Raw genomic sequence first — 144179 nt, 5'->3', positions numbered from 1 at the left:
ATACAGATATGTTACTGTCATCAAGAGACAGATAAATAAATAAACAAACAAACAAACAAATAATAAATAAATACATACATACATACATACATACATAAATGAAGCAAGCTATGCACACAAAGTCAAGTACTATAAAAATGAGCAGATGACAGATATAGGCAACAACATAGAGGAATCATACAAAAAGAATTGAATGAAAACCACAGACTTGGGGCCTCTGGATGGTGGTCTCCTTAAGTTTCCAACTCTTGGTTTCCATTCAGGTTGTGATCTCAGGGTAGTGAGAACGAGCCCCAAGTTTGTCTCCACACTCAGGGCAGAGTCTGGTTAACACTCTCACTCCCTCTCCTTCCCCTCCCTGCACCCCCCTCACTTTCTCTCTCTCTAAAAAAGAAGTAAATCTTTTTAAAAAGAAAAGAAAAACACAGACAATATTTACCCTCTGATACCATTTATATAAAACTCAGAATCATTTCAAATTAAGTAACAATGTTTTGGGATTTATACTTAAGTGGAAAAAATGTAAAGAAAAGTGAGGAAAGAACTGCTCTATATGAATGAATGAATGAATGAATGAATGAATGAATGAATGTCTGGTAGTGTACTTAGTGTTACTTAGGATGCTTTGTGGGACAGGAATAGGAAGAGATGAATAATTGGAAAGGAATTGAAGCAAGACTTGGAGATGTTTGCAATGTTCCATTTATTGACTTCAGTGGTTCACACAGATGTTTTCTTTGTTACAAACCATCAAAATACACATTTCTATAAAGATAAAATATTACTGGGATGTTTATCATAATTTAAAATGGCAATTTTGAAAATTGGAAAAAATAATTTAAAAAGAAGCAAAGAGTTGCATGCAATATCATCAGAAACAGAACGATTTTCATTGCTGTTTTGATACTTTGCATAATAATAGAAATTTGAAATACATGCTTTGACATGTCACAATATCAAAAAGTAAGAAATATTTTAAAAGAGTGATAATAGTGGGATAAGTGGGAAATGTTAGAAGTATTTATTGCTTTCCTGTTGAATTCTCAGAAAAAACCTTTCTAACTTCAAAACTATAATATTTGCATGAAAAAAATTAACTTTAACATTTTAGCATACACATATTATTTTCCAAAGACATGATTTTCTCTCAGGAGGAAAGACCCTCCAAGCCAATGAATCAGAACTTGGACTTCAATCTCCACAAATCACAACATTTATAAATGAAATGTGTTAATATTTACACCATATGGTAGTACTTACATACAACTCTAAGATGCCAAAAATATGGCATATTAAAATATTCTAAAAATGTAGAAATATGTGCTATTCCTATTAGATGTTCAGAGGGGTAAAAAGTAGCTTTGATTCTTTCATTTTCTTCTTAATAAAGTCATTTTGATTGAATAAATCTTTTTGCTCCCTGTGGTTAAGCATTTAATAAGATTGTAATGTCATAAAAAATCAATTTCTGCATGTTTTTAACACTTTGAATGCACAATGAACTCATTTTCTTTCCTCTCTCTTAGGCAAAATAAGTAAGTCAAGAGAATCAGAATAAAGTATACTGTAAGGAAAGCATGAACACGTAGGAGATAAAGGACAGTTTCTTGGATAATCAAGGTAATATTTAGGTTTTAAGAAGCAACGTTGCAGATGATGATGCACAACCATAAAAGACAATATGTATTAAGAATATTCAATTAATGCCATTTTTCAAGTAGGGCTTTAACTCTAACATACTAAAATATTGGTCCTACATCACATTGCTATGTAGCAGGTCTTGGATAAGAACTTTATGTCTGGATGAATTTGAGTTTTATGCCCTGGCTACCTTGAGCCAAGTAAGATAATACAGTTACAATTTTCTCGAGTCTCATTCTCTTTGAAAAAGTCAGATAGCTGTAGTCCCAGTGTCATGATGACAGTTGAATGACATCAGACTGAGAATAAGAATTACAAATCCGAAAGGAGGTTAGTAATCCGTTGTTTACAAATCCAGTATCTCAGTATGGACTAGAAAAAAGTGGCTCCTTTAAATCAAACTTATCTAAAAAGTCAATCCACATAAGCACAGAGCACTTTACACAAAACACATACACCAAAACATTAATTATTTAAAGGCAGATCTTCCTTATGTCTTAATTCAATTAGGGAAACAACAGCTACAGCTACAGTTTCATGACAGGGATTATTTTATATACTAACAAAGTGCTTAGAAAGGCAGGAAAAAAAAACAAACACTGATTTCAGAAGCTTACTTTTCAATCCATGAATTCACCTTTTGCAAGAAACACAATTAAAGTTTTTATTAATGAATGAACTTCACAAGCATAAAGTGAATTGTTAAAACTTCTCTAGCCACATTCAGAGCACAATCTGTCTAAAGAGTAAGAGGGTATCCTGAATAAAGTAATGCCTTTTATTTATTGTTTTACATACTTAAACAACATCTAATTTCATAATAACAAAATAATCATGTATAGTCAAGTTGAGGAAATAATTGTTTTTTTCTCTTTTTGAAAAATTAAATTTTATATTAAGCAGCTCTACTGCTAGATCTTTAAGAGCTGTGTCAATTCTAAACACCCTGATTATCTATGTCTTATTAAGCAGAGTCTTATTAATCAGGGAAGATTAAAAATTAATTGACAGGAGTGCTACATTATTGATTAGTATAAATTCTTTCGTTCTTAGCAGAAAATGGTCAGTGTAATTTAGAGACTATTGATAGAATATTTCAGAGTTTTCATGTCATGAATTCAATTAACTACTGAAAGTTAATTTTCTAGAATGAGATTTTTTAAAATAAATACCTCTTTATATCATGTTGCACAATAAAATAGTAACTTACCTTTATTGCCACAAATATTTAACAGTTTATATTAACATACCTTTTGTTAGAAGGGAATTATTTTTGAAGAAATAACTTCTTCACCAGCCTTAAATTAACATTTTCAATCTTGACCTTAAATCTAAATAATGTGTTTCTAATCTTGGGTTCAATTCTCAAATAGTTAGGGATACTGTTTGTCATTGCAACTGTTGTTTGCTTGATTTTTCAAAAGGATTTTTATAAAACAAATATGCTTGAGAATGTAAGTAATTTCATAATTTCCTTGTTTCAAATTTTAAGTAAGATCAAATTGGTATTAGTAACAAATTATTTTATTTACAATTAAAATTTTTGCATGCATTTATTTAATCATTAACTAGAATGCATTAGGAAATGAGCATTGTTGTGTCAGTCCTAATGCAGACAACACTTGTATAGAGAATTAAATTACTATATATACAACCATGAACACTAGTATGATACACACACAGAACACAGGAAGGGATCACACACATACACACTCTTATCATACATATATAGTCATTTCCCAATCTGCAAATACTAAAGGTCACTGAACCAACACAAATCCCTATTTTAATTTTATAACAAATCTAGCAGCACCAGAAATAACATGATTAACTCAGCCAACAGGTGTCTCCTGGAAATAACTCTATTTAAATTTCTAAGCTTGGTAATTCCTTTAAAATCATCAGTTTAATCTCCTGGATGCCAATTCCCAGGTGTCTTTGAGCTTTGCATAAACTTCCTAACTCACAGCCATTTTTTTTTTTTTTTCAAGGACCCAGCCAGGAGGATTACATTGTTCCCTTGCAAATTTGAGAGCTACTCCAGGGAAATCTGAAACTCAGCCCCATACTCAGAGGGCAAAGAGAAGCTGAAGAAGGAGGGAGACCACATTCCACAGTGGTAGGTAGTGTTTTTAATAAACAAGGAAACTTACATAGAGGCTTGTTTTGAGGTGGTCACAAGAAGAGTAGATCTCCACATCCATCTGCCAGAATCTTAAAAGTTTAATCACATCCACAAGGTATCAGTAACACCTTACTCTCTCTGTTTTGAAAATGGCTCCCACTGTAGGAATGGTGGCAGACCTACATTCCAAGTTCAGGGAGGTGCTAAGGAGCCTTGGATTGCTTGGATATGGCTCTGGGGACAACCAGTGCTATTGTCCTTCAAATGATCTCCTTTGACACTTAATCCCTCAGGACTGATTCTTACAACTTCACATGCTCCCCTATTCTGCTATGTGCCCTGAACAATTAGCAAGGGATTTCACTGGTGTGGAGATGGCTTATATGGCAACCATCTGGCTGCACTGGAGGCAGATGCACCACAACAATATAGACACATGCAAGAGAAAAATACAGATGAAGATAATAATTCTTAAAATAAGTAATTTTTTTTTCCATTAAAGACTCCATGATCCAAACCACTGACTTGTTAATTCCCCTGCGTTGTAAGATGGATCATTCAGGACATTCACTCGTAGCCTCAAGTGATTTAATAAAGATCATATAGCAGATTCATCAGGTATGAGTACTCACTACTTTGTTTGAAAAAGGCACAGGTGCCTCCTTGCATCCCAGACCATTGCATTTTGGAGAATAGTTTATCTCATTAGAGATATTCCAGTATCTGATAAAGATGGGCTTTGCTGGTTGTCATTCAATGCTTGCTAGGTGAATTTAGTAAGGGTTTCTAAGGAGGCTGTAATGTCCCCCAGGCCAATGCAGGCGACAAAAAAAGAAGCCAAATGATTGTACCAATGGAAAATAGAATGGCAAGGTTTATTCTGTGGGGTGGATTCTCCCCACCCAGCCCAGGAAAAACCCAGTGGCAGTAACCCAACCACTTAGGTAAAAGCCATGCCAAAGGTATGTGTCATACAACCATGGATCCCATTCAGGGTTACCCAATAAATATGGGCAGCACGGCCAGTTAGTGCCAAGCCAGTTGCTACCCTTTAGTCTGACAGAATGACTACACAGTTCCAATGATATCCATCCCATACTGGTATAACTGGATTGGTTTTATTAACATAAAATTTCTAGGCAAGGTAGGATTACCCTATCCCTTCCTAATGCTCTCTATTGCATCTAAGAATCACTGGGAATTAATGCAACAAATAAGTCTATGAGGATTCTGAAAGATGGTAAGAAGAAGTAGAACTTCAGGACAGAGAAATGACACAGCAATGAATTCCTGGATTTTCATTTTGCCTCCCACACATTTTATAAGGGCACTAGAGGAGCCAGCAAACTAGAACCACCATTACATATGTCTCCATACAAAAACCTGTATATGTACCAAAAGAACCTACTACCTCCAGACAAAGGGTTGGGAAAAAAGTTGGCCTAACAGAACAAAATAATTTTGACAGTACCACACTTGCTCCAGCTTAACACTGATGAAAAAATAGTCTCTCCCTGGGCTTCAGGTGTCAGAATCTATAAAGGAGCTGAGCTTCCACTCTCAAATGAACCTGTATAAGACATCTAAACAAATAATTGCCTGATAAAAGACAGATTAAATGAATTCAGTCTCATGACATAATACAATTGAAAACCTCTTGAATTGCCAAGAACAATCATAACTTGAATGAGAAAAGGCAATCAATAGACCATAACATTGAGATGACTCAATGATGTCAGATGTTAGAATTTTCTGACAAGGATTTTAAGTATTAATTGTAAACATGTATCAACAAGCAATTATAAGTATTCTTGAAACAAATAAGAAATTGAAAATCTTAGCAAAGAAATAGAAGATATATATATATATAAAAGAGCCAAAGGACAATTGTAGAACAAAAACATACAGTAACCAAATGGAAGTTTCACTAGATAGACTCAATGTTAGATTAGAAATGAGGGGGAAAAAAGGCAAGTTAATGACTGATGAAATAAAAAACAGATCAATTGAAATTACTGAGAGCAAATACTAGAAAAAAGAAGCCAAACTACATAAAATAAATCAAGTAGAGGCCCAGTGTTCTCAGAGAAAGGTGCAGTAACTGAATGAAGATACAGGGATCTGAATCAAGTCAGTAGTACTAGGTGTTAGGTTCACTAATGTATATTAAAATTTACTTTTGATACAGACATAAATATCTGAGGTTGTTACTGCATTTTGTATTATTGTGATACTGTTTATGGAGATTTAGTTGGTGTAGGTTTCTGTGGTGATAATTCCTGTATGGTTTCTGAATGCACTCTCTCTCTGTAAACTACATGTTGCCATGGAGAGATGCATATTTTATTTTTATAAGCAATGGCTTATAGGAGATAAACTCCCAAAAACAAAAGATGTTTATCAGTAATTTTATCTTAGTCTACTTTACAGAAGGTCAAGCAATACATAAATTTGTTCAAAAACCAATGGAAACAAATACTTTAAAGTTGTGATATGTGTGTGGGTAGGAGTGAGGAGAGGAAATAAGAAATGGAAGATACTGTCTCAAACACACATTTAAAAAAAAAAAAAAGCTTCTGGATTGAGAGGTTTTTTTTTTTTTTTTTTCTCTTTACACAGAGTTCATCTTTCTGAAGCATCCAAGTTGCTTCTGGATGGAAAAGGAAAGCCTAAACTCAGGGCAAAAAGAGAGTTCAGAGAAATAGAGGAGGAAGGCATGAATTTAAATACATGCGCAATTATATTACTATTTTTAAAATTGTGTCCCTCTGAGTTTCAAGTTAAACCTATATTTCTTCTCTAGTTACAGTTCTGGAAACAGCCATAGAAAAAAATGTGCAGTCATAAATATCATCTCATTTTGGAGGACCCTGTCAGTAAAAAGGCTGGGCTTTATCTAGTACGGCCCAAATAAAAATGTAGTGTTGATACTTACTATTCTAAACTTTGAAAAATAAATCAGTAGTGAACCACTGTGCTCCAGGTTTTTTACAGAGAGATTTAGGAAAAACACCTTGGTTGCAAGAAAGGCAGGCAATCTGTGTGTCAGAGAAGCAAAGGAGAGTTCCAATACTCACTGCAAAACTATACTTTTATTGCATACACATCTTTTTATATAAATATTCTACATATCTTGAGTAACTTTAGGATGCTGATAAAAAAAAAAAAAAAAAAAAAGGATGCTGATAAATACTATGGACTGAGAAGAATCCTTCCAAGCCCAAATCCACACCTGAAAATGATGGCATTTCTCTTTATCATCAATTCTGGAAAAGACAACAACTGAACAAATAAGACAAGCTAGTAAGTGGTCGATGTGAGGAAACAAAAATTAATAGTACCTTTGACTGAATTCTCTAAGAATTTCATAGTCTTGTTTACAAATGGCTTCCACTAGGATCTTTGTTTTCATTATCTGGAAGATCACCATGTCAATTTGTTATCATAAAAAGCACTTAAAGAATATGTGGGGCAGAGTCTTGTCACCCATACTTCATTTACCTTCCCATCCCCAGTTACGTTTCAGGCTCCAGGGACAGATTTTTGATCATGAAATGGGATACAGAGGTAACTTTCAACATCTTTGCAAGCAATGGCCATGTGAGCTCTGAAATTTCTGGGTATGCTCTGTTCACTTTTGATGATGAAGGATAGCGGGGCCCTGCCACATGCAGGGAGATCAGAATTAAGAATGAGATGTTGGGCAGCCCTGGTGGCTCAGCAGTTTAGCGCCACCTTCAGTCCAGGACATGATCCTGGGGACCTCGGATAGAGTCCCACCTTGGGCTCCTTGCATGGAGCCTGCTTCTCCCTCTGCCTGTGTCTCTGCCTCTCTTTTCTCTGTGTGTCTCATGAATAAATAAATAAAATCGTTAAAAAAAAAAAAAGAAAAAAAGAATAAGATGTATTCTCAGAGCTGATGTGAACGGGTCTGGACCAGAAGGCTGTAAACTATTCCCATCTAGTAGCAGGTTTAAGTTGCTCTGTGTTATGTAATTAATTCAAAGCTGTTCTTCCTAAGGGTTCCATTAAATCCTATAAATTTCTACAGCTTGATCTCAGGAAGTACTATGTGTCTGCTACACACTTAAGAAGACAAGAAAGCATAAATGAATAATCAAACAAAACAAAGCAAAAAAACCCTTTCCCCACCTGTGGCAAAGCCAAAGAAAAGCTGTGATTCAGTGGCCCAGAGCCAGTCACGTTTAGAAATGAAGGCAGAAGAGACAGTGGAAGGGAAGCCTGACAGATTTTTCATGGGGCAAAATTATTAATGACTCTCAAATATATAATAGGAAAGAATTTTACCTTCTGTAAAACAAAGCATGAGCACTTCATTTTCCATTAACAGACTCATAAAACCTAAGAATACCAATTTTCTACTGAAAAGATAGCTAGAGGCAGGAAATTAGTAAGAGTTAAAAGATTGACCAAAATAAATTTCATAATGTGAAGAAGGAAATTTCAGAAGCAGAATTTTTTCTTTTTTAAAATCAATTTTTTTTAGTATGAAGAAGAAATCATTAATAATGAGAAAACTGACAAATGCAAGAATCCTATTAAAAATTATTAACCCTGATATGAAAAATGACTGCTTTATAACTTTCAGTGCTCAGATTACTTGTATTATTACAGTTAAAAAATACAAGATCACTTCTATGGAAGTGAAAAATATTCTATTTTGATTATATTATTTAAAATTTTTATGATGGAAATTTTCAGAAACAAAACATAGAACTGGAGAAATTATATACTTAGCTTTAAAAGTAATTCATTTCTAACAAATCTAATTAATTTACTCACCTACAACTTTTGATCACAAGCATTTGAAACGAATCCTAGGTATCATATCATATCACCCATAAATACTTTATGATGGCTCTCTGACATATAGTCTTTTATATTTCCCATGACTATAATACCTTATTACCTACTAAAATTAAAATAATTCCTCAATATCATCTAGTAACGAATCTCATAGTTATATTTCCCCAAATATCTCAAAATATTTTCTTTTTTTTTCAAAATATATTCTTATAGTTGGTACACTTAAATCAGGTTCCAAAGGAAGTCCATTTTAAATATTTCATTTCTTTTAGGTCTCACTCTCTCTTTTCATCTCATACCATCAATATGCTGAAGAAACCAGAAAAATCTGTACAAGAGAATTCCTGTGTTGCTGTTCTGGTCGATTATTTCTTAATGAGTCTCTTTTTCTTTTTTCTTTTCTTTTCTTTTCTTTTTTTTTCTTTTCTTTTCTTTTCTTTTCTTTTCTTTCTTTTTTCTTTTTCTTTTTTTTTTTTTTAACTTTTACTCTATTTACTTTCCTGGAATATGGTTAAACCTACTCTTAATAGCATTACTGTGATACCAAAGTCAGACAAGTATGCTATAAAAAAAAGAAAATTACAAGAAATATTTGTGATGATGCAAGACAAAAAAACAAACAATAGCAACAACAAAACAAAAGACAACACAACACACTCCAAAAACTCATATTGAATCACTAAAAGACCCCTAATGGCCAAAATAATCTTGACAAAGAACAAAGCTACAAGTCTCACTCTTTAATTTCAAACTATATTACAAAGCTGTAGTAAGCAAAACAGTATGGTCCTGGCATAAAAATAGACATATAGAAGAATGGAACAGAAGAGAGAGCTCTGAAATAAACTCACACAAATATGGCCAACTGATTTTATTTTATTTAATTTTTTAATTTTTAAAATTTATTTATGATAGTCACACAGAGAGAGAGAGAGAGGCAGAGACATAGGCAGAGGGAGAAGCAGGCTCCATGCACCAGGAGCCCGATGTGGGATTTGATCCCGGGTCTCCAGGATCGTGTCCTGGGCCAAAGGCAGGCACCAAACCGCTGCACCACCCAGGGATCCCTGGTCAACTGATTTTAAAAAAGAGTAACAATAATACAAAATGGGTAAAGGATAGACTCTTCAATAAGTGTTGTTGCGAAAACTGGATATTCACATGTAAAAGGATGGAAATGAAGTCAGGATCTCAAGATACCTGCACTTCCATCTTCACTGAGGTTATTCACAATAGCCAAGATTTGGAAACAACCGAAACATCCATCAGTGGATGAATGAGTAAACAAAATGTGGTATATACATGCAATGGAATATTATTTAACCATTAAAAAAAGGAAATTCTATTATTTGTGATAAAATAGATTGATGTGGAGAACATTTTGCTAAGTGAAAAAAGCTGGAAAAAGATAAATACTGTATGATCTCACTTATATGTAAAATTAAAGCAGTCAAACTTACAGAAGCAGAGACTAGGGATTGCAGTCCTGTAGGAAGATGGAAAAAAGTAGGTGATGATGGAAGCTACAAAAGCTCAGTTTTATGAGATAAATAAGTTTTGGAAACCTCTTACATAGTATAATGCCCATAGCTAACAATAAATGCTGTATTACATACTTAAAACTTACTAAGAGTGCATATTTTAATGTTAAATGATTTTACAACAAGATAATGATGATCATGACAACAAAAATAATAATAATGGAGTGGCTGAGAAGAAAATTTGTAAGGTGATAGAAATGTCTATGGTCTTGAAAGTAGTAATGGTTTCACAGATGTATACTTATCCTCAAACTCATCAAGTCTATGTTACATATGTACATCTTTTTACATGTCAATCATACTTCAATAAATGGAATAAAAAATAATAATGGTAAGATATATTTTTAAAATCTAGAGGCAAGAATATCTTCCAGGCTTATCATTTCTATTATATCCTTAGGAGAAGACACATAAAGTCATGACATCTCACAACTAGAGATGCTGCAACTAGTCAATGAGCCCAGCTGCTTTTGACCTGATTTCCTTGATTACAAACTGGCTATGAACCATTCACACAGTCATTGCAGCAGTAACAAATTTACAAATTCCAAAAGAGATGTTAAATTTGTAATAAAAAAAAAAATGTCTCCTACAATTATTATGTAGGATTACTCTAGTAAGGAGAATTCCTCCACTTTTCCCTACAAACACACGTAGGGACACAGTTTATGCACAGACCACACTTTACCCTGGATTTATATATCATTTATGAAAACCTGGACTGTATCTGCTGCTTTCCTTGTTTTGAATCTCACTTCTTTCTTTGCTCTCTTTCTTTTAATTTTATTTTTTTCTCTCTTTTTCTTCCACCACCCACCTCTTAAGGAAACCCAGGCTATGCAATCTATAAAAGACAATTATGTGATTACTTGATTCTTTCCTTATCAATTTCAAATTAGAGCATAGTAAAGGTTTTTTAAAGTTATCATTATGAACTCACCGATGAATTCATAAATTTTATTTTTTAATCAAATTCATAAATTTTAGTTTTTAAACAAATATTGTGTTTCTTTGCTTGTGTTGGTTATGTACAAATTGCACTCTCCTAGGCCAGTATAATGCCCTTTATTTTGGCTCCTGGGACTTTGACATAATCCTATCCATGATTAATTTGGTATATCTTGCCTGAGATTTAGAACCAGACATTTATCCAAAAATTCCTGGACATTTTAGTTGGAAATAACATTTAAAGAGCAGATACCAGGTGAGAGATGTGCTAATTGATATTGTGAATTTTTTCATCACCTTTATTGGTTTATGCCTTTCCTCTGGGCTAAAAGAGGAAAGTTTTGGTGTTTTTCTTTTCTTCTTTTCTTTTTTCTTGTCTTTTTTTGAAGTAAACAACAACAGCAATATGTCAGGAGTCCATTTTAATGTAGCTGAAATGTAAAATTACAATTTTTATGTAGCTTTTAAAAAATATGCTTTTAACTCTTCATTTAGTCTACAGAATCACCGGGAACCACTGGAGTTGATTTTTAAAAATTATTTATAAGTAGTTCTAATAAAAAGTATTGTAAATATTGATATTTCATCATTTTTATCCTTTTTAGTAGTCTTTCAGAGAACAAAAGAAAATTCAGCTTTACCTTTTAAATAAAATAAATTTATTCTATTTTTCAATTACTATATGGGTCCTTTAGACCATTTTATAAACCTAAGATTATTTTAATAATCTTAATTTTAATAATAATTCTTAATTTTAATAATATTTAATAATCTTATTAAATAATAATCTCAATTTTTATAATAATTAAATTTATAATAATTTAATAATCTTAATTTTAATAATAATTCTTAATTTTAATAATATGTAATAATAATCTTATTTTTTTCCTATAACTTGAAGTTAAAGTTGCTATTTTATACCCGAAAAATTATTTCACCACTATTAAGTTATTCCTAGGCATATTGAAAATTACTAAAATAATTAGGAAATGAAAAATGATAGAATTATTACTTTTGCAGCATCCTTTGGTTTTCATAACATGTGACTGCCAAAGCAGTGATTTTTCATTGGTCTGCCCATGTCTTCAAATGACCATGCAAATTGCTCTCCATATTGATTTGGGGGTTAGGAATAAATTTTAATAGGAAGGTAATGCTTTATTTTCTTCACAAAAGTATAAAATAAATTAGGAAATATATTTTTTATAGTTTTTTCTTTCTCTGTTTAGCTTTCATGAATGCAATTTGGAGAAAAATGCTCTATGAGTAGATGGATCAGAAACAGATAATAATGCTTAAGACTCCAATGATAATGGTTAGGTAGATATTATAAGCAAAATCACAGACTATATGAGTCCACAGATGATGATATATTGGACATAATTCTTCAAAATCAAGAATCAAAGAGTGTACAATATATTCCTAAGGACAAAAATGAATCTGGTACCCTGCCTGATTAATTATTCAAGATGCAGAACACCATTATAGAATATCTTGTGACAAGAAATCGCATCATCTCATTTAGTTATAAAAATGTGTGACATTGTTTTCATCTTTCATTATGTCTGTACATCAAATTTTACTTATATGTTTCCTAAATTACAAACAAAATGTGAAGAGACATTTATATGGGGAGATTGGAAGAGTATCTGATATAGAAAGGAAAATATTAGTTGAATTGATCATTCTAATTGATATTTATAAATCTAAAAAAAAGTGTTTTTAAATTATGGAGCAAAGTAGATGAGGCCCTCTCATCAAAAATACTATATTGTCAAAATTTTGAGAAAGTTTTACTATTCAACATGCAGTAAAATATGACACATGAACAATTATAAATTAAAAATAAATGGAGATGCATTTCCTTTGGCTTTTATAATCTGGGATCAGTATTTATGAATATGTATCAACTGCTTGTGAAGTTAGTTGCATTACAGTTACATTGCCAACTGTAGGAATCTATGACTTCAAAGCCAGGAAACGCTGAATAAAAAATGTGGGTCTGCTTTGCTTAATTTCCTACAAATATTTCTAAAAATATTTTTTCACTATCCCTTTTATTCTGTAAACTATTCATAAGGTGACAATATATACAAACATAGCAATAGTTCATTGTATCTATGGCAAATGATGACTATGTATACACACACACATATATATATACTTAATTTGTATATATGTATAACATTATACACACATATGTAAAACAAATATGTTGGTGGCTCTGTTGAGTTTATGAATGATGTAGGCCCTAGGGTACATTTAGTGAGAAATGACCTTAACCTATCATTAAAAAGAAAAAAAGAAGAAGAAGAAATGGTACAGGAGAAGAGGAGATAATCAAAAAAGCAATAAAGTTGTGATGCAGATCAATGGGAAGGAATCGCAAAGAATTTTATAAATAATGCATTCACCTGTAGAAAAAAAAACATTACTACAGGATTATGAATAGGGAGGCCCGGGTGGCTCAGCAGTTTAGCTCTGCCTTCGGCCCAGGGTGTGATCCTGGAGTCCAGGGATGGAATCCCACAGTGGGCTCCCTGCAGGGAGTCTGCTTCTCCCTCTGCCTGTGTCTCTGCCTCTCTCTCTGTATGTCTCTCATTAAGAAATAAATAAAATCTTAAAAAAAAAAAATCTGTGAATACCTCCAACACAACATTTTATAAAGGGAAAGTTAAGTTTCACACACAATAGTGACTTGCCAAAAACACACACCTGGATTAAAGCAAGGTGAGGATTGCGATCCAAGACAACATTCCTTCTGTTCTCACATACAATCTGCTGAACACTTACTTGATTGTATATCCAGCCCTCCTCTGCCACACACATACAGAACCCTCTTCTATGAACAGTGTCTTCTTTTAATCATCCCTATTAGGCAAGCTCATAAACTCATTTTGTACAAACTAATTTGTTTAAAAAAATTGCTCTTACTCTCTATATTTGATTTGGTCTGTGCTATGTGATCTAAGCTCACACATCAGAATCCTCTTTCCAAATCCTACATCCTCTTATATCTAATTAATTGAAAACTTAATCAATGGCTTAAAGTGAAGCAGTGTTTACTACTTGGTGATTTGGAACTGAATTAAGATCCAAAGGCTAAATTTGATTTAATATTACTGAGAAGAAGTAAACACAGTGCTCTGGTTGGTATTTTAGGTCATGTAACCTGAGTGGGGGAAGTGGAGAGGAGGATTATCTGTAATAAAAGTTAAAAACAAAGTAGAAGCATAAAAAGCAATAGAGAAAAGATGGGATTAGTGTCCTGGTTACATGGCATTCCCTAAGTTTAGCAGATTTCTGCCCCTTCATCTATGAATTCACTAATTTCTTTCTCGATATAGTTCTAGGAGGTCCCTGTGGTTCATATATAAAAGCCATTGCTAACCTTACTGCACACCACAATACTACTCGATAGCTTTCTTTCTTTCTTTCTTTCTTTCTTTCTTTCTTTCTTTCTTTCTTTCTTTCTTTCTTTCTTTTTTTAAGATTTTATGTATTTATTCATGAGAAACAGAGAGAGAGGCAGAGACACAGGCAGAGGGAGAAGCAGGCTCCATGCAGGGAGCCCAACATGGGACTCAATCCTGATCCTAGGATCATGCCCTGGGCCAAAGGCGGTGCTAAACTGCTGAGCCACCAGGCTGCCCTCAATAGCTTTCTTAAGAAGAAATCTGAACTACATCTCAAAATTAAAAAGGATGTGTCCTGACCAAAAACTCAGAAAAAAAATACCAGAAGACAATTAATTAAGAAAAGGAAAAACAAAACAAAACAAAAAAGTAAAATGGGAACCAATAGAATTTAATCAAAAGTGAAATAAGCTAATTTTTATGGAAAAAAGAATGTGAGTAAAAAATATTAAAGAAAAACTCAAGTCCATCAAAATGAAAATCCCAAGTAGTGGAATAAGAACAGTCCATCTCTATCATTTATCTATCTATCTATCTATCTATCTATCTATCTATCTATCTATCTACCTATCTATCTATCATCTATCTACCTATCTATCTATCTATCATCTATCTATCATCTATCATCTATCTATCTAATATAATTAATCTGGAATATTTCTTACAGATAGATTTTTTTAACGTATATAAGTGATGATGTAGCAAATATTAAAACATACTGGGCTACAATTAATAATTAGTTTTAATAATAAGCATGTAGAAATAACAATAAATCCAGAGGTAAGTGGGCCTCCAGACTGGTTCATTCAGAGATTCTAATAGTCTGCAGTGTTGGCTTCATTATTACAGCATAAGACCGCAGTAGTTGCTGTAGTCACATGTAGTCACATGCACAGTTGCCGGACTTCAAGCACAATAGTACCCAGAAGAAGGAGAGCATATCTTTTCCTATGTGTCTCCTTTAGGAGAAAGGAAACTTCCTCCAGAAGATCCCAGAAACATTTCCCCTGGAGTAGCATCAGTCAAACTGAGCCACATCACTGTTCCAGAATTGGTCAGTAGGAAAGGTGATGGAATTATCATGATTGGCCTAGATGCAGGGGTGGTATTGTCATATGCATACATAAACACACAAATCTATGTATATACTCCAAGCAGACTTAAAAGAAAATTTTGAATATTGACTTTTTTGTTTTTTTTTATCATACCAAATCTTGTTTCTCTTGTCCACAGTTATTGATAACATTGTGATAACATTATTAAGGACAACTAAACATTTCATTAAGTATATATAAGTCAAAAAAAAAGTATATATAAGTCAATTAGCCATTTTGCTAAACTCTTCCACAGTTTATAACATTGTACAGTTACAAATAGTATAGTAAGAAATAGAAATATGTATTTCCCTCCTCCCTTCATGTATCATAATCCTACTAATGGAAATATGAATTTTTTTAATTAATGAAATTTTACTCTGAGACTCTGCCTGTTTACATTCCCACAAAATGAGAAATTGTCCAGAATTGAGAAAAAACAGCATTTAATGCTTCCTAATAAAAGCTTTAGTGCTTCTATCAGTTTTATATGGAAAAACATTTTTATAGTTTATTAGTAAGGTTGGGCTTTCTGCTTTTGTCTTAGCCTTGTACATTTATTTTGTAAACCATCTGTGTATTTCTTTTGCCAATTTTTATAATGTAAACATTATACATTTTTTCTTACATATTTCTAAATTTCATAATTCTTTTAAAGATATTTTATTTGATGTCACAACTATGGTATTTTTTTTTTTTTCAAAATAGACCAGATTTCCAATACCATTTGCTAAATTTTAGGAGCATATGGTTAGGAACACATTCTTTCCCTTATTTATGTACTTAAGTATTCTAGAGTCTTTAGGTATTCTAGAGTAGATTACAATGCAATTTTTTCTGATTCACTGTTCTGACAGTTCAGGGGTAATATCACAGTTTCACACAGTGAAGATTACACATTGTGATATTTTATAGGGTAAACATCTCTATCAACGGAGTAGAAATACAATGGCACATCTAGACATAGTTTTCATGTGTTCACACTAGTGAGCACAAAAACATCAAGCGATTTATAAAACTATACTCACTGATCTTTGGGGAATAATTCTTAAGTAGAGAAAAGAAATAACTATCTTTAGAAATAACTATCTTTACTTGAAATCTTCTCTTTCTAGACCTTTGCTGCGCTCTTTATATGAATTAATTCTCAAAACAATCTGATAGCATTACTGTTTTCATTATTCTTATTTTACAGAAGATAAAGCTTTTTAAGAGGCTTGGGAAATCACAGAAGCTAATTGCCAAGAGAGTCCAAAATCCATGCCATGAAACCTTTGAGCATATGCTTGTTCATCGCCAGCCAGTTATATTGCCTATAATAATCCTCCAAAGCCATAGGCATATGTGGGAGGGAAGTGAAAATGTGACAGGGACCGCAGATCTCTGAGACCCCTGGATCTCAACAAAATTTGGGACCGTGGTGCAATCTCCTATCAAATCACCCTGTTCCCATTCAGGAGTGGGAGCTAGGTGTCAATCTCACCCTTGGCTGACCCCGCTTTCTAATCCTGCTTATAGGGCATTGTGAGAATGAAATTTAAAGAATATGGCAGAGGTGAAATTGGACTACAGCAGATTAATTCTCCAAATACATTATTGCAGCTTCTTCTCGATTGGCTGAACAACTCACCTAGAGAGATGCTTATCGTTTAGCAATAACTAAGAATAAAAAGCAGCAAGAAAAGCTCAAAGCATCTTCACCTACCCCATGCACACCAGTGTCAGGCATTATTAACCTCAACTGTATTCTGATATCTAAGGGTAGTAGAAACACAACCTATTCCTAATGATCACCTGGCTTGGAGCCACTTATGATATGTTTTGAACTGTGTCTGATAGACCTAATACATGCCTGTGATTTGTCGAAACTAATAAATAGTCAGCAAGTTGTTACTTTCAAATGTAGTCATTAAATGAATGAATATTCTTTCAAAATTCTCCATAACCCTACCCCTGCCTGTAGTCTACATTGCCTTCCCTACTGGGGTTTTCCTCCTATTTCCTCCTCCTAGTCCAACTTTGCCTTCCCTGCTCAGCTCCTGTTCAGAGTCTCCCATGAGTGTCTAGAGTCTTGTCCTAACTGCCTAAATCTGCCTGTTTATTAGCTCTATCAAGAAAACTAGGTGGTCTTCAATTGTTTAAAAGCCACCTTTTTCACTTCATCCATTTAGGATTCTGTATCATTTTCAAAGTGTGTAAATTCAATTATAATTTTTCAGTTACAAGTCATGGAAAATCAAAATCAACCATCCTTAAGCCACAAATGTGATTTATAGGAATTAAGTACAGTGTTCCCTACAGGCACAATTTGATAGGGGGATATGATACCATCTGATCTCAGCCTCCATTCATGGTTTTGTTTTCCACCTTCCTCCTAAGGGTAGCTTCTTTTATATCTGAGTTGAAGAAAGTAACCTTTTGAGATTTATTCTGATTGGACAGATTTAGTTCACTCCTAACACAATGTCCAAGAGGAGGAGATACACAGGATCAAAAGATCCACTCCTTAAATTCAAGGCCTTATGTCAGCTTTCCAACTAGTTCATGAATTTTCCACACAAAAATTCAAAAACTCAAATTTTCCCTGTTGGGAAGGAAAAGAGGAAATTTAAGCTCTAAACACAAGAAACACAGTATCCATAGACTAATGTATTTTCAGCCTTGAAAAGACATGGCTTAGGCATGACCATTTCAAACACATTTGATGAACAATAAACAGCATACCTATTATATTATAAATATGAACGCTGACAGATGACAGATTATGGAAATTTATAAGAATTATGCTGTGTACCTAAGCTTTCACTTAAAATGGTTTAAAAATCAATCATAAAATACTATAGCATGTTACTTTAAACATGTGTCACAATTTTGTACATAACGCAATGCATTAAGATATTTTTAAATATTTATATTGTTCTAAGTCTCTCACAGTGACACATTATCAACACTCTGCTCATACTGTCTCAAACCTACATTTGCTCTCAAAAATTTGCTCAGTGAATTAGTTGAATCACTGACATGATAGCAAATATTAAACATATTTAAAATAAGTATTTTTAATAATATATACTAATCAGTTACTAATCATTAAGATCTTTGTTTATAAATTTTTTAATCTTTCATTTTAATTTTTTATGATTGTTCATTTATCACTCAAGATAAATTTAAGAATCATTTTCACCGGGATCCCTGGGTGGCACAGCGGTTTGGCGCCTGCCTTTGGCCCAGGGCGCGATCCTGGAGACCCGGGATCGAATCCCACATCGGGCTTCCTGCATGGAGCCCGCTTCTCCCTCTGCCTGTGTCTCTGCCTCTCTCTCTCTCTCTGTGACTATCATGAATAAATAAATAAAATCTTTAAAAAAAAAAAAAGAATCATTTTCACCAATTTTAAATGAAATCCTGCAGAGAATCCATTGTACCCTCACACTGATTTTTGATGTTCTGCTGTCCTTCCCACTACTATAATTATTATTTTCCATTTCTTAAAATCCTAATAAAGTTTATAAACATTAATGTAAGCCCTGCAAAATTCTTGTTAAATTTCTTCAGATCTATTTTAAGAATTATGTTGCTTTTGTGAATAGGCTCATTTGTTCATTATATATTCTAATATTAATACATTAAAAAAAACTACTAACTTTATGTGTTTTCATTTAGCTACCTTAGTGATATATTTATAATATATAATACTATTTTTTAAAAGATTTTATTTACTTATTCATGAGAGACACAGAGAGAGAGAGAGAGAGGAAGACACACAAGCAGAGGGAGAAGCCGGCTCCATGCAGGGAGCCCGACGTGGGAGGATCCTGGGACTCCAGGATCACGTCCCCGCCGAAGGCAGGCACCAAACAGCTTAGCCATCCAGGGTTCCCTATGTAATACTATTTTTAAAGCCTTTATTTATTTATTTGATAGAGATAATGTGAACAGGGAGGAGCAGAGGAAGAGGGAGAAAGAATTGAAGCATACAGTGCACTGAGCCCCATGTGGGTCTGGATCCCACAATCATGAGATCATGACCTGAGCTGAAACCAAGAGTAGGACACTTAACTGACTGAGCCACCCAGGTACCTCTATAATACTATTTAGGAATTATAGTCACCTGCTACTAAGAGATATGAGAAATAACAATGAATTAAACAAGATAAAAGTTGTTTTCTTCCTCATGCTAAAAAAGTCTAGGGATTGGAGTTCAGGGTTGACATAGTAGCTCAATGGTTTTATCACAGACTGGGCTTCTATCTTTCTCTTCCAGCTTCATGGTTACATCTTCATGGCCCAGGACAAGTTGCAGAAGCTCTATCCATCATATCTGTATTCTAGGTATAAGTATGAGGGCAAATGTGATCATCCCAGTTGTCTGCTCATCTCCCACATTTTATGGAGTTATTCACAAAGTATTCAATAGGTTCAGCTTATATCTTATCTGTCAGATAATAGTCACATAACCAAACCTACCTGCAGTGATTGTTGAGAAATAGCTTCTGCTTAGATATAATGTGCTCTAATGGGGGCACTCTTAGTAAGAAAAAGAGGAAGAGTGGCAGGGTAGGCAATCAGCTGCCTTATCCACAAATAATTTTTCAGGTATTTTTCTGTCACTTAGTATTCAATCTTTAACATTTACTGATTTCTTTGATTTTATTTTTAATATTTATAATTTACATATCTTTGTAATACTAAAAGATCACAAGATGATAATAATAATGATGAAAAATGATAGTAATTGTGGTATATTTTTAATATCTACCATATTATGATAAGCAATATTCACTTTTTCATTTGCTTGAGAGTGTTAAGGAGCCAACTAGAGAACCCATCTAACAGTTCTCACTTTATATTTAATGATATGTAATTTGCCATTTAAATATTTCCAAATATTATTTTCATTTAACTGTAAATTTTGCAATCTTCTTTGGTTTCCTTAACTTTGTCTAAAATTAGTACTATTATGCTAGTTTTCATTTACATTTTAATCATAAACACTGTTAGAACTTTTCTAATTAGTATTATATCATCCTCTTATTTGTATTTATTGTCTACTAATACTTAAATTTTTTGTAAGTGGAAAACAGTTTTCCCATTCAGCAACTATTTATTGAGAACCTAGCATATGCCAGGTAGGTACTATTCATTTTGTTGTTTCCACTCAGAAACAAATTTTATTTTATTTTTTAATTTAATTTAATTTAATTTAATTATTTAATTTAATTTAATTTTATTTTATTTTATTTTATATATATGTATATATATTTATTTATTGGAGTTCAATTTACCAACATATAGCATAACACCCAGTGCTCATCCCGCCAAGAGCCCCCCCCCAGCGCCCATCACCCAGTCACCCCAACCCCCCACCCACCTCCCTTTCCACTGCCCCTTGTTCGTTTCCCAGAGTTAGGTGTCTCTCATGTTTTGTCACCTCACAGATATTTTCACTCATTTTCTCTCCTTCCCCTTTACAGAAACAAATTTTAATTCAGCCTAATACTACTTTTCTTCTGAGTGGTGAGTTAAAAATTTTTATTTTTTAAATAACTTCTATGTTTCTGTTTTTATTATTTTGTTTTATACTTTTAGTTTCAGATGTACTTATTTGCTTATTTTAGAGAGAGAGCACAAATGGGAAGAGGGCCAGTGGGAGAGAGAGAGTGGGAGAGAATCTCAAGCAGACTCTGTGCTGAATGTGGAGTCCAACCCAGGGCTCAGTCTCATGACCCTGAGATCAGGACCAGAGCTGAAACCAAGAGTTAGATGCTTAACTGATTGAGCCACTCAGGTGCCCCTAGTTTCATTTTAACTCTTCATTCTCTGATGTGTGTTTTTTGTTATTTTCCACAAATTTAGAAGCAATGCCTCCCATTTCACAACTGTGCCAGCAATTAAAGAAATTGCCACCGATTTAAAAAAGAAAAAGTGAAACCTGCATTTCCTAAGTTACAAAGTCAGGAATGAAAGAATATGATTTTTCTCAATCAATAAAACCAACCCTACTGTACTTTTGAATGTGAACACCAAGAGACTAAGTAATGATAAGAAATGTTTTAATGCTATGTAAGTTGAAGACACAATGGTTTCCTATAAAAGGAGCTTCTAACCTCTTGAGAATGCTCTTGCTGGAGAAAGCAAAATATAAGGCACAGATTGAGAATAGAGTCAGAACTAGAAAAAAACAAAAAGAAAAAGTGGATGGAGCTATCTCCCAAACTGGCTAGAGAGGATTTTTTTTTTTTTTTCTGACCAGTATGTAAACTCCCAACTTGAAGGGAATCCAAAAATAAGTGGGAAGCAGAGTGTTCCCTTCCCCTTTGAATCTTTATGAAGTGATTCAGTGCTGTAGGACCTTTAGTTAATGTGAAATGGCACCTTTGAGGTCAAGACAATGTGGACACCCTAGGACAAAAGTGCCTGGGGCAGGATTTTGGCTGTGCTTTCTCTCCCTTGGTTTTTATTTGAGCCTGACCCTCCATCTTTCCCTTTGACTCTCTGAGTTAGTAGATATCTTCCAAAAAAGATTCCTTTGCTGCTTAAGCTAAAATATTTCTGTTTTTGCAAGCAAGGACCAGGATTTATACTAAGTGCTCTCCTATATACTTCATTAATACATTCTATACACATTCTCAATTAAAATCTCATTTTTAAAATTTATCAGCTAGATTGTAAACTCAGTGAAAAGAGGAGCTGCTGCTAATTATATTCTCTGATGTATTCTCAATGTTTAGCACAGTGACTGAGGCACACTCTCTAAAATTTCATGTTTGAATAAGTAGGAGGAAGGGGTAGAAAAATGAATGAAGGTGGATTTTGATGGGCAAAATAAAGGAAAAACAATCTATTGCCAGTGTCCCCTACGGAAAACTGAGCTAACATGTATATTTTACTTTTACTGTAATGGTAAAGTAGTGAGGTTGGTATAAAGCTTGAACAAGGGTTTCCATTTTTGAAAGATCCTAGAAGCATTTCAAAATGTTCAGCAGCATACAAAAGAAGCCTGGAAGTAAAAATGCAAATTAAATGTCACTTAACCTTACCATATGAATCTGAATGTCCTTTGTGAATTGTGATAGCTTCTCAAAACTCTGCTATTTTAAGAGAACAAATTGCACCCTTTCTGCAGATATCATAAGGGAATACTTGCTACAGCTTAAACACACAGTTGTCTATGGTGTATTGGGAGATTAATTATTGTCAGAAATACATAAAAAGTAAACATAACAATATGTGACCCATGGGATTCTTGCTGATTTTAGTTTAGTTTGCAAAAATTAAAAAACTCAATCTGAATATATTATCAGAAAGAGAAGTTTGGCTGATGAACTTATCTTCTGTGCTTTCCAGGAGTTCTGCAACTTTAAAGAAACAGTTTTTTGAATAGGCCAGTACAACTGAACTATTTGCCTTGACTCAGGGTACAATGAATGACTCTCATTTTTTTCTAAATCCTTTAACCTTCAGAGGACCACTCCTATCATCTTTAAAAAAAAAAAGAAAAAAAAAAAAAGGCATAAAGTTAGAAAATTGGTGGGCTTTTACCAAAAGCAAAGGTTGTGCTGTATTCCTAAAATACTGTTTTTGGGACACCTGGGTGGCTCAGTGGTTGAGCATCTGCCTTTGACTCAGTGCATGATCCCGGAGTCTCTCTCTGAAGGATCCCTTTCTGCAGAGAGCCTGCTTCCCCCTTTGACTATGTCTCTGCCTTTCTCTTTGTGTCTCCCATGAATAAATAAATAAAATCATAAAATAAATAAAATAATAAAATAAAATAAAACAAAACAAAATAAAATAAAAAAATAAAATAATAAAATAAAATAAAATAAAATAAAATAAAATAAATAAAATAAAATAAAATAAAATAAAATAAAATAAAATAAAATAAGGTTTTCATTATAATTTCATTCTCAACACATGAGTAGGGCTGAATTCCATACTCTTTTTCTTACCCTAGTAACTGGGAGTGGGAGGAAGATATGGAAGGCTTATTTAGGAATTATTGATTTCCCCTTTTTCCACTTTCCCCCCTCCTCTTCAGAAATTCCTTCTTACTCCTCTATCTTCAGCCTTTATTCCTTTCTTTATCCTTTTATGTGCACAGATCTTTCATTGTTTTAGCCTTTCTGCTACTCGCCATTCTTTATTAGGCAGTGTTTTTCTTCTCATATTACTTTCCCAAATATTGCGAATATATTGTTTTTGTCAAATACATTTCTACAATACCTCTTTACTTTCCGTGAATCTATATTACTATGATTATAATGCCCCAGAAGTCATTACCTCTGACTGTCTTCAATGGCTTACTAAATGCTAAATCCAGAGATAATCTTTTAGGATTTCTCGGTGATATTTACATTTTCATCATCATTAAAAATATATATATTCCCTCTCTTGGATAGTCAGATTTTGTACTATTCTGATTTTGCTACTACTAACAATTTTTTCTATCTCATTATTATATTCCTCCTTCTGTGGCATAAAATGTGATTCTCAATGTATCAATAATGGTTTTGTTATTTTTTTAATCTTTTCTCTCACCTCTGAGATGCTGAAATGATAAAGTTATGGATATATGAATATTTACTTCTCTTTTTCTGTTTTTTTTCCTCTTTTCTCTGTGCTTTTGATTCATACAGAAGTGTTTTGTGTTTTTTTAATATTATCATTCCATATTACCTGCACTGTCGGCTTACTACTTTTATCTGTTTCCAACAATTTAATAGATGCCCTAGGATTGAAGCACACCAATAGGATTAGGAGCTGAAGATGACTAAAAGGAGTTGACCTAAAGCTAGTTATTTCAAATACACTGGAGTATTACCCTTCAAGGCACTTGGGAGAATACTGGAATGTGGGCACCTGCTACAGAGAGGTCATCATTGTCATTTAATGTGAGTGGAGAAAAGTGATAATCAATTCAGACCTTAAAAAAAAAAAAAAAAAGAAGCAACTCGTGAAATAGTAGATTTAAGTTTAACCACTTTAATCATGTTAAATACAAATGTTCTAGAACACATCAATCCAAAAAGAATGACAGATTAAATAGAAATATAAAGACATTGGGCAGTCCTGGTGGCTCAGTGGTTTAGTGTCACCTACAGTACAGGGATTGACCCACATCAGGCTCCCTGCATGGAGCTTGCTTCTCCCCCTGCCTGTGTCTCTGCCTCTCCGCCCACCCCCCTTCTCTCTGTGTCTCTCATGAATAGATAAATAAAATCTTTTTAAAAAAAGAAATATAAAGACATGGATAAGTTAAGAGTAAATAGTGGAAAATACAGTATTTAACTACTAAGTAAAATAATTCTGAGGTGACTAGAATATTAGAAAAAAGAGACTTTGGAACAAGGAATAACAAACAGGAGCAGTGCATCATAAAAAATTGGTCAACTTTTCACACACCAGAAAAAACCCACACTAATCTTAAATGTCTATGTCTGTTAACAACAATATTTCTAAATATATAAAACAAAAAGTGACAGAACGAAAAAGAAGAGTGAACAAACCCAAAATTTTTGTTGCAGTCTTAAACATCCTTTTATTAAGTAGTACAGAAAGTTTAAAAATTCAGTAAATATGAAATATTTGAACAACACTAGCCAACTAGAACTAATAAATAATTATAAAGTGACTAGATAATTATAGAACACCTCACTCAATATCAGCAGAAGATATGCTTTTTTTCAAGAGCATAAGGAACATGATCACGTAGGTGTATTCTAGATCATAAGTAAGCCTAGGAATATTTAAAAGAATTTAAATCATATGAAGTATATTTTATAATCATGATGGAATCAAAATAAATATGAGAAAGATTCCACCAAAAAAATTCAAAAGAAACAATATATTTAATAAATAAAGGAAGTAACTAGTGATATTACAAAATATTTTAAATTGGGACGCCTGGGTAGCTCAGCGGTTGAATGTCTGCCTTTGGCTCAGTGTGTGATCTTGGAGTCCAAAGATCGAGTCCCACATCAGGCTCCCTGCATGGAGCCTGCTTCTCCCTCTGCCTGTGTCTCTGCCCCTCTCTCTCTCTGTGGCTCTCATGAATCCATCAATCAATCTTTAAAAAAATAAAATATTTTGAATTGAATGACTATAAAAATTCAATGTATCAAAACTTGAAGGATGCACTTAAAGGATTAGTACATAATATATATCTTTAAAAACCAATATATTAGTGGTGCCTGGGTGTCACTGTCAGCTGAGCATCTGACTCCTGATTTTGGCTCAGGTCATGATCTCAGAGTCGTGAGATCAAGCTCCAAGTTGGGTTATACATCCAGCACAGAGTCTGCTTGAGATTCTCTCTCCCTTTGCCTCTCCCTTCCTAAAATAAATAAATAAATCTTCAACAATCAATCAATCAATCAAGAAGAACTAAATACATTAATTCAGAACTAGAAAATATCACAAAACACAAAATGATCAAACAATGATATAGGATTCAAATATTTTTTCTAAAGGAGCTTCATCAAAATCTTATAAGGAAAATTTAAAATATACATATTCAATTTACAAGTTGTAGGGACTAGAAATCTATTCTTTTAAATATCTCCCTGTTAAAGATGAAATATTATACATATATGCATATCTATGTGCATACACACACACACACACACACACACATATATCTACCAATTTCCTGGAGATGGTTCAGAACATTCTTGTTTTTCATGGTATTTGATGACCAAAACATTTTAAGAAACACACCATTTTTGGAAAAATAAAAGGAGTTTGCAAGAGAATACCTCTTAGGTTTTTTCATATATGAAGAGTAGTTTAAGTGCCTGACAATAACCTTTTCCATTGTAAATGACTGAGACTAAGCTTTTGATTGCCGTGGCTTCCATTTCAAAGACATCCATGTTGAATAAACATATCTCCACCCTTTATGATAAGCTATTAGTGAAACAACTAGGTAAGGAGTCAGGCATTTCTTACCTGTGAAGTTCCCTTTTCAGAAAGCCCAGGGTGACCTAATAACTGAGGGCTTCAGGGACCACACTTTTCCCTTTCCTCACACTAGTTTCTGCTCATGTTTTTAATTTGCCCAAAAAGAGTGAACCCACCAAGCCCATGAACCCCACCCAGTGCTCATCCAATCAAGTGCCCCCCTCAGTGCCCATCATCCAGCACCCAAACCCTGCCTACCTCCCTTTCCACCACCCCTTGTTCATTTCCCAGGGTTAGGAGTCTCTCTTGTTCTGTCTTCCTCTCTGACATTTCCCACTCATTTTCTCTCCTTTCCCCTTTATTCCCTTTCACTATTTTTTTTATATTCCCCAAATGAATGAGAACATACACTGTTTGTCCTTCTCCGATTGACTTATTTCACTTAGCATAATACCGTCCAGTTTCATCCACGTCGAAGCAAATGGTGGGTATTTGTCGTTTCTAATGGCTGAGGAATATTCCATTGTATACATAGACCACAGCTTCTTTATCCATTCAACTTTTGATGGACACTGAGGCTCAATCCACAGTTTGGCTATTGTGGACATTGCTGCTAGAAACATCGGGGTGCAGGTGTCCTGTTGTTTCACTGCATCTGTATCTTTGGGGTAAATCCCCAGCAGGGCAATTGCTGGGTCCAAGGGCAGATCTATTTTTAACTCTTTGAGGAACCTCCACACAGTTTTCCAGAGTGGCTGCACCAGTTCACATTCCCACCAACAGTGCAAGAGGGCTCCCCTTTCTCCACATACTCTCCAACATTTGTTGTTTTCTGTCTTGTTAATTTTCACCATTCTCACTGGTGTAGTTTGGATTTGTATTTCCCTGATGGCAAGTGATGCAGAGCATTTTCACATGTGCTTGTTGGCCATGTCTATGTCTTCTTTGGTGAAATTTCTGTTCATGTCTTTTGTCCATTTCATGATTGGATTGTTTGTTTCTTTGCTGTTGAGTTTAATAAGTTCTTTATAGATCTTGGATACTAGCCCTGTATCTGATACGTCATTGGCAAATATCTTCTCCCATTCAGTAGGTTGTCTTTTAGTTTTGTTGACTGTTTCTTTTGCTGTGCAAAAGCTTCTTATCTTGATGAAGTCCCAATAGTTCATTTTTGCTTTTGTTTCTCTATCCTTCATGGATGTATCTTGCAGGAAGTTACTGTGGCCAAGTTTTATTTATTATTTATTTATTTATTTATTTATTTATTTATTTATGGCCAAGTTTTAAAAGGGTGTTGCTTGTGTTCTCCTCTAGGATTTTTTTTTAATTTTTATTTATTTATGATAGTCACACAGAGAGAGAGAGAGAGGCAGAGACATAGGCAGAGGGAGAAGCAGACTCCATGCACTGGGAGCCCGATGTGGGATTCGATCCCAGGTCTCCAGGATTGTGCCCTGGGCCAAAGGCAGGCGCTAAACTGCTGCGCCACCCAGAGATCCCTCCTCTAGGATTTTGATGGAATATTGTCTCACATTTAGATCTTTCATCCATTTTGAGTTTATCTTTGTGTATCGTGAAAGAGAGTGGTCTAGTTTCATTCTTCTGCATGTGGATGTCCAATTTTCCCAGCACCATTTATTGAAGAGACTGTCTTTCTTCCAGTGGATGGTCTTCCCTCCTTTGTCGAATATTAGTTGACCATAAATTTGAGGGTCCACTTCTGGATTCTATATTCTGTTCCATTGATCTATGTGTCTGTTTTTGTGCCAGGACCACACCGTCTTGATGACCACAGCTTTGTAGTACAACCTGAAATCTGGCATTGTGATTCCCCTGGCTCTGGTTTTGTTTTTCAATATTCCCCTGGCTATTCAGGGTCTTTTCTGATTCCACACAAATCTTAAGATGATTTGTTTCAACTCTCTGAAGAAAGTCCATGGTATTTTGATAGGGATTGCATTAAATGTGTAAATTGCCCTGGATAGCATTGACATTTTCACAATATTAATTCTTCCAATCCATGAGCATGGAATATTTTTCCATCTCTTTGTATCTTCCTCAATTTCTTCCAGAAGTGTTCTGTAGTTTTTAGGGTATAGATGACATGATACTGTACATAGAAAACCCAAAAGACTCCACCCCAAGATTGCTAGAACTCATACAGCAATTTGGCAGTGTGGCAGGATATAAAATTAATGCCCAGAAGTCAGTGGCATTTCTATACACTAACAATGAGACTGAAGAAAGCAAAATTAAGGAGTCAATCCCATTTACAATTGCACCCAAAAGCATAAGATACCTAGGAATAAACCTAACTAAAGAGATAATTAACTATATTTTAAATAACAAAAGGATAGGGACACCTGAGTGGCTCAGCAGTTGGGCATCTGCCTTCACTCAGGGTGTGATCCCCGAGTTCTGGGATCAAGTTCCACATCAGGCTTCCTACAAGGAGCCTGCTTCTCCCTTACCTATGTCTCTCTTGTCTCTCTCTCTGTTTCTCATAAATAAATAAATATTTAAAAACTCTAAAATAAATAAATAAATAAATAAACAAACAAACAAACAAACAAACAAACAAACAAGGATTAAGACCATATATTTGACTTCCTCATATCTCTATCATCTGTTTTCTACATAGTTGATTCATTCTCATAGCATAGTGTATTAATCAACTCCTACCACAAAAATATCACATAAACAAAGCATCAGAAAACTCTCTCTTGTGCCTATGGGTCAGACTCTTGAAAGATTTTGAATCAGAATGGGATCAGCCTGGCACCATGCTTCAAATGGGTCTTGGTCTGCTTTATTTGTCTCAGACTCCTTTGACTAATGGGCAGCTTCTTATGGTGGTGTCAGAGTGCAAGAGAGGCATCATGATCACACAGTGTATTCAAGCTCTGGCTCCCATCACATCTACCTCACTTCCTATTAATTAAAGCAAGTCACATGGTTGATAGTATCAGGTACTCCATCCATCATGTGGTTGTGGCAGATGTGTAGAAGTAAAAGAAGAGTGAATGCTTGTAACCAACAACTTCATTTACCATATATAATATAGTCTCAGCATTACTGGGTTTAGAGTAACAAGACCCAATTCTAAGTAATGATTCCACAAGTTTCTAACAGGTGATATAAGACAATATTTGTCATCTATGACTGAAAGTAATAAAGACTACTTTTAAAAGTTTCATGTATGCTATAACATAAAGACAAACATGTTTTGTAAACTGTAAAGAATAACAAAAACATAAGAGATGCACTCAGAAATATTAGATGATTAGATGCAGATGATGAGGGTTATTAAAACAAGGTGGATCATATTCTGAAACAAGCAAAATCCATAAGAATATCCATATATTCTCCAATAAATATAGGATTTTCCTGATCTCCAGAATGTATGAATGATTTTAAAAGCAGAAAGGCATAACAAATTCAAAACACTTGGCAAGTTGGAAAATTCACTTCCCATTAACCTAAGATGTTTATATAATACACCATTTACATAAGGTTTGCTCCCCAAGGGTTTTCTGTTTCTTCATGGCACCGATAGAGAACAGAATCTGAAATGAATCATCTTGCACTATAAGAAGACTAAAGAAATACATTATGTCATGATTACTGTTGATGTTTTCTTTCCCTAAAGCTCATATTTAAATGATTATAATAAAGACCACAAACTAATGTCCTCACTACAATGTAAAATCAGAAAAAAAAAAACCTCAAAGTCTTTCTTTACAACAATAAGAGAATTATTAAAAGGATTTATTTGTTCATTTTATTTTATTTTTTTTATTTTTATTTTTTTAGAGGAAATTTTGTTTAAATATATTTTAAATCTTCATTTTGAAATAATTGGATATCTTTCTCCCCAAATTACAAGAATAGTACATAGACTTTCTATATGCCCTTCACCCAGCTTCCCCAAATATTAACATTCTATAAACCATAGTGCCAGCATCTAAACCAGGAAATTAATGTTGCTACAGTAATATCAACTATTCTTTATACTTTATTAAAATTTTGTCAATTGTCCCACTAGCTTTTTTTTTATTCTAGAGTCCAGTTCAGTCTTCAATCCAGGATCCTATGTCTTCATATTGTCACATCTCCCTGGTCTCTTCTGTTTTGTGGCCATTTCTTCATCTATTTCTTTTATGGCAACACATTTCAAGAGTACTGGCCAATTACTTTGTAGAATGAGCCTCAGAATGGATTTGTTGGATATTTCCTTATGATTGAATACAAGTTACATGTTTTTGATAAAAATATGGCAGAAATGTTGTGTTCTTCTCAGTTCATCATAGATGGTGGCACATTATAGAGTCAGTGTCCCTGCTACAGATGCTAACTTTGGTCATGTGGGTAAGGTGCTATCTGTAAGCTTTTTCCTCTTTGTAATTAATAAACATTTTGGCAGGAGGTGCTTTCAGATGATGCAAATATGCTTTTCATCATACTTTCTTTTTCTTTCTTTCTTTTTTATTGGTGTTCAATTTACCAACATACAGAATAACCCCCAGTGCATTTGTTCATTTTAGAAAGAGAGAGAGTGCACAAGTGGGAGGGGCAGAGAGAGAGAATTTCAAGCAGACTCCACACTGAGCACAGAGCACAACAAAATTCCTCAAAGAATTATATTTTAAAATTAACTAATTAGAAAGATAAAAAAAATATTCATTTTGAGGCTTTGTGATCTAAAGGGAGAGGGCAATTCCCAGAGTAGCCTTTGGAAATATAAAATACTAAGTCATTAACAGAAGTCTTATGAGAAATTGTACTATGGTTGGATTGTACCATTAGTATGTAGTCGATAAAGACAGTTCATGCTGTTTTCAATAATACATAATATTATTGAATACTTAATTTAGCATTAATAGTAACAGAAAATAATGAATAACAAATTATACAAAGAAAACAACATATTATCAGTAAGCTTATCAGTTAAAAATGGTTACTGTTAATATATATAAGAGAAAATACAGTATCTTAAAAAAGAGAAAAACGTGGAAATTAACACAGAATTGAAGTACCTTGTCCAGGATTTCAAATATATTATGTGGCAGAGTTAGATTTCAAGCCCATTAAGTCTGCTGACTAAACCCATGTGCTCAACTATCACACTGAATCTTAATATCCTAGTGAAATATATTATATTTATGTATCCCACCCTGCTAGATTCTCCTGGAAAAATATCAGACACTAACATTTAATTTGACTTATGTTGTTTTTAAGGCTGATGACCCTCTCTAAGACATGCAGATGATAAATTTAATACATGCAAAATTCTTTTACAAAACTTAGATACAATTGTTTTGAAGTTAATATGATGCTGTTTCTGTTTTCATAAAAGTCTATAATAGCAGTACATATTTGATGTGATTAAAATTAATTCATTATAATGAGCATTTCAAAATTCAGTACTGTTATTTTCAAAGAAATAGTATTACTCAAAAAATCAGTTTTAGGGAATCTATGTAATTACAGTTTTTACTATCAAATAGTTAGTACTACCGATATTTTCCCAATAATCACAGTAAGGATCTTTTGCCAGTTCCTAAACATATCACAAAAATACAAAATAATATATAAGGAAAAGAAAGCACCTAAAATTCAAAGGAGCAGATGGATGAAGATATAAAGGTGCTTTTTCATCATATTACCTTTGAACTAATACTTTGCTCTATTTCAATAACAATAGACTGATATTATGATTCCTTCTCCATTTGTTTCTACAGTGAAATCCTTAGTTAAAAATAAATAATGTAGTTCTAAGAAGTTAATCATTTATATTTCAGAATGTTTCACTTAATGCAGTTATTTGACAATTTGTCTAAAATGATCATACCTACATATTTTAACATTCTAATATTTTTGCCTCAGATAGATACTTTTTATTAGTGGCAATACAGTCAGCCTACAACCATTTCTTTCATCTTCACATGTCACATATTAGAAACCATTAATAAGCAGAATGATGCCTTGGAAACAGCACTATTCCTGAATCAAAGACCTGGCACTGAGTCACCTGCTGTGTGACTCTGGGAACATAATATTTAAAAGCTCTAAGCCTTCTTTTTTCCTTCATGAAGTTGGAAAACATGATTAATGTACCTTTCAGCATTATTTAAGGCTTAAACATGGTAATGCAATGATAAAGTGAATGTAAACTATAAATAATAGACAAATATAAAATTTAATTTTATTATTACCACAGCTTTAAAATCTAAGGTATTTGCAGATCCTTGAACACAAAAAGGATATTAGAAAAGGTAATTGGTTGTACTATTTAAATGCAATAACATTATCCCACAGAATCTATTTCCATAATGAGAATAATTTTTATCAAAACAAAGCAAATATGTGAAAAATCGTTAAACATGGCATATTAGTTATCAATTGCTGTATGATGAATTGCCACAAATATTTGCACCATAAGACAAACTTTTCATCTCATGTTTTCTGTGGGTCAGAATATTGGGAGTGGTTCTGTGGCAGCCTGAGCTAGGAGGTTCTGACATGGGATTCTTACTAGGGTGCAGTCAAGATCTTGGCAGTGGCTGCAATAGTTTGAAGGTTTGAGTGGCACTTAAAGATCCACTGCCAAAATGGCTCATTGACATGGCTGTTTGCAGGTAACAGCTCCTTGCCACATGGGCCTTTCCAAAACTGGACCACTTTCTTATACCACACACAAAAATAAACTCAATATGGATTAAAGACCTAAATTTAAGACTAAAGCATAAAATTCCCAAAAGAAAAGAGTACTCTCTTAGACATCAGCTTTAGGAATATTTTTCTGGATTTGTCTCTTCAGGCAAGGGAAACTAAAGCATAGGAATCTAACCATCCAATGAAAGATGAATAGCTAAAGAAGATATGATATATATGTATACACACACACACACATACACATATATCTGTATATATGTTGCAAAATGTGATATATAATATATTGCAAAATATATACTGCACTATAAATTTTTTTTCAAATGAAATGCTGCTATTCATGATTACATGGATGGGCCTAAAGTATACTATGCTAAGTAAAATAAGTCAGAAAGAAAAATATTAATATATGATATCATTTATATGTAGAATCTAAAAACAAAATGAAACAAATGAATACATAAAGAAAAACCAGAAATAAATTCATAAATATAGAGAACCGACTGGTGGTTGCCAGAGAAGGTGTAGGTGAGGATAGACAAAAAAGGTAAAGGAGATTAAGGTACAGTCTTTCGGTAATAAAGTAAATAAGTCACAGGAATAAAAATACAGCATAGCAGATATAGTCAATAATACTGTATAAATACTGTATACAAAATAATTTTGCATGGTGACAGATGGTAACTATACTTACCATGGTGAGCATTTTGTATTGTATAGAATTGTCAAATCATTAGACACCTGAAACTAATATAATATTCTCTTATTATACTATACTTAAAAACAGAAACAAAAACCATCCAGCCCCCCTTGAAATGAGTAACTAAGTATAGGACTTGAGTGTTCTTGCGACATGACTACTCTTTCCCCAATGCCAATGATCCCAAAAGAGAGAGAAAGGAAGAAACTGCAATGATTTTTATGGCTACTCTCATACATTATGTACTGTCACTCCTGTCATATTCTATTCGTTAGAAGTAAGTTACTAAATCCAGCCCACACTGAAGAAAAGTATTAGGCTCCACATTCTGAAGGGATTAGTAGCAAAAACTTTTTTAAAAAAATATTTATTTATTTATTTGAGAGAGAGAGAAGGCAGGCACGGGGAGTAGAGGCAGAGGAAGAGAGAGAATCTCAAGCAGACTCCCTCCTGAACTCAGGGCCCAACATGAGGCTCCATCTTAGGATCCTGAAATCATGACATTCATAGATAGTGTTATTGAGATCTACCATAGGACAGGTACTGTTTTGGGAGAAGTAATACAACATGAAGTGATATATTGTTCCTACTCTCATGGAGTCCGTATTTGAAAGTGCCAAATTACATAGTATTTCTTTAATCCTCTACCTCTCTATGAAATGGGGAAAGGGTTACACCCTAGGCGTAATGTTGTTTCTTTTTTTTTTTTTTTAATTTTTTTCATAATGTTGTTTCTTGAATTAAATATAATTTCTGTACTGAGCTTAACACATACCCCAGCAGATAAAGTTTATGCAATAAATTAATTGATATCTCTGTAATTATAGGACCCATATCATTAATTTCCATGGAGGATTTTCTAGAATTTTGACTTTTTATTATCGGCATCATTTTGACTCTTTATTATATCATCATTGTTTTCCTTTACTTATAATCTTGAGACTGAATTTCACTTTCCTATTTTGCTCCATAGATTATTAATGGTAAGTCTATTAGAGGAAAGAAATTTCTTCTACTTTTCTTCTACTAACTTCTTTCCCTGAAGCACAAAGTTTAAAACAATGAGAAATGTTTGTTAAGCCAGAAAATTAAATAATGAGCTGCTGAGTAAAATTGCATATGATTGCCACCCCATTACCAGATTTATAGCTAACTTCCTTCACCAACAAAATATTTTTCCACAAACTCCATTTTGGGGCCCTATTTCAAACACAGACCTAAAGCAGTCTAGAGGAAGATAAATGTGTTGTTGAGAATGTGGCCTCTGGGTTAGGCAGGGTAGATTCGAATGTCAACAGAACTCAGAAGCTATGTGACCATGGTAAAAGCCTTTACCCATCTTAATACTTATTTTTCTCATCAAATAAAGGAGATAACAATATACCTCCATAGAGTTGTTGTGAAGGTTGAATGAAGGATTCAAGTAGCTCATACATAACAAACACAAACCTCAGAGATAATTATCAAAATTAGTAGTGGATATTACATGTCAAAATGCACACACTGAACTGATTTTGTTATATAAGGCAAATGAGTTAGAGAGTATACCTGGCAACACAGAACAGGAAACCTAATGACTTAACCAGTGTATAAAGGTTTATTTTATTCTTATAACATGAAATCCAGAGGTAAGTAGTATAGGAGGATCCCAAATGATATAACAACCTCAGGCTTTTTCTCTTCTCTTCTCTTCTCTTCTCTTCTCTTCTCTTCTCTTCTCTTCTCTTCTCTTCTCTTCTCTTCTCTTCTCTTCTCTTCTCTTCTCCTCTCCTCTCCTCTCCTCTTCTCTTCTCTTCTCTTCTCTTCTCTTCTCTTCTCTTCTCTTCTCTTCTCTTCTCTTCTCTTCTCTTCTCTTCTCTTCTCTTCTCTTCTCTTTTCTTCTTTCTCTTCTCTTCTCTTCTTTCTTTCTCTCTCTCCTCTCCTCTCCTCTCCTCTCCTCTCCTCTCCTCTCCTCTCCTCTCCTCTCCTCTCCTCTCTCTCCTCTTCTTCTCTTCTCTTCTTTCTCTTCTTTTTCTCTTTTCTCTTCTCTCTCTACTCTTCTTTCTTTCTCTTCTCTTCTTTCTCTTCTCTCTTATCTTTCTCCCCGGCCATCTTTAACTCAAAGCTCCTATGCCCAAAGTATTTTATGTTCTAATATGGCCTCTGAAGCAATATGCCATAACCTCTAGAAGGTATGTAAGAAAAAAGGGAAAACAGTAAATCTCACAGGTGAGTTGGAACCTTTTATAAAGCTTTTCCAGAAACCCTATAGACTGACATACTTTTTATGTATAGCTCTATGGCAATCTTTACCTGCTAAAGAAGCAGGGATATTGCCACCCTAAATAAAATTAAGTTTCTCTAGTTTAAGGCAAAAATTGATATTGAATAGTCAAGTAGCAGCTCACTCCTTTACCAGGTTTTCTCAGAAAAGGGGATTAAAGATGTAGATAAAGTTAGCTCAAATGGGTAGCTGACTCAGATTCAATAAGGATCTTACATCAGGAAACCCATTCTAAAGTTTAAACTTGCAGACATAGCACATTACACAGCTCAAATCTTAAATAGTATTTTAGCAATAGTTTCACCTTCACCATAAGCTTTGTCAATAATTTATATAACCACTCATTATGCAGCATGATTCAAGGTCTCTAATTCACACAGGGAGTCAATTTTCATGCCACAGACCTATCATATTAGAACAACTAACTGTTGCTTAAGTGGTAAAATCAGGTAGTAATTTAGTATTTACACTGCAGTAACATAAAGCAGAAAGACTTAAGACATGCCACAAACCCTTGAGCAACTTGGCATTTATATAATCTGATCTTTAAAATTATCATCACATTATGTTATCCTAAGAATAAAGAGAAAATATACAGGGAGGTTGGGAAACTACATCCCTCATCATTTCTGTCTAAAATGACATGGCTTCTTTTTTGAGGCAAACATCAAGTAACAGCTATAATTACCATGGTAACTACATTAAAAATAAAAAGAAAATGTGGAATGTTTTCAAGTGATAAATACACTTAAAATGCTTACTGAAGAATCAAATATATCTTGAAGCTTAATACTGCAAGATATATGTTATGGGATCATCAGTTGTAAACTGAATATTCTCATCTTTCTTAAGAGAAATAATTTCATTAAAGGACAAGTATTGTTATAAAAGGAAAAAAAAGATTTCAAATATGCTAACAGTTGAATATCTTTTACTAGAAATTAACAAAAAAGATTATGTCTAAGATGTGAAAGTGCTCATCACAAACTTCAAGTTGCATAAACATACCGTGAAAATAAGTAGAGCATACATGAAGCCAGACTACTTCTTTTCCACTAATGTGTATTTGTTTCTAGGGGATAACTCTGAATGTATTTACTGTAGACAAGTGTACTTCATGGTTTCAACAACAGACACCTCTTCTGATGCCTCCAACTCCAGTTTTCCTATATCACTTCCTGGTACTTCCATTCCCCCAAATGAGTAGACCCAAAGCACTGAATAGCAGCCTGAATCACATCTCCATGAGACACTTCCACCAAGGTAGATCTTGGTTTTCACCACTGTGCTCTCTATTTCTATCACCTTCTTGCAAGCCAACATTGTATGGTCTCTGGAGTAAGAGAATATTCTTCTAAATGATTTTCCTGTTTCTGCTCTTCCTCTCTCAGTCTATTAGCCACAAAGTAGCTTGAGTAATCCATATAACTTTAAATCATGCCAGTCCTTCTTTACACTCTCCCATGCTTTCCTTTAGTACTTAGAATAGAATCCAAATTTCTTATTTAATCTGCAAAATCCTATGTGATCTTGTGCCCATCTAGTTTATTGATTTTATTAACTCTTAATCTTGCCATTGTAATCTGGCAAATTCAGCTTTTTCTGCTGTTGAGCACCCAAGTTAGTTCCACACATAGACCTTTATGCTATGGTTCACTCTCACCTAGAGGTTTTCCTCCCTTTCAACTGGTCCTTTTGATATTTACTTTTCAGTTAAAATTCCTTGGAGGCTTTTTCTATCCTGCCTATAGAAGAACAACTTACTGCCATTTGGCTCACATTCTTTCCCTGTTTTACTTTCATAATAACCCTAATAACTATTCAATGACTCTATTTTAAAAATGATTTTAATTAACATTTATTTTTATATTATAAAAATTTATATGTGTCCATGCTTCTTTGAGTGTAAGCTCCTTGAAAATAGAGACTGAATCTGCCATTTTACTTTTGTTTTTCCAGTGCTTGATCAGTATTAACACTGATTGATTAATATTGATCGGTATCAATAAGTATTAATAAGAACTCTACATATCTTAATAACTTAGCCTTTAATAAAAGCTTTACAAAGTAAGTGTAATTGAAAGAATCCTCCATGAATAAATGATATGATTATTGTAATTGTAAAGGCATCCAAAAATTGGATGTTATCACCTAAAATATGCATTAAAATGCATATGTCTATGGGAGATAGAAATCATTACTTCATTGCTAATCTTTAACAAATTATTAATGGCAAGTTATGAATCACTAAACTAAGTGAGAAGAATATGGACATAATGAAACAATTTTTAAAGTCATCAGGAAAAATAATAATGGTAAAAGGGAGTTAGGAGGAGAAATTAGAAATTTCTCAGACATCTCAACTAAGTTCTCAAAAAAAAAAAATTAGAGAGCTGTGTGCTAGGAAGAAGAGTACTTAAAGGAAAGAGAAACTAATGGCAGAGAAGAAGTAACAGTAACAGAAAATGAAAAGACCCTTTACAATTCCTGATAGCATCACTAGTTTTCAAACAAATGATTATTTTATCTTAGCCTACCCTCACTCAATGAAACTTTTAAGGCAAAGCCTAAAAATAACATAAAATAACAAAGAAGTATAAGTCCAAAAGTCAAAACCAAAACAATAAAATATTCTACCAATTTCAGGAGAATTAGTACAAAAGGTAGTATTATTTACTAAAAGCACATTAGACTGCAAAAATAGGATCTAAAAATATGAACTCATAACCCCTCTTCTTCAGGATCAGATTTCCATGCACAATTCCTCTTTCTTTTAATCTTTTTTTTCCTTTTCCCTTATTCTTCATATATTTCTTTATTTTCTATAACCATTCCTAAATCAAAGCTTGGTTAGAATCTAATCTCTGCCATATTCTAGATGAGTGGCAATGGACTAATTCCTTGACTTATCTGAGAATTTCCTTGTATGTAAAAGGAAATGATGATAACTCTATTCATAAATTTTTGATATATGTCTTAAACTAGTGTTTCTCAATTTTTTTTTTTTAGTCTTAGGATTCTTTACACATTTAAAAATTATTGGGCCCCCAAAAAAGATTTTGTTTATGTCCTCTATCTACTAATACTTGCCATGCTGGCAATTTGAACTGAGAACATTTAAAAAAACATGTATGTATTAATTAACTTAAAACAACAATAATACACCTGTCACATGTTAATATAAAAGGCATTTTATGAAAAGTAACCACCTTTTCAAAAGCAAACAAAAAAAAGAGAAGATTAGCATTGAATTACATTTTTGCAAGTCTCCTTAGTGTCTAGCTTAGCAGAAGACAAAAGAATTCTTATATCTGCTTCTGCATTTAACATGCTGCAATATTTTATGCTTGGAGAATATGAATATGAAGAAGTTCTCATCTGTAAGTATAAGTCATTTCAGGTCGTGTTAAATATTCTTCTTTGATACTATACCAAAACTTGTTAACTTCTTCCTTAAAGAAGAGAAATAATAAATAGGACTTCATCAAAATTTAAAATAATTCTCTTCTTCAAAATACACCGTTAAGAAGATAAGACAGCAAGAATAGAGTAAGAGAAAGTATTTGAAAATTACACATCTGATAGAAGACTTATTTAGAGTACATTAAGAGCTCTCAAAATTCAATAAGAAAGTGAACTGATGAATAAAAAATTGACAAGTTATTTAAGCAGATACCTCAGCAAAGAAGATATAAAGATGGTAAAATCATTGAAATATAGACAAGACAAACTAAATTATAGGGAGACATATCATTCATTGCCAGTGGACATATTAAAAATAGACATATTGAAGTATCCAAATTTAATAAAATTCAACAAGGTTGAATTTTTATATTGGATGATAATGATGTTACAGGGATTACAGTAGGTATAATCAGATATATGACTGACCATACAAAATATGTAGAGTATTAATTATTTCTTGAAAAAAAATAAAACAAAATAATTATTATGGTCACAGATTAGGAAATAATCTGCCTTCTTAAAGGAATAACTATCAAAATTTTAAAAATATATAGATAATAATGGCTAAGATTTGAATTTTAAAAGCATCTTTTCAGTAATATACACATCACCAATCTCTATAAATACAAGAAGTATCAATTATAGAAATTTTCATTTTATTTCATTTTTAAAGATTTGTATTTACTTATTTGACACAGAAAAAGAGAGTGTCCAAATAGGAGGAATATCAGAAAGAGGCAGAGGGGAAGCAGGCTCCCTGTTGAGCAGGGACCCTGATGAAGTGCTCAATCCCAGAACCCTAGGGTCATGACCTGAGCTGAAGGCCAAGGATTAACCAACTGAGCCACCCAGGCACCCCAGAAAACTTCACTTTATTTTAAAGATATATCAGATGTAGTGCTTTGAATCCTGATCTGGGATAGTTGAAGGGCAGGTACAGTAAAGATTGCTGACTGTTGACCTGGAATGCTTCTCTAGCATGGCGCATCAGGACTCCAAGAGGAAGTACTTTTAGAGAAAATGCTCCTGGAAACTCTGAAAGCTTCAGAGTGAAGCTGTGTTATACACAGTATTCAGGTGCCATACTGTTTTGTTTTGTTTGGTTTTGTTTTGTTTTGTTTTGTTTTTTGGAACATCCCAGTCAACAATACCAGCTGATTTGGTCTAAACCATCCCAATAGGAGCCAAATGTGTTGGGGAAGGAATACTAACAAACAAACATGTTTGAATTGGATAATCTAGCTCCAAGTATTTCAACTCCATCTCTAAAAGCCACCCTTAGTCATTCAAATCTTCCAGCTGGGGCCCCAGACAAAGTGAAGGTAAGAAAAGTTATCCCCACTTTCCCTTTCTGATTCTTTGACTCCTTAATAATAATAAAACGCTATAGGTCATTTGATTTGGTGGTGGCTTGTTACACAGAAACAGACACCAGAAACACCAGAAAATAGCCAAATTGAGTGCTAGCAACCAATCTTATATTATCCAACATAGAAGAATATATACAACTTAGAACTGCATGCACTGAATATTATTCGCAAATCAAATGTTTGCCTTTTTAAGATAAAATCACATATGCTGTCCTTTAACTCTGTGTAATACTATTGCTTTAAAATATTAAAATAATCCTTCAGCCAACCACTTTTCAGAAGTGTTTGGTTTATATAGCCACATATTCTACGGCTGTATAAGTATATAGAAATTATTCTATTTCATGGTTTACTTTTTATTCTCCTTTTGTATTGATCTTCAAAAAACCCCAGATAACTGGCTTTAGATTTAAGTAGATTTAAGGTAAATTTAAGTATTTTCTTTTTTTCTTCTTCCTATTTTCTTCTTCCTACAAAATCACAATTTGAAAGAAAAGTTCTGTTGTATTTGATGTTACGTTGCATTTTCTTAAAAAATATTTTAACTAAGCTACTTGGCTAAATTATAACACGATTAAAAGGCATAAACATAACTGATTTAATAAATCAGCTACATTTACACATAAAATCTATAAGTTCAATTAAATTTAGGGTCATTTCTCTATTGAGTCAATCAAATATTTTCATAAATTGAAAACAAGGGAAGTAGAATATGTGTGATAATTATTTGATAATAATTTTCAAATAATACTGTCCTGTTCAAGTTTAATTTAAGGTATATTTAAGAATTTAAGAAGGAAATGCTAAAAGTACCATTGTTCTTTGGGACAATTTCAATTTCAGAAGCATTGTTTATGAGGAAGAAAACATGTTTAAATTCTATCCTTATGAACCTGAATCTACAGAAGAATCCAAAATTTAATTGCTATGGAGGGTGAAGTGAAAATCCAAACTAATTTGCCTTCTCATTCTTCTAAATTTTGACAGCTTTGAACATGTGTCTGCTTAACTATGGCTGATATCGACAAATTAAAACAAAAGGACCTGGGTTTGCCAATTCAATGCAACCTTTCTTTAAATCAATCAATCAATTAATAATATATTTAAAACTTATATAAAAAAGTCTAACAAGTCCCACATGACTTTTTTGAAGTAATAATATTATGAGAAATGAATATATATTCAAAATACACACTAGAGAAATATTACAAAGTACTTTATTTAAATAAAGATCTCAATAAAGCTTTAATAACTAAAATTAAAAGCTAAGTCTGGCACTCTTAAAAAAAATCCTGCTAAGAATGTAAAAGTTGAAATATGCATCTCAAAAATTACTTAGAAACTAAATATTTAAATATTGAATGCTTATTTTTATTGAAATTCCCATTAAAGAAACATGCAGTTAATAAATAAAGGAAGATGGTTCCCTAGAGCTATGTTGATATCATTTTTCTGCATATAAATTACTTCCTGGTGAGAGATTCTAGCTCCACATCAAAGAACATGGAGGACAGTAAAGTGGAATTGTGAAAGGTCATCAACCAGGTCACTCTTCCAGATGGTGGTCAAATTGCTCTAGTTCTAACCTGGAGTTATTTTATTTTACTCTGAGTTACATGCTTCCTTTATTAAAAGAAAGATCAACTGAAATAATTAAATAACTATCTGCTGAACAGATAATAAAACTGCAGAAAGCCCAAGCTGAAGTCTAAACATCTACACATTAGTTGTTTTTTTTTTTAAATGGCATCATTTTTCTGATTCTTATTTCCTCAAGAGTTTCAATTAACTTTTCACTCTTATCCATCTACTCCTGCAATGCCTTCCAAATTATTCCCTTATTTTACAATTTTTTTCAAGTTTTCTTTTTCAGGAATTTTTTCCCTATAGTCAAGCATATTGTGTAATTAACTGAGAAAAATTGTATTTCACCCTCAGTAGGGCTTATGACCCAATAGAAGAATATGTGATCAAGTTTAAGTCCATAGCTTGAATTTGGTAAAGGCCACAGCAAGATACCTAAAGAAAAGAAAACAGAAAAAGAAAAATGTAATTGCAAGGCAAACTAGAATAGAGTAAGATGTATATAATGTGAAAATAAGATAAAATTGGAGCATAACTATATAAACAAGTGAATACCTGTTGCTTTATTCTTTACTCTTATTATTGCACTTCATTACGATGGATACTTTACAGAAGCATAATTTATACACAACAAAATGCTTCAATTTTATTCGTAAATTTATATGAGTTCTGACAAATGTATACATCTGCATTACACAATTAAAACAGATTTTTAACATGCCAGAAAGCTCCCTCAACTAGCTTTCATCATACTGTATTTCAATTCACTGTCTCTTATCCTTAAAGTAGACAAAAAAACCTCTCCGAATGAATGTTGATGATTGTTCCCCAGCACAAATCATAGTATTTAGATCAAAGTAAATGATAAATGTCTATCTGAAGGACGGATTAGTATAAGGAAGACTGAAAACAGATGATGTGAAAGATGACAGCATGTGACTTTTATAAAAAAACATATAAATTGAGACTGAATATACCAAATGTAAACATACCCTTTAATATCCACAAAAAATATCATTAATATTTGGTAATGTTTTGTTATGACTGAACTTTCCTCACAATAGCCTCTCTAGTATGTTTATACCTTGAATCAAATTTTTAAAAGATTTTATTTATTTATTTGAGAAAAAGAGAGAGAGAGAGCACAAGCAAGAGGGAGGGACAAGAAGACTCCCCATGAGCAAGAAACCCCCTGTGGAGCTCCTTTCCAGGACCCTGGGATCATAACCTGAGCCAAAGGCCGATGCTTAACTGATTGAGCCATTCAGGTGCCCATGAAATCAATGCTTTTATTAGGGTTTTATATTAATCATGTACAGTATTAGTTGCAAGTGACCAAGAAAATAATATTCCTAAATTCTTATAATAGGAGAATAATTATTAGTAAATATATACAGAAAATAAGGAAAGAAAGAAAACATAGTAGTGCTTACAACTGACAGAATAAATGACTCAAAAGTCATTGAGATTTTCTTTTTTTTTATCTCCTTTTCATTCTCTCACCCTTCAAACTGTCATCTTAGTGTAGAAGAGGATGGCTACTGGAATTTCAGGGATCATACTCTAATGTGTATACTATCAAAGAAAAATTGGGGCGCCTGGGTGGCTCAGCGGTTGACCATCCGTCTTCGGCTCAGGGCGTGAGCGCAGAGTCCCGGGATTGAGTCCCACGTCGGAATCCCCATGTGGAGCCTGCTTCTCCCTCTGCCTCTGTCTCTGCCTCTCTCTGTGTCTCTCATGAATAAATAAATAAAATCTTTAAAAAAAGAAAAATATGACTTATTTATTCTGAGCTCATTAAAAATACACTGAAGCCATGAACTGAAAGAACAGATTTAAAAAAAAAACCCTCATAATTATGCCATGCACGCATAATAACTTTTGATTAGGAAATCATAGCAGAGAGAGAAGATTCTTTCAAATTTACTTCTTCAAAATCATACCTGCTTAACTAGGGTTACTATAAGATTAAGTTGTTCAGAAATCTTCCTAATTAGAATATGACATTTGAAGAAAGAGCTCATTCATAACCAGCATTGTAACTTAAAGATGATAATATCTCTTCTTTAGAGAAGAAAACACTGTCTACCTGAAGAGAACAGAAAAAAGATAAGGCAGGATAGGAGGTGAATGTTCTATAAAGAGTGCCTCTGGAAAGTCATGTGGAACCAAAAGAGATAAATGCTGGCCCTCAATAACAAACTAATAAGAAGGAAGGAAAAAATGCATACCAGAGCTGGTGAGATTTAAGAAAAATGATTCTGTAATAGAGATGACCTCCATAAGGGTAACCAGATAGTTCAATGCATGTTGAAAAATATACATAGAAAACCCAGTCATGATCCGAAAAATTTCACGTAATTGTGTCATTGTGGGTTGGAGAAGTTACAGAATTTCTAACTTACAGTTTTAGCATTACAGAATATTCCTATTAACAAAATGAAAGATGTCAGAGTGATGACACCCAATGAACCTTTCTGTATATATTACATATATGTCCTCTGTAGTCACTTCCACATTGATTCTAGGTTTGGCCATGTGATTTATTTTGCCTAATAGGACCAAAACCAAGGTAATACAAGTAGAGACAAACAAAAAGCCCCTCTTGCACTGGGGCTTCTTGTAATATTTCCAACATGTGAAGAAGCCTAGGCTAATACGCTGTGGACATGCAGCCCAGATGACAACCAGCGTGAACCACCTAATGTGCTGTGAGTCCATTTAGCCTCAACTGAATGGCCAGCCACAGGAGTACCTCCAGTAGAACACAACAGTAGAAACAACCAGTTGAGTCCAGCCCAAATCACTGATCCACAATATTGTGAGAAAAAAAAAAATATATATATATATATATTTTTGGTGTTTTAAGCCCCTGGTTTTTGAGGAATGTGTTTGTGTATCTATAATTATAGATGAATGCCTGAAGTAGAAATAGTACCTTGAAATGCAGTACTGCCATAACAAAAACCTGAAATGTTGCTTTGTCTTTGTGACCTTCAGCAGGCGGTCAACAGGGAAAGAGGAAAAGCGGAGAGAGGCCTAATGAGAAGCCTGGAGGAACTGCAAATAAATTGCTACTATATCTATAAATACGGTGAGGAAACTACTGTGCAGGATGGGATACTGGCGACCCACGTGTGCAGAGACAGAGAAAGTACCAGGAAAGACGGCAACTATACCTAATGAGCTAGTGGATCTGGCTAAGGACATGTTCTAGCAGAATTTACAAAGTATCTTCTGGCTTCTTTTATCTGAGTATGATAAGGTACTAGAATAAAGAGAAGTGATAAAAATGAATCATTCATGTTGCAAGGTCAATTTGAAGGAAAAATATGGGAGGCGTCACAACTAGCTGATCTGGAATATAAAGCTTTCACATTTCAAGTCTGTGGACCTGGCAAAGATTCTGAAGCAATAAGTGGCCTCAAGGTAAAGATCAAAGCAAGGTTGTAGTAGTAAAATCTTTTCTAAAGATCTCAGAAAGATTTAAACTATGCCTAATAGATCTTATCAGCTTGACAAAAATGGAATTCAAAAAATCATATGAATATTGTCACATAGTAGTAGCCTGACGCCCCTAAGGTGGAGATAAGTCTGTCATGAAATTAATGTGACTTTTGGGGCAGGGAGTAAGCCTTCCAAAATGTCACAGGAAACTCACAAAGTTATTTAAATAAGTGTACTATTAAAAACCCTGCCAGCTTGCACTGGGAAGCAGGGGCTGAGAAAATTTGAAATTAAATGAGGTCTCTTGGCCCCATTTTTGAAACAGACACTGCAGGAGGGTTGCTTTGCTGCAAACATGGACCATTTCTTTTGGAAAAAGAAGGACAATCTAAAGGAGAGAGCCAAGCACTACTGAGAAAGCTGTACTAAGAAAGTACTCCTCGGGGGCAAAACTGGGGCCTGATCAGAGACCATTCCCTGCTGCTAGAATAGGAACATCAGAAACATGGGCCTGAATTTCACAGTTTCTCTGAACAAGCTCTTCCTCTCTGTCGGTTTAAATGGGACACACATTAGCTTTCTACTGCTGCATTATCAATTACCACAAACTTCTGCCTTAACAGAATACAAATTGGTTACCTGCCTCAGAAGTCTGGGTACCAGCAACTTGCTTAGTTTCCTGCTCAGAGTCTCACCAGGTTCAGTGCAAGGAGTTGGCCAGACCCCATGAACTCTCCTGGTGCTCCAGGAACTCTTCCAAGATCACTGTTGGCAGAATTCAGTTTCTGTGGTTGCAGGATGAAGGATCGCAGCTACTAGAGAACACCTCTCTTTGCCACATGGTTCTCTTTACAAGCTGGTAGTTTGCTTCCTTCTAAATCAAAAGAAGCATGTGTCTGATGCTTTCCCTTCTTTTAAAAGACTCACTTGCTTAGGTCAGGCCTATTCAGGGTAATTACCCTTTTGATTAACTGAAAGTGAGGTGAATAGTAATCGAATCATAAGAGAGATAGATCATCATATGATTGATAGACACCAGTCCCATCGCCACTCAAAGAGAGAGAGTGATTTAGGGCATGTATACCAGAAGGAGGGAATCCTGGGGGTATCTTAGAATTTTGCCTACCGCAGAGTATAAGCACTCTGAGAGTGAGGCAGGCTGGATAACTCGTCTTTTTACTTCAGAGAACTCTGAATGAAGAGGAGATCCATCAGAAGAGTTTCATCTACAACCGGATTCGATATGCTCACAAAACTATGGATTATGATTCTGATGACATGATTAGATAAGACTTTGGGGATCTTAGAAGGGAACCCTTGGATGTGACGTGTTATGAATCATTGGGTCCAGTGACACACTGTGATGGACTTTTACCCGCAGGCATCACTCTTCTCTGTAGCCATGTGCTTAGGAGGCTCCCTGTCCATTCACATGGAATAAGTCTTGCTTTCACCAACATATCAACAGCAAATTGTCACACAGACACTTGGAAAATGTTTCTGCTTCAAGCTTAAAAATCAAAGAACTGTAAACTCATGTTGGACTCCTAATAGTTCATTTTTCATAGCAATATGGATTAGTGAGTCTGAATCATGTACTTCATTTCTATCTGAAGATTAAGCAATATATATATATTTATTTATATATATGTCTCATTTCCCATATATATATATATACATATATATATATGGGAAATTGGAGACATATTTCTTTCTACTAGACGAGGAAATTAAAAATATACTTTAAAAGATGCCAGAAGAAGCTTGTGCTAATTAGGTTGGAATTGGCAGATTTTAAAATGTGTCTATGTTTTTTTAAACCCATCTACAGGTAGGTATGTGTGTGGGTGGGTGGTCAGATAAGATACACATAAACGTGTATCTCCTAAGAGTACTTAGAAGCAACGACAGCCCAGCAGCAATGAAATACCAATACCCAGATGTTTTCTACAAACTCTACTTATAGGAAACAAAGCTTCTTGAAGAAATTGATGATCCCACAGAAAGTATAAGATTACCTTGAAATACCTTGCTGTGAAAGGAAGAAAGAAGTGGCAAAGACTGATGCAGACAGGTTATAGAAGACTGCTTGAATTTCTCATTATAAAAACTGGCAAATAGCTATTTTATTCATAACCTACACTAAAAACATTAGCTCCCATGATAGTAAGAAAAATATCTCATATAAAATATTAATTAGGAAAACAAAAAGTCTCAAAAACATGACTGATTCTCAACATTTGAAAAGGTGAACACTAATGATGTGGACTATTACCAATGTTTGTTTTCAGCACCTTTTCAAAATGTACTTTTTTTGTATATTTTTTTTATTGGAGTTCGACTTGCCAACACATAGCATAGCACCCAGTGCTCATCCTGTCAAGTGCCCCCCTCAATGCCCGTCACCCAGTCACCCCATCCCTCCGCCCACCTCCCCTTCCACCACCCCTAGTTCGTTTCCCAGAGTTAGGAGTCTCTCATGTTCTGTCATCCTCACTGATATTTCCCACTCATTTTCTCTCCTTTCCCCTTTATTCCCTTTCACTATTTTTTATATTCCCCAAATGAATGAGACCATATAATGTTTGTCCTTCTCTGATTGACTTATTTCACTCAGCATAATACCCTCCAGTTCCATCCATGTCGAAACAAATGGTGGGTATTTGTCGTTTCTAATGGCTGAGGAATATTCCATTGTATACATAGACCACAGCTTCTTTATCCATTCATCTTTCGATGGACACTGAGGCCCCTTCCACAGTTTGGCTATTGGGGACATTGCTGCTATAAACATTGGGGTGCAGGTGTCCCGGCGTTCCATTGCATCTGAATCTTTGGGGTAAATCCCCAGCAGTGCAATTGCTGGGTCATAGGGCAGGTCTATTTTTAACTCTTTGAGGAACCTCCACACAGTTTTCCAGAGTGGCTGCACCAGTTCACATTCCCACCAACAGTGTAAGAGGGTTCCCTTTTCTCCGCATCCTCTCCAACATTTGTGGTTTCCTGTCTTGTTAATTTTCCCCATTCTCACTGGTGAGAGGTGGTATCTCATTGTGCTTTTGATTTTATTTCCTGATGGCAAGTGATGCGGAGCATTTTCTCATGTGCGTGTTGGCCATGTCTATGTCTTCCTCTGTGAGATTTCTGTTCACGTCTTTTGCCCATTTCATGATTGGATTGTTTGTGTCTTTACTGTTGAGTTTAATAAGTTCTTTATCGATCTTGGATACTAGCCCTTTACCTGATATGTCATCTGCAAATATCTTCTCCCATTCTGTAGGTTGTCTTTTAGTTTTGTTGACTGTATCCTTTGCTGTGCAGAAGCTTTTTATCTTGATGAAGTCCCAATAATTCACTTTTGCTTTTGTTTCCCTTGCCTTAATAGACAGTGTGGTACTGGCACAAAAACAAACAGATCAATGGAACAGAATGGAGAATCCAGAAATGGGCCCTCAACTCTATGGTCAACTAATATTCGACAAAGCAAGACTACCCACTGGAAAAAGGACAGTCTCTTCAATAAATGGTGCTGGAAAAATTGGACAGCCACGTGCAGAAGAATGAAACTAGACCAATCTCTTACGCCATACACAAAGATAAACTCAAAATGGATCATAATGTATTTTTGGTAATAAGAACAATACTTTGAATAAAGCTTGTTATGTCTTTCAAATAAATGTGAATGTGAATATATTATCTGTTTTTCCCAGAGACTATTTCAATATTTGATCTCAATGATAAAACTAGCTAAAGCTTCCATAGTGCTGTTCAAAGAATCTCATGTACAATAATTTAACCCCAACACTAACCCTATTGATGAATACTATTTATTTCCTCAACTGTAAAGTTGAGGAAAGAGGAACATGGTAACTTTTTCAAAACCATACAGCTAGTTAAGGATACAGCTGGGATATGAGCCCAGGCGATCTCACTCCTGATGTTAGGCTCTTACCCATTACACTGTTCAGTCTTTAATTGTGATATTAATGTAGTAACATCTTCCCTAAATACCCATTGCTGGCTAACTTTCTTCTGGATCAGGAAATACTTATACTTTTTGTAAAAATGAAGTGTACCAGAATCCTCATTTATTTATCATGACCCAATTTGCTTCTCTAGCTATTATGCATTTGGGGAATCCATTAAAGCTACTCTCTTATCTAAATAAACAAGGAAGTAAATAAATAAATACCTCCTAATAAATAGGAGTTACTTCTGTTTTTCAAACACTGCATAAACTTTATTAACTGAACTTTTTAATGTCCCAAATCTGGCTCAGTCAAAGGATGTTTTCATTAAATGAATCGTCACCTTGGTAACAATATTTATAACCCGATACTTTAAAACAAGCTAAATCATATTATTTAATTGTATAGTCTCCCATCAAATGTTGAAAACTTCTAAAGATGTTGTAATGCAGAAAACAGTTTAAATTTCTCTCAAACAAACAAAAACAGCTTTAAAATAATCAACATAGGGACGCCTGGGTGGCTCAGTGGTTGAGCATCTATCTTTGGCTCAGGGTGTGATCCTGGAGTCCCGGGATCGAGTCCCACATTGAGCTTCCTGCAGGGAGCCTGCTTCTCCCTCTGCCTATGTCTCTGCCTCTCTCTCTGTGTTCTCATGAATAAATAAATAGAATCTTTAAAAAAATAATCAACATATATCTGCCACTACCTTCTATATAAACTAAATATTCTGAATGTATATTGCTGGATGTTGATCTTTGCATCACTGAAATTGAAACAGCTGCAGTGTATATACTCCAGTATATACAATGTATATACACACATATATAAATAATATATACACAAGGCAGTATGTAAATGTCAATGTGAGTTAAAATAATCACAAACCAGTGAACATCAACCAGCAATGTATATTTAATTTGAAAGCTTTTTAGGTAGGCACTTACAGTGATTGAGAACACAAGAATTCACAAGATTCTTACATGCTCTCTGATACAGTCCTCTACCAAATAATTATCTTCTGAAAAAGTTATCATAGGATTCAAACTCATGTGTTATTTAGAGCTATCTTGTAAGTAATTCAACTGCTTATAGCTAAAAACCTACTTGAAACAAAATAGCAGGCACAGAGTTCTCCCCCCACCAACCCAGGAAAACCAAAGATAACCAGAATGGTCTTTAGAAGGCCATGATTACTCGAGTTAATAATAAAAAGTTTGCTTGTTGAAAATAAATAAATAAATAAATAAGACCTATCACTATCCTAAAATGCTATAATAATATTTAAAGTCATTTTTGGTAGCTCAAACAAAATGTTTTGCTTCACTAAATACACTTCTGTTATTGCATTATAAAAAAATTATCTAAAAACTCCAAATAAATACATTATGCCATCTAGTTTCCATAGTATTCATATAAATCTCATTAATAGAACATACTCCTTCTCTAAGCTTACTTCTGCTAAGTATATTTTTCCATTTCCATTGTTTGAAATTTTGGAAACTATAGGAACATAAAAACCAACAAAAGTATAATTAAAAATAAGACTATGGATTAAAAGCGAACAGCACTCATTTTTCAAATTATAGTTGTTACATAATGTTACATTAGTTTCAGGTATACAACATGGTAGTTTGACAAGTCTCTATGTTCCGCTCACCACAAGTGTAGACAGTATCTGTCACCATACAACACTATTACAATATCATTGACTACATAATCCTGATGAATAGTACTCATTTTAACAGTGATATGTTTGAATGTGCATGTGTGTCTTCAGACCAAGATCTGTAGAGTTTATTCTCTTGTTTTTGATATTTAAGAATATATAACATGGTGAGATGAGTCTCTTTTGATAGATCAATTCTTCTACCAAGCTCAGCTAGAAAATCTACATAAAATACAAAATAAAATATAACAAAAATACTGAAGACACTGGAAAACTTTTGAGGCAACAGTACTTTAGCAGAAAGAAACACAGACTTGAGAAATGTCTCAGAAAGGAGACCATCATACTGCACTAATATTGTCCTTCAGGACATTGGCTGATTCCAGGCAAGTCTGAGGTTCTAGGTGTGGGCCGGGCATAGTACAGACAAGCTTTATATAGAAAATTAGAGATCTAAAGGCTGAAAATTCAAGTAAAACAAAAATGGAGATCTAGGCTCTAAATTGTACCAAATGTTCTACCGAAATTGTTACTGAATTTTCAAGCAGTATAGGGTAGGAGACTGAAAAGCAAAGCAGAGATTTTCTGAAAATTATCATAATTTTCTGAAGTCCTGATGTGTTGAGAAGACAAGAATTAGACTTTTCTTGTGAGACTGGTCTGTACAACAACTTAGTTGAAACTGCTGGGCAGGTTAGACCACAGATTTAAAAGTTCAACTGGAAGCAGAGACTGTCTGAAACTGTAAATCAGGTTAAACTCAATCCCTACTTTACCCATTTTGCAGAGAAAAGGGTGATCTCTCTCTAGAAACATTTACATCATCTAGAGTTTTCATAATGTTCAGTCACAATGTCTGGCTTTTAATAAAAATTTTGCAAAGCAGGCTAAGGGCATGACACAAACAAGGGTAACAAAAGTCATCAATAGAAGTTTACCTACAAATGGGCAGCCCGGGTGGCTCAGTGGTTTAGCGCTGCCTTCAGCCCAGGGTGTGATCCTGGAGTCCCAGGATTGAGTCCCACATCGGGCTCCCTGCATGGACCCTGCTTCTCCCTCTGCCCGTGTCTCTGCCTGTCTCTCTCTCTCTCTCATGAATAAATAAATAAAATATTTTTAAAAAGTTTGCCTACAGATGATCCATATATTGAAATTATCAAAGACTTTTTAAGTTCTATGCTTAATAAATTCTAAGTAATAAAAAATAAGATTCACAAAATAGACAAAAATTTTTCCACAAAGAACTGGAATCCATTAAAAAGTCAAATAGAATTTCTAGAACTGAAAAATACAGTAACAAAAATTAAGAATGCAGTAGATGGGTTTTAAAATTTCATCCTAAAGTGCTAATTTGTCAATCAAAAATGTCATATTCCATTAAAATATTCACTTTCATATTGAAGGTAAAACAAGATAAATAGAGTACACAAAAACTGTGTGAACACTTATATTAAAGAATCGCTATTATAATGGCTTATAATATAGAGTATAAAAATAAACAAAAGCAGAATATATTATAATCCTACACTGAAAACTATAAAATTTAATTGAGAGAAATTAAAGATGACATAGTAAGTGAAAGGATACCCCATGAGACAAATTAAAAGACTCATTTTTATAAAGATGTCAGTTCATCTCAAGTTCTATATATAGATTCAGTATAATCAATCAAAAATGCCATATTTTTAAATCGAAATGCTATTTTTAAAAATGTATATGGCAATGTGAATAACCTAAGATAGCCAGAACAAACCTGGAGAAGAACCAAACCAGAGGATTTACATGATCACATATCAAAACTGATATAGAGTTACATTGGTTAGAAGGATAGATAAATAGAACACAGGAAAAGAAAAATTTGGAGACATAATTTTCAATTAAGTTATATATAAAAAGGTGCCACTTCATTGCTACAGGGAAAAAAATAGTCTTTTTAACAAATGATCCAAAGTCAATCAGATACATGTATATATCATACATTATCAACTGTAGATGGATCATAAATCCAAACGTAAAAGTTAAGACATTAAAGTTTATAAAAGAAAACAGAGAACATATTTATGACCTTAGGAGTAAACAAAGATTTTTAATTAGGAAACAAAAATTACTTACATAAAGGAAAGAAAAACAATTGATAAACTGGGCTATCATAAAACAGATAGTAATATATAGTATATATGCCTTACATATTAATAAGAAAAAGACAGTGGAAAAATAAAGGATTTGAATATTCATTTCAAAAAAGAGGATATTTGAAAAGCAGATAAACATATGTAAAGGCATTCAACTTTATTAGTAATCAGGGAAATGCAAATGAAAACCACAGCAAATACTGCTCACACCAACCAAAATGGCTAAAAAACCAAATTATTTGTTGAAAATATGGGACAACTACAACTCTTGTTTACTGATGGCAAAATTTTAACCTGTTAAAATATCTTTGGGAAATTATTTGTCTCTACTACTGAAACTTAGCAGATGACCCAGCTATTCCTCCCCTGCACATACATGTAATGGAAATACATACACATGTTCAATGAAAGACTGGATTTTTATTAACATCATAAAGACTGAGTATTAATAAACATCTTCATTAACAGGAGAATAGATGCTAATTATATGAGAGTACGACAGACTGAGAAAAGAGAATGAATTTTTGCCACAGAACAAGAATGGATCTCACAAACATAATGTTTAGGGGGGAAAAAAGGTTAGCTATATAAATGTATCTGTATTATTTAATTTATTAAAAAATGCAAAACTATGGTGGGAGGGGTAGGGATGTCAGTGTTACCTCTAACTGGGGAATGCAAGATACTTTTCTTGGGTTCTGCCAATGCATTTTAAAGATTTCTTTTTAAATTTGTTTTAGGGAAAAGAAGCATGCAGGCGAGAGGAGGAACAGAGGAAAAGGGAGAATCTGAAGCAGACCACAAGCTCAGCAGGAAGCCCAACGTGGGGCTCCATCTCACCACCCTGAGATCATGACATGACCTAAAACCAAGAGTCAGATGCTTAACTGACTAAGCCACCCAGGTGACCCATCTGCCAAAGCATTTTAGATCACATATATGTCCATCTACATTTTAAAATCACATTTTCAATATCCAAAAAATTAAACACATACACACACACACACACACACACGGTGTGGTTAGAAACATCAGGAATCTAGAGATAGAGTTTTGTTAGAATTGGTCTTGATTGTATGGATATGTTCACTGTGAAAAATCATGGAACTATATAATTATGACTTATGCATTTTTCTGTAAGCAAGTTTTACTTGAATAAATTTTAAAAATAACATCTTACACATGTCTTGAAAGGAAGAAGTATTAAATAAAAGGTGTTAGAGTTATTTTTTGACAGGAAAAAAATTATGTTTTCTTCTTCATATCACAATTGCCATCAGGATGTACTCTAGATACATTAAAGAGATAAATGTAAAATGAATTTTTAAAAAATGTCTGATAGTATTATAGACTCTTCAGTATAATTTTTTTGTTTGTAAATTTTAAAAATGAAATAAACACAAATCAAGAAATAATCTATGGGAAATAGTAAATATCCATATAATTGTAAATATTTTAAAAAGTATAAGCTGAGGAAAACAATAGAAGTGTAGTCAAATATTTGGATATAAATATTGATTTATTGATATTGATATTTACAGAAAAAATCAATAAAAACTTCTAGAAAGTGAAATTTTTTATCATTTATATTATATATTTAAATAACATTTCATGGATAACATTAGAAAGTAATTATTCAATCATCAAATAATTTTTTTAGCATCTGGGTATATTGGACACCATGGCAGGCATTAGATATAAAGTGGTGAGTAAAAGAAACACACTTCCTACCATCAAAGGGTTTACATTTAATAAAGACATCAATAATATAAGCAGTCAAAAAATATAAATTAACATTGCAAAAATGGTTGGAAGGCAAAGGAAGGAAAACTTAATAGAGCATTATGGGGTTTACACTGGATTTCCTATGGCTTCCTCCTCTCAGTTTTTCTTCTGGCTCCACTTCTCTTCCAGACCAATCTTTCAATGTAGAGTGTCTTAGGGTTTTGTCCTAGAAATTCTTCTCTTCACTATTACACTCATACTGTAAATTGTCTGGAGTCAATGATAATTATATCGCTAGACTAATCCTATGAATTCTAGTGGCATATAATTTTTCTCTAGTTCAAATTATTTCCACAAATTATAGACCCATATATCATTCCACTAAGTATACGTGTCCAAAACAGTAATTTTGATATCCCACACCCAACATTATCCATCCCCAAATTCTTTATTTCATTATATGTCAATTCTGTTTATGCATTTGCTCAAGCCAAAAACCCTGGAGGCATCCTGACTACTCTTTCTCATACTCCAAATAAAAATAGAAGAATATTCTGTCATCAGCTTTCAACATATATCCCATGTCTGAACATTTATCAACAATTCCACCATCACCTTAATCCAAGCCATCAATGTCACTATTCCGACTATGCAACAGCCTCCATGTGCATATCCTTGTTTATAATTTATAGCGCATTCCCCTTATAATCTATCCTTCATACATCAATCTGAGTAATCATTTCAAAACACAGATCTGATGGTGTCTCTTTACTGCTTACAATCCTCCAGGGCTCACACTTCACATAAAATCAGAAATTTTTACTATATTCCAAAAGGCCCTACATGACTGGCTAAAGGACTCTCTTCAGGCAACATTTTCTACTGTCCTCCCCGAGATGGCCAAATTCCAGCCACATGGGCACCTTGCTCTTAAACTGAGCATATGGCTACCTCTTAACAACAACAATTAATTACTTCTAGAGAAGGTTTGTATATTTGTATTTCCCTCACTAAGACTAGGTTCTGTATATAGCATTCACTAAGCATTTATTACTGAAGATTTTGCACGGCATACATTATTTTGAGTTAGTTTCTATAGTTTATCCAATCTGAGTTTCCAAAATTTCTATTTTTTCCTATAGTTAGACATTATCTTCCCAAAGAGAATAATTTGCTCAGACTTCTTTATGAAAGTTGATAATTTTCTCGAAAGTCTCATATATTCTGTTTCTAAACTACATCAGATACCCAAATTCTATTATTAGGAAATATTTCTATTACTAGGCTATCCTTCTATTTTTAGAATTCTATTAGGAAATGCACTTTTTGGGTAAGAATAGTCCCCCAAATTAATGATATGGAGTTAGTTCATGTACATTCAGAAAGGACAAAAACAATCACATTCATGTCCATATTATACCCCATGTTTCAGAAAAGTAATCCAGTTAAGAGTTCAACAGCCCTTGTGACATCAAAAGGAAATGTTCATACAATTACTGACTTCATGGTTCTTAGTTTTATCCTGAGGGAAGTCAATAAAGGAATACAGGAAATAACTTTCAACTATATTGGCTTTATATGAACATCTGTTTATTTTAGTTGTTAATACCGTTTAAATATACATTTCTTTTATCTTAAAGCACCATTATCAACATCCTATTGTTGATGAAATAATAGATTTGTTCCATTTAATTTTTTATATATGCTAATAAATCAATAAATTAAGTTATTGCTCCTTTAGAGTCTCCTGACTTTTCTCACATATACTTTCTTCTGTAGTGTATATCCACTTTCTTCTACTGATAATATGTTTCAATAAAAAGATTCATAGTCATCATTCTCCTTGACCCTGAGATAGATTTCTCACTTTGTTAATATATATTAAGATTAAGATTATTAGTCCTGCCACCACTTTACCTCCATCTCAGTTGTTCCTGAGTATGGAACTAACTACCAGTTGCCCAATCTCTCTTTCCCTGATCAATGAAATGCCACCTGGATAAAAGAATTTTGCATTTGCAACAGTGTAGGGATTAGAGGTAGTTGTCTGTAATCCTTTACTTGTGCAATATGCTTCAGCCACAGTTTCTTCATAATACTTCTATCCCTTTCTTTACTCCTTGTACCTTGTAAACTAGATGTTCTATCCCTCAAAATGGACTGCAGAGACAAGGAAGCTAAAAGAGAAGGAAAGGGTGAAGCCGTAACTACAGGCTGTAAAGGAAGCAAAGAATGGAGCCAGAAAGAAAACGAAGTGTCTGCTTTGTTCTTGCTCGTCCAGTTTTTGGTAACTGGCCTGTGCTCTGGTTTTATCTTGCTTTCTCTTCACTTTAGAACAAATTACTAGAATGTGTTGCTTAGTGTCAGACAAGCTGACTGGCTTTCCTAAGTAGCACTGAAGTTTCTCCTTCCTTCAGTTACTGGATAGATTTGAAAAACCTCTCTCCTCCCACCTCTCTAAATTTGATATCCACTAATTCTGGAGAGGAACTAAATTTATTTGCTATAACTCTATAAACTCTATAACTCTTAGACTCTGATTAGAAAGCCTTTCCCTCAGAGGTCTGAACTCAAACTCTATCTCCTACAATTCCTGCTGGTGTATGGATAGAACTTTCATTCCCACCCTTGTCCCCACCTTGAGTTACATTTCTCTACTTCCAAGCTAACATAAGACTGGCACACTATCACAAAGCCACCTTGACAACAATAGAGCTGAATATTAAGTCTGAATTCTCAAACCCAGCAAATCCATTATGAGAACATAAGGGTCCTGATCTGGGAGGACTAGGACCCTGAGACAGCAGATTGAGAAATTGGGGGTATATATATATATATATATATATATATATATATATATATATATACTTGAAAACCCTGAAATCCCAGACTTTCTTCACTCACAGGACCTTCAGATATAGCTTACCCCTTTGTCTCTAAAGACAATATGCTTCATTCAGAGTAGACTCTGGCTCAGGTACCTAGCCATAAGATCAATAACTAGAATTCTCACCACACAACCTAATAAAGAAAGAGCAATGTCAGCTAAAAGAGGAACAATACTATATCTTCAATGATCTGTAGGACTTAGTCCACATACACTAGCAGGACAAGAAAGAGAATGGATCTGGTAGGAGCTAGAACAAAAGGTGCAGAACATAAAGTTGGCAAATGTTGGGATCCCTGGGTGGCGCAGCAGTTTAGCACCTGCCTTTGGCCCAGGGCGCGATCCTGGAGACCCGGGATCGAATCCCACGTCGGGTTCCCGGTGCATGGAGCCTGCTTCTCCCCCTGCCTATGTCTCTGCCTCTCTCTGTCTCTCTCTCTGTGACTATCATAAATAAATAAAAATTAAAAAAAAAGTTGGCAAATGTTATCGATACAGTAGAAATCTCCTGTGTTAAGAAAGTAATAATATCGGGATCCCTGGGTGGCGCAGCGGTTTGGCGCCTGCCTTTGGCCCAGGGCGCGATCCTGGAGATCCGGGATCGAATCCCACATCAGGCTCCCGGTGCATGGAGCCTGCTTCTCCCTCTGCCTGTGTCTCTGCCTCTCTCTCTCTCACTGTGTGCCTATCATGAATAAATAAAAAAAAAAAAAAAAAAAAAAAGAAAGTAATAATATCAACCTACCAATTGACTAAGATTTGGGAGAGTGCCTTGAAGACACTTTGGATGAGGGGTGTACTGGCATTATAATGAGGAAAACAAGTGGTGGGTGCTCTCGGTAGGTCAGAGCTGGTGGTAGGATACACTATCATAGATTTGACCATCTGGATAGCAAAGGGAATGACATAAAGTAGATAATAATGATGCTTAACCCTCAGAAGTAGACTGCAATTCTTGTAAAGAATATCAATATGTGAGTAGTAGACAGGTGAATGAACCCTTAGAGATCCTTGGGGATGGTCAAGAGAACATGAATTCCCTTAAGATAAAACCGATAAGTCACCAAAAAAGGAATTGCTTAATCTACATGAACGAAACAAGCTTGGGCAATTGGTAGTCACCCTGGTTTAAAGTCACAAACTTTATGCCAATTTGGGTCTGAATCAGTTGAACCATGACTTGAATTGACTGACAAAAGAAGTAGCCAGGACCCCAGTAGAAGAATCAGGCAAAGCTATGGCAAATATACACAGGAACAATTCCTTCAGTCTTCCCCTGAAGAGGGACTTGTGGCTATTTCTTGGAATGACTTTACTCATAAAATGAGAACACTCAAACATTTCAAGGAATTTGTCTTTGCCAATATAAAGTCTCTTGGTCCCTGAAAAACAAAGCTTCCATGAATTAACACAACAAATATGCAAATACACCTAAAAAGCTATAACTACTGCCCCATCACTTTTGTCTCTTTGTGCCAGGAATCATCAATCTGATCCTTGGGAATTAATGGTTTGGTTACAGAATGTGGCAAGGGAGGGAAGAACTATGAAATGTCTGAGATTTTTACCTTCTTTATAAAACAAGTAGCTATCCAGACAGTTTCATAGATATTAGCAAGAAATATTAGACTTCTGCATCAGGGGGAGGAAAGGACTCTGTTACTCAGGGCACAGTAGGTACCTTTACCCTCATCTCATGTTCCAATCAGTTTCTTTTACCTGCCATCCCACTAGGCAAAATGAAAAGGCTCATCTGGTGTCCTGAATGCAGAGGTTTGGGATTATAGTCAACGAACCTCAAGCTTAGAGAGTTCCAATCTTTTAAATTGGGGTGCTTGCAAGCCTGCCTAACTGTTGCCATGGAAAGATAGATTATCTAATAAAGATACTGGTTAGGGAACCCATGGGTCCTCTGTCCTAGAGTGAACGACTATCTCTATCTTCCAATGCTGTTTGTTGTATAATTATCCTTGAAAAGATAGTTCAAACAATACAACTTAATTTAAGCCAGTCAAAAATGGGACTCATGGAGAATTATCTCCCAACAATACCTAACCCTCATTTCTATACCAAATCACTACAGGTAGAATTTTCCCACATGTGTATCCTCTCTGCCACTCTGATTCCAATTTGACTGACAGGGCTGGAACTAAATCAGTCTGAAATGTCTTATGTGGCATTTAACTAAAGCTATTATCAACAGGACCCTTGCAGCAAAATGATAATAACTTGTACTATTGACTTCAACCTTATACTCCTCACTCTCACCTGAATAAACCCTATAAGCCATCAGCATTTAGCTTAGAGAGCCAGGCAGCACCTTTGTACTTGTTTCAAAGCGTCAATTCAGAAACAGCAGGATGTATTAAAGATCGCCCAGATACCACCTTGGACTACAAGTAAGGCAATTCAGCCTATTGAGCCTAACCTGTAGGGATGCCTTCCATGACTTTAAACACTTAAAGGAGTCATGACTAACCTTCAAGTGCAGGTCACTATTTTTTCAGAGGGATGGAAATTAATGCCTGATTCCTCATACAAGAAATACAATTCCAATGACACACAAGATACTCCTGGAAAGAAAGGGTTATATACCATTGTTGGGGACCCCCAAATGAGATTACTTCCATTCTCAGTCATTTTATGGAGTGGAAATGTCACCTTGAAATTGGCATGAACAAACAGGACAGACTGGAATGACTTCCTTCAAGCAGTTTCTCCAAAAACAGATGAGACTTAACGATTCCAAGTGAACTAGGAACCATATGGTCTACCAGTTGGCTGGGTGCACTTTGAACACACTCTCAACCTGTGCCCCACAGGTCAGACTTAAGGAACCTCAAAGAAAATTTTTGAGTGTTGTTGTGGTTATTGTAATGTTCCCATTCCCATAGGAGAGTAAACATTTTTATTTTGAAAATAATTAGAAAAGGTAAGTCTTTAGACACTTGTAGTTCTTAAATATAACTGAAGTGCTAAGCATACTTCTAATGTCTTTCACATGTAGCAAAAATTGCAGTAGATTACCAAAAATTCACATATAAATTGGTGTTTATAAAGTAATATTTTAAAATTAACATAAATACTTATTTTTCTACATATATTATGTAGTAATTAAAATGACAACTTGGGCAATATTAGAGCTCTGATTTAATTGAGGGATGTTTGGCTGATTACAAACAGTGTATTCATTTTATAAAGATGAAATTCTAATTAGTGTTGGCTTCCTGTCAAAATCAGTAATTAAGAAAGTTGTCAAAGTCAATCCTATTATTCATCTTGATAATGAAATTATTTAAACATCAAACATGAATGTTCTATTAGCTTGAGGAGTATAATTGTTGTTAACATTGTTCATAGAGCTTAATAAATGTATCACATCAGCTACATTATCTACCTAAATACCTGTACACAGATGCTTGTGATTAAGAATTTGTGAAGCTTTGTAAGATTAAGTTTATGACTGAGATTGTTTAACAAATAATATTTAACTTTCTTGAGTTGGTACATGTGCAATGGGAAAATATGGCTCTATATTTTTCTGAAAGTGAACCAGAATACTTTTTTATGATCTGCAAAAATAAACTGCACTTAAAGTGTCCGATTTTATGACTTTTGGCATATATATCCATGAAACCATTATGCATTACTAAACATATCCATCAATCCTGAATGTTTTCTCCTGCCTATTTAATTCTTCCTTGTAGCCCTTCTCCATCCAAGCTCTTTTGCAGGAAACCAATAATCTGTTTTTATTTCTCTTTACATGTTTGAATTTTATATGAATGCAATCATAGAGTTTTGATTTTTGTCACGATTCTCTCATGATAATTATTTCAAGATTCATACATGTTGTTTTTGTGTTAGTAGTTAATTCTTTTTTACTGCTAAGTAGTATTCCATTGTACAGTATATCATATTTTGTTGCTCCATTCATCCTTTTTGGACATTTGAGTTGTTTTCAGGTTATAGCTATTACAAAGATGCTATGAACATCCATGCACAAGTCTTTATATTGGGATATATGCTTTTATTTGGCTTGAATAAATACCTAGAAATAAACATGATGGTAGGTCTATATTTTACATTAAAAATATTTTTTCAAACTTCTAAACTTTTTTCCTAAATGGGAAAACTTGTATCTTTCTATCTCATAGGGTGTAAGAATGCAGTTCGTGCATATCATTGCAAATGCTTGGTTTGAACAGGTTTTTTGGTCTGTTTTTATTATTCTAATGTGCATATAGTGGTATCATAATGTAGTTTTAATTTACATTCCCCTAATGACTAATGATTTTGAACACCTTTTATGGACTCGTTTGCCATCTGTGCATTTTCTTTGGTGAATTATCTGCTGAAATCTTTTGCTTACTTTTATTGTTTTTTATTATCCAGTTTTGATAATTCTCTATATACTTTGGATAGACATCTTTTATCAGATATGTGATTTTCAAATATTTTCTTCCAGGCTTTATCTTTTAATTTTCTTAATAGTATTCTTTATTCTTTGAATGATATTCTTATTTTTAAATAATATATATATATATATATATATGAAACATAGGACACAAAGATTTTTTTTTATTTTTATATATTTAAAATGTGTAGTTTATTTACATGTTGATGATACATTTTGAGTTATTTTTATTATACTGCCCATGGCATGCAATTAAGTTTCTTTTGTCTTTTTTTCTGCATTTTGATATACAAATGTCCCAACACCTTTGTTTTAAAAGATTATTCATCCTATGTATCCTTTCCCTATGTACCTTCTCTCTTTCTCTCTGTATATATGCACACATTGATATCCACATACATTTTTAAACTGTCTATTCTCTTTCATTTGTCTGTTCATCTTTTTATATATCTTTATGTTAGTTCCATATTGATATGGAATATAGAATTTTGTAATAAATCTTAAAATTAGATACTGTGAATCCTCAAATTTTTTGTTTTCAAAGTCATTTTGTCCATATCAGAAACTGATTTCCTAAATAAAATTTAAAATTAGCTTACCATACTTTTTATCCATCGTAATTGGTATCTTTTGAATTTTATTTTGAGGATACTTATTGTTAATATATATAAATAGAAAATAGAACCAACTTTTTTCTTCTACCACCATATATATAAATTATATGTAAATATATATACACATATTTATTGTTTTCTTACTGCATTTGCTACCCTTCCAATTCAATAATGCATAGAAGGAATACAGATGGACATTCTTCCTTTTTCCCTGATCTTTAAGGTATTTAGTCTCAATTATTACACACGATATTAGCATTAAGTTTTTCACAGAGACCCTTTCTCAAGTTGAGGAAGTTCCCTTGTATTTCTATCTGTTGAGAGTTTTTACTAGGAATGTCTTTTAGATTTACTATTTTCTAAAGATTCATTTACTTGTTTTGAGGGAGAGGGAGCCTAAAAGCAGGAGGTGGGGCAGAGGAAAATCTCTTGAGAGACTCTCAAGCAGACTCCCCACCAGCACTGAGTCTGACCCTGGGTCCAATCCCACAACTCTGAGATCATGACCTCAGCCAAAATCAAGGGTTGGACACCCAATTAACTGGGCCACCCAGGGGCCCCTAGATTTGTCTATTTTCTATTTTGTTGGATTTATTGTCATACAATTGTTTGTTATATTCCCCTTATTAATATTTTAATCTCTGTAAAATCTGTAGTGATGTAAACTTCTCAATTCTGGTGTTTGTCACGTGTGTCTTATCAGTCTCACGAGAGATTTGTCAATGTTATAGATCTTCTGAAAGAATCAACTTTTCTCTCCCACTACCACTTTAAATCCTACTCCATACTCCATACACCATCTCTTGCTGCTGTGACACCAACTGCACAGGATGCCATGGGCCAGCTCCACCCCATAGCACATGAAGGAGTACAGCAACATACAGGAATTTGCAGCAGAATCCAAGGTCCATGTGAACAAAAATCAGCAGGATGATGGCAAAATGTTTATTGGAGGGTGAGCTAGGATACAAGCAGAAACTTCTGACTAAATATTTGTCTCAATTTGGGGAAGTGGTAGACTGTACCATTACAACAGATCCTGTGACTGGAAGATCAAGAGGATTTGGATTTGTGCTTTTCAAAAATGCTGCTAGTGTTGATAAGGTTTTGGAACTAAAAGAACACCAACTGAATGGCAAATTGATAGACCTCAAAAGGGTATGTACCTTCTCTCTCTCTTTCTGTATATATGCATACATTTATATCCACATACATCTCTCACTCTCTCTCTCTCTCTCTGGGAAAGAATTCCCCAAAAAGGTTTTTGGGGTAGATTTAGCCCAGATAGTTCTGAAGAACAAATTAAAAGATGTTTTAGAGTCTTTGGAGAGATTGAAAAATTGAACTCCATGGAAACAGAAACAAATGAAAGAAGAAGATTTTGTTTTATCATATACATAGACGAAGAGTAAGTAAAGAAATTGTGAGAATGCAGATACCATCAAACTAGTTCTGGGAAGTGTGAAATCAAAGTTGTGCAACCCGAAGAGATATATAGGCAGCAATAGCAATAAGAAAAAGGAGGAAGGGGTGCTACAGCTGGTGGACAAGGTAGTACTAGGGGTCATGGAGAGATCAGGGCCAAAAATGGAACCAAGGATTCAATAACTCTTATGTTCAAGCATATGGAAATTATACTTAGTGCCTATGGTGGTGATCAAAACTATAGTGGCTATGGCAGCTATGATTATACTGGGTATGACTATGGGAACTATGGATATGGACAGGGATATGCAGACCACAGTGGGCAACAGAGCACTTATGGCAAGGTGTCTGGAGGGCATAGCGATCACCAAAACAGTTATTAGCCATACTAAAGGAGGATGCTAGAAAACAGGATGAGATTGCAGGATAACATTGAAGATTGGTCTTCTGTTGATCTAAGATGCTTATTAGGACTTTATAATCTACAAAACTCAACTGTGATCAATTGTATAAAGCTACCAATTAATTGTCTTTGCTTTGTCTTTTGCTGTGTTATGACTCAGTGTGGATTTGCGTTCATGAAAATTTTATTTGTATGATTTTATGTTAAACCCCAAGCAAATGCTTCCCTATGTGAAATAAATAAATATAAAAGAACCAACTATTGGTTAGAGTGATTTTCCTTATGACTTTTCTGTTTTTTATTTAATTATTTCCACTCTCATTTTTATTATTGTCTTTCTCCTCCTTTCTTTGGGTTTTATTTGTTCTTCATTTGTTTAGTTTTTCTTTGTTTGTTTAAAGATTTTATTTATTTATTTGAGAGAGAGAGAGAGACACAGTATGAGCAGGGAGCAGGGGCAGAAGAAGGATGGGGGAGGGGCCGTGGGACAGAGAAGAAGCCAACTCACTGCTGAGCAAGGATCCTAATGAAGGACTCAACGTGGGGCTCAATCCCAGGACCCTGAGATCATGACCTGAGCTGAAGGCAGATGCTTAACAGACTAAGCCACCCCAGGAACTCTGTTTGTTTGTTTTAAATTAATTCTGTGGTTCTTGATTTGAGACCTTTTTTCTTTTCTTACATAGATGCTTAGCGTTATAAATTATTTCCTAAGCATTGTCTTAGTAGAATCCCACAAATTTGGAGAGCATTTTTATACAGTAAAAAAAAAAAAAAAAAAAACAAACAACAACTTAATTTTTACTTCTTCCTCAATGTCTGGATTATTTTAAATTATCTTATTTAAAGTTCAAATATTTGGGAATTTTCAAGATTGACTTCTTTTTGGATTCTATTGTGTTCTGGGAATAATCTTTGTACAGCATAACTCTTTAAAATTTTATTAAGTATGTTTTATTGTCCAGAATATGGAAAGAAAGTCTTATTAATGTCTGATGTGGTCTTTAAAAGGATGTGTCTTCTCTTGATGGTGGAATGTGTAACACATTTCAATGAATTAAAGTGCAGTTAAGTCTTCTATATACCTATTGATATTTAGTCTATTTGATCTATCAAATACTGAGAGTGATATAAAAATGTTTAACTATAATTATGGATTTGTCTTTTTTTCCTGAGATCACTGTTTCTTCCTTCTATTTTGATGCGTGGTTATTAAGTGTACAATAATATTAAGGTTAGTATTGTTATGACCACTTCATGAATTGTACCCTTGGTCATTAAGAAGTATTTTTAATAACTAGTTTATTCATTGCTCTGAAATCTACTTTATCTGATATTAAAAGAGCTAACTCAGGTTTCTTTTGATTAATGTTAGCGAATTATATATGCCTCCATCATCTTTCTAACTTTAAACAATGTGTGTCTTTATATTTAAAATGAACAGCTTAAAGGCAGCATAGAGTTGTTACTTGGTTTTTTTATTCAATCTGACTGACCATTTTAGGCTTTTTTTTTTTTTTTTTTTTTTTTTTTTTCCATTTTAGGCTTTTAATCCGAATGTCCATACCATGCCATTTATAATTAATGTGATGTTTTATGTCTGTGTATAAATCTTTTATCTTGCTATTTGTTTACATGTGTCCCCTCTAGTCTTCTTCCATTTACACCTCTCTCTTTCTCTCTCTTTCTCTTTCTCTCTCTCTTGTCTTGGATCAGTCAAGTACTGTTATTCTATTTTATATCTTCTGTTTATTATCTATAACACTCTTTTTTAAGATTATTTATTTATTTAATCAAGAGAAACACAGAGAAAGAGGCAGAGACAGGGGCAGAGGGAGAAGCAGGCTCCTCACAGAGACTCAATCCCTGGACCCAGGGTCATACCTGAGCCGAAGGCATATGCTCATCTGCTGAGCCACACAGGTGTCCCTCTATAACACTCTTTAACAAATTTTATTTTGGTGGTTGTTTTAGATTATACATCATTAGATACCTTCCAGCTGTCTCTAAATGATATTATGCCACTTTATCAATGCTACTTTAAAAAACCTTACCAAAGATTCCTTCTGTCTCTTTGATTTTGTTGTTTTTGTTGTTGGTGGTAGTGTTTGTTAGGGCTTTTTTTGTGATAAGAACACTTAACATGAGATCAACCTTCTTGGGGCACCTGAGTGGATCAGTCAGTTAAGCATCTGCCTTTGACTCAGGTCATGATCCCAGGGTCCTGGGATGAGCCCCACATCAAGTCCCTACACAGGGCTCCCTGCTCAGTGGGGAGTCTCTTCTCCCTCTCCCTCTGCTTTTCCCCCTTGTTCATGTTCTCTCTCTCTCTCTCTCTCCCCCAAATAAATGAATGAAATATTTAAAAAAAAAAAGAACTACCTTCTTAACAAATGTTGAAGTATACAACAACTGTATTATTAACTATAGACACTACATTGTAGAGCAAATCTCTAGAACTTACTCATCTAACATAATTGAAACGTCATACACATTGAACAATGAGCGGTCATTCAGTAGTTATGTCTTTTTAAGATATGTTAGGCAAGTCTAGGGCAGCATTTAGTCTATGTCTAAGGATCTTCCACTGCTAAGGCAAGAGCTTATTGTGTACTAGATCCACAATTTCATAACTTATGGTGAGAACAGGCCCAGATATTTAGCCTGTGTGAATACTGAGTACTATTTCCTTCAATCCTTTCATGTGGCTCTTTTCCCATTCTCAAGTAGTGTCTTCATTATTTCATGTGTGAGTTCATACATGTATTTTAACCAATACTCAATATTTCTGCAGATATTTGGAATTCTCTCTGAATCTCTCTCCTTTCCATTCACTTCCCTGTGAACTTTATCACAACAGTTTCCCTAGACTCTCAGCTATATCACTTCAACCTAGAGAGTCAGTCAGGCTCTGCCACTGGCACCTGTTCCCTGCACCACAGCCTGGAAAATCTTCAAGGTGGTAATCTGGAGAGTGTTCCCCCTCACCTCGCTTGTCTCTGGTATTGAAGTATCACTCTTCTATATTACCTAATGTTCAATGGCTTTAAAACCATTATGTCATACATTTTGATTTATTTTTTAATTATTTCAGTCAGAAGGATAAGTCTGGCCCCTATTTCCCTATCTTGGCTGGAAGTAGAAGTCCTCAGAATGCCTCCTATTAATAATATTAGAGATTTATTTTATAGATCACAATAAACCCTGCTTGCATTTTTTTTTAGATATAGCAAAAAAAAAAAAAGTAACGTCTTATGCTGCTTCCTTTAAATATTAATGCTCCTTTATGAATTCAATTCCCTTTAAAATATAATATCTATAGTATATTATGAACTTGTAACATGTAATATTAATATATATAGGGAGGCCTCTATGCTATTTTTAATGAATATCAGATGGCATGAGTGATTATACATATATCAGTGTATTTTAGAGACTATTAAACTTGAACCATAATAAGCATGACCCTAAAAAAGGAAGATACACAAAAATATAACCATGAAATATAACTATCTTAGATTAGCAAATAATTCCCCATTTTTATAACACATAGCCATTGAGATATACATATGGTCACAAGTAGGCTGTATTATCAAATGCACACTGGAAAATACCCATGTGAGTCTCTCTAGTAACTAGCTCAGTCATGCTATAGTCAAAAATAAGCACACCACTGGCATAAGCAAAAACACTAATGATACTAAAAATACTACCATTACAAAGTTTATGTCATGCTTAATATTATCTGGGAGGAATGGACAGCAGTAGTGTCATCCAAGGCTTTACTAAATACACACACACAAAGGACATTTAATTACTTTTATGTTAAGAAAAGAAACACCTAATTATGTGTGCTTTTCTCACAAAAGGGGCCACATAAAGCCAAGAAAAGAGAGTGATATTATGACTGAGTCTAATTAGTCTTTTAATCCTTGCTCTTCCATTTAATGGTTAAGTAAAACTGAGAGAGTTATATTTCTGAATCCAAATTTTCCACAATTGTAAAATGAAGATACAGTAAATTATAAAAATAAATAAGACTAAGATCAACTAGATGCTAAATACAGAATCATTTATGAAGATGTTAAGCAAATATATAATTTTAATGGGCAGAGATCAACCAAAATCCAACAAGAATTAACTGGAAATAATAAACATGTTTTTAATGATAATTATTAAACCAAGGATGTCTAGTCTGAAAAAGATGATGTTGACCTATTTTCCCCACTCTATCCTGCTAAATCACAAACTCTGGAAGTGACACAAGAGAAAACTAAGAGAAAACTCTTAAAGATGGCAAGAAGAAGGCAAACTGGTTTGCAACCTCGGGACTAAAGAAACACCATGGTGTCAGGGCAATTTGTTATCCCTTCAACAAACAGATAAAGAGCACTCAGACTTCCCTTATCCCAATTCCTAAGCTAACAATAGAAGGCACCTAGGAAAGTTTATTCCTTTGTCAGATTAGATGGGAATCCTTCTGAACCTCAGAAGAACCCAACACTACTAGGAAAGGAAAATCTACTGAGAACCCAAAAATAAGTGGCCAGTGGAAGCATTCTCTCTCTCTCTCTTTTTTTTTTTTTTTTTTTTTTGCCAGGTCTGAGCCTCCAATTTTCAGCCAAGAGATTCTAGAGTATATAGGTAGCCTCTACAAAAGAGACCCAGCTACAGGGAGCATCCCAATCAATAAGCATGTCCTTCCAGGCAAAGGGTATCCTCTTTACTCAAGGATATTGGGGAGAGCCTATGGAACAAGAAAAAGGGATCTAGTTCTAGGAAGTAGCCTTTTCCTAGAAGCCTATTTGTCCTATGTGCTCCAGAGTTTCCTGGCCTGCCCAGATATACCTGACAAGTAAGTAGAACAGACAGATGGGACTCAATCACAACTAACATCATGATCCAGGCAGCCTCTTTGTCCTCACAAGCCCAAGAATATCTTCACCTGCTCAAGAACATGGGGCAGCCAGGGGATAGCAGGATCACTCCACATCCCCTGCTCCCCTTCCTCCCCAGAGAAGCCAAGCAACCTGCTTTTGCTCTGCCAAGCAGCACCAACAGGGTCCAATGAGAGCAAAGCAGCACTAGATACACTAAACAGACCAAAAGACTCTAAAAATTAAGCTGTCATTAAAAGCACATCACACCGAAGTAAGCCAATACCCGGATACTAACTCTAAATAGTGGTTGTGAGCTAAAATGAAAGATTTAAATAAGACCTAGAGCCTCCTAACATAATAGACAAAAAGTCTAGGATATGATAAACAACTACCTGTCATACCAATAATCAGTAATAACACAACTTGAATGAGAAAAGGAAGTCAGTTAACACTAACACCCAGTTCAATCCAATGGAATTATCTGACCACAATTTTAAGGCAATCCTCATGAAATTATTTCAACATTCACTTGCACATTCTCTTGAATCAAATGAAAAAATAGATACTCAGCAAAGAAACAGAAGTTATAAAAAAATGAATGGAAATTTTAGATATAAAACTATATGCAAAAATTGAAATCTCTTGGGATTTTTATTAGAGCAAGATAAGAGGATAAAAATCAATAAACTGAAGTCAAAGAAATAGATTTCATTCCTTCTTAAAAAAATAATAGAGAAATAGACTGAAAAAGAACAACAACAACAAAAAAAACTAAACAGAGCCTTAAGGTCCAATGCATTGGGACAATAACAAAATATCCAACATTTGTACATTGGTGTCCAAAAAGGAGAGGAAAAACAGACTGGAGCTAAAAGAATGTTTGAAGAAGTAATAGCAGAAAACTCTCTAAATTTGGCAAAAGACACAGAAGTACAGCCCCAAGAAGATAAGAAAACTGTAAACATAAGCAACCAAAGAAATTCACACCAAGACACATTAAATTATACTTTTAAATATTGAAGGCAAAGAAAAAAAAATATAAAACAGCCCCCCAAAACCACATTACTCATTTAAAAAATCCAATTAAAATGGTAGCAAATTTCTCATCTGTGACCATGGAGGCCAGAAGAAAGGGGGACAGTATTTTTTAAGTGCTAGGAAAAAAAAAAAATGCTTGGGATTCTCTCTCTCCTTCCGCCCCTGTCCTGCATATGTGTACACACTCTCTCTCTCTGTTTCTCTTACTCTCAAAAAAAAATAAATAAATAAATAAAGTCAGAAAGGTGCTTAAATGGACTATTTCCACATTTCACTTGAAGTGCTAAATTTTGCTACCAATAGATTGGTTAAGTCTATATATATTATACTCTACATATGTATAATGGAATACTCAAAGCAATCATTCTTAAGTATACAAAGAATACTCTTTGTATACTTAAAAGTATACAAAGAGATACTCTCATAATACTAGATTCAGGTGGACTCCCCAGAATGTTCAAGTAACGCACAGGAGAGCAAGGAAAAAAAGGTGAGAAATGAAAACAAGAGGGACCAGAAGAAGCAGCAATTTATCCTTCACCCTAGAAAGAATGATCTCCACATGCCCCACACCCCCTGTATCTCTATAAATTTTTCTTACTTTTTTTTAAGATTTTATTTATTCATTCATGACAGACACACAGAGAGGGAGAGAGGCAGAGACACAGGCAGAGGGAGAAGCAGACTCCACGCAGGGAGCCCGACGTGGGACTCGATCCTGGGTCTCCAGGATCCGGCCCTGGGGTGAAGGCGGCGCTAAACCGCTGAGCGACCCAGGCTGCCCTCTAGAAATTTTTCTGAAGGTAGAAGCCATCCGAGTTTTTGTCAGAATTATTTCTCACTATCTTACATGCAAATATCTTACCCATAAATCTAGAATGGTTGCTAGTTCTTCCTCACCAGATCCTATCAGCATAATCTTAGTACATGGAAAAGTATGATGCCTTATGGAAGAGAAATGAAATCAAGTCCTCTGTTTACTAAATCATGATACAGAACTAGAAAGTTGGTATACCACATAGATAGGACAGTGAGGGTGTATCGCTAGCCTTGACAGCTGAAAGCAAACTGCTTCTGGTAGTTTTTATTAAGGGATACTAAGAGAAAAGAAAGAAAAAAGAAAGAGGAAGAAAAAGAAAGAAAAAGAGAAAAAAAGAGAAGAAAGAAGAAAGAAAGAAAAGAAAGAAAGAAAGAAAAAGAAAGAATGAAAGAAAGAGAAAGAAAGAAAGAAAGAAAGAAAGAAAGAAAGAAAGAAAAGAAAGAAAGAAAGAAAGAAAGAGAAAGAAGAAAGAAAGGAAGAGAGAAAAAGTATTTGCAGATCAATATCTGCATACTAGGTATTAGGGATGCACTGTGCAATAAAGACACACCTAATACAGCAGCTACAATGGAGCTGGTTAAATTTATGATAATCCACTGCCATTCTCCAATATCTGTTTGTTTTCTGCCTAGGATGATAAGTGAGTTAAATGAGGATCCTGTGGGAATCACCACCCCTGCATCATTCATGTCCCAGATGGTGGCACTAGTCCCTGCAATCCCTCTAGTAACATGGTGTTGTTTTTAGTTCACTCTTCCTAAGCAGTGCCTCCGACTGGGCTTTTCAGGATTTTTTGTTGTTGTTTTTGTTTTGTTTTTACCAAAATTAGGGAATCAATCTGAGAATTCTACAAACTGCCAAGTATGTCTATTTCCATTTTGCATTCTGGAATTGGGGAAATGACTGAAGGATGGGTCTGGAGACAACCAGACCCATTGTGAGATGGATCTGAGCTAAAATCCCATTAATCATTTGATCTCCATAAGCTTCTACACTGACTAATGGCTCACAGTGACATTCTGGATCTCCTGGAATTAGTGTCAGTTCAGAGGCAGTATCTATTAACTCCTATAAAATCTGACTATCTCCTTTTCCCTAAATGCACATTCACTGTGACAATAGGCCATAGGTCCTGTTGGGGAAGGTTGGAAGAAAGGTTAAAAGTAGAAATTTATGGTAGTGTGGTGAGGTCCTTCCTCAAGGGAATCTGCTTCACCTTCATTCACACACTGTACATCAGTAAACTGACTCAAGTCTAGGGATTGACTGAGGGACTATAACTCTGTTTTCATGATTCAAGTTGGACTTCTGCTCACTTGATCTAGAATTCTTCCGCTTGATAAGTCAAACAAGAATTTAGTAGATGCCCATCTGTTTTATTTCTTGGGAATCCATGATCAGCTAGTCAACAACATGACTCTCTGTGAATTAAACTATTGTGTAGTACTTTGACTCTGCTGTCCATTACAGTATCCGTGATGACCTCCTGATATCCAATTTTCCTCAATATGGTAGTTCATAATCCAGGGCAGTAGTTTCCACTGTAAATTATGTCCTGCAGAGAAGAGTAACTACAGAGCTCTTCAAGAATGCCAGGGTGGCTCAGTCGATTAAGCATCTGCCTTCAGCTCAGGTCAGGATCCCAGGGTCCTGGGGCAGAACCCTGCATCGAGTCCTGTGTGGGGCTCCCTGCTCAGCAGGGAGTCTGCTTCTCCCTCTACCCCTCCACCCTGCTCAAGCTCTCTCTTTCTCTCGCTCTCACACACACTCTCTCAAATAAATAAATAAGATCTTACAAAAAGAAAAAAAGGAATGCCAGGTCTCCTCTCACAAATTTATTTCTTACAATCATGGTAAGAGGAGTTGTTAAACAGGTCTTAAATGAAAATTTCCTTCTATAAAGTTCCAATCTCTCTAAACCTTTTGATACCTTCCTCTATACTATACCAAATCAGTTCTGGATTTTGGCTTCATTTAAGGCCACATTTTGAGCTACTTCAGCCAAATAACCAAACAAACAAAGCCCTTACTAACACCTTGAACTACAACAATGAACTGAGAATCTCTACTTAATGGCCCATATCAATAAATTTGTCTTGACATAACTTTGGTTTCTTCCATCATTGACCCATATCATTAATATCCTCATTCTCACTCTCTTACCCAGCCTTCTGTAGTCATATGGATTAGAAAACTTCATGTGATTATTTTGGAGTGTAGTACAACTCCTCATGGGCTATACTTTGTACCTCTCCCTTTAGATCCTTCTGGAACTGGAGCCTAGTTATAGGTCTTGAAGCAAAGAAGTGTGATAGAGGTAGGTCCTGAAGAGAATCAGCTGTCCACCTAGACAACTAGAAGAGACTATTACAAATTCCTCAGGCAAAGGAGAGTAAACTTTCTCAGACATAAATGAAAAGGCTGCTTCTATTGGCAAAAAAAGACTCAGCAAAATTTAGGGTTCAATCTCCCCAGCTTTATCAGTGCATATGTCCTCATTCTAATTTTCAGGATCCTATTCATTCCCAATCAATACCCTGACTTTAATAGAAGACATCCTGAGAGATGGGATCCAATACCAAAAACAACCCAACATTTCAGTCTACCGTTTTGAGATGTGATTAAAGTGGACCAATGGTAATTGTAGGGTTGTGATGAAACACAAAGTTAAAAACTGTAACCTATATTGCATTTTGAAGATAACAGAGAGCTATTGAAATTTTAAAGCAGTGGAGAAATCAGATGGTCAAATCTGTGTTTTATAAAAACAACTCAGGTTATGATAGTACATTTATACTGAAAGACAAAGCAGCTACAAAATAGGAAGAAAACTAGGATACAGTGTCAATATTTATTTCTGGAATGTTTTGTCTTACATTAACGATCAACTTCTGTTTTCAAGGCATAGATCAAAAGTTCTTCAGGAAAGATTAGCAGGAATTCCCTAAGGAAAGTTAATCACTTGCTATTACACTGCTTCATCCAAAATGTTTTGAAAACTTATGACAAGAGCATTTTATTGTTACTTTTTGCGCATGAAAAAAAAAAACATGGGTTATTGGGGTTGAGCTAATTATACTTCAGAATTCAAGGAAAATTATAAAAAAATGCTATGTAATTTCTGATTATATTAAAATAGGCCTTAAGTATTTACTCTGCATTATTTTCATTCACATTTTCTGTTTCCTCCACGTCCCCAAAGATAATAATTCTAATGACCCTGATATATTGCTTTTTTATTTATATGTGTTCTCTCTGGAACATGTTAAAGTTTAAATTTATATATATTTTAAATATACTTATAAAATTTTAACTCAGATATATTCTTATGTTTCATTCATGTTGAATGGGCACCTTGAATCTGCTTTTTCTAACCACTCAATTTTTCACAGATCTATAAATAACTGATATGTTCTCCTACTAATAGACAGATTGACTCCAAATTTCCAATGTCCCAAAAATGCCACATATAATGCCCTATTGAATATCCTTTAATGTGTCCTTTTATGGATCAGTGTTAGAATTTATTTGAAATATATACTGAGGAATGGAATAAATCATGCACATTCTTGACATGACTAAACACTGCCAGATTGCTTTCCAGGATGGCTGCTTCAAACTACATTCTCATCAGCAGTGCATGAAGGTTTTATATAGATACCTCCTTCTCTACATTTCTAATCTTATTAACATAAAGTAATATACATCATTAGTTTATTCTATATTCCTCTGATTATAAATGAATTTTAATATTCATATGATTTTCAGCTTTCTGGGATTTCTCTTCAATCAAACTGCCCATTTATTGGGATCAGATCTTTTCCTAGTTAATTTTCGAGAGTCCCTTGCATACTTTTTCTCATTTTCAGACATTAAGAATATTTTCTCAAAGTGTTACTTTCTGATAATTATTCCTAGGTTGTGCTTTGTTTTACTGAATAAGAATTCTTAATGTTGATATATTTAAATTCATTTTTGGTTGTTACTTTATACCTTTTCCTTTTCGTGTATATAGAAATATTTTCCAACCCTATGATGCAGTAATATCCCATGCTGTCCACATTATTTCCAGTTTTACAGATCATCTTACTTTATCTGGAGTTCACCCTTATATAAGGCACTCACTACCTATTTGGTCTTATTTTTCTTCATTTTGTTTCTCAAATGCCATCCAACCCAAATGTTCTTATATTGTAGTTGGTATTGCTGGTCTACAAATTCTGCTGTATTTCGTATATTTCTCTTGTGGTTGGCAACCTTGCCTTCTTGCCAAGACGGAGTGAGATCCCCATAGCCTAACTCCCCATCTTATTACAATCTCAAAGTTCAAGACATAATAACCCAAATAGCAATACCAGAGGATGATGAAAAGTTAATAGCAGCAGGTAGATCACAGAGGAAACCACAGTCTAAACAATATGATCCTCAAGTGATCTAATTTCACAGTTGTTTTTCTCAATTTTTTCTCCATTTTGACATGAGGGTGGAGCTGGACTGAACTATGAGTAGACACAGCCAAAACTGCAAAATAAATCCTCCTTTTTCTAGCCAAAAGATTGTAAAGGAACCATAGGAAGCAGAGAATGTGGGAGGAATCACACTTCTTTCCTTTTATTTTTTAATTTTTTTTTTTTCCTTCTGGTATTCCCTTTTGTTTCTTCCTTCTGAGATCATCCCATTAGAAAATCTTCATGGCAGTGTTCAGGTTCAGATCCACTGGTTTTTGGCACTCCTCTTTGTATTCTCCTTTCCATGGACTATCCATTTGGATGATTCAAAGTCATATTTAAAAATCCTTCAGAGTCCAAATTATGGATCCTCTGTAGCCTGATCACCAAATTTCAAGCTCTATCTCTTTAATAATATGCATATGTCTTCATGATCTAATTCCACATGCCTCAAACTATATCCTACATCTTTTACACACAAAGTCAGTAATGCTGAGCAAAATACAAAGAAGACCAAGTAATTTTACTCTTGCCACTAACATCTTACAACTCTGTGTGTTTCAGTAAGGAAATCAGGAGGGAAATGAGTGTAGATATAAAAGAGAAATTTGATAGAAATTCAGAGGAAAACTCCCAAAGAGGGATTTCCTTTATAGAATGATATTTTGAACTTTAACGGTAAGAGTCCTGCTTCAAAGAGAAAAAAATAAACGTATAACAGAGAAGTTTTAAAGGAACATTGGTCCTAATTTGTGCCAGATTATTTGCAACTGATTTCTGTGAGTTAGAGATCTCTTGCACTTTTCTTGAAAGTGGTTCAGACTAAACAACAGTTGCTCTACTGATTTTTGGCATCTCTATTTCAACACCAGCTGTAATAACTACATAATTATAAAGCACTCTGAAATTCATCAACCTTCTGAATTCTTACAAAAATATATATTAGTTTATTGTTTTCACTTCTAATACTTTAGTCCTTAAGATTCAAGAGCTAAATGAGATTTTTTCAACATGGCAATAGGACTATAACAATAGAGGGGAGGAAGCAGTTGTAAGAAGGGTAAGTAGAGTGGCAGGCAGATTGAGTGTGAAGGGTTCTGAATGTATGACATGTTCATTCAAACCTCTGACAGGCTCTATGTTAGCAACTGACATTTCTTGATACTGTCCATACGTCATGGTCACAACCAGGACTATTTTCTTCTTGGGCTGAAAATTTCCAAGGTTGATCATTACCATTCTACCCACCCACCACTTAACAGAAAAGTAATCTAGACTTATTACATAAGTAAATACATATTCAAAAAGGATAATGTCAAACGACAGCAGAAGGAGTGGGTAGTGACAAATATAAAGATAAAACAGGGAAGTAACAGAAAATGAGAACAAAGGTGCCTATGTGAGGTCTGGTGTCCATAATTCATTCAGACAGAGAATATTCATGGAGTGTATAGCATCAGTGAAAGGTAGCAAATGAAACCACATGGGAAGGAGTTGTAAAATCTTGAGACTTTTCACTCAGCAATGCTATTTTGTCTAATGCCACAAGTAATAGATTTGCGCCATTAGACATATTTCCTGGGCTTAAGGTAGGTTTGGAAGGGATAGGTTTGGTAGACAGTAGATAACTGTAAAATTTAAAATGTCCAAATGTTCACAGCTCTTCATTCTCAGTGCAGTTCAAGAGCAAGAAGTAGAATTAGAATTATCAATAGAATGAAGTTGATAATAATATAGGTAAAACATAGAGATCCAAAAATATAGGTAACATCAAGCTTGGTTAATCTGTGCTAGTATCAATAGGCAGGATAGTAAAAGAAGACAAGACAGAGGATTTCTTTTTTAAAGATTTATTTATCTATTCATGAGAGACACAGACTGAGGGAGAGGCAGAGACACAGACAGAGGCAGAAGCAGGCTCCTTGCAGGGAGCCTGATGTGGGACTTGATCCCAGGACCCAGGATCACAACCTGAACCAAAGGCAGGCGCCCAACTGCTGAGCCACCCAGGCATCCCTAAGACAGAGGATTCAAAGCAAACACCAATTTCCAATGGGGAAAGCTGTTCCTAGGGAACAGAGAAGCCCATTCATTGCTTAACACTGAGGCCTCAGGTTAAATTAAAATTTAGGAAGATGACAAAATACCAGAATTTTCCACTGTATATTTCCAAAAACATTTGTTACACAGGCTGTTAAGAGATATGATAAAAATGTTCCTAATTTGGGGTGCCTGGGTAGCTCAGTTGGTCAAGTGTCTGCCTTTGGCTCAGGTCATGATCTCAGGTTCCTGGGATTGAGCTCTGCATGAGGCTTCCTGCTCAGCAGGGGGATCTGCTTCTTGCTCTCCGTCTGCCTCTGTCCCTGCTTGTGCACTCTCTCGTGCTCTCTCTCTTTTTCAAATAAATAAATAAAATCTTTTTTTTAAAAAAATGTTCCTAATTCTTTGTTAGTAATATGAAGAAAAAAATACCCCAACCCACAACTAGCCCAGATTTTGTTCTCTACCTCCTCAGCTCAGCATGTTCACCAGGCTCCCTGTAATTTTCCATAGGCAGAAAATAGGGTTATCATGGGCCTCACTTGGTGAGTTTCTTTTCTCTGAGGAATTGCAGTCTTGTGGTGCCTGAATAAAAATTATATTTTGTCCAGGTTCTCGTGCCAATAAATCCATTGTTAGATGTCAATTCAATTACTCTTTGAAGTCATTTTTTCACTTAACCCAAGACTGTACAAGAACTAGTCATGTATACTACATCTAGAAGCAGGGTCAACATTTCTACAAAATAGTCATAATACAACATTCTTGAATGTATGAACAGTATTCATTTTATACTGTGTAGCTGACAAAAAATATGTTTGAATAAATTTATATAAAAATATTCAATAAATGAAGGGTTATCTTTAAAAAGGTTGCCTAGTAACATTTATCCATCTGAACATTCAAGTCCTTTACTTCTGTGCATTAATTTGTTGTAAAAGAATTAGAGTTTTCATGCTCAGTTCAATTAATTTGACATATAAGCTATTTAGCCATGTTTCTATCAGTTTAAAAATACCAATAAATAAACCCCTACCACTTGAAACGTGCACGACTATGAAATGCTTTGTATTTAAAATGCCCTAGGTTATATGGTTGAATTGATGGGCTGTTCAGATATTTCCCCCTAGTTTTGCAATTCTGCTATTTACTTGAAATGGATATTCACTCTTACATGAAGTTGTTTGCTAACTTTAATGACATTTCTGAGAATTATGAAGAATTTCCTTCAGAAACTAACACTTTTTTTCATAGAAAATGGCATTATATCAGAACTATTTATTCCTATAGGAGCTATGGAAATATTGCATTTACACAGAAAATACACTTAGCTTACCTTGTGCAACATTGTATTACAGTCCTATCTGATTAGGCTCGCTATTTGTCCACTTTGATATTGCCTCAGGAACTGCAGGCTGTGAAGTATGGGAATGACTAGAAATATGAGTTACATACCAGCTGTTGGAAACATTAAGTTCAGTATTTTCTCTAAGAAGAGATAGAAATAGCATATAATATTTCCAGATGTTTTGATAGAGGAAATATTTAGTGACACTTCACAATATTCTTTTCTGTTTGTCATCCATATATCTTCCAAAATCGATTTTAAATCCTCTTGCAGCATTTTTGTGAGGGTTTCAGGGCAGTAATATCTTCTTCAACTGGCATTCAGTTCTCAGAAATCAAGAAGTAAAATATACCTTCAAGTAACATAATATAAAAGTACTATTTTACATTTTGAACTTTGAATTATTTCCAAAATGATCCTTCTTCAGCATGAACTTATTTCAATTCAAATCAGAAGTGGAAAAGCATGTAAGAACCTTGATATTTAAGGCTGAGACTAAGCAGTTGCATTGTATTATAATGTTTTTCAAAGGTGCTCTATTGATATCAGAGAAAGATGTGTGAATCATGAAATCAATGGCAACAATTGCAGCTCATGCTTATCTAAAGAGTCTCTTGGAATTGTAATTGCTCTAAAAAAATATGTGCTTCCTCTTGACACAAATTCTGGTTTATTAATTGACGATTTCTAATTAAAAACATTGAACTTCATCATTCTCTTCCAAACAGGAACCTTCTGTCTTCAAAATGAGTAAGAGTTACAGCAGTTGTTTTGATTGCTGCATGTCCAAGGACTGAATTCTTAAGTCATTTTTATTTAAGCAGTTTATATAATAAGCCACAGCTTTACCATGACAGAAATGCAGTCCTATGGGAAAAATGAGGATTGTCCAATTTATTCAGGGGTCAGTATCATAAAAGTGTTACCATCTGTGCTTAGGTAGCTTTGCACATACACGGTTGTGGCAAACAGAACCAATCACTCTTATTCTCCCGCTCTCTACCCTAGGTATTTAGATGTGCTTTTGCAATCTTACTTCATCATAAAAATCACCTGGGGTGTTTGAAAGCACACACACACACACACACACACACACATACACACACATTGCTGGAACCACAGAAACCAGATGAATGAAGATGAGGAGGGGAGAAACCATGCCATGGATTCAAGATGTTGAGCAAGATCTAGAAGGATTCTTACACTCACCTAACTTTGAAAAGAATAAATAAAACCGGTGGTTCTTCTTTTTTTTTTTTAATTTTTTATTTATTTATGATAGTCACATAGAGAGAGAGAGAGAGGCAGAGACATAGGCAGAAGGAGAAGCAGGCTCCATGCACCAGGAGCCCGACGTGGGATTCGATCCTGGGTCTCCAGGATCGCGCCTCGACCAAAGGCAGGCGCCAAACCGCTGTGCCACCCAGGGATCCCAAAAAACTGGTGGTTCTAAGAATGTAATCCCTGGACCAGAAGCATTAGCATCATCTGGGAAGTTTGAACCATCAAATTCTAAGTTCCCATCCTAAAACTACTGACCAAACACTCTAGGATTAGAGCCTAGAATCTTGTATTTAATTAACCTTCCAAGTGATTCTGATGCATACTAAAATTTGAGAACCACTGATACAGAGCAAATTTAAAAAGCATGAATCACACTGAACATGCTGGCTTTCATGTGTTGGAAGAGGCTGTTTCTCTAGCAATATACCTTGAATTAGTTGATAGCTTCCATTGTTCTCAAGTGATTTTTCAACTCCCTGAGCTACAGAAGGGCCTTTGCTTCACTTTAAAATCAGTCAACCTCATACAATTAACTTGATTTCCTTGTTTTACTTTATCTCTTAATAGAGATATTGAGTCAAGATACTTCACAAAATGAATTCAGCTCAGGAACCTATGATATTTTCCCCAATTACTCAGAAGATTAAAAAATGTTGTAATTACTTACTAAAATGCCCAACGTGCATTCATTCATATATTTGTTTTCTTTTTTTTTTAATTTATTTATGATAGGCACACAGTGTGAGAGAGAGAGAGGCAGAGACACAGGCAGAGGGAGAAGCAGGCTCCATGCACCAGGAGCCCGACGTGGGATTCGATCCCGGGTCTCCAGGATCGTGCCCTGAGCCAAAGGCAGGCACCAAACTGCTGCGCCACCCAGGGATCCCTCATTCATGTATTTGTGATTGTGATATCTTCAGTAGTAATCATTAGTTTAAAGTTAATTCACTGAAACATTGTGTGTGTACGTTTCAACGATGCCACTAAGTTATTACTTTTTATTATAACAAAAATTTTGTTAAACATAGGTACAGTTTAAAACCATTGGTCTTTCAATATCCCCTGACATATTTTGATTGTTCATTGTACAACACACTGTTCAGGGCCACCTGACAGAAGGGAAACTTTATAACTTTGCATTAAGGGAGACAGTTATACTGGAAGTTTGGTTAGGATTTGGTTTAAAGTTTTCTCTATGGATTTATTTATAAATTTAGGTAGGGTGAATGTCAAATCAGTATCACGGTTCCATCTCAGGGTCAGAAGTTCTTGCTTTTAAATGAATCCTTTTTCTGATTTCACCTCCTCAAAGCAACATTTACTCAGTATAAAAAACAATCTAATAGCATAGAGAATAACTGGTTTTCTTGGTTACAGGAATAGTCAATGTCTAAGTAAGGAAGATCTAACATCAATACAATCATGGCTGCTTTTATGTCACACAGATGCCAGTACTTTCACTATAGTACTGGCCACGGTCTAATTTCATATCAATTCCAGAGGCCAGAAACCACCTGTTAAAAGATAAACTGAGGCATATTAAATTTTTAAGAGTTTTTTTGGCCAAAAATCTATTCAAATTGGGCAGAGTCAAACTAGAAGTGGTTACTAACCCTCTACCAACCAAGCTAAGGAAAAGACTTATATAGAAGAAAGGCAGAAGCAAAACAAGGAAATGATTGGACCAGAGCTTAAGCATTTGTTTTGAGAAAACTTAGTTGACTGATTGATTGCCCTTAGGTTTTGATTTCTTAACCTTGAGGAACTTATAGGCTTAGGTTTTGATTTGCTTATGCAGACTGCTAAGATATTAGCATCACCTGTGTCCAATGGCTTCTTTCTTTATTCAATTAATCATCCATGCAAAGATGTCTTGGTGGTTATACTGCAATGGCAGTTGCTGCTGACAAACCAGATATTAGGAAGAGGATGCATAGATTCTCTTATAAATGCAGCGTGCACCTGCTAGTTTCAGTTAGGGTCCAGTTTAGCATATTGCTTCCTCATAGATATTGCAGGTTTACTGGGTACCATAACTATATCTCAGGAAATTCAGTTGACAAGTTATCCTTGTGATGTCTTCTGCCACTGAATTAAGATTGAGATTACATGATTCAAGTGAGGTAAATTAATCACTGTCTGATAAAATATCTAGTTAGCAACCTCTAGGTACACCGTGATTGTCTAGAGAAGTACAAAATTAGGTATTTGATCTAATGAAAAAAAAATGGCTACACTGGGATAATTTGTTTAGTAAATATGAGTCCAACTTCAGGGTTCAAATCCTTGATTCACCATTTAAGAGTCGCTCAAATTGGGCAATTTATATCATTTCTAACTTCTTATCCAAGTACAATTATTTAAAAAGAGTATTTCATTATATTAATTTTTAAAGATGTTCTTCCACTTTCAATACAATTATACAAAAGAAATTATATTCTTGATCTACGTAAAATAAATATTTTAACATTATATATTAGTTAGAATTACTTATATAAATATTCTGTTAGCTATCCATCTACTTTCAATGATTCTATTCACTCTTCATTTCAGACAATTGGGCATCTCTCTATACTATTATCTTTCTGGGTAAAGATACTAAATGCTTTCTTCATATTCCCTCATTCTGTGATCAGATCCTCTTCTGGAAGACAGAGTTTTAAATTTCTCCTTGTTTGAATTTGTTTTTGTTGAATAATTTTGTTGAATTATTTTGTTGAATAATTTCACTCCAGCTCCTAGTTGTGGTATTCCTGAATTCTGAACTGATGTTTTAATCATATAGCTCCAGTGTCTGGTTTATTTCTATATAGATTTTTCATTACTTTTTTCTCATTGATAAAAAGGTTTCTTGTTGTTTTTAAAGACTGATTCTTACGTTTAATACCTCAAATTTATAAAAGTGTCTTAAAATGGTTGTACAGTTTTTCTCCCATTCCAAATACTGAAACTCTGGTAAGATGTATAGGATCTGTCAATTCAAATAGACAACACAAATTTACGTCATCTTGGTAAGCAAGACTGGACTCTTGAGTGACTTGACTGTCCTATTCTGATTAATAGTACTATTTAGTCTCTTTAGCCTTTGAACAACAAAGCATGAGAAGGCCATTCACTTAAGTGATTAATAGGTGAAAGGAAGTAACAATTATGAAGTGCCTATTCAAAGAAGGACAACATGCAGCAGGGGTATATAAAGTTGTCTAAAATCCCAGTCCTAATCAAAAGACACAGAAAGCTATGGGGTAATACATAAACAACTATAATACATAAGAAACTGCAGAACACCAGTGAAGTACAAGATATTTTAAGCAGAGATATCTATGCACAAGTTCCAATTGCATCATTTACTAGTTGTGAGACTTGGCAAGTTACAGAGCTTCTGAAATCCTCATTTTCTCAACTAGCATGTGAACAGAAATAATAACTGCCAGATATTCCATAAATTTGGCTACTAATCAAAGGTGCCACCAATGGGGAAAATGTCATGAAAGTTCTATGAACATACAAAAGGCAAAAATACAGAAATAAAACCTGAAGGAGAATTGAAATAGCATGTTTCAAACATATCTCAAATTGTGATGAAAACTAAAAATTATCAGTAATTAAAGAAAGGTTTGGGAGCTATTATAGATTTTTAAAGGCGCTGATATTCACTAAAGTATGCAGAATACTATATATTGTTTAGTTAAAATTTATATAGTAAATGTACATGAAAACACACAATAATAAAGCACCAAGTATCTTGATGGTGGTTATCTCTCAGGAAGAGAGGGGAATTTTATCAGGCATTATTTCTTAAAGTGAATGGTAAATAAGTAGATGTTTTTCTTATTACTCATTTATGCATTATATAAAATATTTACTATTAAAAATAGTATGTCCTAATTTAAAAAAAAAAAGATTATTAGTGAAAGACAGCTATGAATTTCACAATGACAACGCAGGGTATCAAAACCAAGTATGTAAGTATAGTATAGAGATATATATCCTGGTTAGCTGAATGTGCTGTGTTTTTTTTTTTTTTTAAGTTTTTACTTAAATTCCAGTTAACATACAGTGTAATTTAGTTTCAGGTGTACAATACAGCGATTCAACACTTCCATACAACACTCAGTGCTCATCATCACAAGTGCTCTCCTTTCATCCCCATCACCTATTTCACCCATCTCTATCTCTATCCCCCCACCTCCTCCCCTCTGGTTCCCATCAGTTTGTCCTTAATAGTTAAGAATCTGTTTCTGGGTTTGCCTCTCTCTTTCTCTCTCTCTCTGTTTTCCTTACGATGGTTGTTTTGTTTCTTAAATTCCACATGAGTGAAATCATATGGTATGCATCTTTCTCTGATTGCTAATGATTCTTAATCAATTAAATATATTACTTATTAAAGTATGTATCTATAAATACTCCAGAAAAGTGAGGTTTGTATACTATGGATGAGGAGCTCTGATAGTGCTCCTTACTTTCAACATGATTCACTTGTACCAAAAGCTAACGTCTAGTTAAGGAGGAGGGGGGGTTCTGTGAGAGCTCTCTTCTGGGTTGACAACTTCTCTCCGTGTCTTTACATGGTGAGAGGGGCCAGGAAGCCCTATGGGTTCTCTTGCATAAGAATACTAATTCCATTTATGAGGGCTTCACCCTTAAAACCTAACACCAATACTTTGTCACATTAGGATTCTAACATGTGAATTCTGGGGAGACACAAACATTCATACCATAGCGCTATTGTTCGATAGCACAAGGACAACTTTTAAGAGTGAAAGGAATATACCGATTGCTCCTGGATTTGGGTAGTAACTATTCACAGTAATTGTCTGAGAAAGCCAGTTGCCCAATACATGATAACATGAGATCCATGGCTAATTTGTTTCATCTTAGAAAATGAGGAGCAATCCCCATTCCCATGGGTAGCTAAGCTGCCATAGCCTCTCCCAGTGACAGAATGGGGACTGTTGTCTTGGTAACTCACTCACTGCAATGCAAAGTAAATATAAGGGTCATTTTTTTTTAAAACAATCCTGCTTCGAATCACAAACTCTACACCCCAAGGGCTCTCAAATCATTGTGACACTTTTCTTCTACAGTGTTTAATTTTACCTTACAAATATTTGTTCAGCTTCTATTTTATTTATCTTCTGTTGTATTAAATGGTGCATTACATAGAATTAAGTCAGAGTCTGATGTCTAGCTCAATGTGATGATGGACTGCCTTTTTGTATGGAGGCATAAAAGTGTCCAGTATTCAAAGACCACTTCATTCTGTAGAATTCTTTGCTCCACAGAAATATATGTATTAGAATATCTTTTCTCTACAGATCAATTACTCTACTTCTCTACTGTTAGAAATATTTTACATTATTAACACTTATTTTGTTTTAAATTTGTAGGATCAAACTATAGATATAACAGAAGCATAAGCTATATAGTACAGAAGACAATATTTAAAAAATTTAAACTTTGTGAACTTAAAAGTAAAAATATAAATGACAAAAAAAAATATATAGATGACAGAATTAAGAGATTGGGAGAAATTATTCGGAAGAAGCTATAGAGAGGCACTACTTTATTTTTCCTAGAATGAATAGTCAAAATGATTAAAAATTTGATTTATTAAGAAATGCAGATTTGGCATAGTATTTAAAGTCTAAATGGAAACCAGTAAAAGGTTTTGTTGTGCCCAAGATCGCGAATCTGAGAAACCACCAAGGAGCCCGCACTGATGCAAGCGCACGAGGGTTTATTAGCAAGCTCGAGCTTGGGTCCAAGTGTGCTCGACACAGTGGAGCAGGGACTTGAACCTCGAAGTGGGTTACAGCTGGGTTTTTTATAGGCTGGTCTAGGGGATTTTCAGAAGGGGTGGAAGAATTTCTCCAAGTTCTGTTTACATTCTGATGTGGGGCTTTCAAGGGCATTGAGCTCTGTTCTCATTCTAATATGAGACTTTCTACCATGGGCATGGGCTCTGTTGTCTTTCTGTTATGGGATTCGCTGCTGAGGGCAATTCTGAGCTCTGTTGTCTTTCTGATATGGGATTACCTGCCGAGGACATTGAGGACATTCTGCAGTTTTTCCCATAAAGTCAGCTCTTATTCACAGGGACCTAAGATGGCTGTACTTGTGCTAATGCTAAACTTTAGGTGGGATGGCCTTAATTTTTCTCAGCCTCCACAGTTTTGCATGGATTGTTTGGTTTTGAGAAGGAAGGAAGTTGAGATATTTTGAGAAAGTTTTTCATCTTCCATAGAGGGTATTCAGAAGAATCTGTGCATAAATTATAATAAAAAAGAGGATGAGTTTGGTATTTCCTGAAATGGTGATATTAAAAGTACCCCCCTCACCGCAAAATGATGAAAATAAATGTCTTTTGAATTTAGAGACTTAGGATGAGGCAGCAAAGTATTTTACAAAATTGTAACACTTTTATAGTTTTTTAAAATTGTGTACATATTATTATTATTATTAGTAGTAGTAGTAGTAGTAGTAGTAGTATTTTAAATTAGTCATTCAGTAACACAATGCTAAATTAATTGACATTCTTGGACCAATGTCCAACATGGAGGAGAGGGTTTTCCCCCACTCCAACAAATGATTCTGACACTATCTGATGTGAGATCATCGAGCCCAATGGTCAAGAAAGAATTCTTGAGATATTTTCAGTGCAAAAACGGTGGATTTAATTAAAGGACAGAGACAGAACACATAGGCAGAAAAAGCTGCATTATAAATGTGAGGAGTAGCTGATTTTATGGAGTTTTCTGTCCTATGGTGGGGAAGGTGATATTAGGGCTCTAAGAAATTGAGTCTATAGGTTACTGGAGGTTTGGCTATTATTAAGATTGTGTTTTTCTTATAAATAATTAAGACAGTGACAAACTGCTGGAGTTTTGTGTCCTTCATGACTGTGATCTTTATCAGTTGACCACTGGCTTTTTCCTTCCTTTGCTCCTGGGCAGTCTGAGAAGTGTCACATATATCCCACCCCCACCTTGAGGGGTGGGGTATGTTGAGTGTCAGTTTGCCTTTTGCCTTCAGCTTGCCTTTTGTTATCTTGTCACTACCTACCCACTAGATAGCATCAGATTCCACAGGCAGGAGTTCAGTTCCACAAGACTCCTCTCACTTCAGATGCCAGTCTAAAGCTTAGATTGTCATCTGTACTTCTGACCAACTGGCTATAAATCAGATTCTGTAGGGGCCAAGGGCACAGCACCTCAAATTGAGCCACTTTAGCAAATTATTTGAAATAAGAGTTACTTGGGAAATAGCCAGTCCCCCTGAAAGCAGGAAATAAATCTCCCATTATAAAGGTACCCTCCCTGTACCTGTACTAAGACATCCTTATCACCAGAGATAAGAACTTTAAAGAAAGCTGTAGAAACAAACCTTGTTACCTTTTTCCCCCCTAATCCACTACCACTACCCAAATTCTACCTAGAATTCCTTACTAATGATGTGGAGGCTGAGAAAAATCAAGGCCATCCCACCTAAAGTTCAGCATTAGCACAAGTACAGCCATCTTAGGCCCCTGTGAATAAGAGATGAACTTTATAGAAAAAAACTGCAGAATGTCCTCAATGTCCTCGGCAGGGAATCCCATATCAGAAAGACAACAGAGCCCACACCTGTGGTAGAAAGTCCCATATTAGAATGAGAACAGAGCTCAATGCCCTTGAAAGCCACACATCAGAATGTAAACAGAACTTGAGAAATTCCTCCACCCCTTCTGAAAATCCCCTAGACCAGCCTATAAAAAAACCAGCTGTAACCCACCTCGGGGTCCAAGTCCCTGCTCCGCTGTGTCGGGTATACTTGGACCCAAGCTCGAGCTTGCTAATAAACCCTCGTGCGCTTGCATCAGTGCGGGCTCCTTGGTGGTTTCTCGGATTCGCAATCTTGGGCACAACAATGAAAGTTCCCAAATAGGGACGCCTGGGTGGCTCAGTGGTTGAGCTTCTGCCCCTCAGGGCATGATCCCACATCGGGCTCCCTGCATGAAGCCTACCTGTGTCTCTGCCTCTGTCTCCCATGAATAAATAAATACAATCTTAAAAAAAATAAATAAAGTTCCAAAATACGTTTTCTTTATTCTATTCATTCCTCACAAACATATTGCCTCTTTGTCTAAAAAGTATAAAAACTGTCACCTTGGTCATTTCTTTAAGTCTCAATTTCATTATTGGGCCTCCGTGTACAAAATAATAAAATTTTGGGATTTTTCTCCTGTTGATCTGCCTCATGTAAATTTAATTCTTAGTCCAGCTAGAAGATTTTGAAGGGTAGTAGAAGAATTTGTCCTTCCCTACACTTTCTACAACCTTATCCACAGGTTTGATTAATTTGCTAGTAAGGCTCACAGAACATTCCACTTACTAGATCACCAATTTATTATATAAGGATGTAGTTCAGGAACACCCAGATGGAAGAGATGTATAGGGCAAAGTATAGGGGTAGGGTGGGGATCTTCAATGCTCTCCCAAGTACATCACTCTTCTAACACTACCACCAGTTCACCAACCCAAAAGCTCTCCAATCCTGTCCTTTTGGGTTTGTATGGAGGCTTCATTAGACAGCATGACTGATTAAACCATTGGCCATTGATGATTCATTCGAATTCCAAGCCCTCCCCTTCCCAGGGAAGTCATGGGATGGAACTGAAAGTTCTAACACCCTGCTCACCCAGTTGGTTTTCCTAACCACCAGCCCCATCCTGAGGTGGGGTCAAAATTTACTTCATTAACAAAACAAAGGGTACTTTTGTTTCTCTCAACACTTAAATTCTAGGGGTTTTAGGAACTCTGTCTGTATCAGAAATGGGAGGGAGACCAAATGTATTTGTTATTATAATGCCACAAACGCCATTCCAAGAAACTAAATTAAAATATACTAGTTTCTTTTTTTTTTCCCCTTTTAAGCAAAACCCTCACACCAATTGTGGTACAGTGTGGAATCTTGCAGCAGATTTCAGCTGTTTGCTATGTTCATTCCATTCTCAGGGAAATGTTCTGTTATCATTAAATAAACATATGTAGGAAAGAAGAGAATATTTATATACATATTTTTGCATATTTTAAAAGTCAACACTATGTATCCTATTGAATATAATGTAAATCTGTCCGTTGCATTTTACTTTGAACAATAATTTATTATATGTTTATAAAATATGGAACACTAGAAAAATAATCATATTTTATTCTAAATTTAGTGACATTGGCAGAAAGACAGAAGTTTACTGGAACTGCAAACAAAATGTGTCCTCATTATGCAAAAGTAAGTTAAATGTGTCTTGATTTAGAAAACATGCAAAATTAAGCTTTAATGTGCTTTTTCGTATCAGAAATAGATGCTTAAAAAAATAAAAAATAAAAAAGAAATAGATGCTTACATTTTTCCAGAGACCAGATTACTATATTTTTATTTTCTTCCAAATAATGTCTTTGTTGTTGTTGTCCTTTGACACCAATTCATCAAAATACAAAGTAACTAACATTTATGGAGCTCCCACAGTCAAGATGAAATATAGTTGTTTCGCTTTTCATTAGAAATTTCCATAAAAGTGTCTTTTAAGACAACGAATTATTATGCTTTCTCAATGTGATACTGTCCATTTAGGATCAGAATTTGTTACTTTTAATGTATTTTAATATATTTTTACTGCAGTATCTGTTTTCTAAATACACTATTTTTATGTTTCCATTAAAATAGTAGTAATCATCCTAAGTAGAGTAACAATTTATAGGGTTAGAAAGACATTAACTGTATAGAAAAAAGAGAGCATTTAGTGATTTTAGACTCTTACTAATTTACTCAAACTGTCAGACCCCTACTCTCCATGAAGTGGTTCCAGCTTGACCATCAGTGAAAGAAACTGACAGCATGGACCAGGACTTCATGTCAAATTCACACTTTGTGTCATCACAAACTGGCACTTTTTTCACTCTTTTTTTGTATTGATTTGACGAGGAAATACCTCGTCAAATTTTTTGCATTTTTTGTCTTACTGCTTCTGTGTTTAAGTTCCTACTAAAACAGATAACTACACAGTACCTCAATTCTTTTGCAAATATTTTAATGAATTTTAGTAATTCTTCATGTTTTATAGGCATATTAGAAAAGAAACTGGATTGCTACTTAATTAGAAATTAAAACTTGCTAAAGATCACATGTACAGCAAACACATAAAACTACTTACATAAAATTCCTCAACAAAAACTTCGGTAGCAAAATGAAATAATGCTCTTATTTTGGATACATCCAAGGTTGTCTCCTCACATCCAACTTTTGCCCCATCTTTCTAATTATTTCTAACTCTGTATTTTCTAACTCTATTTTCTCTTAGTTACAAATCTTGGTCTCACCTCTTTTTGTATCCTGGTCTTTGCTATTCCCACTTCAGGCCACCTACCCATTCTCCAAAATCCAACTCTCCTTAATCCTATGCAAACTAGCAAAATGTAAATCCTCTCTCAATACACTTGCTCCTGTGTAAATAAGTAAACTGTTTTTATATATAATATGATTAACTGTTGCTGTAGAAAGTCACATACTTGTACAAAATGATGCCAATAAAAATCCTGACCCTGCTTTCCCTGTGTTTATCCCTTCTTCATTCCTTTATGTAGCTTTGATCATATGTCATGGTTACAGTGCATTTTCACAACTTTCATCAGGTTAATAAATTTTCTTACTCAATGCCTATAACTCTTGCTCTCAACAAATGACATTGTTTCTTTGAATTCTTTTACTTAGAAAATTGAACATAGCTAATATATTCTCCTTTGATATCTTGCCCACTCACTCTACAAATGTTTCTATTTGTATTTTTACACTCATTTTTATGTCCTCTCCTCATGCGGTCCAGGATGATCCTTATTTGCACTTGATCCTTCGCTCCATCTTTATTCTTCTCTACCAGATTTCTATTCTATCAGTTTTGTCTTTTTTCTCTCATAGATTTTCAAACTTTTTTTTTTTTTTCCAAACCTCTTAATTATTTACTGGCTCCTTTCTTCATGTCTATAAATAACCTCAGTCCTTCTCATATTAGAAATAAGTAAGCAGCAAAAACATAATACAAACAAATCTAAGATACTGTGACCTTGTTTTCCATATTTCCAACAACATCTTCATTCAAATAGACATTGTACATATTTATCCTTAATTTTTTTCTAATAAAGCTTACCTCCATTGATCTATGATAAGTGCCACTAACTCACTGACAAATCATTGATTTTCCTTAAAATCCAAACTTTCTCCTATATTTGACTGTATTGTAGTTCTCAATCTTTACAGTTCTCATTCCTTTGACTTCATTGACATACAGAGAAATATTCTCTTTATTCCTCTTCAGATTATATAGCTATCCTTACTTTGCTCCACTGCCTCCATCCATCCTTTAAATATTTGCTGACCTCCTGGATAGCTTTTTCTTTCCTTCCGCTCTTTTAATGTTATGCATTCTCTCTGCTCTATCTCAACCACTTTTGTGTCCACAGGTACTGTTAAAGAGAGGATTCCCATTATGTATCTGATAAACGAGTTCTAAACCTGAAGTTAAATGTGTCCATGATTTCACAATATAATCTTCAGTGCTTTGTGGTTAAGATACCCCTTCAAGAATGAAAATGCTGACTGTGGCAGGCAATATTCTAAGCTGACCCCTAAGATACCTTTCTCCTGGTGTAAACACCCTGTATGATTCCACTAACTTTTGATGTGACCTATAAATATGATATATTGTTTTCATAACTCATCATATTATGTTATGTGACACAAAAGGAGGTCATTTTAGGTCTGACCTAATCAAGTAAGATCTTTAAAAGTAAAATATTTTCTCTGGCTGTTCATACAGCAAAATGTCTGACAAACACTCTCATTGTCCTGGAAGAAGGCAATAATTATGTCATGAATTTTCTATGGGACCATGGTGAAGGGACTGCAGGTAGATTCTAAGAGCTGAGAGCAGATTTTGGTTGACAGATGAAAGGAAAGTAGGAGCCTCAGACATGTTACTACAAGGAACTGAATCCTGCCAACCACCTGAATGAGCTTGAAAGAAGATCCCAAATTCTAGATGAGAAGACAGCTTGATCAACATCTTGACTGCAGTCTGTGAGACCCTGAGGAGAGGTTCCAGATAAGTCATGCTTAGACTCCTGAACCAGAGAAACTGTGAGATAAAATGTGTTGATACAACTTCTTAAGTTGTGGTAATTTGTTACATAGCAATAGAAAATGAATAAACTAATGAATCTGTTCGGCTATCCTATACTATTCAACCAGTCTGTGTCTTCTTCTCTAGAGCAATCTGTCCAATATCATTTTCTTTAAAAAAAATATATATTTATTTAATATAAATATATTTATTTATATATTTATTTATATATATATTTATATATTGATTTATTTAAATAAATGTATTTATTTACACACAGAGAGAGAGGCAGAGACATAGGCAGAGAGAGAAGCAGGCTCCATGCAAGGAGCCTGATGTAGGACTAGATCCTGGGTCTCCAGGATCATGCCCTGGGCTGAAGGCAGACACTCACCCACTGAGCCACCCAGGTGTCCCGTCCAATATCATTTTCTGTAATGATGGAAAGTTCTATATATGAGCTATCTAATACAGTATTTCCAGCCACAAAAGTCTATTGAGCATTTGAAAAAAAGCTAGTAGGGATCCCTGGGTGGTGCAGTGGCTTAGCGCCTGCCTTTGGCTCAGGGCGCGATCCTGGAGACCCGGGATCGAATCCCACGTCGGGCTTCCAGTGCATGGAGCCTGCTTCTCCCTCTGCCTGTGTCTCTGCCTGTCTCTCTCTTTCTCTGTGTGACTATCATAAAATAAAAAAAAAAAAAAAGAAAAAAAGCTAGTAGAACTGAGCAATTAAGTTTTAAATTTTCTTTAGTTTTGAATAAATTTAAATAGCCCCCTATGGCTAATGACTACTCTATTGGAGAGACTAGTTAAGGTGCGATGCTGACATCCCATCCTTTCCTCACATGGTGAACATACATACTTTCCTTCCATCACTATTAGCATCAAAGAAGGGAGCTCCATTCTCAGGAATGTGGTGTGTCAAAGAACAAACAGATATCAAGGAAGATAGTAAAAAAGGAAGACTGGCATCCCATACCCTGCTTCTAATAGAACAGCTGAGCTGAGCTGATTTTTCTGTCCATTTGAGCAGAGAGAGTAAACAATGAAGGACTCATGATGTTAAAATGGGTAAGACATGCATCAGTAAAGCTCACATTCCTACATTTTGCCCCAGCAAGAAATTTACTTTGGCCCTAAGGAAAGGTAGCATATTATCGAAAGCCCACACAACAGAACTTGTCAGTAATAATATCCCTAAGAGTAGGAAGCTGCAGCGTGTACCAGACATCAACAACACCATGGTGTTGCTCTGAAGTGGAAAATGTCATTCAGAATAAACTGTTCTGTGATTGGGTAACTTTTTAACTAGGAGAGCATGTAAAGCAGGGCAAAAGTACAAATCAATAGGAAAGAAGTCAGCATTCCAATTAGTCTGGAGAGGGGGATGTTTGGTCATTTTTGTGGTATGAACAGTGTTGTTGCATTTATCTGTGCTCAGCCATGACTACAGAGGGGTCTTGTTTTTGTCTCACTCCATCACTGTCACGGAATGACCTTGTCTGATATTGGTGTTCTGTGAAATGGTTTTTTTCAGCAGAGGAATTCTATGGCCTTGCTGTTACTGCAAGGTCAGCTCTCAGTTGACAGCTGAGGGGCTACTTCTTTTCTTTCTCAAATGCAATAATTGGATAAAAATAAACCTTTGAGTTTGTGCATCACTGATTTCAGATGGGTCAATAAACTGATAATGTGCTGACAATACACATTTTTCATTTCTACATAGGCCTCTCACCCAAACTTCTGATTCATGCCCACAGCTGTGTCCTTCAAATCTTCAATTAGATGTCCCACTGCACTTCCAAATCAGCATGTCCAAAAATGTTCTCAGGATCTATGCCTCAAACCTATTTCTCTTCCTGAATTATCTGTCTCCGCTATAGGTACCAATTTATGTTAAGCAAGAATCTCATGTCACATTCTTTACAAAAAATCACTCAACCTATCACATTATTCATCAGTTCAGCCAATTTCAATTCCTATGGACTTTGTAATCTATCATACCTTTTTAGAACTAATTTTTATTCCATGGCTCATGGATAGGAAGAATCGATATTGTCAAGATGTCAGTTCTTCCCAACTTGATCTATAGATTCAATGCAATCTCAAACAAAATCCTAGCAAGTTATTTGTAGATATTAACAAACTGATTCTAAAGTTTATATGGAGAGCCAAAAGACTCAGAAGGAGTCCACTTAATCCTGAAGGAGAAGAATAGTTAGAGGACTGACAACATTCAACTTCAAGACATACCATAAAGACAGTGCACCACTTCAAGGTAGTGTGGTATTGGTGAAAGAACAGACAAATAGATCTTTGGAACACAATAGAAAGTCTAGAAATAGACATATAAGTATACTCAACTCTTCTTTGACAAATGAGCAAAAGCAATGCAATAGAGCAAAGACAGTCTCTTCAAGAAATGTGCTGGATCAACTAGATCTTCACATGCAATCATCATCATCTAAATACAAACCTTACACCCTTCAATTAACTAAAAGTGGATCAGCTACCTAAATGTAAATTGCAAAATTATAAAACACCCAGAAGATAATATTGGAGAAAACCTAGATAACTTTGAATATGGCAATGACTCTTTAGATACAATACCAAAATCTCAATTCATTAGAGAAATAATTGATAAGCTGGACTTCATTAAAATTAAAAACTTCTGATCTGTGAAAGATAATGTCAAGAGAATGAAAAGATAAGCTACAGACTATAAGAAAACATTTGCAAAAGACACATCTCTTATCTAAAATATATAAAACACTCTTAATATTCAACAATAAGAAAACAACACAGTTACTGAATGAGGCAGAGACCTTAATAGACATCTCACCAAAGAGATGTAGATGGAAAATAAGCAAAGGAAAAGATGCTTCACATAATATGTTATCAGAGAAATGCAAATTAAAACAACGGGATACTGTTGCTCACCTATTAGAATGGCCATAATCTGGAACACTGACAACACCAACAGCAAAGTGTTAAAACAAACAAACAAAAACCCAAAAGACTATTCTAGAGATCTATGCAGGAAGATGATATTTAAGTACATATCTGCATTTGTAAGAAGATACCACTGTCCCTTGGCTATTTAACCATGAAAAAAATTTAACTGAGGTAGAACTGACATACAACCTAATAGTTTTAGGTATACAACATAAAATTTTGATATTTGTATATATTGTAAAATTATCACAATAAGTCTTATTAATATCCATCACAATATATTTACAAAATATTTTTTTCTTGTGATAGTCTCTTGGCAACTTTTTTAATACACTATTTTTAATTATAGTCACTATGGTCTATATTACTTCCCAGGACTTACTTATTTCAGAACTGGAATTTATGCCTTTTGACTACCTTCACCTCTATTCTCCCACCCCCCACCTCTGGCAACCACCAATCTATTGTCTGTATTTATGAGACTTTTTGTTTTATTTTTAAAATTCCACATATAAACGAAATCATGCAGTATTTGTCTTTCTGTGACTTATTTCACAGAGCATAATCCCCTCAAGTTTCATCCGTGCTATCTTTTTTTTTTAATGGCTAGATAGTATTACATTATGTACATATACCACATTGCTTTATCCACTCCTCCACTGATGGTTTTTTCCACACTATTTACAATGTTTGAGAATACTTTTTAACACTTCCTTCCTCATCTAGTAAATGGAATTGTGGTGGCTATGAGCAGAGCTGTTCTATGGGCATGTGACCTGTGCTACAGTTGGTTTAACCCGCTGTTGTTGCGATGTTGAAATTTTGACTATTTTTAACAAAGCATCCAGCTTTTTAATTTCACACTGGGTCCCACAAATTATATAGCTATTCCTGGCTATAAGAATGGTTCTCACAGACGTCCAACCAGGGGAATCATAACTGAGCAAGGGCCTCAGTCATTGCACTCTGAAATCCACTGCCATGTTTTCTCTGAGGCCATGCTTCCTGGGGGCTGCTCCCAACCAGCACCAGAGTAGGGAAGGGATACAAAGCAAGGTCTATTCCTGGGACAGAGGGGATTCCAATGACTGCTGACTTTGGCTCCAGGGTTCCCTGACAGTCTTGACAAAGCTACTTTAGATTCTGCAGCAGTCCAGATCACCTCCACCCAGCCTTCAGTCCTCCCTCCCTTGAGCATATGTCAGATTGACATCGAAATCTGAAGACTTTCTTTTTCTGCATTCCTCAGTATTTTCTCTCATATAGGCATTTTCCCTGTGGGGAAACATCTTTGCACATTTGGTCCCCTTTTGGTGTCTGCTTTCTGGAGGATGTAGGCTAACAATGAGGATATAAATATCATCTTCACAGATTTGTTCTTGGCATTGTAATAAGACAATATGTGTACAATTAACACAGTGCCTTGCATACACAGGACATACATAAACATAACCATTAATAATAATTGCAGTTGTAGTAATAGTCATTTTAACATTTTCTTGGTTGAGTTCTACTTCTAGGACATTCCAATAAACTAGTCCTTCTAACTTTTCTCTTATTTTCCTCAAAGTTATGCTCCATAATAACTTCCAGGGTGATCTGTCTGAACAGACCACTTACCCATGTTACTGAGTGGCTTAGAAGCCATCACTAATTTTCATAGTTTCTATATTGCATGAAATTGTAACAGGGAATTTGGATTGTGCCTGATATTTTCATCTGACAGTCTACAGTCCATGATCCTTAATGTGCCCTAAAAGCCACCTCTTCCTGACCACAAATCATCTTGCTCCCATTTCTTGCCACTCTCAAATTGTTCTTCGGCAACATCTCCAGACTTCTTGCTCTTTAGCACATGCTTTCTCTAGACTCTCTAACTTTTCCTAAGGTTTGCTCTCTTATCGAATAAGTTCTAATTAACCTCTTAAGCCACAGCTCTAATAGTCAGCTTTTCTCTGTGGCCATAGTTCCTTCTCACACAACAAATCATATGAATACCATCTCCACCATTGCATTCAGTGTATTCTACTGTTTTCCTTTACATGTCCAGTTCTTTGACACAGGTGTCAGATCTTTGAGTTTATATTTTTAACATATCCATCATGTTTATATTTTCCTTGCCTGCCATAGACTCCATTTCAAAGTGTCATCTAACATCTTTGTTAGAGGAAAGAAGACACTAATGAATAAATCAAAATGCAATGCTCTTTCTGGTGTCATGAGTAAAAGTTTTAGAATTCCTTGCCTTTTGATTAAATGCTTAGTTTAACTAGAAAGGCATCTAGTTTTACATTTGTTCAATTTTATACATACAAATTTTAATGAGTTTTGGTATCTTGAAGCATAAAATATTATAAAATTATACTTTGAGATAACACGAAATCAGAACACATCTCCCCCTTTAAAAAAACTTCCTACTTTTCCAATGACTCATATTTCTAAGCTATTTAGTGTCATTTTATTTTTTTGAAATTTCAAAATTTTTGCTTTATGGTTGATTAAGTTAATCTATTTCTATATGTATTTCTACCTTCGCATTTAATTTGCATGGCATGAACATGAATATGTAACAAAGAATCACCAGAATAAGCCTCATTTGTATTATCATTATTTTTATAATGGCATTTTTCTTTTGAGACCAGATGTACTAGGGGTAATGTTTTAACATTGCTGAACAAAGTTCACAGGATAACATGAGTCCATTAAAACCAATATTTCTCAGAATGAAGATAATTCAGCTCACACTAGTTTATTTTTAGTCTTAACAGAAATTGCTGATCATCAAATGTAACTATTTTTTATTCATATAAATATTTATTGCATATTTATCATTCATTTTCATAGAAACATTCTAGGAAGAGTTGCCAAATGACAAAAAAAAAAAAAAAAGGAAAAACAAAAAACTAAGCATGAATTCTTATAAAATAGGAGAATACATCTACAACCTGTGACCCCTAATTTTTTCCAGACAGTTTGAAAAGTTTTAGGGCCCTAACTAATGTTTCTTAGTAAAACAGCATCAAAGTAGAGGAAATAATCTCTGTAAACTGTAAGTTTCGGGAAATATATAATGTCCATAACAATGATGATAAGATACTGTCATGTGAATGCCTTATTTTCTAAGTATAGAGCACCCCAAGGCTTCATCTTTGCTCTACCATTATTTGCTTTCCCATGAATGATTGATTTGTACTGATATATTGGTTTATATTCGTCATTTAGTTCATCATCTGATCAAAAGCACTTAGTTTGGAAGATGTTTTGGAAAGGGAAAATGTCAGTCTAGACCATACATTAGAAGGAATATAATTAATTCCTAAGGATCAAAATTTTATCTTGTGTATATTACCTGAATAGCAGCTAGATAAATAACCATACTAAAATTATTTTTTGAGATTAGCCTCTTTTTCCAGAAAAGAGTGAGTTAATTCAAAATCACCTAAAATATAATCATGATTCATTTCTTATCTGTGCCTTTATAAGATAAGCAAAAGTCCTTTTTTTTTTCTGAATGGATCTATCTATGCAAATTTTATATATTCCCTGAGCCCCAAATGACCTAAATATTAAGACTGAGAATTTGCCTGCTCTAAACTCTGATGCTATGTGATCATGCGTAGCATTTACAAAACCCAGCATTTTCACAGACTTTTTTTAGATATATATTCTATTCTAGAAAAGAAAAATGTTGCTCATCTAACGGATTTTTTGAGTGACTAGGAAGGTTGTATTTCTGGGCAATCATTTTTACACATTATATTTCAAATAAAACTATAAGTTTCTATATGGCAATGATGATATATTTATAGCTTTGAAAACTCTCCAGCTTCTAGCCAAGACCTAGCTAAAAACAAAACAAACAGGGAAGCCTGAGTGGCTTAGTGGTTGAACGGCTGCCTTCCGCTCAGGGCATGATCCCAGGATCTGCATTGAGTCCCACATCAGGCTCCTTGCAGGGAGTCTGCTTCTCCCTCTGCCTGTGTCTCTGCCTCTCTCTCTCTGTCTCTCATGAATAAATAAAATCTTAAAATACAAACAAAACAAAACAAAACAAAACAAAACCCAGAAAACTCCAATTAGTTCTTGTGGACCAACACTAAAATAATAAAAGAAAACCACTTTTAATGTTACTACATTATTCAAGGTGTTCAATGTAAACATATCAATGTATATTTAAATCCCAATGTACATTGAAACCATATGATTTTTTTAAGACTTTATTTATTTATTCATGAGAGACACAGAGAGTCAGAGATGCAGGCAGAGGGAGAAGCAGGCTCCATGCGGGAGCCTGATGTGGGACTCGATCCCAGGTCTTCAGGATCACACCCTGGGCCAAAGGTGGGGCTAAACCACTGAGCCACCAGGGCTGCCCTGATTTTTGTATTTTTTAAATAAAATGTACATAATATACACAATGTGTTCTAAGCCAAAAGATAAGGTATTAACTATTTATACATTAAAATAATCCTATGTTATCATATACATTAAAATAGAATAAATAATCCTATGTTATCATAAATATCTATAAATATCATAAAATTAGGAGTGGTTCTTTTCCAAATCTCATAAAGGGTCCTCGTATTAAATTTTTGGTATATATATAATCTCACTGAATACTTTCAGGAGAAATATGTAATTTATATATATGAATAAATATTTATGAATATATGTTCTCCATGCTAGAGTGAACAGCAAAAGTTTATGCCCAACATGATTTGGCCTGTCAGAAACCTCAAGGAATATCGAATTAAGTTTCCATAAAAAGGAAAGTGTTTTGATAGCTTATAGTCGTCATTTTTTAAACTCATAAAATAATACAGAATTCTTCACCTCATGTAGTCAGTGCTATTACTGCCAACTATTTCAAAAATTATTGAACATAAGATCATACCTGATATATGATTTAAATGTTAATTGTCAATAAAGTTGTCAAATATTTCTTGTTTTGAGCATCAGGAATGTTTGCTTTAAGATACACAATACTTTTTACTTCAAAAAATATTTTAGACAATCAGTGCTACTGTTATCAAGAGCTATTGATTAAAAAGTATAATAAACATAATTCTCTATTTGAGGATTCAAATATCCAAAACATTCTACATATATTACATACACTACTGAAAAAAATGAATTTCTTACCTTTCCTTCCACCATGTGCTGAACCAAAACTTAATTATTGGTGCAAGATTTCTAAAATAGAAAATAAGGGGGGAAATCAATAATAATCTGGTGAAATTGAAATCAAAATGTACTCTAAGCTGTAAACAAGTTTTGCACATAATAATCGACCATCATTAACAGTAATATTTCCAATCCAATGCATTATTTTTCCTTCAATTTCTTTCCAACTATCCAAGACTCTGATATGTATAAAGAATAGAGACTTTAAATGTGCAATTCTATGAGATTCTATAATAAATGTTTGGCATAACCTACCACTCAGGTAAGTTTTGAACAGTAAGGTTATGGACTTGTCATTAAATTCATGATCAAAGATATTTTGTAAGCATAAAATGATATATATATATATACTCTATAAATACAGTAACTATAGTAAATAAATATAAATATAGTATACATATACTATATAAATAGCATATACACACACATACATACATAGACCAGTTTTGCTTTAGATAATAACCATCTAAATAATTCAAAATCTTTTTCATAATAAACTAGCAAATCTGCAACAGGATTCAAAAATATGTATCTCAAGTCCCAATCCAGAAGTTTAAAGGAATCCAGAAACATAAAATAAGATTTGTAATGTTTTTCTCCCAGGGTTCTCTAACAGTTCAGACAGAAAGCTGAATAAGAATTAGGGGAGAGATTGATAGCCCAAAGGGATTAGAGCCTAAGAGGAGCAGAGTTGAGGTTCATGAGTTGAGAAAAAATATGTTAATGGCTTGATGATCTTCCTACCCAGGCTTTCAGCTTAGACTCCAGCAAACAGTGCTATAGCTAGAGGGTTAACCAAAATCAGACATGTCCACACAGGAAGTCCAACTTTTAATCATTTCAATATAATTGGATTTAAAGTGATTCCGTTTTATCAGAATAAGAAATAAATCTTTTCTTGATGGAGATAACACCATTCCACACCTCCATTTATTCATAAAAGTTGGCATTTAATTAAAAAGAATATGATGCATATATGCAAACAAGGTAAGATTATACAAACATAAGAGAAATAACAGAGAATAGAAATGGATTCAATTGAGAAGCCAAAAAATGATGCATTTAAATACAAACTTTAAAATAGTTATGCCGGGGCAGCAGTTAAGCGCCGCCTTCCACCCAGGGCCTGATCCTGGAGACCCAGGATCGAGTCCCACCTCAGGCTCCCTGCATGGATCCTGCTTCTCCCTCTGCCTGTGTCTCTGCCTCTGTCTCTGTCTCTCTGTCTCTCGTGAATAAATAAATAAACTCTTTAAAAAAATAAAATAGTTATGTCTACTATAAAAAAGACAGTATTGTAATCGAGATTAAAGAAAGGAAAGCAAACCAATTTGCAGAAAAATAGAACTACAAATAGGGGAACTGAAAAACACAATAACTGAAATTAATGGCTCAGTGGGTGTGTTTAACAGCCAACTAGACACAGTTAAATAAAATTGTTAAGCTGGTAATTAGGTAGAAGAACATAACCAGAATGACCTACAGAGAGACAAAAATAATATTTTAAAAAAATGTAAAAGTGAAAATAAGAGGTCAAGGGATACTGCAAGCGTCTCAGAAAGAATTGTAGTGCCTGATGGAGAAGAGTGAAGTGGGACATAAGCAGTATTTGAAAAGATGTCTTCTAATTTTCCAAAACTGATACAGGAAATCAAACAACAGAAAATCCAATGACTATTTTGAAGCAGAAAATCTACAACCTTGAGATTTACAAACAATATCTGCCTTCTGGGTCCTCCTCGAATAGATGCTTTCATGATGCAAATAGAGTGCAAAACCCCAAGCGCTGTTCATGAGGTGGTGTGGGGCTTTGGAGTTAGACTACAAAGTAGTCAAAGACTGGTGGCATCCTTTTCTGTCTACCTATTTAATATATTTATGTGAACTTAATGTGTTCAGTATTCATCTTTGAGAAGATTCTGTGGTCCTTTCTCTTCATTTTGACTTTGAAAAGTATCAAAATCAGTCCTATGGACTAAAGTGGCTCTGTAAGGTGCCCATACAGCTGTGAAGGACAAGTCTAAATAGAATTTTTTTTTTAAGATTTTATTTATTTATTCATGAGAGACACAGAGAGAGAGAGAGAGGCAGAGACACAGATAGAGGGAGAAACAGGTTCCACGCATGGAGCCCGATGAGGGACTCAATCCCAGGACCCCAGGATCACACCCTGGGCCAAAGGCAGGCACCAAACCACCGAGCCACCCAGGGATCCCCTAGAAATCTTAATGAAAAAGATAGAGGAAACACTTGGTACCTGTATTAGTATTTTTATTGCTCAGACAAAATTACCGTCTTAAAATAATGCACATTTATCACCTCAGTTCCTGTGGGTGAGCAGTCTGTCCAGTTTAACTGGATTCTCTCTGCTCTGAGGGCTTTAGTGGCTACAATCAAGGCATCAGTCTGTTGCATTCTTATGAGACACTAGAGAAAGATGGACTTCTAATCTTGTTCAGATTGGCGGAGTTCATTTCTGTGGGTGTAGAAGCCAGGTCCCTATAGGCATACAAGCTGTGGATCATGGACTGCTCTCAGCTACTTATGCTGCCGTCCCATCTTTGCCAGGTGGACCTCTCCATCTCAGCAGTGAAAAACTTCCTTGTGTTGGAAGCTTCTTACACTTCAAATCTTTTGTGATTTCCTTTTCTGTACCCAGCAAGGGAAAATTTATGGCTTTTCAACAGTTCCTGTGAATTAGTTTATCTAGATTATCTTCCCAAATCATCTGTGGGATATAACATAACCTAATCACATGACTAATATCCCATCATACTCATATCCCTGGAATTTAAAAGGGAATATGGAATCTTGAGGGTTGTCTTAGAATTCTACCTAACAGAGTGTAGAAATGCTTTTACTAATAGCATTTTACACTTAATAGAACCCCAACCTAACTGAGAGATGCCTGTCCACACATTCCTGATGGCACTGAACAAAGCACCTAAAACAGTGATTTAGTCAGCCCCTGACTGAGCATCCCGCCTGGATCTCAACATTCTCCACTCAGCCCAGAAAGCAACCTAGCCCGATGGGCAAGACTATTTGAAATCACTTTATAGGGATTCTAGCTTTTAGATATCACTCTAAATTCTCTTTCTTGGATAACAAGTGACAAATGGCAAGGTAATGGGAGCAATGGTTCTTTGAACTTAGGCAAGTAACCCTGGGTTCACTACAAACATTAGGATAAAAGGAAACCGAAAAAAGGATGTATGATCGTATCATAATGACCTGAAGAGAAAAAAACAAAAAACTAAAATTGGCACTTGTTTATATCTACAGGCTGAGGAACTCTGAGACACCTGTAACACCTGCCCAACACTGGCTACACATGGAATTGACAGCATGTAATGTGGGACAGAGAAACTGGCAGGACAGAGCATCCCTTCACTTTTCAAATATATGCCAAGTTAAAGGGTAGAGTGGGAAAAAGGAAAAATGAAGGGGGAGAAGATTCTAATAGACGCTCACCCCAAAACCACATTTTCTTTAGAAATACGTTATATCATAGTGCTTTTAGCTGCAATTCCCATAAAATATATTTTGAGACACATTTTTCTTTTTGATTTTAACTCAGATTATAACATTGGGCACATTTCTGAAGTAGAGGTGTGGTATACACACTGATGTATACTAATCTTGTTTAAATCCAATAATATTAAATATCATTTCTGTCTAGAAATTATTGCTGGCTTTCATATAAATTATATTAAGCCCTTATACCTTAAATAAGTGCTTCCATTTTTAAAATATATCATGTTTGACTTTTCCCAACCAATCTTTATTGCCTGAATTTCTGGAGTACTGAAAGCAGTGCCTTTCATAACTTGGAATATAGAATAATATGTAAGCTTCACTTGGAAAACAAGCATGCTATTCTATTTTGATTCATAAACATGTTCAATGTCATGACATTAAGAATGGGAAATTCATGGTTATGTTTTTTTTTTTTTGGTTATGGTTGATTAAAAAATTATTTTCATACACTGGGATTTAGAAACAGAATCTACTTTTTGTAATGTCTAAGATTCCAAATTTGATTATTATTTTTCTGCAGCATGGCATGTGGATCAAGCTTTCATCTGATTTATTGGACATCAGATCCAATAGACAATATAGTGATATCACTTGTCTCATTCTATCAAACTAAACATTACACTGAACAGAATCTGCACATAAGAATATTTTATTACAGTGACTAACTGAAATCTGTTTTAATAGAAGCAAAAATGCCAGTTGGTATATGTTGGTGGCATCAATTATAATACTTTACAGAAACACAGTTTAGTAGTTTGGAGGGAAAAAAAAATCAATGACATGCAAGAAAAATATTCCACCAATTTCCTAATTATTCAAATTGCAATCTTTGAAGCTGGATTTCAAACAGCATAATCATCAGATGTTTTATGCATGGCTATTGAATGTTATGAGGTACACTGGAATAGTTAATCATAAAAGTTAAAGATGTTTTATAGCAAAGTCAGTACACATTAAGACATATAAATCACAAAATATCTTATGTGTGTGTTGTGAAAGCACCCAATAAATTATCACAGTAGTTTATGAGAAACCAAAGGACCCCTGAAGAGAGTCTATTGCTGACTAGTAACAATATCTGAATTTTGTAAAAGAAATCACAAAAGATAAAACATGAAATAACGTACAAAAAAATAACTTCAGGAACAAAAAAGAGAAGTGCTTTACTGCTTTTTGAGTCTTTTGTCTTTGGTATCCTTGACAAAGCCAAGAACTGCCCTGAGATAAAAAGAAACATGATATAAAAGAAGATGAACTCCAGGTCAAGGCTAAAAGTTTTTAGAAAAGTTAAGAGATATGATAACATGCACATACAAAAATATATTTATGTCAAGAAAATCCAAAAGATAAAAAAAGTCCATAAAATAAATATTTCTAAACCCCTAACCTACCCTAAAATTTGCTCAACAGAATAATATATCACAACACTTAAGTGTCAAACAATTTAAGTAGAAATATTTGAAAAATATCGTTTTGAATTTTGAAGATTGATACTCTTAAAGTGTTATGTGTTATTTAATATTAGTTGTGAATTATATTGACATTAGGCTAATGATACAGAGAAATTTTAGTTGGCTTAATTGCCAAAGTAAGGAAGACAATGACTGTCCTTTTAACTATTTCCATTAGGTTATAGATCCTTTACCTCTTTGCTTAGGTTTATTCCTAGGTATCTTATACTTTTGGGTGCAATTGTAAATGGGATTGACTCCTTAATTTCTCTTTCTTCAGTCTCATTGTTAGTGTATAGAAATGCCATTGATTTCTGGGCATTGATTTTGTATCCTGCCACGCTACCAAATTGCTGTATGAGTTCCAGCAATCTTCGGGGGGGGGGGGGGAGGCTTTTGGGTTTTCTATGTAGAGTATCATGTCATCGGCGAAGAGGGAAAGTTTGACTTCTTCTTTGTCAATTTGAATGCCTTTAATGTCTTTTTGTTGTCTGATTGCTGAGGCTAGGACTTCCAGTACTATGTTGAATAGCAGTGGTGAGATTGGACATTTCTGTATTGTTCCTGATCTTAGGGGAAAGGCTCCCAGTGCTTCCCCATTGAGAATGATATTTGCTGTGGGCTTTTCCTAGATGGCTTTTAAGATGTCGAGGAATGCTCCCTCTATCCCTACACTCTGAAGAGTTTTGATCATGAATGGAGGCTGTATTTTGTCAAATGCTTTCTCTGCATCTAATGAGAGGATCATATGGTTCTTGGTTTTTCTCTTGCTGATATGATGAATCACATTGATTGTTTTACGAGTGTTGAACCAGGCTTGTGTCCCGGGGATAAATCCTACCTGGTCATGGTGAATAATTTTCTTAATGTATTGTTGGATCCTATTGGCTAGTACCTTGTTGAGAATTTTTGCATCCATGTTCATCAGGGATATTGGTCTGTAATTCTCCTTTTTGGTGGGGTCTTTGTCTGGTTTTGGAATTAAGGTGATGCTGGCCTCATAGAACGAATTTGGAAGTACTCCATCTCTTTCTATCTTTCCAAACAGCTTTAGGAGAATAGGTATGGTTTCCTCTTTAAACGTTTGATAGAATTCCCCTGGGAAGCCATCTGGCCCTGGACTCTTGTGTCTTGGGAGGTTTTTGATGACGGCTTCAATTTCCTCCCTGGTTATTGGCCTGTTCACGTTTTCTATTTCTTCCTGTTCCAGTTTTGGTAGTTTGTGGCTTTCCAGGAATGCGTCCATTTCTTCTAGATTGCCTAATTTATTGGCGTATAGCTGCTCATAATATGTTTTTAAAATCGTTTGTATTTCCTTGGTGTTGGTAGTGATCTCTCCTTTCTCATTCATGATTTTATTAATTTGAGTCTTCTCTCTCTTCTTTTTAATAAGGCTGGCTAATGGTTTATCTATCTAATTAATTCTCTCAAAGAACCAACTCCTGGTTCTGTTGATCTGTTCCACAGTTCTTCTGGTCTCGATTTCGTTGAGTTCTGCTTGAATCTTTATTAACTCTCTTCTTCTGCTGGGCGTGAGGTCAATCTGCTGTTTTTTCTCTAGCTCCTTTATGTGTAAGGTTAGCTTTTGTATTTGAGTTCTTTCCAGTTTTTGAATGGATGCTTGTATTGCGATGTATTTCCCCCCTCAGGACTGCTTGGCTGCACCCCAAAGATTTTGAACGGTTGTATCTTCATTCTCATTAGTTTCCATGAATCTTTTTAATTCTTCCTTAATTTCCTGGTTGACCCTTTCATCTTTTAGCAGGATGGTCCTTAACCTCCACATGTTTGAGGTCCTTCCAAACTTCTTGTGATTTAGTTCTAATTTCAAGGCATTATGGTCTGATAATATGCAGGGGATGATCCCAATCTTTTGGTATTGGTTCAGACCCGATTTGTGACCCAGTATGTGGTCTATTCTGGCGAAAGTTCCATGTGCACTTGAGAAGAATGTGTATTCAGTTGAGTTTGGATGTAAAGTTCTGTAGATATCTGTGAAATCCATCTGGTCCAGTGTATCATTTAAAGCTCTCGTTTCTTTAGAGATGTTGTGCTTATAAGACCTATCGAGTATAGAAAGAACTAGATTGAAGTCACCAAGTATAAGTGTATTATTATCTAAGTATTTCTTCACTTTGGTTATTAATTGATTGATATATTTGGTGGCTCCCACATTCGGGGCATATATATTGAGGATTGTTAAGTCCTCTTGTTGGGTAGATCCTTTAAGTATGAGATAGTGTCCCTCTTCATCTCTCACTACAGTCTTTGGGGTAAATTTTAGTTTATCTGATATAAGGATGGCTACCCCTGCTTTCTTTTGAGGACCATTCGAATGGTAAATGGTTCTCCAACCTTTTATTTTCAGGCTGTAGGTGTCCTTCTGTCTAAAATGAGTCTCTTGTAGACAGCAAATAGGTGGGTCCTGCTTTTTTATCCAGTCTGAAACCCTGCGCCTTTTGATGGGGTCATTAAGCCCGTTCACGTTCAGAGTTACTATCGAAAGGTATGGGTTTAGTGTCACCATCATATCTATGCAGTCCTTGTTTTTGTGGATTGTTCCACTTAACTTCTTCTTAAAGGGGAATTTTAAGAGTCCCCCTTAAAATTTCTTGCAGAGCTGGTTTGGAGGTCACATATTCTTTCAGTTGCTGCCTGTCTTGGAAGCTCTTTATCTCTCCTTCCATTTTGAATGAGAGCCTTGCTGGATAAAAAGTATTCTTGGTTGCATGTTCTTCTCATTTAGGACCATGAATATATCCTGCCAGCCCTTTCTGGCCTGCCAGGTCTCCGTGGAGAGGTCTGCTGTTACCCTAATACTCCTCCCCATAAAAGTCAGGGCTTTCTTGTCTCTTGCTGCTTTAAGGATCTTCTCTTTATCTTTGGAATTTGCAAGCTTCACTATTAAATGTCGAGGTGTTGAACGGTTTTTACTGATTTTAGAGGGGGATCTCTCTATTTCCTGGATCTGAATGCCTGTTTCCCTTCCCAGATTAGGAAAGTTTTCAGCTAGGATTTGTTCAAATACATATTCTGGCCCTCTGGCCCTTTCGGCGCCCTCCGGAACCCCAATTAAACGTAAGGTTTTTTTCCTCAGGCTGTCATTTATTTCCCTTAATCTATCTTCATGGTCTTTTGTTTGTCTCTTTTTTCCTCAGCTTCCCTCTTTGCTATCAACTTGTCTTCTATGTCACTCACTCGTTCTTCCACCTCGTTAACCCTCGTCGTTAGGACTTCTAGTTTGGATTGCATCTCATTCAATTGATTTTTAATTTCTGCCTGATTAGCTCTAAATTCTGTAGTCATGAAGTCTCTTGAGTCCTTTATGCTTTTTTCTAGAGCCACCAGTAGCTGTATAATAGTGCTTCTGAATTGGCTTTCTGACATTGAATTGTAATCCAGATTTTGTAACTCTGTGGGAGAGAGGACTGTTTCTGATTCTTTCTTTTGAGGTGAGGTTTTCCTTCTAGTCATTTTGCTCAGTGCAGAGTGGCCAAAAGCAAGTTGTATTGGGAAAAGGAGAAAAAGAGAGGAGAGAAAGAAGGAAAGAAAAAAGAAAAAAGGAAAAAACAAAAGAGAAAAAAAGAGAAAGAAAAAGAAAGAAAGGAAGAAAAAAGGGGTGGGGGAAGCAAACAAATCAAAAAGAAAAAAAAAAAAACAAAAAAACACGGGGGAGTACCTTCTGATTCTGTGTACTTTAAGTCCCTTGACTTCCCCTGGACCTTGTCCGTCTCGCTGGTGTTCTGGGGGAGGGGCCTGTTGTGCTGATTTTCAGGTGTTAGCAGTTGGGGGAGCTCCTGCTTCTCCGGGACGGGGCTCTCCTGTCCTGGGGACACTCGCCCCGGCCTCAGCCCGGCTCCTCGCGGGGCCCCTCCCCCTTGGAGGCCTTTTGTTCCTTTATTTCTTTTTCCCCGTCTTCCTACCTTGATAGAAGCGCGAACTCTTCTCACTGCAACATTCCAGCTGGTCTCTCTTTAAATCTCAGGCCGAATTCGTAGACTTTCAGGATGATTTGAAGGTTATCTAGGTAATTTGGTGGGGACAGGTGACTTGGGGACCCTACTCTCCCCCCGTCTTGCCCCTCCCCTCTCTTTGCAGCCTGCTTTTTGTTTATGTATTTCAAATGACAACTGTCTAGAAAAGAATTTCAATAGAGCATAGATTTTTAAATAACTCTAAATTTCCTCTCAGTCAGTATCTATGATCCATAGTTAATTGAGAAGCTACAAAGATTTAAAGTCATTCATAAAATGGTACCATAGATTATCAAATCAATAACCTACATGGTATCCTTGATTTTACACTTCCTGACTTTCTTGTTCTTCTCTCTTCATAAAAGGGAAACTATTAATAACCCACTCCCCCCTCAATTAGACAGAAGAAAACAATCACCTTATAATTATATATACATTAATGAGGCCAAAGGGTCTGACAAACAGTACACCACGAGCCTGACCCCTCTGATTCCCTCTTTAGAGTCCTGCAATATTTGCCTGTATTTTCCTGAATTATTTTGAAGCTGAAAAATAGAAACACAATATACCATTCTTGCATTATATTTTATGTAAAATTTTGATGAACTAGAATATTTAGTAAGTACATCTAATTGACAAAAACTCAGGAAGGAAGCCTGCTTTGTAAAATAGTAATATCAAAGGCTCTCAGTATAGATTTGAAGAGTACAAAAATGCTACATAAAAAACAGAGCCTACTTCACTCCTAGAATTAACTGGTTTTATAATATAATGTTCAGCTCTGGGGTTTCTTTTAAAAAAAGCAAATAGAAAGGATTACCCCAAGAAAGAATACACCTTACAGCAGCAGTAACACCCAATATAACAATCAAGTCCCTGTTGCAAATACAGTGTGACAAAATATCAGCATCTAATTGCATTTGAGGATCTTATTCAGATTATGCATTAAGAGTTCTTTACGCAGGAGAACTCAAATCATTTTTTTTTCCTAACAAACATTAGGAAAAAGCATCTATGCTATCATACAGCAATCAATGTTAAGGAAGGAAATGCTCACAACAAATACAAACAAATAAGAAAGATAATATATATATGAGACATGTAAGACCATTACTATCTTGCTGAAAAAAAGACAGTAAAGTTAATATGAAGTGAGGGGAAAGTACTGTACATTAAAGTGCTTCCATATCCTAATCTTAGTATTATGATTACTACCATTATTTAGAAATGAGTGTTTAGTCATGATTGGAGAAGTACATAAGACTTTTACTTGAAGGATAAACAGAGTTTTAAGGGGAGAATGCTAAGAAATGAGGGCATTTATGTAGAGCAATACCAAAAAAATAACAGTTCAAACTGTATTCAAGGAAGAGTGTGGGTAGACTTAGTTATGGAATGTAGTCTACACACATAAGGGGAGCAAACCTGGCATGGCATGGTAGATTAATGGATTAGTTAATTGAATTCAGAAACAAACACAGAACTAAAAACTCCAGTGTTAATATAAAACCTCATTTGTTAGAAACTTACATAATACAATCCATCTGTTCACTCGCTGAACAAATATTTATTGAATGCATACCACTTGTCAGAATCTGGAGTTGGGCACACTTTAAAGGTGGAGTAGACATCCTCTCGGTTTTACGGTATTCGTAATTTAGACACCATCACCCTTATTTTAACAAGAAAAATGATAGCTAATATATACCGTGGACTTACTAGAAACAGCACAAGACTATATATGAATGAGCATGGATTTGGATACCAGTAGGTGGGGATGTCACAGTCCCTGCCTGCAACCATTTTATATATTGTCTCCAAGTGTGACATCCTTACCAAAAATTGATTAATACTTATGTGCATTTAGAATATGAAATGACTAGTTATCGTCACTTAAATTACCTTTCTACCCTGAGATCTACTCTATCATTTCTCGCTTTTTTTTTTTTTTAAGATTTTATTTATTTGTTCATGAGAGACACAGAGAGACAGGCAGAGAGATAGAGGGAGAAGCAGGGTCCTTGCAGGGAGCCTGATGTGGGACTCGATTCCTGGACCAGGATCACGTCCTGAGTTGAAGGCAGACGCTCAACAGCTGAGCCCCCCAGGCATCCCTACTCTATCATTTCTCGAGCTCCTCTGAATTTGTGCATTGTCTGCCTTTTTTTCTGGCTACAGAAGCATTTTGTCAGCGACAGCAATGGGTCTTTTTGGTGCTTTACTCAATGTCCATGCATTATGATTAAAAACTACTAATCTTTAATAAACTGAAGAGGCCCTCTTTCTTGATGCTTCTGCCTTCTGAATTCTTTAATATGCTTAACTTTTTGCACTACACATTTCAACCTGAACTAAATGTTAAGCAGTGTTGGTGTGTACTTTTGGCGGGAAGGGTGCTATTCACCTTCCAACATTCCTGCCTCATTAATGTCTTCTGATCCAACACTTCAAGCTGTCCCTCTGGCTACTGAAATGAGAACTAAAAACATTCTGCCTATGACTCTTTGTAGCTGCTTTCTCTTGTGTATGTGTTGGCTATATAGGCCCTGATATGATAAGTAGAAAGATACTTTTATTCCAATCAATTTTCCTGAAGAATGTTTGCATATATGTACTCATCATTTGTAGCTAACTGAAGCACAACTTATATAAAACACTGATGCCAATTTTGGCATCCTAAGAAATTATTTGACATTGAATAACAAAGACAAATAGTTTGTAAACATAATGGGATGTTATACATCCCTTCCTTTAAATAGTAGTAGTAGCTTTCAAAACTAAAGTTAAATACACAGGAAATAGAAGTAATCGAAGAAGTCACCACTATATTATAAACTTGTTATATTTTACTGGTTTAAATTGAAGAATAGATATTTAAAATTGAGAAAAATGTATTTATATTTCCCTAAATATTGTTACATAAGCTTAAAGCAAAAATATCTTATACTTCAAGGAATTATAAAACTATTTGGTATTTTCAAATGTCAAACTGAAATTCTATCCATTTTGAACAAGAAAATTCTCCTCATATAACATTAATTCCATCCTAGTACCTAAAAAAATGATTCATTTGATTTGAAATCTTATATAATGAAACTATGGCTTCCAAAAATCAGCACTCTGTCAAATATAAAACAAAATTGAGCAAGGAGGGAAGTCCTCTAAACCAGCATTATCGAATTTTAAAAGAATTTCCAGATGAAGGAAAAGAGCACACAGCCTTCAAAGCCCAATAATGTCGATCTCCATAATAGCAGAAAGTTTTCCTTTTCAGGTCACAAAAATACAATTAATCATGTTAGACATCAGAAAGCAAATCTGAAGCCGCCTTTGATGATCTATCCTTGTGTGGAAAAAAAGTAATTGTTGTGTATTACCCAGCTGATTAATCTTGTGCTAATTTATCCTGTATGTTGTGTGCATGCAAAATTTCTTGGGGGATTGATGGATATCATATAAGGGCTCTTAAATATATAAGAATGCTATCCTTATTCAAAAATTATTGGTGCCACAGACACAAACATGCTGTAAATTTATGTTAAAATCATAAGGTAAATAATCTACTTCATTAACATTTATATTAGATCAGTTTATATTGCTTTAACATAATCTGTTTCATACACCTGGCTGCCTAGTTGTAGGTACATGATCACAAACTTCATCAAGTTCATTCACAGCATGGTATCTGAATCCAGGGCCTAATATTTGTTGTTGTTAATGCACCATAAAGATAATATTAGGTACTGAAAGTTTAACTACCATGAGATTTCTTAAATAGGAAATAAATCATCAAAGTAAAGAAGTAGTACGAGTAAAAGTCCAATATTCAGCAATTGTCCATTTAAAAAAATTTTATTTATTTATTTATTTATTTGAGAAAGGGAGAGAGAGTACCTGCATGTGCATGTGTGGAGAGCAGGGCATGAGCTGGGAGAGGGACAAGGGGGAGAATCTTTGAGCAGATTCCTTTACTGAACATGGAGCCTGACACAGGGCTCAATCTCAGGACCCATAAGATCGTGGCCTGAGCTAAAGCCAAGAGCTGGACACTGAATCCACTGAGTCATTCAGATGCCCCCAGGAATTGTTTTTAAAATGTCTGAAATTTTCTTCAGCTATGCTATAAATTCCTCTAATAAGACTTCTAACCAAACTTGGTCACTTGTTCCTTCTATGTTCTTATATCCTATATGAATTCCTCTTATAATAACATTTAACAGTATTGTAACTACCTTTTTAGGGCCTGCCTTTTCCATAAGATAACAAAAAATTTTGAGTTCTGTGCCATATTTTTCTTTGACACAGTTAAAGCCTCAACGTCAATGGTCCTTCCTTAGAATTCCTTTCCTGGGACACCTGGGTGGCTTGGTGGTTGAGCATTTGACTTCAGGTTAGGTGGTGATCTCAGGATCCTGGGGTCAAGTCCTCCATCAAGATCCTCACAGGGAGCCTTCTTCTCCCTCTGCCTATGTCTCTCTCTCTCTTTCTCTCGGTGTCTCTCATGAATAAATAAATAAAATCTTAAAAAAAAAAAAAGCCTTCCTTTCCTGACTTTCTTGATTAGGATATTTTAGCTGTTAATTGCTCTAAGAATAGCCTGTATGTATTGCACTTAAATATTGATTTGTTTTATTCATGTTCTATCACCGTATGCAACCTGACGTCAGAACTGCACTTATGCTCTTCACTACTTAATTCTCAGAACCTAATACGATGCCTGGAACAGTCAGTGCTCAACAAACATTTCTGTCGTCAGCCATTATGCACTCAATAAATGCTAATTCAATCAATGACTTTCAAACTTTTTTTCTACATAAAAGCCTTTATTTCAATAAAATCATATGTATCATTACAAATTATATTTATAGAAACTAGATATGTGTGTATTTATAGAAACTAAATATATGTGTGTTGTATATGTATGAATGTAAAACAAATCATAAGTCAGTTAGAAAAGACAAAGAACACAAATAAAAAATATCTGAGGAGACATTTCACTAAGAAGATATCAAATGGCCAATAAACAAATAAGAATATGAAAATGTGCTACAAGGAAGAGTAAATTACAGCTATAATGAAGACCTAATCAGCTAAAATGAAATAGAATGGTTAAAAAATAAGATAACATCCCCTATTAAATATTACTGGCAATATGGAGCAACTGTAACTTTCATACAATCCTGGTGAGAATATAAAATTATGCAACAGTTTTGGACAACTATTAGAAGTTTCTAATTAAGCATATATCTATTTAATGGCCCAGTGATTATATTTTTCTCTATATATCCAAGATAATAAGTGGATATATCAATTAAAGACCTTCAGGAAAATGTTCATAGCAACATTATTCAAATAGTCAAAAACTGGAAACAAACTATTAACAGGCAAATTATGAAACTGCAGCATAATCACACAATGCAATGCCACTCAGAATTTTAAAAAAATCTGATTACATCCAAAAATGGGTGGATCTCAGAATTATTATGTTGAATGAAACAATATAATCAAAACAAAATATTTTTTAAAAAGTATAATTATATGAAGTTCAAAAATAGTCAAAATAAATTCATGTTTTAGAAGTCCAAATACTGGTTAGAAGTTTTTATAGAAAAAAAAAAGTTTTTATAGACTTGTATTGTTCATAAGAGACATGCATACGGTAAATATTCTATATCTCGGTCTGGGTAACAGTCGCCCTGATGATATATATATGTAAACAAAAATACATAGTGCATATAGTTAACATTAGTGTCCTCTAGCAATATACATGTCTCACTCTTTCAAAAGGAAAAAATAATGAGGGAAAACTTATGAATAGTAAAATGATGGGATTTGCCCCGACAGATATTAAGACTGTGTTGATGACTGAGTTATTGATACAAGAAAAAAAGAAAGAAATCGATACAGCACATGACAGAGCAGAGTAATCAACTCATGCATGGATGAATACTTGGCCTAGGAAAGTGATGGGATTTCATATCACAGAGGAAAGTATGGAATTTTCAACTAATGGTGTTTATGCAATTGGTTCTCCAGGAAGGAAGAAAGGTAGGGAGGGAGGAAGGGAAGAAGGATGGATTCCTGCCTCAGATTCTCCACAAAAATCACTATCTAGTTGACTATAAACTTAAAAGTACAAGACTTTAAAAGTTTTAGAATAAAATATGGAAGACTATATTCCTCAGATTAAAATCTATCATTGGCATAGTGTTCACCTCGTCAAGCATTGTGTACTGCTAAGCACTTTCAAGTCTATATTGATTTAGTCACTCATGCAATCTTGACAACAATCAACTCTATGAACTAGAAACTACTGCTATCTTCATTCTACAAATGAAGAAATTGGGCCTCAAGGGTGCATTAATTTTCTACTGATGAATAATCACAAACCTACAAGCTGAAAACACAAATATATTATCTCAACATTTCTGTGGGGGAGGAACCTCACATACTTGACTGGGATGTCTGCTCCAGGACTCACAAGGCTGAAATTAAGGTGTTGGCTGGCTATGTGCTCATCTGGAAATTCCATTAGGAAAAGATCCCCTTCCAAGTGGTTGGCAGAAATAATCTCCTTGGAACGTATGACTAAGGTCCCCATTGTCTTGCTAGCAGGTGACCAGGGACTGCTTTCAGGTCCTTCCCACATGAGCCTCTCTCTTTCTCATATTTGCAATCTATCTGATGTAAGGACCTCTCCATAGGCATAAGCTCTTGCACACTTCATCTCCTCTAACCTCAGAAAGGATCTCCTCTAACCTCCCTTCTAAAGACTCACTGGTTAAGTCAGTAGCATCTCAATAATCTCCCTTTTGATTAAAAGTCAACTGATAAGTAACCTATCACAGATATGATATCCTGCAATATCTATAAGTTATCCAATCACCAAAAAAGGGGGAGATTATACAAAATATGCATAGAAAAAGGCAGAAATTTCAAGGTCTATCTTAGAATTCCACTTACCGCCCAAGACTTAAGTAATATGCCTGAGATTACTCAGCTAGTCTAGGAGGAAGTGAAGATTCAAATCCAGCATCACTGGCTTAGAACTATGTTTTAATAATGCTAATCACAGCATTATTATTTGCATAATAATGTCTTTGTATGAAAACACAAACATTCAAATAATGGATAATAGTAATAATGCCTTTTTCTATTTTAAAAATTGAAAAATCTTATCCACAAAAGATGCATTAGAGTCAAAAGACAAGCTACAAACTGGAAAACACATCTGCAACTAATACAAATGAGAGATCAGAGAGAAAGAGGTAGGGAAAGAGGAATGAGATAGAAATAATATTCATGTATGGGTATAACTATAACAACTCCATAAGAAAAAAAATTAGAAACTTTATTTGCAGCATATAAGGAGATCACAGGGAATAATTTTCAAAACCATGACTTCCCTGAGCAGAGGTGAATGGGTTCTTTTTATTTAGGATTAGGATGAATATTTACATAGGGGAACCTTGTCATCATATGTAGAAGTGGGCATAAGGTCATGCATAAGACATGGAAACATACCTAAATATACATTGTATATTATGTAAATGAGGCTTGTGCTCCTCTGGCAGAGATTTTAGTATTATAAAGGGGTAAAGATAGGTCATTCTACAGGTCACTGCATGGTCCATCTGCACAAAGGTGAATTGAGGATTAAGTTCAAACTAGTCTGGGTGGTCTGGGCAGTTGTTATTGCTTGAGGAGTAGTTTTGATTTCCAGTGAGGTATGTTATACCCATGGGTCTTTTGCCTGAGTTAAGAGATAAGCTGTAAAGAAGAGCTTAAGGAAAAATAGAGGACAAAGGTCAATGTATACAAGCAGTTGTGCTGTAAAGGTCAGGCTTTGGGGTCTAGCTGGTGATGCTACTGGTACTGTAATAGCCATACTTTAATTTTTATTTTATTTTATTTTATTTTTTTACTTTTTAGTAATACATATAATTTACCCTAACATACATATGTGTAATTTAATTTATATATGTGTGTTTATAGATTTCCAAGGCTAAATTTAAAACTTGCTGTTTTGCCTTTTTATCTTGAAAAATATTTATTTATTTATTTATTTGTTTTTAAATATTTTATGGGCAGCCCGTGTGGCTCAGAGGTTTAGCGCTGCCTTCAGCCCAGGGCGTGATCCTGGAGACCCCGGATCGAGTCCCATGTCCGGCTCCCTGCATGGAGCCTGCTTCTCCCTCTGCCTGTGTCTCTGCCTCTCTCCCTCTCTGTGTCTCTCATGAATAAATAAATAACATCTTTAAAAAAATAATAAATATTTTGTTTATTTAATCATGAGAGACACAGAGAAACAGAGACATAGGCAGAGTGAGAAGCAGGCTCCCTGCCGGGAACCTGATGCGAGACTCCATCCTGGGACTCTGGGATCAAGACTGAGCCAAAGGCAGATGTTCAACCACTGAACCATCCAGGTGCCCCTTGGAAAATACTTATTTAAAGATAATATTAATTAGAGAAAGACAAACCATACTTATATCAAGAATATCTTGTTTCATTTAAAACATTATTTTAAATAACTTTTTAAAAGATTTTATTTGAGGGATACCTGGATGGTTAATTCAGTTAAGCATCTGCCTTCAGTTCAGGTCATGATTCGAGGTCCTGGGATTGAACACCATGTTGGGCTTCCTGCTTATTCTCCTTAGCTCAGGGATCCGGATCAAAAACTCCTTCTTCTAAGTGACTATCCCTGAGTCATCACACATTTCTGATAAAGATTCTGTACTATCTCTTTCAAAACCCTAATATAATTGTTTCCCTTATAATCATTTAATGAGTTCCCTTATCATCATGTAATGTCTTAAATTTATGTAGGTTACATGATCAAAGCACATTTTTTATCAAATTTCAAAGTGAGAATCTTTCCAACTTTATATGTAAGATACTATGAACAAAAAGAATAATAAAACAAGGTTGTTAGTAGATGATACAGTTTTAGGGAAGATGACTACATTAACCAGCAATGAAAATGTCTCCGGAAGATTTAACATGTACATTGAGGTAACAAAAGCCAGTCAATCTAATATTGAGTCAAGTTGTACAAAGCTTGTTCAACCTCCCATACAAAATAACAAGACTTTACATTAAGAGAATTAAGGAGTTTTTCTGAGATTTTCTTGAGTTTTCTGTTACTCCATTATGCACTTACCTCTAGAAAGGAAAAGAAATATATGATGATTGAAGGAATTTTTTAAATTTGCAAATATTTATCTCCTATTCACTTTCAAAAATAAAAGAGTGTTTGCAACTTATTTATTCTGCGTCTGATATCAGGATGAGATCTATTGTAAGAGATACAGGAATAAACTGCCATAGTCGAGTGAGACACAAGAAATAAATCTATGTAAAGTCACCTCACAGAAATCTTAGGAGATATCTGTTAAGAAGTAATAAAGGTAAACATAAAGAAGATAAAAGTAACAATAAAGTGGATCGAACACAGAACTTTTATTCTTGAATATCAAAGTCAATAAATGGAAAGACATTTTCCTACTGGCCATAAAAGCAAACACACACACACATACACACACACAAAAAAAGGTTTTTAAAAAAATATCTTAAACGTGACAAAATTCTCAAACAGCTTTTTAGAACACACAGAAGAGGAAGAGTTGAAAGAGAAACTGAATAATAAAACAGAAAGAGAATATAATATATAGAACATGAAAAGAGGAAAAAAATCCTTGGTGACAGGTGGTTTTTTTTTTTTTTTTTCCAGAGAGAAAAAGAGCAAAATAAAAGAACTAGGCTATTAGTAAGGCTACAAAAATGATAGCAGAGTAAAACCTAAACATACTTCTTTTTGAAACAAACATTTAAACAAAGTTCATATATCGCCAAAAGATAAGCACAGTTGTTCCAGTGTAAGAGAAGGTCAAAAAATGATTTAAACTGATTTCAAATATAAATAAAACTTCAGGTATACAGGTCTATATAAGATAATATATATACATTTGTCTGTTTTGTATAATATTCAATGATTGAGCAATAGTTCATATAATTTCCAGATAAGAACAATTAGACAATTCATAAAATAGGTTATGGTTTTGTATATATATCTTCAATCACAAACAATCTCATTTGAAGAAAAATTTTGCTTGAATTGGGGTAATTAGTTTTAGCTTAGAACATAGAATCATCTTTGAATTTCTCAGAAATATTATATATGTTTGAGCGTGGTTTATGGAGCCAGATTTTCTGGGTAGAATCTTCACTCTTCTTGCTGGTTTCCTAATTTGGATTCGGCTTCTGTGTGCTCCGTTTTCTTCATTTGTGAAGTAAATATCAACACTACATTTCTTGATTTTCAGTAGGGACATGAATTCAAAATTCAGCATTTTCCTTTGGTCCTCACATAAAGTAATAAAGAAATATTTAAAAAGTACGTTATATTTCTGGTAGAAGTAAGTTATCACCTGCAGTTTTAATCTGTTTCACAGCTAAAAGAAATGGTAGCAGCCATCCGAAAGGATACAAAGAAAAGAAACACAGAGACTTAAGAAGGGACCAATAAGAGGTCTCAGGAAATACCAGAATAAAAACACTTAATACAGGTGAAGAAAAGATGCTGATGTGAAAAATATGCATTTATTGTTTGCAATAAAAGAGGTAGAAATGGGATTAGTAGTGTTATAATCATAATTTGAGAGGAGCCAGGGAATCAGTCTACAGCAAAATCAAATAGGGCAGGACTATTTTAATAATATTGTCTACATTTGAAGCATCAAATAAGAAGAGACACAATGGGTCATGAATGCCAGATAACCTGGAAGACAACACCCTTTCTAAAGGAAACTTGGCAAGTGGCTGATCCAGGAAAATTGATACAGTCAAAATCGAGGAATAAAAATGAAGGTGGTACAGTACAAATATTATAAGAAAAATAAAGAAGAGATCAGAAAATCATAGTTATTTGGAGAACATGTGCTGAAAGAACGTTGCAAAAAAAGAAAATAAATATGGTTATTTTAAATTTTATGAGAAAATTAAATATTATTTGTGAAGTAATTATCTCCATAAACATCACAAGGCAGGGATATGAGAAGTTAGGGAACAAGTGGTAAGAAACAGAAACAGGCAAAATAGGACCTGGCAGAAATAAGGTATGAAATACAGTAAAAATAGTTATAGAAATAGCAAATTGAAAGAAGGGGGAAGAATAATGGTCATTGTAGAAATCACAGCAAGGGACGTAGAAAATGGAAACAGAAGAAAGGAAAGAAAACAAAAGGAAGGAAGGAAGAGTCAGAGGGAGGAAGGAAAGGAAAGAGAGGGAATCAAAGAAGGAAAGAATGACAGAAAAAAAAAGTTAATATAAAGAGTTAAAAGATACTAGAGTGGGAAATTATAGACATAAAGAAATATGCAAAGGCAAGCCAACATATGCAAAATTGCACTCCCCAATGAAGGGAAATCAAGATCTAATTCAATAAAATACCTAAAATAAAAGGTGATTCACCCCCTTATACTGAAAGAGAATACCATAGAATACTGACATATAACAGGAACACAAAGACGTCCTAGGAAAGGCACTGCTCTTCAATATAGAGAGTTCTTGGGATCCCTGGGTGGCGCAGCGGTTTGGTGCCTGCCTTTGGCCCAGGGCGTGATCCCGGAGACCCGGGATCGAATCCCACATCGGGCTCCCGGTGCATGGAGCCTGCTTCTCCCTCTGCCTGTGTCTCTGCCTCCCTCTCCTTCTCTCTGTAACTATCATAAATAAATAAAAATTAAAAAAAAAAGAGAGTTCTTGAGCATCCAAACAAGAAACACAAACCAATTACACAAAGAAAAACCATGCTGGAGTCAGATTTCTTCATTTAGCACTAGAACATAGGTAAAGATCACCTGTAGAGCCATTAGGGAGATAAACTGAAGCCCAATAAATCACCTTTCAAGAACAAAGATCACAAATACTAAAATATGCACAAATTCAGAGAATATTTTTCTTTTGAATCCTTCCCTAGGAAATGAAAAGAGTGTGAACCTCATCCAACACAAGTAATGAGGGAAATTACTGTAAAAGAACTAACGGTAAGCATTAAATATATTTAACTCTAGAATTGAATCAAACCTGGAATTTAGGCTTGCCAAGTAAGAATATATATGTTACATGTCCTAACCATCATGTAGAGATAACTTTACTAATGGAATTTAAGAAAGGAAGTGGGATAGACAAGATAGCAGTAAGAGTTGTATGTTTACTGATTCTTTATAAGAATTTAGAGTAATATCTGTGTATCTATAGATATATCTATATCCATATATTTGTATATCTATAGATATTGCTCACACATATGTATGTGTAATATATATGTATTTAAAGCTAACAAGGCAATATTTTCATGAATATATTAATAGTAAAAAATCTTAGAAGGTACATTTAAAGCTAGAAATAAAATATTGAAGGCATACACTGATTTTACAACTACACATGTAGGGAACAAATAGATACTGGCTTAAGCAGAAAAGAAATATGTATATCACTTAAAATTATCACTTTTTATAAAACCTAAACACTTAAAAGATAACAATATGACAACAAACAAAGACAAACAAGATTTGTATAGACAAATGTAAATGACTTACCTCTATTAAAAATGCACATACATGTATCTAAATTGAAAATCACATATATAAAACAGCATTCATATCTACATATCTACTGTATATACACACACATCACAATTTCATTGTTCATCATACTTAAGCTGTTTTCCTGTCTTGGCTACTGTAAATAGTACTGCAATGAATATGGAGGTGGAGGGGTCTCTTCGAGACAGTAAATTTATTTCCTTCTGATATAAATCCAGAAGAGGTATTGCTAGATTATACGATAGTTCTATTTTTGATTTTTTTGAGTAACCTCCACATTATTTTTCATAATGGCTGCACCAGTTTACCTCCCCACTAACACTGTATCCATGTTCCCTTTTCTCCACATCCTCAAAAAAATGAATTCATAGAAGCAGAGATTAGATTGATGGTTGCCAGGGGTGGGCAGCAGGTGGAGAAAATAAAAAGTGGTCAAAGGGTAGAAATTTCTAGTCATAAGAGAGATAAATTCTGGGAACATAATATGGAGCTATATTAACTATAGTTAATACTGTGTGTATATTTGAAAGTTGCTAAGAAAATAGATCTTAAAGTTTCTCAAAACACATAACCCCCAAAATTATAATTATATGAAGTAATGGATGAGTTACCTAAAACTGTGTTTATCATTTCACAGTATAAACAATCATCATGTTGTAGACATTAAACTTACACCATTTTTACATGTCAATTATATCTAAAAAAAGCTGGGGGAAAAAGAAACAGTAATATATTTATGGTAGTCTAGAAAAATATATGCCATTACATAATAGGTTGGATACTGCAAAGACATTTCTAAATTAGTTTTATGTACACCAACTAATAAGGCCTTATTTCTCTTGGAATTCATCCAAAAACAAAAATCAGTTGAAAATATGCAATGTACATAGACTGAAATAGTCAAGCAGTAGCTTATTTTGAGAATTAGCCTAGGCAACTCCAACCACAAACAGCATGATGGAAAGCAGAGAAAAATATTTGGATATTAACTTTATTTATAAATATTTTCAGAACAAGAATTTCCTAATGTCCTTTATTTGCTTTTTTAAAGCCAGGTTAAAAAAAAAAAAAAAAGTCATTCTGAAACTTTTCTGCTTAACAAATTTCAAAAAAGGATTTTTATGTCATCTTCAACTCTGAAAATATGAGGTATTTTACCATCCTTTACCCTTGCAAAGTAAACTACCAGCTATTTATGTGAAAGCAATTTCAATTGCAATTTAATCACAAAGAACTTCATATCTCTCTGGGGGAAAAAGTGCAAGTCAGCAGATAACTTTGGTATCTTTGGTCCTTGATCTACTGCAAGATCAGAGTTGCCAACCAGATTCAGTAGAACATTTGTTATGAGTAGTCTCTCTGGGATGAGAATGATTGTCTACTGAAGACTGATTTCTTCAACAGGAAGTCTGTATATACAACTATTCCAAGAAACAGATCCAATAATATTGGGAAAGTTAATAAAGTAAAAAAAAAAAAAAAAAAAAAGTATCATTTTTCTAGATTCTGATTATTTTAAATATCAGTAGTCTAAGGTAATATTAACTTGTATTAGCTACATTGCATATGTATAAATTAGAGACAATTTCAAATAATATATTTAGAAAAATAAGATGCAGGTACTCTGACTTATTAGAGTAAAAAAAAAAGCATATTCTTCCACTGATAATCATATTTAATTAAGTAAATATATATTCATCTAAACAGACATTTTTATTTGCAGTTTTTTCACGAGAAATCCGTGGAACTGAGTCCCTTTCAGACTTTTAAGTGAAGTATGGTAGAGCCGAATTATTTTGAATCACTGATTATGTACTTTATTTCATATACCTTAAATGTGAGTTTTCAAACAAAATCATCATTTTTGTTACCTTAATTTACCTTTTCTTACCTATATTGCCCTCCATAATGATAGTGATACAGGATTGTCAAAGACAAATGGTCTTTATAAATTCTAGGGGGAGATAATGGAACATTTTAGTAAACTGAAGTTTAGCAGGATTGGCTCCTCACAAGGCCTATAGTTGTTCATGTCTTACATTCCAGGCACATATTTGACATTCCAGGCACTGATTTGACAGCACAGAGTAGTTTTGTTGTGCTCCCTCTCACCAAAATTCTTATATCAATCTTTGATCATAATCTAAATTTTCAGTTTATAAAATATACTACTTCATCAGGGATTTGAGCAATGACATGGGATTACGGTAGAAATCTTTGAAAGGGAAAACAAATGAAAATCATTCATTCTTATATATTCAAAAGTCAGAGGGGAAAACAAAGTTTATTATATCATCATTAATTGATATTAGTTTGTTGAAGACTAGTAATAACATTACCAGATATACACAGATTATGTATGACTTGTACACTACTGTAAATGAGAAGAATAGTTAGGTGGCACTTTTTAAAACATCCCAAAAGTCTGCTGGGGGATCCTGGGAGGCTCAGTCAGTGAAGTGTCTCACTCTTGCTCAGTCATGACTCCAGGGTCCTGGGATGAAGACCCAGGTCCGGGTCCCTGATCAGTGGGGAGTCTGCTTCTCCTTTTCTATGTGCTCTCTCTCTCTCTCTCACTCTCTCTCTCTCTCAAAAACAAAAACAAAACAAAACAAAACAAAAACAAAAAACAAAACAAAAAAACAAAAAAACAAAAAATGTAGAACAAAACAAAAAAAACCAAAAGCCTGCTATATATAACAGAGAAGATCAGAAGAGATGCTTGCTTTCTCTTTCTCTTTCTCTTTCCCTTCCTTAACTCATCTATCCCCTCTCTTCCTTTCTTTCTATCTTCTCTTTTTTCCTTTTATTTTCTTTTTTCTTTTATTTCCTTTCTCTTTTTTTCTTTTGAAAAAGTCACATTTAATAAGGGAAACTCTTCCAAAAGTAGAGTTGTATATTAGTGAACAACCTGGCTTCTCAATAAAAATCATCTGGGGAGCATTTTAGCAGTACTGATATGCAGGGCCCAGCCTTAATTGGTCTGGGGTAGAGCCAAGGCATGTTTATTTGTCCACTTTATTTTTTGTTTGTTTGTTTGTCCACTTTAAAGTGATTCTCCGGGATCCCTGGGTGGCGCAGCGGTTTAGCGCCTGCCTTTGGCCCAGGGCGCGATCCTGGAGACCCGGGATCGAATCCCACGTCGGGCTCCTGGGGCGTGGAGCCTGCTTCTCCCTCTGCCTATGTCTCTGCCTCTCTCTCTCTCTCTCTCTGTGACTATCATAAATAAATTAAAAAAAAAATTAAAAAAAATAAAATAAAATAAAGTGATTCTCCTGCACAGCCATGTTCAATGAAAACTGTTCCTATTTTTACTTTTCAGGATTACATAATATTTTCCAATTAAGTTTCCCTTCTTGGCCTTGATATCCTGTCTCATCACATCCGGAACCTAACTATAGTATTATGGATCTCAGTATCACAGTCACCTAGAGTTCTCATTATTTATTAAGTATTTATACCTCCTGACTGAAGGTGAGAGATTAAAATTCTCAATGATACAGATATTAGGAATCTGCATTTTTCATGAGTTTCTTGGTTGTTTCTGATGAAGAGAACACATGGACATACTAAGAAAAAACTGAAGTCCATAGGATTATAATCTCTGAAATTGGTCAGATGAGGACTAGCACACTCACTCCAGTATTTGTTGCAACAATGACAAGAGGTAAGTGGATACATCTTTCCCAGATAAAAACAGTATCACTTCCAGGTCCTGTTGTGGTGATTGCATTTACTAAACTTAAAGCATTTAGCACAGTGACTGGCATACATTTAAATATTCAATAAATATTATCTTGCAATATTGTTTACCTGTTGGCCTCTGTATTCAATTACTCTGATCTACCCAACCAACTACCTCACACAAATTGATACGAATATCATAATCAGAATTTTTTTTCTTTTTTTTTTTAATTTTTTAATGTTTTTATTTATTCATGAGAGTCAGAGAGGCAGAGACATAGGCAGAGGGAGAAGCAGGCTCTCTGCGGTGAGTCCCATGTGGGACTAGATCCCAGATGCCAGGATCATATCCTAAGCAGAAGGCAGACACTCAACCACTGAGCCACCCAGGCATCCCATAATCAGAATTTTCTATGAGGCCTTAGCTTCAGATGATTTTAGCTATTCCAAAGATATCGGATGTTGACTTTGGTTATGACAATTATACACATTTTATAACTTAAAGATAAATGCATATAATTATTAAATCCAATATTGGCTCCTATGCAGTCTCTTTTATGTGGATGAAAAAAAAATTCTACACAAATTAAAAGGCTACAACTAGAGATGGTTAGAAAATCTGAAGAGTATCTAGTATAAGGTAGCACCTCCTCTTCCCAGAGAAGAAAACACTAATACCTTTATGAATCTTGCTTTAGGTACAGAATAAAATAAGATAAGGTGGTATAGAGAGTCCCTTCTTCACTCAGCTAGACTCCCTGAGTTTGAGATATTCTGAGATTTATTGTCTGTATCCTAGATAGCTAAAAAAATAACCTTACATACAAAGGAAAAAGCTTAAAGGGCAGACTTTCTCTCTTTTCACTTACAATTCATAGTTCCCCCAAAGAGAAGAAATGTACCGTCAGCATGGACTAACACACCAGGAAAGCATTCTTGTCTCAGTTTTGAGTTGATTCGTCTTTTGCTGAGTCTATATATAATTATCTTGACAGCCATGTGAATCACTGACCCAATCATCTGTGATTAGAGTAATAGGTTCAGTGATATTGCTCAGAAAGAATACAAGATGAGACAAGTCAAACTACTCTTCTTGTGGGCGAGGGGCAGTTTCAGTTCTTCTGGTTTTCTACTCTAGAGTACATTTACTAATAGTGATCATGGAGGAGCCATAAATAGACAAAAAAGAAAAGCTATAATCTATTGGACAGTAAAAAGTTATAGGCAAAATAGCACAGGGTTTTAAATTGTGATTGCTATTTAATAAATGTTTACTTTTAAAATTGAAAGACTTAACTTTAGGGGAGGCCCGGGTGGCTCAGCGGTTTAGCACCGCCTTCAGCCCAGGGCCTGATCCTGGAGACCCAGGATCGAGTCCCACGTCAGGCTCCCTGCAAGGAGCCTGCTTCTCCCTCTGCCTGTGTCTCTGCCTCTCTCTCTCTGTGTCTCTCATGAATAAATAAATAAAATCTTAAAAAAAAAAAAAAAAAAGACTTGACTTTACTAAACACTGGTCTCTAAAAACATGGATAAATGAAAAATAATTATATCCATTTCTTGCTTATTATACTGTAATTTGCTATTATTAATCTTTTTTTTCTTTAGGATTTTCCTTAGTCTAAGGGAAAGAGTAAATAAAACTCCATCAGATTCACTTCCATGTAGTTTGTCCTATTTCTTCAGAGAAGAAATAGGGATTTTGAATAGTTTTGCCTCTAGGAATAAATTTTAGGAAGTTGGAGTCAGCCTAGCTTTTGAAAAGTCTCAGAGGTAATTAAACGAGTGGACATAACAGAGGGGAAGTGAGGCATTCAAAAAATTTATATCCTAATTTAATGTTGATATTATTCCTAAATAGGTATTAAGTTTTAAGGTTAAAGTGAAATGATATGGATTTGTATTAGTCATATGTTAAAAGAGCAAGCCATTTAAAATGGGACAGTTGAAACGTGTAAAAGAATCTGCAAATTTGGGATCCCTGGGTGGCTCAGCGGTTTAGACCTGCCTTTGGCCCAGGGCATGATCCTAAAGTCTCGGGATTGAGTCCCGCATCAGGCTCCCTGCATGGAGCCTGCTTCTCTCTCTGCCTGTGTCTTTGCCTCTCTCTCTGTGTCTGTCGGGAATAAATAAATAAAATCTTTAAAAAAAAGAGAATCTGCAAATTTTTTAATATACTGAATCAGCCTATAGAAGGTAAAACAGCAATAAATCTTCCAAATGCCACGATAAATATTGATTTAAAATGGTAGTTTCTATAACCAGCAATATACAAACTAAATGCTCAAAAAAAAAAAAAAAAAAAAAAAGCTTCTGGGTACCTCATACCTAAAAATTGCTGATTAAAATGAAAAGGAAAAAAAAAATGTAGACTGAGTTGGCAGTCCTGTCATCCTCTCTGTTTAAAAAAATAAAAAGAATCCACATAGGAGGTTGTTGTGCATTGGAGCCATAAAGCAGAATGCAGGATCTGATTGTAGAACTTTGCAAAAAGTTAGCATTCCCAAAAGGCAACACAATTGGTGAGTCACTCAGGAGAGAAAAAAAAAAAAAAAAAAAAAATACCAAACAAGCAGAAACCTGTCCTAATAAGGGAGAAAATGAATAAAATGACCTGTTTGGATCTTGTCTGAATTGCAGAGGAAGAAAGATCAACATGTACCTTAAGGATTGTTTTATTTATTTTTTTAAGATTTTATTTATTTATTCATGAGAGACACAGAAAGAGAGGCAGGGATAGGAGAAGCAGGCTCCATGCAAGGAACCCGATAAACGACTTGATCTTGGGAATCTGGGATCAGGCCCTGAGCCAAAGGCAGACACTCAACCAACCGCTAAGCCACCCAGGTGTCCCTGCCTTGAGGATTCTTGATCACAATTTCACACATGCAAAGTTTGGGGGTAGAGCTTACTTGACATCTGGGTCTTAAAGAACCCACGCACAAATTTAGACTCACCATGGTAACAGGATAACAATATCCTATAAAACTGAAAGAAACAAACAAATCCTCTGGAGAGGAAATTTTTTAAACCAAGATAGAAAGAGGAACCAAAGATAAAATTTAATGAACATGAATAAACAATAAATCACTAAACACAAAAGAATATGAGCCATAATAACTAATAAGCAGAAAGTAGCCCCAGAACTATAAAAAAACTGTGTGTAAAAATCATAATATAAAAAATAAAAATATTTTAAAATATATATGAGTATTTTGAAAGTGTGATTAAAAATAGACTATTAAAATCGACAAGTGTTGGAAGATAAAAGGAGAATGTCTAGAAATAAAAATGTAATAACAAATTAGAATGTCAGTGGTCAGTTTAAACAGTAAAGTGTGGATAGATAGTTGAAGACAGAAAGGTACATATGAAGGAATTCCACAAAATGCTACACAGGGAATCAAAGATGGAAAATGTGAAATACAACTTAGAAGATACTGAGGATGTCTGACAATTGGCTAATTAGAATTTCAAAAAGAGGTAATAGAGGAAATAAGGAAAGGACAATATTTGAAGAAGATAATGACTACGGATTTTGTTAACTAATGAAAAAATCATAAGCTCCAAGAATAGCCCCACATTTTAAACAGAATAAAAAAATCTATACCTCGACACATGAAAGATAGGAGGATACTAAACATTCAGTTAGAAAAGACAGATGCTTTACAATGGAAAAACAGAACACTGAACACTGACTACTCTCAGCATTGATTTTCCCAGTATGTCCAGCCCTTGAGGTCAAAACTATTTTCCTAAAAACACTGCACTCATTCTCTCTGTTAGATAATCTTACTTTTTATTTATAATACTATTGATTTGTGTTCTTTTCTTTTAGCAAGTTCGGTCAGGTTATTTCAGGGATGTATAAAATTTGTTGATCTTTTCTGTTTTTGTCTATTTTGGTCTTGGTTAAATTTCTCTATCATGTATTTGCTTTTTTGGTTCATTGATTTCTCTTATCTTTATTACCTCCTCCCTTTCACTGATGTAGGCCCACTTATCTCTTCTTCTACTAGCTGGTAATGTAAATCCTTAGGTCCCTGGTGTTAGAAGCATTAAGGACGACATTTAAACTTTCCCTCCATGAAATGCTTTGCCGGTATCTCATGAATGTTTATATGTGATATCATTTTTTGCTATTTCCCTTCAAAATACTTTCTTTTTTTTTTTTTTTCAAAATACTTTCTAATATCACTTTTGATTTTACCTTTGGCTCCTGAATTATTTAAAAATGTGTTTTCTAGGGGCAACTGGGTGGCTTAGTCAGTTAACCGTCTGCCTTTGGCTCCAGTCCTGATCCTCAGGTCCTGGGATGAAGCCCTGGGATGGGCTCCCTGCTCAGTGGGGAGTCTGCTTCTCCCTCCTCCCACTCACGTGAGCACACACTCTCAAATCAATCAATCGACCGTTAAAAAAAACATGTTTTCTAATATCTATATATTAGAATTTTCCTCTTATTGTTGTGAATTTTTTAATTTAATTTTGTTGTGGTCAGAAAACATTGTATGTCTTCAATTCTTTTAAATTTATGGAGATATATTTTACAACCAAGCATGTGGTCCGTCTTGGTGAAAACATAATGAGAACTTCAAAAGAATACGTATTCTCCAGTTAGTGAATATAAAGTTCTAAAAATCTCAATTACAGCAAGTGTTTACCAATTATTTAATCAGATATTCTAGATTTTACTTATATAATTTTATGTTCATGTTAAAATATTCTACTACATGTTTTGAGGATCATACATATTTATTCTCATATTTTAACTGTTTCTTTTTGAATTGTGCAATATCTCTTTTATCTTTATCTTGGAGACTACTTTTCTGTCATTAAAGTAGGTATTCTGGTCTTTTGATGTATATACTTTTATAAGCATAATAGTGAGGACTGGTTCTCTTAGCCACTCTGAGGATCTCTGCAACAGGCAATTAAAGTATTTACAACAATATAATGTCAATTATTCTTGATAAGCTTATTTTAGATGTGTTCATTTTTTTAAGATATCGTTTTCCTTTGCCTCATGGTACACAATGATAATACCTGAGTCTTTGATAGCTCCAACTTTGGGACAACTGAATGTGGGTATATACTCATTGTTTTTCTCCCTGAGAACCGGTTGCATAATCCTAGTTGTCTGCATGCCAAATAATTTTGCATTGTATCTTGGATAATGTGAATTTTATACTGTATAGAATCCTATTTATATTTCAGGAGGACATATTCCAAGCCGGATTCACACTGTAAGTTTGCTTCCCCTTTTCTGTGGTGGCTTAAATCTTACTAGCTCTGCTGGTTTGTGTCTGCTGTGTACATGCATGGTACCCACAGCCTTTGTTACAAGCTCAACATTACCAAATCTGAATCTTGGTGAGATTTTCTTTCATGAGTTAGGGCTTTCTAGACATGAGGTTCTCACACAAGACTTGTGGTGCAGGGAAAAGCCTGAAACTCGAGGGCTCAGGCCTTTGGTTATTTTATTATATTATCATATACTCTTATTTAACAATAAGAGTAATGACAATTGCTGACTCAGGTCACAATTTAAAAAGTCAGGATTTCTGGCTCTGTGGTGTAAGGTTTTCAAAGCATTAATGAGAGTATTTTCTTGGAGAAGTGCAACCATCAAAAAATTCAAGCTTCAATTTTTTGTTTTGTTTTGTCTTGTTTTTCACTTAGAAGAACTTCTTCATTTGCAAAAGTGAAATCCAGAGACACCCAACCCACGAGACGGCAGAGCCCTTTGAATTCTTCTTAATTAAATAAAAGTCTGTTTTCCCTGAATACTTAAAATATTTGTTACTTGAATGAAAGAGAAAATAAATGAATTATTCTTTTATTGAAATGAACTCTTATACAATTAAATAATTTGCATTATTAAATTTTCAGCAGTGTTTTCTTTTCCCAAAACAAGTAAGAACTTAATAGAAACAAACAGAAATGGCTTTTTATATTCTTGGAAATTGCCTAAATATACAAAAAAAGGAAACGATTAACAAACAAACCTCTGACTCACATATTACCAGATTTAAAATTTGTGTGTGTGGGATCCCTGGGTGGCTCAGCAGTCTAGCCCCTGCCTTCCGCCCAAGGCAGGATCCTGGAGTCTCCGGATCAAGTCCCGCATCGGGCTTCCTGCATGGAGCCTGCTTCTCCCTCTGCCTGTGTCTTTGCCTCTCTCTCCCTCTCTCTCTCTCTCTCTCTGTCTCTCATGAATAAATAAATAAAATCTAAAAAAAAAAAAATTTGTGTGTGTGCTGTGATAGGTTGAATTGTGTCTCCTTAGAAAAGATGTGTTAAAAAAAAATTAAAAAAAAAAAAAAGAAAAAGAAAAGATGTGTTGGAATCCTAACCCCCAGTATCTCAGAATATGACCTTTTAGGGATAGAATCTATAATCAACTTAAAATGAGGTCATTAATGACTCTCCTAACCCAATAGGACCCACGTCCTTATTAAAAGAGAAAATTTATTTTCTATTTTTAATTTTTTTTAATTTTTAGATTATTTTTTTTTATCAAAATAGTAAAACAAGTTTATTTAGAAACATTAGAAAACATGAATAGGCAGAAAAATGTAAGATGTTCATTACAATTCCACTATTAATATTTGGTTAACATATTTCCAGAAATTGTTCTTCATATATGGATTATATAATTTTTAAGTGTAAAGAGATTCTACCAAACATAATTTTTGCAGTTTTTCATTTTATGCTATTTGTTGAAGATGGTACATATGTACATAATTTAAAACATTTTATTGGAGATCAATTTGCCAATATATAGCATAACACCCGGTGCTCATCCCGCCAAGTGCCCCCTTCAGTGCCCGTCACCCAGTCACCCCAACTCCCCGCCCACCTCCCTTTCCACCACCCCTTGTTCGTTTCCCAGAGTTAGGAGTCTTTCCTGTTCTGTCATCCTCACTGATATTTCCCACTCATTTTCTCTCCTTTCCCTTTATTCCCTTTCACTATATTTTATATTCCCCGAATGAATGAGACCATATAATGTTTGTCCTTCTCCGATTGACTTACTTCACTCAGCATAATACCCTCCAGGTCCATCCAAGTCAATGGTGGGTATTTGTCGTTTCTAATGGCTGAGGAATATTCCATTGTATACATAGACCACAGCTTCTTTATCCATTCATCTTTCGATGGACACCGAGGCCCCTTCCACAGTTTGGCTATTGTGGACATTGCTGCTAGAAACATCGGGGTGCAGGTGTCCTGCCATTTCACTGCATCTGTAGCTTTGGGTAAATCCCCAGCAGGGCAATTACTGGATGGTAGGGTGGCTCTATTTTTAACTCTTTGAGGAACCTCCACACAGTTTTCCAGAGTGGCTGCACCAGTTCACATTCCCACCAACAGTGCAGGAGGGTTCCCCTTTCTCTGCATCCTCTCCAACATTTGTTGCTTCCTGCCTTGTTAATTTGCCCCATTCTCACTGGTGTGAGGTGGTATCTCATTGTGGTTTGGATTTGTATTTCCCTGATGGCAAGTGATGCAGAGCATTTTCTCATGTGCGTGTTGGCCATGTCTATGTCTTCCTCTGTGAGATTTCTCTTCATGTCTTTTGCCCATTTCATGACTGGATTGTTTCTTTGCTGTTGAGATTAAGAAGTTAATTAATAAGTTAATAGATCTTGGATACTAGCCCTTTATCTGATATGTCATTTGCAAATATCTTCTCCCATTCTGTAGGTTGTCTTTGAGTTTTGTTGACTGTTTCTTTTGCTGTGCAGAAGCTTTTTATCTTGATGAAGTCCTGATAATTCATTTTTGCTTTTGTTTCCCTCCCCTTCATAGATGTATCCTGCAAGAACTTGCTGTGGCCAAGTTCAAAAGGGTGCTGCCTATGTTCCTCTTTAAGATTTTGATGGATTATTGTCTCACATTTCGATCTTTCATCCGTTTGAGTTTGTTTATCTTTGTGTCTGGTGTATTAAAATGGTCTAGTTTCATCCTTCTGCACATGGCTGTCCAATTTTCCCAGCACCATTTATTGAAGAGACTGTCTTTTTTTCCAGTGGAGAGTCTTTACCCACATTATTTTAAAAATCTGTATAGTATTCCAGATTATGGTTATGCTATGCTTTTTTATTTTTTAAATTATTTTTATTTTTTCACTTTTTATTTTATTTTTAATTTAAATTCAATAATTAACATATAATGTATTATTGGTTTCAGGGGTAGAGGTCAGTGATTTATCAGTCTTATATAATACCCAGTGCTCTTTACATCATGTGCCCTCCTTAATGCTTGTCATCTGGTTACCACATCCCTTTACCCCCCTCCCTTCAGCAATACTCAGATGCTTTCCTATGATTAAGAGTCTCTTATTGTTGGTTTGTTTCTCTCTCTCTCTCTCTGATTTCATCTTGTTTAATTTTTTCTCTCCTTCCCTATGATCCTCTGTTTTCTTTCTTAAATTCCACATACGAGTGAGGTCATATGATAATTTTCTTTTTGTGATTAACTTACTTTGCTTAGCCTAATACTCTCTAGTTCTACCCACGTCTTTGCAAATGGTAAGATTTCATTTTTTGATGGTTGAATAGTTTTCCCTTGTATATATACACCACCTCTTTTTTATCCATTCATCTACCAATGAATGTCTAGGTTCTTTCCATACTTTGGCTTTTGTGGACATGCTGCTATAAACATTGGGGTGCAGGTGCCCCTTCGGGATCACTACATTTGTATCTTTGTGGTAAATACTCATAGCAAAATTGCTAGGTCATAGGGTAGCTCTATTTTCAACTTTTTGAGGTACTTCCATACTGTTTTCTAGAGTGACTGCAGTTTGCATTTCCATCAACAGTGTATTAGGGTACCCCTTTCCCTGCATCCTCACCAACATCCATCATTTCCTGACTTGGTCTTCTTAGCTATTCTGCCTGGTGTGAGGTGATATCTCATTGTGATTTTGATTTTTATTTTCCTGATGCTGAGTGATGTTGAGCAATTTTCTCATGGGTCTGTGACCATTTGTATGCCTCTTTGGAGAAATGTCTATTCATGTCTTCTGTCCATTTCTTGATTGGTTATTGGTTCTTTGGGTTGAGTTTGATAAGTTCTTTACAGATTTTGTATACTAGTCCTTTATCTGATATGTCATTTGCAAATATCTTCCCCCATTCTGTTGCTTGTCTTTTGGTTTTGTCAGTTGTTTCCTTTACTGTGCAAAAGCTTTTTATCTTGATGAAGTCCTAATAGTTCATTTTTGACTTTGTTTCCCTTGCTCTTGGAGATATGTCTAGCAAGAGGTTGTTCTGGCCAAGGTCACAGAGGTTGCTGCCTGTGTTCTTCTCTAGGATTTTGATGGAGTCCTGTCTCACATTTAGGTCTTTCAACAATGTTGAGTCTATTTTTGCATATGATGTAAGGAAATGTTCAGGTTTCATTCTTCTGCATGTGGCTGTCCAATTTTCCCAACACCGTTTGTTGAAAACACTGTTTTTTTCTTTCTCTTTTTAAAAAGATTTTATTTCTTAAATAAAATATTTATAATATAATATTTATATTTATTTATAATTTTATATAACATAATTATAAACATAATATTGAATAATATTTATAATTAAAATAAAAATCTCTCTTCTTTTTCTTTTTTAAAAGATTTTATTTCTTAAATAAAATAATATTTATAATATAATATTTATATTTATTTATAATTTTATATAACATAATTATAAACATAATATTGAATAATATTTATAATTAAAAATCTCTCTTCTTTTTCTTTTTTAAAAGATTTTATTTCTTAAATAAAATAATATTTATAATATAATATTTATATTTATTTATAATTTTATATAACACATATAATTATAAACATAATATTTATAATATTTATAATTAATAAAATAAAAATTTCTCAAAGAGAGAGAGAGAGAACAAAGGAGAGTGAGAGGGAGTAGCAAATTCTCTGCTGAGCAGAGGGTCCACTGCAGGGCTCTCTCCCAGGACCTTGAGATCATGACCTGAGCTGAAGGAAGATGTTTAACTGGCTGAGCCACCCAGGAACCTGAGACTTTTTTCTGTTGGATATTCTTTCCTGTTTTGTCGAAGATTAGTTGACCATAGAGTTGAGGGTCCATTTCTGGGTTCTCTTTTCTGTTTCATTGATCTCTGTCTGTTTTTGTGCCAGTACCATACTGTCCTGATGATCACAGCTTTGTAATAGAGCTTGAAATCCAGAATTGTGATGTCATTAGTTTTGGTTTTCTTTTTCAACGTTCCTTTGGCTATCCGGGATCTTCTCTGGTTCCATACAAATTTTAGGATTATTCGTTCCAGCTTTGTTAAAAAAAAATTGCTAATATTTTAATAGGGATTGTATTGAATATATAGATTGCTATAGGTAGCATAGACATTTTAACATGTGTTCTTCCAATCCATGAGCATAGAATATTTCTCCATTTCTTTGTGTCTTCCTCAATTTCTTTCAAGAGTTTTCTGTGGTTTTCTGAGTACAGATCCTTTGCCTCTTTGCAAAATACCTAGGTTTTTTCCTAGGTATTTTATGGTTTCAGGTACAATTGTAAATGATATTGATTCCTTAATTTCTCTGTCTTCTGTATCATTGTTATTGTATAGAAATGCAAATTATTTCTGGGCATTGATTTTATATCCTGCCACTTTGCTGAATTCTTGTATGAGTTCTAGCAATTTTGGGGTGGAGTTGTTTGGGTTTTCCAAAGAGTATCACGTCATCTCCAAAGAGTTTAAGTTTGACTTCCCCTTTGCTGATTCGGATGCCCTTTATTTCTTTCTGCTGTCTGATTGCTAAGGCTACGACGTCTAATAATATGTTGAATAGCAGTGGTGAGAATGGACATCCCTGACATATTCTTGACCTTAGGAAGAAAGCTTTCAGTTTTTCTCTATTGAAAATAATATTCGTTGTGGGCTTTTTACATATATGGCTTTTATGATATTGAGATAAGTGCCCTCTATCCCTATACTGTGAAGAGTTTTAATCAAGAAAGGATGCTATACTTCTTCAAATGCTCTTCCTGCGTCCATTGATAGTATCATATGGTTCTTGTCCTTTCTTTTATCAATGTAGTGTATCACACTGATTGATTTGCAGATGTCGAACCACCCCTACAGCCTGAGAATAAACCCACCTGGTCACTGTGGATGATCCCTTTAATGTACTGTTGGATCCTATTCGCTAGTATTTTGAAGAGAATATTTGCACCCATGTTCATTAGGGATATTGGTCTATAATTCTCCTTTTTGGTGGGGTTTTGTCTGGTTGGGGATCAAGGTAATGCTGGCCTCATAGAGTTTGGCTTATAAAAATGGAAAAGAGAAAATTTAGACACAGTGACACAGACACAAGTGAGAATGCTGTGTGAAGATTATTTTCTTAGCCAAATACCTCTATAAGCCAAAAATGATAACTACTACTAAGCAAACCACCAGATTCTTGAGAGCCAATGAACAGAGTCTCCTTCACAAATTTAAGGAGGAACTAAACTTACTAACACCTTGATCTTTGACTTCTAGCCTCCTGAACTCTAACTCAACACATTTCTGTTTTTTAACACACTCAGTTGGGATAATTTGTCACAGCAGCCCTAGCAATCTAATACAGGAGCCTAGAGATCTACTTATTTTTCCAAGTAAAGATATGTTGTGTTAATACTGTTTATTTTCTTTACAAAATAATCAACATTTGTATTTTAGGAAGAAAATTTGTCAGAAATTAGAAACATCTCATTTATTCTCAACTTGCTGTTATTTATAACTATTTAATTATTTTTATTTTTGAAGTTTCTTTTATGAAAATGTCATTTTCATAGAAAAAAGATAATTCCTTTATTTCATCATCTTCTAAAATGCATAAAATGGCAAATGCCAATTTGAATCTAATAATTATAAAAATTTTATACATAATATATTCATCTTGGACCATGAGCTTCAAAAAAATATAACAAAAAATGGATGTATAAGATCTCAGAACAAGAAAGATAGATAAGTCAATGTGTATGTTATAACACCAAACTAAAATCAGTTACACACCCACTTACAGATCATGAGGGATATAAAATATAAGTAAAGGGAAAACTAATAAGAAAATTGTTACAGATTTGCAGGATGATCTTCAGAGAATTACTAAAATAGAATCACACTTTGTGTTTATTGATGCTATGATTCTCACTCCATCTTCATTCTGGGAATATATATGAATAACTCAATCAATACTAAATATTATTGCTGTGTGCTTTAAAATATTTATTTAAAATATTGTAGTGGCTCAAAATATTTGACAACAGAATCCATATATACCATGCCAGATCTATTGCCATCAGCAAGCAAATAAAAAATATATTTCCTGGAAATATAATCATTAATTTGGATGTAAGTATGGCAGTTAAAACTTAAAAATTAGGTACTCAACTAACAGATAATTCTGTTATCTTTAGCCCACTCTTAGTAATAAATTATTCAACATAAAAATGACTATAATCTGAGTGAAAGTATTTTCTAGTTAAAAAGTTAAGTTGCAGATGAATACCTGATAGAGCTATAGCAGTGATAGGTTTAAATTGTTTTTAAATGTTTACTTTAACAGAGACCTTTTTTGTTGTTTAAATCTAGCAGCCTGCTAAGACAGATGTGTTTGTTCAATTTTCAGGAAAGATAGCAGCTGCTCAAATTCAAAAATAATAGATATGGGTAATTTTAAATAGCAAACATGAAAGTTGATTTCCCAACCTTACTTTCTGCCAAGCATCTGGGCAGCCATAAGGCACACTAACCTAATTGGTGCCAATTAATTGCCATGTGTGTTCAATTTAGTGCTGAATCCAATACTGGTTCAGAAGCCTATGCCTTCCACTGACTCAATAGACACACTTTAAGAAATGCTATGAACAACAACAACAAAAAATGCTATGAACATTTGAACATATTACTTTTCAAAATGTGGGTGACAACTCCTTCAATTACTCATTGTAGAAGAGAAATACTAAAAATGTACGTCTTATGGGAATATCCGCTCTGCCTATGACTATCTAAGCCCCTAACACTTATCCCTCTCAGTGATTACATCTATAGCATTTGGAGACATTACAAAAGAAAATAAAACAAACAACTACTTGAGAACCTGGAGAAGTAAGCAAAAGCAGGCAGGTGATGTAGATGAGTCGAAACTAGAAGAAGTAATACAGTCACAGGTGAGTTTCCTGGTTTTATTTTTCTTTCTTCTCACTGCTTTATACCAACAGTAGACACGGGTTGCACAGTACAACAGTATTTGCATCTAAACCTCTGACAGAATGTCTGAATACTTCGGGCCAGTAAACAATGTAACAAAACCAGTTAGGTCAGAGTATATGGAGAAAACCCTAGTGGAAGGAAAGATTGAAAAGAGAAGCTGGTGTTTCTGTGTAGAAACCTATAAAACTGGATGTAATGTGAGAACCAGACAGGCTCTGCACAAACGCAAATTAGCATAGCAAAGACTTTGAGAACTCAGCTCACTTGTAAAATCCCATCCCAACCTCTGAACTTCACAAGTTTAAATGAGACAGGCCCAAATCAGCATGACCAAAGCTTTGAGAAGAGAACTGAGATTTGAATCACTGAACAAAATGTGAAACACGCTAGCAGTCTGAACCTAAAAAAGAGTAGATTGCCTAAAGAAACAACCCAGGGACGCCTGGGTAGCTCAGTGGTTGACTGTCTTTGGCTCAGGGTGTGACCCAAGGATCCAGGATCCAGTCCCACATCGGGCTCCCTGCATGGAGCCTGCTTCTCTCTCTCTGCCTATGTTTCTGCCTCTTTCTCTCTCTTTCTAAGTCTCTCATGAATAAATAAATATTTAAAAAAATACAGATATTATTAGAATGTATCAAAAAATAAGACCTAGTCATACATTGTCTACAAGAAGCCCCCTTTAAATATAAAGGCACATATAGATTAGAATTAAAAGGATAGAGAAAGATAAAACATACTAATATTAATATATTAATTTCAGACAGAGAAGACTTGGTTGGAAGCAAGGAAAATTATTCAGGTTAAAGAAGGGCATTACATAATGACAAAAGGATCAATTCTCTAAGAGGACATAACAATCATTAATATGTGTGCACTTAAAAAGAGAGCGTAAAAATGCATGAAAGCAAAAACTGACAGAATTGCAAGAAGTAGATGAAACCAATATCATAGCTATAGACTTCAACACCCCTCCCTCAGAAATGGACAGACTTAGCAGAAAATCAGTAATGACAGTTGAACTCATCAAAAGAATCAATCAACTGGATATAATTGACATTTATAAACTATTGCATCCAAAAGCAGAATACACATTATTTTCAAGCTTACAAGAAACATTCACCAAGACAGACCAAATACTGAGCCATAAGACACACCTTAACAAATTTAAAAGAATAGAAGCCATGCAATCTCTGCCCTTAGATCAAGATAAAATTCAACTAGGAATCAATAACAGAAAGATAACTGGAAAATCCCAAAATACTGGGAGATTTAACAACACTAGAAAAGAAGAAAGATCTAAAATCAATCATCTAAGCATCCACCTTAGGAAAAAGAAAAAGAAGAACAAACTAAATACAAACAAAGCAGAGGAAAAGAAATAATAACAAATGGAGCAAAAATCAATGAAATCAAAAATAGTAAATCAACAGAGAAAATAATGAAACTAAAAGCTGGCTCATTGAAAAGATCAATAAAATCAAAAGTCTCCAGGAAGCCTAACCTGAAAAAGGAAAATAAAAATTATGAATGTCAGATATGAAAGAGGAGAGATTGCTACATATCCAATGGGAATCGAAGGGATAATCAAGGAATACTATGAACAATTTATATCTACAAATTTGATAACCTGGATGAAATTAATCAATTTCTTAAAAGACCCAATCTTTCAAAAGTCACCTATACAATGTGAATAGGTCTATATCTATTAGAGAGATTAAATCAATAATTAATATCCTTCCAATAGAGAAAGCCCTAAGTATATACATGGGCTTATTGGTGTTTCTATCAAGTGTTTCAGGAAGCAATTATATCAATTCCCTATAGTCTGTTTCAGAGGATAGAAGCAGAGGGAATGCATGCTAAGGCCAGATCACACATATCAGACAAAAAGATTACACAGAACAAAAAGCTACAGATCAATAACTCTCATGCATATGCATATAAAAATCTTCAGCAAAATATTAGCAAATTTAATCTAACAATTTCTAAAAGAATTTATAGCACAACCACAAGGATTTATTACAGATATGCAAAGCTGGTCCAAAATTTAAAAATGAGTAAGCAATCACTTACATGAACAGGCTAAAAAAGATAACTCAGATGACCATATAAATAGATACAGAAAAAGTATTTGACAAAATCTAACAAATCCCCTCTCACCACTCCTCTTCGACATTCATACTGGAAGTCCTTGCTGATGCTACTAAGCCAAGAAAAGGAAATTTAAAAAATACAGACTGGGAATTAAGAAGTAAAACTGTCTTTGCACAGAGATGACACTGTCTATATAGAAAAAAGAATCAACCAAAAAACATTTGAAACTAATAAATGATTATAGCAAATCTGAAGCATACAAGGTTAATACACGAAAGTCAATCACTTTCCTATATAACAACAAAGAACAAATGGAATTTGAAATTTAAAACATAATACCATTTTCATTAGTACTCCAAAATGAATAACAGGTACAAATCTAACAAAATATGTTCAACATCTATATAGGGAAAAATATAAGACTCTGATGAAAGAAATAATTTTTAAAAATCTAAATAAGTGGGGAGATAGTCTGTATGCATGGCTAGGAAGACCACATATTGTCAAGATGTCAGTTCTCCCAATTTGATCTACAGATTCAATGCAATCCCAATCAAAATCGCAGCAAATTATTTTGTGAATATTGACAAAATGATTCTGAAGTGTATATGGAGAGGCAAAAGATGCAAAATAACCAACACAAAATTGAAGAAAAATGTTGGATGACTGACACTACCCAACTTCAAGACTTAACTCTAAAGCTACAGTCTTTAAGGCAGTGTGGTATTGAGGAAAGAATGGAAAATAGATCAATTGAATTAAATAGAAAGCCCAGAAACAGACTTATATACATATAATCAGCTGATTTAGATAAAATAATAAAGACAAGACAATGGAGAAAATCTTTTCATCAAATGATACAGGAACAACTGGACATCCATATGCAAAAGAAATAAATCTAGAAACAGACACTACATACTTCTTTATAAAATTAACTCAAAATGGGTCATAGACCTAAACATAAAATGCAAAACAATAAAACTTTCAGACTATAAGAAAAAACCTACATGACTTTGGTATGCCAATTATCTCTTCAGATACAACACCAAAAGCATGATTCATGAAGCAAATAATTGATAAACTGGACTTCATTACAATTAAAAACTTCTGCTCTGTGAAAAAAAACAGTATCAAGAGAATTAGAAGACAAGCCATAGAATGAGAGAAAAAACCTTCAAAAAATGTATACTGTAAAGGACTGTTATCCAAAATATACAATGAACTCTTATAACTCAACAATAAGAAAACAAACACCCTGATTTTAAAATGGGCCAAATATTGGGGCACCTGGCTGGCTCAGTTGTTTAAGCATCTGGCTCTTGATTTCGGCTCGGGTCATGATCTCAGCATCAAGACATCAAGCCCTGCAACCAACTCCATGCTGAGGACAGAACCTGCTTAAGATTCTGTTTCACTCTGCTGCTCTTGTGCTCACTCTCTTAATTAATTAATCAATTAATTAATTAATTAAAATGAGCCAAAGATCTTAAGCAACACTTCCCAAAGAAGATATACAGATGGCAAATAAGCATATAAAATGATGCTCCATACCATATGTCATCAGGGAAATATCAGTTAAAACAACAATGAGTTTCTTCCACAAACCTCTTAGAATAGTCCCAATCCAGGATACCAACAATGCCAAGTGCTGGCAATTACATAAAGCAACAGGAACTTTCACTCATTGCTGTGAGAATGCAAAATGGCATAGCCACTCTAAAAGGCAGTTTGGTAGTTTCTTACAAAACTAAACAGATTCTTTTTTTTTTTTTAATTTTTTTTTTAATTTCATTTATGATAGTCACAGAGAGAGAGAGAGAGAGGCAGAGACACAGGCAGAGGGAGAAGCAGGCTCCATGCAGGGAGCCCGATGTGGGATTCGATCCCGGGTCTCCAGGATCGCGCCCTGGGCCAAAGGCAGGCGCCAAACCGCTGCGCCACCCAGGGATCCCACTAAACAGATTCTTATCATAAGATCCAGCAATTGCACTTCTTGATGTTACACAAAGGAGCTGAATTATCAAGGCATGAAAAGTCACAGAAGAAACCTAAATTCATGTTACTAACCAAACGAAACCAATGTGAAAAGTTTGCAGAGTGTATGATTCCAACTATATGACATTCTGGTAAGGCATAAAACTATGGAGGCAGTAAAAAAAAAAAAAAAAAAAACAAAAAACACAAAAAAAATAAGTGGTTGCCAGA

The 144179-nt window shown here is 34.7% G+C and overlaps 1 long non-coding RNA gene and 1 pseudogene across 2 annotated transcripts; one reads left to right on the top strand and one right to left on the bottom strand.

Moving 5' to 3' along the window:
• Positions 1 to 42238: 42238 nt before the first annotated feature.
• On the bottom strand, positions 42239 to 110275 carry LOC140626728 (uncharacterized). Of its 2 annotated transcripts, XR_012025776.1 has the most exons (4): positions 110054 to 110275; positions 101342 to 101392; positions 46632 to 46866; positions 42239 to 42980 (listed from the first exon to the last, which is right to left on the bottom strand). It is a non-coding gene; the product is annotated as an uncharacterized lncRNA (long non-coding RNA). The 2 variants fall into 2 exon arrangements; XR_012025775.1 differs by lacking the exon at positions 46632 to 46866.
• LOC140627003 (heterogeneous nuclear ribonucleoprotein D-like) lies at positions 64177 to 65221 on the top strand (annotated as a pseudogene).
• Positions 110276 to 144179: the final 33904 nt, after the last annotated feature.

The sequence above is a fragment of the Canis lupus genome, chromosome 38, assembly GCF_048164855.1.
Source record: "Canis lupus baileyi chromosome 38, mCanLup2.hap1, whole genome shotgun sequence".
Taxonomy (NCBI): Eukaryota; Metazoa; Chordata; class Mammalia; order Carnivora; family Canidae; genus Canis; species Canis lupus.
Note: the sequence above shows the minus strand (reverse complement) of the source record. Positions and strands in the feature narration are given on the sequence as shown.